Source organism: Furipterus horrens, unplaced genomic scaffold (genome assembly GCF_987537825.1).
Source record: "Furipterus horrens unplaced genomic scaffold, mFurHor1.1.pri manual_scaffold_5, whole genome shotgun sequence".
NCBI classification, from domain to species: domain Eukaryota; kingdom Metazoa; phylum Chordata; class Mammalia; order Chiroptera; family Furipteridae; genus Furipterus; species Furipterus horrens.
In genome coordinates, this window is record NW_028327175.1 from 90,111,263 (window position 1) to 90,237,769 (window position 126,507).

The 126,507-nt window shown below is 40.1% G+C and overlaps 3 protein-coding genes and 2 pseudogenes across 4 annotated transcripts; 2 read left to right on the forward strand and 3 right to left on the reverse strand.

The window, feature by feature from the left end:
* Positions 1–994: 994 nt before the first annotated feature.
* ALDH7A1 (aldehyde dehydrogenase 7 family member A1) lies at positions 995–44,971 on the reverse strand. Its single transcript, XM_090276650.1, has 18 exons — positions 44,748–44,971; positions 43,404–43,457; positions 42,404–42,469; positions 37,102–37,182; positions 36,375–36,498; positions 31,485–31,617; positions 29,534–29,578; positions 26,227–26,304; positions 21,406–21,503; positions 15,707–15,748; positions 13,624–13,718; positions 9,916–10,000; positions 8,619–8,725; positions 6,839–6,955; positions 5,664–5,761; positions 5,392–5,465; positions 2,489–2,564; positions 995–1,161 (listed from the first exon to the last, which is right to left on the reverse strand). Exons 1-18 carry the CDS (start codon positions 44,937–44,939, stop codon positions 1,107–1,109), a joined length of 1,620 nt encoding a protein of 539 aa, XP_090132776.1. The 5' UTR covers positions 44,940–44,971; the 3' UTR covers positions 995–1,106.
* A 2,393-nt stretch (positions 44,972–47,364) lies between these two features.
* On the forward strand, positions 47,365–59,759 carry PHAX (phosphorylated adaptor for RNA export). 2 transcript variants are annotated; one of them, XM_090279066.1, is made up of 5 exons: positions 47,365–47,497; positions 48,846–49,456; positions 52,030–52,150; positions 53,765–53,848; positions 59,107–59,759. In XM_090279066.1, the coding sequence occupies exons 1-5, from the start codon at positions 47,408–47,410 to the stop codon at positions 59,374–59,376; spliced, it is 1,176 nt and encodes a 391-aa protein (XP_090135192.1). In that variant the 5' UTR covers positions 47,365–47,407; the 3' UTR covers positions 59,377–59,759. The 2 variants fall into 2 exon arrangements, with proteins under 2 accessions (XP_090135192.1, XP_090135190.1); XM_090279064.1 differs by having other exon boundaries at positions 47,366–47,503.
* Positions 54,559–54,729, reverse strand: LOC150008922 (small ribosomal subunit protein uS14 pseudogene; annotated as a pseudogene).
* Positions 59,760–63,156: 3,397 nt separating the features above from the next.
* On the forward strand, positions 63,157–72,469 carry SPMIP10 (sperm microtubule inner protein 10). Its single transcript, XM_090279067.1, has 3 exons — positions 63,157–63,242; positions 63,801–63,909; positions 72,260–72,469. Exons 1-3 carry the CDS (start codon positions 63,157–63,159, stop codon positions 72,467–72,469), a joined length of 405 nt encoding a protein of 134 aa, XP_090135193.1.
* On the reverse strand, positions 68,611–69,152 carry LOC150008924 (large ribosomal subunit protein uL18m-like; annotated as a pseudogene).
* Positions 72,470–126,507: the final 54,038 nt, after the last annotated feature.

Below are 126,507 nucleotides of genomic sequence, written 5' to 3' on the forward strand. Positions count from 1 at the left end.
AGATCAGAGGGAGGGTTCTGGAAATGCCAATGGAAGCTATGATCGAGCAGTCTGAGGTCTGGGGTTCAGCTCTGCCACTGCTGGCTCCATGTTGACAGGGAAGCAAGGGCCTCAGTGTCCTCATTTGGAAAATAAAGTCCAGGGGGTGGTGGCTGCTACTCATCGGGGGAGCACAGACTGCCAGGAGGAGAACTACGTAAGCCAATCTGAGTTCCACAGGGACCCTGGGCTGAACCACTCCAAAGGCTGCTGGGCAGCTTCTCAAGGGAAGGAATCAGACTCTCAGGAAAGAGAAAGTCACCTTTGCTGAGTTCATTCTGCCACATGCTGCCACACACTGTGGAATATTCTCCAAGAAGAAACCCAAAGGCAACTGCAGAAGCCTACCAGCTAAAGAAAATGGCCTATGGCTGGGTAAGAAATCCAGAGACACTTCCTACAGAAATCTACACAGGCAGACACCATGGCAGGTGCAGGTTCTAGGGTAGGAGTATCTACATCCTCCCCACAAAATTCTTCTGTGGTGACATAAGCCATCATAAGCAAGAAGTCATAATGGTGATGAATACCATAGTCATAGTTAACAGAGCAAGTCATTCCACAGATATTGTGCTATATGGCCCCTTACATATAAGGAATACACTCCCTGTCAATAACACCCTTCCCAATACAGGCTAGAATAGGGTAATGCAGATCAACACTCACCAGAGAATTCTTTACTTGCTTAGGAGATGCTCCTGCATCTACTGAGAAGACTTCTATTTTCTTATCTGTTAGGTTCTGTGTTTTTCCAAATTCCTAGCATGGTATGTACTATTTTGTCTAAATTATAAAATAATCATAAACTTTAAAAAAATTAGTAACTACCAGTAACATAAAATCCATTTTTCTATCTTTTACTAAATATGGCTATGCCATGAAAATTTTATTTTTAAAAAAATGAGTCTCTTGATTTAGTCAGGACCTCAGGGGTATAAAGGATTAGCCACTGTCATACTCAAAATGATGCATTTATTCAGGGAAAATCTTAATTTTCTTTGTCTTCTTCAGAAGAAAGAGATGCAAGAATACCTAAAAGACTTAAGTAATGTCAATTTAAAGCACCTTTACTGAAACTTGATTCCTTGGGCCAGAGGAAGGTCCTTACTGTAGTTGATGGTACTAGGGAGAAAAAAATAAAATAAACAAAATTAAATGACGGATAGTACATACATAATACAGAATACTTTTATGCCTTTAAAAAATGTAATGCTCTATATATATTAACAAGGTGAAATGGCCAAGTTACAAGCTGGTAAAGAAAAAAAATAGGATATAAAACAATATTAGTATGAATCCAGTTTTATAAAAGATTAAAAAAGAGTAAAACACGAAGTCTGAAAAGACACATAGCATACAAGTCATTCAGAGTTATCAGGGCACAAGAATTTGGGGACTGTAACAATCTTCTTTATAGCTCTCAAAAACTTGTATTGAATTAGCAGAAAACATACAGATCTCATTTTGATTAAAAAAAAAAGTATACTAATTTAGAAAATAAAAGCTTCCCCATTAGTCAGTTATCTGATAATGATCTTTCTCTCCTAAGAGGAAAAGTGCCCCCATTAAATGGGTTCCCAAAGGCCAGAGCTAAACAGAGCTCAAGAAAAGTAAAAGGAACATAACTGACTTTGAACAATGTAAACCAGGCAGAGTGTGCATGTTTGAGACAGCAAGCCACAGCCAAAAGCACCTCAGAAATTTCTGTCAGCTATAAAGTTGCTAAGGCTACAAAAGCAGCCAAGGCTGAGAAACCCACCGAGGTTACAGAGCTGGTAAGAAAGAGTAAATGGGACAAGGATGGGTGTCCTTGGTCCCTCACCTTGTGCTCTTTCTACAACATAACACCACATGGGCCTGACCCACATACTGTTTTACTGCACTTGGGTAAAGCTATTTCTACCCAAGGTAGGGAGGGGGGACAGAATTCAAGTAAAGAAAAAAAAAAAACTAGTCAAGATCTCCTAGAAGCCAGCTCCCTCACCAACTACCCATGTGCTGGGTGAATGAGCTAATCCAACTGTCCACGCTCACTATTCTGACAACTGGTATCCCCCAGCCTGCTAGCCAGGTCCCTGGGCTCCCCGCCCAGCTCCATCTCCTCTTCCTTCCACAGTCTACAAGGGTGACAGCTACACCCAAACTCAAAAGGACAGCCTCTTCCACTTTACCCTGCTGGTTGACACCTCCCCCTCAAGCATCCTGTTCCTATGCCGTCTCTAGATAGAAACCACCACAAGATGGCTCCACAGCAGGGCACTGGGCACTAGCTGAAGCTTGACAAGAAGGGGCTGAAAAATACTAGTATAAAATGGATGCTCTGAGAGAGCCTGGAACATTGGAAAAATAAAATTAAATGGAAACACATAAAAACAGAGTAGAAAGGAGAAGAATGTAAAAACTACAACAGCTTTAAACCCAAACCCATCTTCCCAAAGCCTTCCCTTACCACGTGGACCTTCTCATGTACTGCTTCCAGGCATCACTGCCGGACTCCCTGCCACCGCCAGTGTGCTTTTCTCCTCCTAGAGAAACACAAAAGCAGCTCATACAGCATCTCTTGGGCTGTTCCCTTCCATGTGGGCTCTTACCAGTACCACCGAATGAAGATACCAAAAGGAGACCAGAGGTGCCTGAGCACTTCTTTTCCATTTAGCCCACAGCTTCCTCTACAAGCAAATAAATAAAAGATAGATACCAAAATAAACATAAAAATCAGAGGGAAAATGAAAGGAATTAAGAGGAAACAAATGCAGCAGCAGAAAACCTTAAAAAAAAAAACCTTACCATTAGACCAAGGTGTTAAAAATAGAACCTCTGGACAATGGAAATGTTTTTATTTTCTCATTTGTGCTTCTCTATATGTAATTTTCTACAATAGACATAATCTGCTTTTATGACATTTTAAATGTTAAATTAATATTCTTAGAGAAGTTATAAGAAGACAATGATTCCATGAAACAAACAAACAAAAGGATACTATTTAAAGTGTGCCATCAAAACACAAGAAATAAGTCTTGATGTTGTTTTTACTAAAAGCAGAGGAGAAAACACTTACTAGAAGGATTAGAAGAAAAATTTGAGGAAATTTCCCATATAAAAAACAAAAAAGCTAAACACGAGAAAAGATAACAAAATCAATCAATTTTTTTCATGAGATAACATTTGAATAATAGGAGTTCCAGAAATTAAGAGAAAATCAAAGGGAAAAAATTGTCAAAGGAACACTGCCAAAGCAAAATCAGAACTGAAAACGACGAGTTCCAATATTCTAAGCCAATCACTGGCCCACTGATTGTCCCACACCTACTTTTACAAAGATCTCCACTGAGGCATATTCCTGTGAAATTTCAGGACATCAAACATACTAGTAAATAACAGAAGCGATACTTTTTGAAACAGGGGAAAAAAAGATCAGAAGTCAAAGTGAATTGGGCTTTTCAACCACAATAGTAGAAACCAGAAAACAAATGTGTAATTAGCTTCAAAATCTGAGGAAAAACTATTACAAAACTGCAGAAAAGGCACAGCAGGTCCACCTGCGATGCTGTTGGCATCTGGGACTTGGCTGCTATACAATTCCCTGAACTGAGATAAAACGTTCCCTAAATGATCAGGTGGCTCACTGCGCCTGAACCACTTTTGTACAAAACACCTGCTTTCCTTCTGCGAGGCTGAGGATGCCTCTGCCATCAGCCCCCAGTAAAAGCCTTGGGTGCGGAGGCTCTAACGAGCTTTCCTGGCGGACTGCCTATGTTGTCACAATCTGTGGCTGAAAGAATTAAGCACATCTTTTGTGACTCCACTGGAGAGGACTCTTAGAAGCTGGTTCCTTGTTTCCTCTGGACCTCACCCCACACAAAAATGTCATATCACTTAAAGGGAAAAAGAGAAAACTTAAGAAGGTTAATCTCGCATAGCAGAGGGTCAACACATGTCTAAAGTTGTGAAGGTGCAGTTAAAATAAAGCACACTATTTAGAAAATTAAAAGTAAATTGAGAGGTGATTTTATGTTTTCCATTTAGTAAGAATCTCAAAGTAATTGCCTCCGGGAAAGAGGGAGGAAGAAGAAAGTGTGGGCAGCACGACTTTTTCCATCATAAGACTTAACAAAAAATTAACTGTGAGGACTGAGATGAAGAGGAGGCAATTGGAGAGGGAAGGCATGGGCAGGACACAGGGATTAAAGGGCTACAGATGGACAGACAGACACATTCGGGCCACTAAATAGTGGAGGACAAGGGTGAAGGGCTGAACTGAAGGCAGAAACCTTTTGTCAAAGTCTGCACTCTGGATAGTAATTATAGTGTTCGGTCTAAAATAGACGAAGAATGCCCCTCATTATTTAAGCTTTTACAAGTATTAATGATGTTTGTTTTGCTTCTTTATATATTTAAAGGCAATCTGTTTCTACTGTACTTTGCATTTTTTATTGAATTTATTGAGGTGACATTGGTTAATAAAAGTATACAGGTTTCAGGTATACAATTCTATAACACATCATCTGCATATTGTATGATCATTTTTAAGAAGTAAAACAGTACATGATTGGTGGGAAGACTTTTTTTTGTTTTGTTTTGTTTTTTAAATTATTGCTATTACTAGGTTTAACCACTAAGAACTCAAAGCATTAAAGAAAAAATAGCAACAGGGCTCAGTGAAAAGAAACAACTTAGTATTTTATCTAAGATAAAAGATAACGTTTAACATTTACTATGCCCACTGCACAAAGAAAAACCAGTGTTTTTCGGGTAAACTTTTCTGGCTTTAAAACAAGGGCTCTTAATCTTGTTTTGGGTCTGGAACCCTCTCCCCAGAAAACAGCTGCCGCCACTCCAGGCCCACACACCCGGGGTGAGGCCCTGCCCAGTGCAACCCTGCACGTGCAGCATAGGCTTTCTCAAGGTTAGACCAGGGAAGACTATTATTTCCGTTTCCTGGTCAAACTTCTCTAAAAGTGACCACTGCTTGTTCTTTACTGTCTATAATGAACTGAATTGTCTGCCCCCCCCCCCCCGCCACACCCCACCAACATGTTGAAGCCCTAACCTCTAATAACTCAGAATGTGGCTGTGCTTGGCCCATAGGGTCCTTAAGTAGGTAATTACAGTTAAATGAAGTCATAAAGTTAGGGCCCTCAGCAAATAGGACTGGTGTCCTTATAAGAGGAAGAGACACCTCAGGAGAAATCAAACCTGCCAACACCTTGATCTTAGGCCTCCAGGCTCCAGAACTGTGAGAGAATTAATTTCTGCTGTTTAAGCCACCCACTCGGTAGTATTTTGTTAGGGCAGCCTTAGCAGACTAATACACTGCCCAATGTGGAAAAGGAGAAATGATTCTCTACATACCGAAGGCGCCTCCGATCTCAGCCCCGCTCGTTGGAATATTGACGTTTACTATGCCGCAGTCCGATCCTTTTGGTCTGTGTGTAAAAAGGGGGGCATGGTGAGAGCAACGTATAGGAAAGCGAAAAGCAAAACCAATAAAAAGTGCAAACAAAACCTCTGAGACTCTCAATGCCAAAAAATGGATTTTCAAGTATGATGGTTTCATCTTTTTTTAAAGTCCATCACCACACAAGTCAAACTTACATAGGTTTTTAAAATAAACAAAGTTATACCCAAGCCAGCGGAAGATTCTGCCCAAATCCTTAGTAAAGATGCTACTTGAAAGTCCCTGTTTTACTTCATTATTCCACGCAAAGACTTCATCTTCATTCTAAAAGGACAGACATCAGAAGCTATTACATGATACAATGTTCAGGTCAAAGTTACAAATATTAAACTCATTTTATGAGATGTGCTGGTATACTTTTAGTGCAAAAAAAGCAAACTAAGGAACCTAATTCTGTTTTGCTTATACAGTGCCTTGTGGGGTTTTCTCCCTAACTGTACTTTTAAGAAACAAAGCTCTTTCTTCCATTCTTCTATTCAAGCTATTACATAAATAGCCAATATTTCTTGAGCTCTTATTATGTACCCTGACCTAAGCACTTACATGCATTTAGTGACTTAATCCTCACTCTACGACACACATTTTCTATCATCCCCAATTTACAGATTAGGCGAAGCAGGCGCAGAGCCTAAACTATTTGCTCAAGAGCTCACAGTCACATAAACACACCCTACAAACATGAAATTATACTTTCTAGTCACCATATGTAAAACAATAATAGATAATTTAAAGCAAGATTTAAAAAAATGCAATCATGTGATAGCAACAAGTTGCAACTCTCATGATTATTCAGCTGTTAATCCTGGCATGTTAGAACCTTGATTGAATCTCTAAATATTTTCTGGCATGGCGAGAGCCTGTCTCATGATGGGAAAGGAGACCCTCTAGTTCCCTTCCTCTGTTAAAACCTCCACAGCCTGCCTGTCCTTTGATGCAGATTGTCTAACTGCAGATCTTTAGGTTGCCCTGTATCTTTGCATTTTGTCTGCTGATACTTAGCTCTTAGGACTATCAAACTACCTAGTTTCTCTGTGTAGAAGCAAAACATGCAGCTCAGAATCAGGTGATACAGGAAATGAGGGCCATCTTCTCCATGAACGGCAACACGGGTTCTCTGCTCACCCTGGTTTCCCAGGCAGCTAGCTTGACATGCTCTGTAGTTTCAAGTGTTCATTCCATCATATTTTATCTGTAACCTTCAAATTTGTACTAATCAAAATGACTTTCTAAAACCTTCCTAAAGGTGGATCAAGTGAAATTTAATACACCTTAATTTTCTCCTAGTCTTCTCGTTTGTTTCAACATTAGACTAGAGAAAAGAAAGACATAACCCATTTTTACCATGAATTTAAAGACATAAAGAATCGGAGCAAAAGTCTCTGTGTGCGCAATGGATGCGTTGTGGGCAAGATCTGTCACAATTGTCGGTTCTACGTAATTTCCAGGGCGATCCATAACCTGCAGTGGAGAAATAGAATAAAAACAATGAAAACATTTTATTTTCTAGTACTTGTGGTCAGAGGACACAATCTTTACCTATATTTATGAGGAAAAAAAAACCCCAAAATGCTATGTTAGGTAAATTATTTCTGCAAAATAACTTCCCATCATGAATATAAATTTCGTCAGCCTCCTATTGGCTCTAACTTGATCAGAGAAAAATAGGACATAAAGAGAGATCAAGGATGGAGAGCTATGCCATTTGTCACAACCAAGTAGCATTGAAAAACAGTTACAAGTGATGATTGTAAAATTTATATAACTTTAAAATAGGTAATCTATATCCATTGTGTTAACAGCTACATTGTATCCCCCACTCCCAAATTCATATGTTGAAGCCTTAACCCACATAGTGACTGAATTTGGAGACAGGACCTTTAAGGAGGCAATTATAGTTAAATGAGGTCACATAGGTAGGGACTAAATCCCATAGAATTGATGTCCTCATAAGAGGAGAGACACCAGAGACCTCTCTTCAGGCACAGAGAAAAGGCCTTGTGAGGACACTTTATGCTAGGAATACAGGCTTCACCAAAAACCAACTCCGCCAGCACCTTGAATTTAAACTTCCAGCCCCCAGAACTGTGAGAAAAATATTATATTTCTGCTGTTTGAGCCATCCAATCTATGATATTCTGTTATGACAACCACAGCAAACTAATATACTTATACAAAGATCAAAAGCTCCAAAGGATATAGTGTAGACATTCCTAACCAACCTCCATGTAACCAGAATACTAGTTTGTGTCCAGTTAACTAATGCCTACTTTTCCTTCCATACTGAGCTGATGCCCACAGCCAGCTGCTCTGGCTGCTGGTCAGCCCTCCAGCATGCCTGTGGAATTCTGCTCTCACCCTTTGAGCTGCATGTTTACCAAGAGTCAACTCTCTTTACTTCAAATCCTGGGCATGGCAGCTGTATTTGCTTTGTTATGCTATACAATGTTGCATAATTTAAGGGAATATTACACAAAGGAAAACAGAGCTATTTCCATAAAAATTAAGTTGAATGTTTCAAAAAGAAACCAAAGTAAAAAATACATACATAAACATCTATACACATGCTGTCCAATGAAATGTTGGTGTGTCAATGGTTAAGATGAAGAGGGAGAAGGAGTCTTCTCTCAGCTTTGCCAGAGACTCAGTTCTCAGTGAATTTTGAAGAAAGTGAAACTAAATTATAGATAATAAATTATTGGTACAGCTTATGCAAGGATGAAGACAAATTCCTACCACACATGAAGAAAATGCTTTGACTCCATCCAAAGAATCAAATGTAGTTACCTGTGTTAAATCAAAATGTTTTTGGTGTGTATTTTCTTTGATTCCCTGTCTTACTTGACCTTTTAAAATAACCATTACATACAAATTCTAATTACTCTGAATACAAAGTCTCCTACTGTATCATGGAACGGGCTCCCCTCTACAAATTCTTAGACTCAATTCAAAGGCTACCATGGCTAAAATTCTTGTGTGTCCTTCCAGAAATTTTTCATACAGTTTATGCTGTCATTCTTCAAAACACGTATTTCCCCCTTACAAAAGGGAGGAGAGAAGACACCAATTGGAGATCTTTTGCTAATTTGCCCAGAACCCTGCTTGTGCCCAGAATTTTCATTACCTTGCCACCATAGACCACTGTGCCTCCTTCTTTCTTTGCTGCCTCCACTGCTCCAAGAAACATGCTCACTGCCTGTTTGGTGTGCAGTGGCCCATAGAGAACATTAGCTGGAGAGAAAAAGGAATGTTCCTCATTTTACCCTAAATAGCATCATTTTATTTTAATAACAGCTTTCCCAATGAACAGAGCAATCCCCTCATGTAGCCTTTCAGTTTAGAACAGGAGTCTGTAATCTTCTGTAAAGGAACAGATAGTAAATGTTTGATGTTTTGCATGACATATGTGGTCTCTCACAACTACTCAACCTGGCCACTGTTGTGTGAAATCAGCCACAGAAGACATGTAAACAAGTAGGTGTGGCCATGGCCTGATAAACTTTCTTAGATAAACAAGTGGCAGGCAAAATTTGTCAACCCTGGTCTAGATCAATTATCAGAGTGCTATGATAAAAACACAGCACCCGTTTCATTGAAGCGTGATCACTCTTGAAGAGCTTCACAGGCTCAGAAGCTGGCATGGAATTTACAAGGGAAAGGCTGATGTTGCCCTGTGTGTATGGCTGCCAGGAAGCAGAGCAGAAAGGTTACCCGGGGGAAGGAGGGAGGACGAAGACGTAGATAGGCCTCAGGGAGGAGGGGACCTTGCAGCAGGAAGCCTGTTGCAGGAAAAGCTGGGTGAGGAGCAATTTCCAGCAGACAGAGCAGCGGGACACAGCCTGGGAGCCCTGGAGCATGAAATAAGGTCGGAAAAGCTGCAGCTCAGGGAACACAGGGGCAAAGGTACACAGGAGGTCAGCGGGTAAAGAGGGGAGGCACGGAGGTCAGATCACGCAGATTGTGAGCCTGCTAAAGAGGGAGTAAAATAAAAATTAGGTTTTAGGTGAAAAGCAAAGAAAGTCACTTGAGTATTTAAAGTAGGAGAGTGAATTATCTAATCTAATAGCATTTTAAAAAATCACTCTGGTCACTGTGGAAGGCAGAAGTGAAAGCAGGAAAGCCAGTCTGGTGACTCTTGCAGCCTTCCATGAGAGGAAGGTGCAGGCTTAGACGAAGGTAAGAGTAGTGAAGAGAGAAAAACTCATCAAACTCATCCCACGTCAATACCATGGCCCAAGCTCACCCACCAGCCCACATCGAGCACTCAAGGTCCTAACCTAGAAGCAGACACGCCACCTTCAATGCCCTATAACCTGCTTTATATGCCCTCACTCCTCTCAGGAAAGGAGGAGAAAAGATCATAAACACTTGTAACATCAAATATCAAAAGGGAACACTTTGGAAATCAACCAGATACTCACAGTCCCAGGGGTTCCCGACCCGGATCTGTGCGTAGGCCTTTTTAAGTCTATTTACAACCTCATCATGGATGCTTTCATGTACAAACTAAGTGAAAAAAGAAATATGCAAGGGAATAGTCAAATAAATGTATAAACTTGTTAACAATGTACAATTTTTCTTAATAGTGATTTATAGTTCATAATAATTTTTAAACTGTGATCTCTAAAAATATGCAAATAGAAGTATGTTTATTTTTATTATATTGTTTCTAATTTTAACTCCATGAAGATAATTTTCTCTAGGTGAATATTAGAATAAAATCATGACAAGTCTTTTTATTGATTATGCTATTACACTTATCCCAATTTTTCCCTTACCCCCCTTCACCCAGCATTCCACACTCCCTCAGGCAATCCCCCACCATTGCTCATGTCCATGGTTCATGTAAATAAGTTCTTTGGCTGCTCCATTTCCTATCCTGTACTTTACATCCCCACGGCTATTCTGTAACTGCCTATTTGTACTTCTTAATCCCCTCACCTCTTCACCCATTCTCTCCCACGCCCACCTCTGGCAACCATCAAAATACTCTATATCCATGATACTGTCTCTGTTCTTCTTGATTGCTTAGTTTGTTTTTAGATTCGGTGTTGATAGATATGTACTTATTGCCATTTTATTGTTCATAGTTTTGATCACAGGTCAATCAATGGGAGGGATTTAGCTAGGTCAGTCAGCCGCAAGGACTGGCTGAGACCACTGACCACCATCCTCTGCCCTTCATGGAGGATCAGCTGCTCAGGAGCAGGGGGGTGTGCTCTGATGTGGTCTGTAGCTGTCCACTGGGTGTAGAAGCTCTAGTGTTTCCAGGGTGGTGCTGGCCAAGGTCAGCCCCCACCTGTGTTTTGCCAGGGGCCACCCTGCCTGAGCTATAAAGCAACCTGAGATGGCTGCTACTTGTGCTGGTCTTGGAGATTCCCAGGTGAAGCCAAGCTGTGAGTCTAGGCTGGCTGCTGTTAGTGCCAGGCCTGGGGCTCACTGAGACCAGCTGTTGCTTGTTTGAGAGGATTTTGGAAGTTGTGAAGCATGAGCCAAGACCAGCTATTCATACGGGAAAGTCATGGTTAACAGTCTTCGTGGGCCCATAAGTTAGGTCAGACAGAATCTCAACGGACCACTAGGGTGGGACAAAGAGTGTTAGCCAGGTTGACAGTCTCGGATATGGCACCCACCCACCCACCGGTTCTGCAGCTCTATGGGGTAAGGGCTCAGATAAGGGACCTTAATGGCCTCTGCCCATCTTTCTGTCTGGGAGAAAGTTGTCCCCCAGGGTTCGCCTTGATGCCAGACACTTCCATTCCTCCCTTCATGCCACTGGTGCCTCTCAAGCTGCTACCCCAGTTATTGTGATCAGAGGGAGTGAGTCCGAGTAAGTCCATGTGTGGGATTTTTAAGGGGAAATACTTGGGACTCCAGAAGTTTCTTCCACTGATTAAATCACCACTGGTTTTTGCAGCCACAAGTTATGGGGACTTATCTTCCTGGCACTGGAACCCTGGGCTGTGGGACCTGGTGTGGGGCTGGGACTCCTTGCTCCTGAGATGTCCCTCCTGAACTTTTATCTACCACATGTGGATGTGGGACCAGAATGCTCCACATCTCCACCCCTCCTACCAGTCTGGATGGATGTGGTTTCTTTAATTCTGTAGTTGTCAGACTTCCATTCGACTTGATTTCTGACAGCTGAGTGATGGTTATTCTATATTTTAGTTGTAATTTTAATGTGGTTGTCGAGGAAACGTACCATGTTTACCTATGCCACCATCTTTACTGTAAGTCCAAGACAAATCTTTATCAAGTCTGTAAGGACCTATTTGACTAACTTTACAAATCAATTATGCCTGTTTTTTTCCAGAGCATTCGACATCTTATGAAGCAGAAAACCTCAAGCACAACTATCCCACACTATAACTGTATGAGTCACGGTGAACACATACCACCACCATTTGGTCAGCCTACCTCTGCTACTGCATAACCATATGCTCTTAACCTCAGGTTGGGCAGATCTCCAGAGTGAGGCCGTAGTCAGGTGAGGAATGCACTGGACTCACTCCAGGTAGGTGTGAGCTCCATGCTATGTACCCAGTGGTGGAGGTGAACTTGTCAGGCCATCCATTCTCTTGTGTTGGTTTCCATGTGGGGAAGGCATTGGCACTACGAGAACTAGTTATGGGGAAGTCTACAGTACTGCAATGGGTTTTTCTGCCTATCACTTAACTGTTCCTGTGAAAATTAATTTGGGCAACAACTAAGAATGTCCTCTAGTTTTTTGTTTTTTAAGATTTTATTTATTTGTTTTTAGAAAGAGGGGAAGGGAAGGAGAAAAAGAGGGAGAGGAACATCAATGTGTGGTTGCCTCTCGCATGCCCCCAACTGGGGACCTGGCCCGCAACCCAGGCATGTGTTCTGTCTGGGAATCGAACCAGCGACTCTTTGGTTCACAGGTACTCAATCCACTGAGCCAGACCAGCCAGGGCAAATATCCTCTAATTTTTAACACTAAATATAAAACAGGGATATGTGTATTTGCTCTAAGACACAAAGGAAAAGGAAAAATTCACTGAATAGAGAAATGCTTCTTTTATGTCACTCCATATTTTGCCAACTAATTACGATTATAATCTTTTTTTAAAGAACCCATTTTCTTCTTAGCATTAATGTAATAAATTTTTAAGGTAAGTAAATTTAATAAATTATAAATACTTTATGAATACTATATCTTTGATTTATTTTTGAGAACTTCAACTAAGTGATGTAAAAAAGAGGAAAGATTAAGTTCTTATAAAATGCAAGAAAATTTAATATAAAATGTGATGGGAAAGGTAGACTTAATTTACATATATCTTTTATCTTATTTTTATTAATTTAGATTATGTCAACCTTATTAAGAATTTGTTCATACTCATTGTGGGTGACAATAAAAACCCAAAGCCAATTCCTCTGCAATTCAACTGCAAACTGCTTTTTTAATTACAGGAAGAAAACTCAATACTAATAATTTTAAAATGGCAAATGCAGCCAAATATTGTACCTAACCAAAACTTGTCTGGCTGGAGTACCCAGTTTTTCAGTACTGGGAGAGTCATGAAAATCAAAGCCGTATCTGACACAAAACAGATATCCAACCAAATCTAAGTATGGAGATTACACATCCTAAACTCTATACATGCTAAAGCTAAACAATCTCTTATTTATTTATTTATTATAAAGAGAGAAAACACCACATGCATAGAGTCATTTGCTTTTCAATAAACCATGTCATATCAAGTTAAATCTGAGACTTGATTTATAGGCCAAAAATTAAAATCTTTAAATGTTTTTATAAAAAAAAGTCAAGGCTATCTTTTAGCTGACAGTCTTAGAATTTTTCAAATACTTAGCTTGTTTTAATCTCTAAGTGAAAGTGGACTTTGTTCATATTGTTCTGAGTATGGATTTGAAAACAGCCTCATCTCCCAGTCCAAGTTCCAACCAATTAAGAGTGAGCCCCTGGTTAATTGGCAACACCTGCCATGAGCAGAGAAGAGAGAATAGGACCACATATTTGCCAACATATCTAAGAAGCACATGTTTCTAACAGTACTTCTATGACACCAACCCATATAACATGTTAAAAAGTGGTGTTTGAAGAGCAGGACAACCCCATGTGCCTACACAGACACACTCACCAGGCGCCTCGCAGTGGTACACCTCTGGCCGGCTGTCCCCACGGCAGCAAAGAGAGCTGATGGAACAACTAGGCTGAGGTCTGCATCCTCGAAAGCTTAGAGAAGCACAAACACACACCCATGAGTGTCATGAAGTAGGTAGACAAGGTACTTGCTAACTGGTATAAAATGAGGCCTTTATTATAGTACTTGCAGTAAGAGTATCAGAGCAATCCCTGTAAAATAAGCATGTTCATACCACAGAAGCCACTTTTCTTCCAGAGAAGATTATGTGCGAACAGCACCCTATGGTCTTCATCCAAGTACAGATGTACATGGAGGCTCTTGGTCCTCTGACCTCTTCATCTTTCATTTCTCAACGTTTCTCGTACTGACTAGGCCTCCTCTGTAGCCTCTTCTCTAAGACCCCATCCTTTTTGTCAGCTTTACTTGACTCCTGTCTCAACCCCAAGGCCCATTTTGACGCCAGCTTCCCTGGGCCCAGAAGGAGGATAATGGGAAGTTCTGATTATCATCACCCTCAGACACGCTCTCTAACATTTACACCCTCACCTGCATCTATCCATGCCTTTAAATGCCTCTTGTTGCCCCTCTACAGAAGCATTTCCAAATCTGTGAAACCCCTCGAGCTCTTTACTCCTGCACCAGATTATCTTACCGTACTTGGTTAAAAAGCCCAAAGTGATCACACAAAGGGCGTGATCACACATGAAGGGCCCGATCACACATGAAGGGCCCTTTCCTGCTTCCTCTGCTCCTCTGAAGAGATCAATGAAAAATCAAATTTCTCTCTACTTTAGTTCATTCGTTCCTATTCCTCTTTTGCCCTCAGAAGAAAAAACTAAGCAAAGTCTTTATAAAGTTAACCCTTCCATTTACATTACTTGTAATTTCTTCCTTTTTATCCCTTAGAGAAGCTTACAGACACAATTTCCTCTTAGATCGTCAACTGCCCCTTTTCCAATCTAACAGCATTCTCAGACTGGCATGCTGGCTAAGAAGGTGGTTTGTGCAACCAAACAGATCAGGACTCTTGTCCACTGCCAACACTTCTTAGTTGTGTTATTTTACCTTTTTAAGCCTCAAGTTCCTCACCCATAACATGGGATAATAATGTCTGGGGGACTGATGGATGATAGTAAGAAGTTAAGGAAAGAGCAGTGCTCTGGGGTCTGATTGCCAAGGTATCAATGCTGGTTCTATCACTTTCTGTCCCGTCACTTTAAACACATAATCACTGAGCCTTAGAATGTAACCTTCAAATGAGATTAATAATGATATCTACCTCATGGGATTATTGTGGGGATTAAATACACAATACATATGAAACAGCTGAGTACAGTACCTAACAAATACCCAGTGCTAAGTGCTAACTATTTTTAAATGAACTCTCTTTAACGAGATTAGAAGTTCATCTCGAACAAACCCTTTGCCATATACTTTTTAAACTTCTGGTGTATGCCACAAATATATAGGCATTTAAACACAATGATGGCAATACACAAATTAGTAAATTTTGTTTTTTATCACAAAATGTATACTTTTATTAAGTCTCAACCTACTGATGTTCATTACATTATCCAGTTACATTGCTATTTCCTTTTGTGCCAAATAATTGAAAAACAGAAGTAATGGCCAAGTCTATAGGTAAATGATTAAAATGCTTTAAGGATACATTCCTTCTCACTTATAAAAACACTAAATATTCCACTAAAGACCAACTAATGTTTTTGAAACCTAATGTCATCAGCAAGGCACATAAGAGTTACTTACTTACTCTAGAGACACACGTGGCCAGTTTTCGGAAAACGGGAGAAGGAAAAACAAGAAACAATGCCACGTTAGGAAGTCTCATACACAGGTTCGAAGCCCAGGCTACACTTTCCACACATGAACATCTTTCCTTCTTAGCTATCTGTCTTCAAACCACTGTGTCCTGCCTCACAACTAAAATTCTTAACCATGTGAATTAGGCCTTGGCACGTACAACATAGGGCAAATGAGTTCCTAAACAAGTTATATAGATTCAGGACACCTACTGAAGATGCTCTGAATGGAAAGCAAAAACAAAGGGCGGTCTTACCAATAATGGCATTATTTCCTCCAAGTTCTAACAAACTTCTCCCTTTAAAAACAGATAAACACAAATTAATGCCTATTTTAGTATTTAATGCACAATGATAAATGGCCTGAAATCATAACCTATCCCAATGTTTTAATTTATTTTCTGATTTAAAATGCAGCATGAACATTGAATCAATGTCAAATTTCCTGCTTTTAATAACTGTACCATGGTTAAATGACAGAATATACTTATTATTAAGAAATACACTGAAATATTTAGTGGTAAAGGAATACAAGGTCTTCAAATTTCTCCAAATGATTCAAAAATTATATGTAACCACAATGTAAATGTATATGTGTATGTGTGTTACTGGAGAGAGAAAATGATAAAGCAAATGGGGTAAAATATAAGTACTGGTGAATCTGTTTAATGGGTATATAGAAATTACTTGTGTATCTTACAACTTTTCTCTAAGTTTGATATTATGTCCAAAAAAAACCCCCTAAGTTAGTGTAAATGCTATGTTTTCCACTATGGGAAACTATATGGCAACTTCCCAGGAAATTAAAACACAGAATTACCATGTGATCAATCTAGCAATTCAACTTTTGGGTACATCACCAAAAGAAGTAAAAGCAGGAACTTGAACAGATATCTGTACACTCACGTTCACAACTGCATTATTCATAACACGTAGAAGCAACCCAAGTGTCCAACTGAAGGATGAATGGATTAAAAAAACATGGATATATATATAATGAAATATTATTCAACCTTTAAAAAAATGGAAATGCTGACACATGCTACAACATGGATGAACCTTGAAGACATTATGTTAAGTGACATAAAACAGTCACAAAAGGACAACTATCCTCTGATTCTAGTTATACGAGCTTCCTAGAACAGTCAAATCCATTGACTCAGAAAGTAGAATAGTATATTAGTTGCCAAGGGGCTGGGAGAAGGCAGAAATGGGGCGTTAGTTTTCTTTTTCTTTTCTTATCCCCGCTTAAGGACATTCCTTTAATGCTTTTAGAGAGAGGATGGGAGAGAGAAAAACATCGATGTGAGAAACATTGACCAGTTGCTTCTCAAACATGCCCAAACCGGGCATCGAACCCACAACTCCCTGGCTACAAGATGACGCTCCAATCACCCGAGCCACATCGGCCAGGGCAGGAGTTAGTTTTTAATGGATACAGAGTTTCAGCTGGGAAGACAAAAATTTATGGAGATGGATGTTAGTGATGGTTGCAAAACAATGTAAATATATTTAATGCCACAGAACTGCACACTTAAAAAGTTACAATAGTAAATTATATGTTTTATATATTTTACCACAACAGAAAGTTTAAAAATTATGTGCTCATTGTAGAAAAAAAATTTTTTTTAAGAGCAAAACATATCAAGCAGGCAAAAGCTATGACCTATAGAGGTCACCATGAAATCTCTCCTTATACTTTGCTATAGCACGCCTTCCAATCTGTTTTCCTGTGCATTTATATTTAGTTGAGATTATACTATTTAATTAACTTGGCCTTGTTTTCTGATATCTCATACCTTCTCCTTAAATTTATTAGGACCTGTTTTAAAAAAAAATCACTATACAGTATCCATCATGATGATGAACCATATTTAGCTACTTCTGTAGTGTTGAATATAATGACGTTTTAAAAAATATGCTTTATTGATTATGCTGTTACACTTGTCCCAATTTCTTTTCCCTTTGTTCCCCTCCACCCAGTGACCCCCCCACTCCAGTTGTCGCCCCCCACTTAGTCCATACCCATTGGTTGTGCATATAGTTCTCAACATCTTCCTGTCTACTCCACTCCCTCCTACTATGCTTAATTCCTGTACCATCTCCCTCCCTTCCCCCCCTTCCCACTGACCTTCCCCCAAAATGTTCCCCATACCTATATTTCTTTTTCCTCTCTTGTTGCCTACTTAGTTTGCCTTTCTTTTGGTTCCCTAGCTTCTGTTGGTTGTTGTGATAGTTTTCATTTTAATGTTCATAATTTTGATCCTCTTTCTCCTGAAGAAGTCCCTTTAACATTTCAAATAACAGTGGTTTGGATCTGATGAACTCCTTCAGTTTTACTTTGCCCTGGAAGCACTTTCTCTGCCCTTCTATTCTGAATGACAGCTTCCCTGGATAGAATAATTGTGGTTGTAGGCTTTTGCTTTTCATTACTTTGAATATTTCTTGCCAGTCCCTTCTTGCCTGCAGTTTCTTTTCAGAAATCAGCTGATAGTCTTATTGGGACCCCTTTGTACATAATTCTCTTCTCTCTCGCTTTTAAGATTCTCTTTATCTTTAATTGTTGACATTTTGATTATAATGTGTCTTGGTGTGGTTCTCCCTGGGTCCAATTTATTTGAAACTCTCTGTGCTTCCTGGACCTGTAATTCTGTTTCCTTCCCCAAATTAGGGAAGTTCTGCTTCATTATTTTTTCACATAATTTTTCAATTTCTAGTTCTTCTTCTTCACCTTCTGGCAACCCTATGATTTGGATGTTGGCCCGATAATAGCTGTCCCATAGGTTTCTAAGACTTTCCTCCTTTTTCTCACTTCTCGTTTCCTCTTTCTGCACTGGTTGACTGTTTGTTCCTTCCCTATGTTCTGATTTGTTGATTTGATCCCTGATTTTCTATCCCTCACCACTAGTTTCATATGTGTTTTCATTTATTTCAGCAGGGCTAGATTTCATTCCTTCTGCGTCTTGTTTAAGATCTTCTGTTAGGTCTCTAAGCATTTTTATAACCAAAGCTCTGAACTGTGCCTCAGACAGATTTCCTATCTGCTGCTTCATTAGATTAGAAATTTGCTGTCTGGTCAGCTGCATCACTGGGATCTCTATCATGATCTGTGCCATCCTGACAGTTTTGTGTTTACCTTTGCTTCCTGGGTGGGGCTGTCACACCTCCTACGCTATAGGGGGCAGAGCCCCGTGCAACCCTTCTCACCACGCTGTGGCGTTTTGTGTGGGGGCAGGGGTCCAACATGGATTCCTGCTGTTCACTCACCGCTGAGATGCTTGGAGCCTCCTCCTCCATCCCCATGCCCTCTGGTCCTCACAATCCAAGGCAATGGGGGTCTGCCTTCCCCAATGCTGGAATTGCAAGCTGACAGGTTTGGTCTGCAGCTGGGGGTGCTCCCCAGGCACTTCTCCCCTCCCCTTAAATACAGCTGTCTGTGCTTACCGCTGTGCCATCGCCGCAGCTGCCGGCGCCAGCACACCTTGACCTCTCCTCCCCAGCTTCATCCCTCCTACCTGTCCGGACAAGCACCACTTCTTTGTAATTTCATATGTTGGACTTCCATGTAGTAGCTTTATTTTCTGGAACATCTGGTTATTTTGGGTTTTGCGGTAGTTGTATTCCTTTTTAGTTTTGGAGGGAGATGGAGAGTGTCAGTCTAGGCCTCCATCTTGGCCGGAAGTTGTCTCGTCATCTTGACAGGCTCCTGTGTTTGTTTGCCTCTTAAGTACTTAGGTCAGGGCCAAAGGGCATGAATATTAGGGCTACTATATACATTGCCAACTTACATTCCAGACAAGTTATAGAGCTACGTATGGATGCCATTCTGACTTTACACTCCCCAGCATAAAGACTTAAAATTTATTTACCTCAATTTTAGAGGTTTGTTTACTGCATCTTTTGAACATACATTTATTTTTCCTTAAATGAACTTTAAAATCAGCTTCTAAGCAAATGCCTTTTTTTAATTTGTGACATCAGGAGTGAATGTGACAGCAGGAGAGCATGTTCTCACTTCACCACTCTAAACTAGATAAGCATCAAGTGACTGTTAATTATAAGAGAATAAGGCTGCTATTACCAGAAGTCACTGAATGCTACATCAGCTCTAGTCTCTGCAATAGTTGATTTAATGATGGCTTGCTGGCTACAGGAGAGCAGATGGAAAAAAAGGGGGAGGGAAACAGAAGATTCTACATCTAACGTCAGCTCCTCCTGCCTGGCTTCAAGAGCTTTGTGGCAGAAGAGAAGGAACATGTACTTCCTACATCCCTCCAGTTCTCTCTCTGCTCCCTCCCACGTGCCTACAGCCAGCAAATCCCATCCAAGAAAAGCACCTGTAACGTAAGACAGGCAAATACCTTTGAAAAAAATTAGAATCTTATTATTAGTACTACTTAAGAGAGACCAACAAACTACTGCTTTGAATAACAAAGGGACAGAAGGATGAGAAATCTGCTGTTTCAAAGAGGGGAATTAATGATCTTGAGCACTTCTGCCCATACTTATTGAACAGTTGGACATCTTCTTTGAAGAAGTATTGATTCAAACACTTTGCCCACTTTTAATTGGGTTGTCTTTCATATTATTGAATTATTAAGAGTTCTTTATATATTCTAAATATAAGTCCCTTATATATAAGATTTGCAAATGTTTTCTCCCATTCTACAGGCTGTCCTTTGTATTTAATGGTGTCCTCTGAAGCACAAAATTTTTTAATTTTGATGAAATCTTTACACACATATATGTAGCTATCTAGTTTTCCTAGCACCATTTATTAAAAAGACCATTCTTTCCTCACTGAAATGTCTTAGGACCCTTGTCAAAATGAATTGGCCATAAATGCAAGAGTTTATTTCTTAACTCTCAATTCTATTCCATTGATCTTTATGCCTATCTTTATGCCAGTATCACATAGTGTGGATTACTGTAATTTTGTAGTAAGTTTTGAACTCAGGAAGTACCAGTCCTTCAACTTAGTTCTTCTTTTCCAAGATTGGTTTGGCTATTCAGGGTTCTTTGCATTTCCATGTGATTTTAGGATGACCTCGTCAATTTCTACAAAGAAGCCACCTGACATTTTGAAAGGGATTTTATTCAATCTGTAGGTAACTTGGGCAGTGTTGATCCTAGGCAGTAACAGTATTTAGTTTTCCAAAAAGTGAAAATGGATGACTTTGTTTCTATTTAGGCTTTAATTTCTTTCAACAATGCTTTATAGCACCCTGTATGAAAGACTAACATGTTTTTTGTTGAATTTACTCCTAAGTATTTTATTCTTTTTGATGTTAGGCTATTATATGGAATTTTTTCATTTTCAGTTTGTTCATTGTCAATGTATAGAAATGTAATTGATTTTTTTATTGACCTTATATCCTTCCTGACCTTATTAGCTCTAAGATTTTGGTAAACTTGCTTTTTAAAAGCAATGCCCATAAAACAAATGCACTGGCAGAATACCTAGTCCAGTCTCCCCTTTTTAAAGTCTATATTAATAGCCAAAAACTGACAGTCAATATTGTCCTTAAAAACCTCTAATCATTCATAAAGTAGAGCACACAAAGCTATGTTTATATAAATGACAGAACAGATTTAAATTTTCTATTCCACATTCACTGTAAGTCCTATACTCAGTGATTCTGTTTAAATTGTGGGTTTTGTTTTTTTTAATTTGCCAAATAGGTCTGATAGAATTTGATAAATGTATTTGCTATGATTCTACTATAGTCATTTAGAGAGAAAATGACACCCTTTTCCAAACTATGCTATTTAAATTTGTGACTGCCCTAATATTAGCCCACTGATAACTGTACCCTTTTCTTTTTCTTGGACACTCAGATAAACGTGGCTGGTATCTCCATGGAAAGGGTCAAGAAAAAAAAAAAAAAAAAACCTTTAGATTTCAGATCCATACCTCTGAGGAAATTCAAATCCTCACTAGAAAGCCAACACTTACCAAACCTCTCCTGCACCATAAGGGCCACCTGTTTTCCCACCTGAGTGCTCCCGGTGAAGGACAGCAGGTTCACTCGCTCATCTTTGGCCATTGCTGTGCTACAAGGGAACAGACAGTGTTACGCAAGAGGATAGACCAGCAATGGCACCACCTAATGGTACTGGCCAGAAAACCCTGACATGGGCTCTTGGAAAGGCAAAGTTACAAAAGAGCAAGGGAAGGTCTTGAAAATGAACCAGATTTTCACAAGCAGAATCATGTAACAGAATAGGCTAACCTTCTCTGTAAGCTCTCTGCAAACAGAAATCCTTGTTAAGGAAGAAAGTCCTTCCTGTACTGAGTGGGTGGCTGGACAATATGACCTTTAGCATTTCTTTGATGAGCATCCCAGTTATTTTGCAGACTCTTAAACTACTAATTCCTTTAAGAACTAAAAATATGAAAACTATAAGGAAGCATCCTAAGTATCCCTCATGGAAGATGATTTATAAAGGCTGTGCTAGGATTGCCAGACACTAATGATTTGAATCTCTTTGTTCAGAGTTTGGTGCTTCAAAGAACTTGGTGTGGGCCAAGCAAGGTGGCCACAGCATCAGTCTAATATAGGGCATGGAGAGCTTGATGAATCTACCCATATAGGTTTCCCTAGGTTTAGCCCAGCAAACAAGAGCATTGACACCCGAGGCAGCTGGTCTGTAATGCACAACTACACACTAGTGCAATTATTTCAGCTACTCTAAGATCAAAGCCAAGAGTGGATACCCAGAGGGCAAAAACAAAGTTGGACAAAGGATGGAATACTCATGTTTTAAATGACATTTAGATAACACACTATGCATATCATTCACTTATGGAAAAAAAAAAGGAGTAACTATTTGCTCATTTTGGAGGTCACCTAGTAAGTAGAGTACTATGACAAAAGGGATAGAGGGATACTAACATTTTACAACAGGAAGGATTATAAGGCTTGACCTTTAGGACTTCCAATAAAGATGGCACTTAGACAGACATGGCTCGCCTCTTCGTATAACCACATCAGAATTACAACTCAAATACAGAACAACCATGACTCAGAACCATCAATAATCAAGTTGAAAGAAAGTCTGAAAACTATAGAATTAAAGAAACCACATCCATCCAGACTGATAGGAGGGGTGCATGCTGGTCCCACACCCATGAGTGGTGGATAAAAATTCCGGAGGGATATCTCAGGAGCAAGGAGTCCCAGCCCCACACCAGGCTCCCTAGACCTAAGATTCCAATGCCAGGAAGATAAGTTTCCACAACTTCTGGCTACAAAACCCAGCAGGTATTGAGTCAGTGGAAGAAACTGCTGGAGCCCCAAGCAACTCCTTTTAAAGAACCCACACACGGACTCACGTACTCAGACTCACTCCCTCTGAGCTCCAGCACCGGGGTAGCAGCTTGAAAGGCACCAGTGGCATACAGGGAAGAAGTGAAGTCTCTGGCATCAAGGCGAGCAGAGGCCATTGTTTCCCTTCTAAACCCTCCCCCCACAGAGCCGGCAAGCTGGTGCCATACCTGAGACTCCATCAACCTGGTTAACACTGTTTGACCGCCTTGGAGATACCCAGAGCCTCCAACTGACCCAACTTACGGCCCACTAGCTACTTTTCTATATGAATGGCTGGTCTTGGCTCCTGCTTAATAAACTCCTAAATCTTATCAAACAAGCAACAGCTGGCTTTAGTGAGCCCCATGCGCAGCACCAGCAACAGCCAGGCAAGATTCACAGCTTGGCTTTGCCTGGAAATCTCCGAGCCCAGCGTAAGTAGCAGCCATCTCATATTGCCTTACAGCTTGGGCAGGGTGCCCCAGGCAAAATACAGGTGGGGGCTGACCTTGGCCTGCACCATCTGGGAAACCCCAGGGCCAGCATACCCAGTAAAGAGCTATAGGCCATGTCAGAGAACCACCACCCTGCCCCAGCACAGCTGATCCCCCATGGAGGGCAGAGAGTGGTGGTCAGTGGTCACAGCCAATCGTTGCCCCTGACTGGCCTGGGTAAATCCCTCCCATTGATCTGCTAACAGCAACCAAGGCTCAACTACAAGAGGAGGGAGTACTCAGCCCACACAAAGGGTTCCCAGATTGGGTGATAGGGGAGGCTGTGCCACTGAACTCTGGAAGACACCTACTACATTAGGCCATGTTACCAAGACAGAGTCAAAGCAGCTCTACCTAATACTCAGAAACACACACAAGCAGGCTGCCAAAATGAGGAGGCAAAGAAACATGGCCCAAATAAAAGGACATATCAAAACCAGTAAAGGAACTAAACGAAATGGAGATAAGAAATCTGTCAGATGCAGAGTTTAAAACAGTGGATATAAGGATGGTCAGTGAACTTAGTAAAAACCTCAGTAGCATAAATAAGATCCAGTCAGAAACAAAGGATACAATAATTGAAATTAAGAACAATTTACAGGGAAACAACAGTAGAGTGGATGAAGCTGAGAATCAAATCAATGATTCAGAACATAAGGAAGAAAAAAACAACCAATCAGAACAACAATAAGAAAAAAAATGAGGCTAGTATAAGTAGTCCCTGGGACAACTTTAAGAGGTCCAACAATCGCATCATAGGGGTACCAGAAGGATAAGAGAAAGAGCAAGAAATTGGAAATCTATTTGAAAAAAATAATGAAAGAAAACTTCCCTAATTTGGTGAAGTAAATAGACATGTAATTCCAGGAAGCACAGGGAGTCCCTAACAAGAGGATGCACAAAGGCCCACTTCAAGACACATCATAATGAAAATGCCAAAGATTAAAAATAAAGAGAGAATCTCAAAAGCATCAAAAGAAGAAGTTAGTTACCTACAGGGGAATCCCATAAGACTGTCAGCTGATTTCTGAAAAGAAACTTTGCAGGCAAGAAGGGATTAGCAAGAAATATTCAGCTGAACTAAGTGGCTGGGTTGGTGAAGCATGGGGTGGTCTGTGGGCTTCACTTTAAAACTGGTTTCTCTTTTCTATCCTAATGGCTTGGACAGAAAGGGCCCAGAGGTATGAGATGGGGGAAACCTAAAATATTCCTCTCAGCCCAAAGTAAGTATAATGGGCAAAAGGGTTTGGGACAGGTGTGACATGCCTGACACACCTTCCTCCAAAGAAGCCCTTTTTTTCCCTAACATGGGACATCGAAAAATTAATACCTGTCTTTTGTCATCTAGTGGTTATGGACTAAATGATGCCTTTTAACCCTGTTGCCAAATCTGTTGCCCCCAGAATACAACAAGGATGCCAGCCTGTTAAACCAAGCACACCGTTGTCCAGGACAGCCAACTGACCTGGAGTCTGCACGATCCTTCCCCATGTGGGAAGGCCACCCTCCCCTCCACACCCCCACTCTTATTAGGGATTTCTTCTGGACCCAAGAGTAGGTAGGACAACAACGCTGTCCAGCTTGAAGCAGCTAGAGGAGCTCGAGACCTTCGCACATTGTCCTTTATAAGATTATAAAGGGTCTTAAGTCTGAGAGGGAGAATTGTTATTTTTTTATTGTTATAAAAAATTAATTAATTATTTTTTAAAAAGAATAATGTAGGAAAGGGTGAAGCCAAAGAACTTATATGCATGACCCATGGACATGAACTAAGGTGTGTGGGATTGCTGAGGGAGGTGGGGTGCTGGGCAGAGAGAAGCAAAGGGGGAAAAAATTGGAACTATTGTAACAACATAATCAATAAAATATACTTTAAATAAGAAAGAAATATTCGAAGTCATGAAAAGCAGGGACCTACAGCCAAGACTGCTCTACCCAGCAAAGCTATGATTTAGAATCCAAGGGCAGATAAAGAACTTCCCAGACAAGGAAAAACTAAGGAGTTCATCATCATCAAACCATTATGATATGAAATGTTGAAGGACTTATTTAAGAAAAAGAAGATCAAAACTATGAACAATAAAATGGCAAAAATGCATATCGATCAACAATTGAATCCAAAAACAAACACGCAAATACGAATAGAGACAGAATCATGGAAACAGAGAGCATTTTGATGGTTGCCAGATGGGAGGGGGTGCTTAGAGGAATGAGTGAAGAGTTTAAGAATTAAGTACAAATAGGTAGTTACAGAATAGCTATGGGGATGTAAAGTACAGTATAAGAAACAGAGTAGCCAAAGAACTCATACGCATGACCCATGGACATGAGCAATGATGTGGGGAGTGCCTGAGGGAGTGAGGGGTGCTGGGTGGAGGGGGCAGAGCGGGAAAATCAGGACAACTGTAACCGCATAATCAATAAAATATAAAGAATATATAAATAAAGGACCTGAGCTCTATGTAACCTCACCTAATCAAAGTCAAAGCCAGTAATAACAATCTCTTTCATCATGGCTCTGAGCAGTTACAGTCAGTTCCATCTTAAAAAGAGGCTGTGACCTTATGCTAAGTGAAAGAAGCCAGACACAAAGGCCACATGTTGTGTGATTTGATTTTATAAAATGTCTCAAAAAGGTAAATCCATTGAAACAAAGTAGTTTAATGATTCCTAAGGTAAGAGGGGAATGGGAAGTGACTGCCAATAATGACAAGGTTTCTTTTGGGATCCCCCACCCCAAAATATTTTGGAATAAGACAATGGTGATGGTTGTACCACAATGAATATTCTAAAAACCACTGAACTGTACATATTTAAAGAGAGAGTTTTATGGTATGTGAATTAAATGGTAGTTTTTAATACAATAAATTTGAAGGGTTCACCTTCTTGGTCAGCACTTCAACTGCAACTGGGTTTAGTTATTCTAGTAAAGATGAATCTAGTCAATCAGGCTGGCTCCATGTATTGACCTACCCAATATCTGCTCCACCACAAGTCAGGGAACAAATAGCACCAGGCAGCTTGTTGTCCTCCAGAACCTTGGCTATTATCCTAGAAAAGAAAAGCAATTACTACTAAGTAAAGGAGAAATTTCTTAGGATTTTTGATAAAGTAGGAATAAATTCCAACCACCTAACTTGTCTGTTTCAAATCTCTCCCTCCCCTCAATCATCCAGGCCTGGATTTCTCCTCATATAACAGTAATGAGGTTTTTAAATACTTAAGATTCCATAACAGAATCTTAAAGAGAAAATTTTTTAAAACCATGCAAAATAAACAAAAGAATAAGGCACTGGGCAGGCAGTTCAAGTGATCATTGTTTTCAAGTATCTTCTGCCAAACTGTGAGGATGTAGCTGATTCAAGATTCAAGATGGTTGACTGATCACAGGGCAATCTTTTTTTTTTCTTTCTGTCTCTCACTACAATTCCATTAAAACTAGGGTAAAGAAATAGAAAAAGGAATAATAAGGAATAAAACCTAGAAAGATGAAGGAGTAAAAGGGCACCCCCATCAGCACATCTCTGCAAAGCACAGCCAGCTAGAGAAGTGGTACAGGATGAAAACGGAAGGAGGTCCCCAAGCCCCGGGGAGGTCCTGAGGAGACACAGCAGAGGGAACTGGACCCGCCCGCAAAACTGTGAAGTTCAGGACTAGTGTCCGCTGGCTTCACGTCACACCTTTCATAGTCATCCTCCAGCTTAAAGCACTGCAGACAAGCACAGCTTGGCCTTAATCAGTCTCCTACAACGTATACTGTTGGTTAAAATGATAAATACGGTTCAATGCTGATTAAATCTTGTTTCAAGTTACAAAAATGGCTCCAGTAATGCTGTTTTCTCTGAAACAGCGTTCTTCACTTCAAGCCCCCTGAGGCACATGGGCCTAAATAGACCACAGGTTCTTTACATCAGTCATCCCAACTTGTTGGCTACTTTTTAACTGGTTAAATTTAAATCTCAAAAAAGATCCAAATACTACACCCACTTCCATTAAAAAAAAAAAAAAAAGATGCTATTGCAAATGCAAGTAAATACTCCAATTGTCCCTCAAAAAAATGTCCTTTATAGACAAGAATCATAGGACTTCACTCGCATGTGTAATAGAAAATAGAAATCAATAAACAAAACAACAAACTTACAGACAAACAGAAGGGTGGTTACCAGAGGGGAAGGGGTTGAGGGAGGACAAAGAGGGTAAAGGGGGTCAAACTTATGGTGATGAAGGGAGACTAGGCTTTGGGTGGTGAACACACAATGCAGTATATGGATGGCATGTTACAGAATTGTGCGAGAGAACCACTCGTGATTATTTGGAGTTTTCTTTCTAATAAATGCACTTCAATGGAAAAAAAAGAAACTTATATAATGTTATTAACCAATGTCACCCCAATAAACTTAATAAAAAATCATCCTTTATAGCAGTTTTCTTTTTTGCATCCAAGTAAAGATCACACACTACAGCTCTTATGTCTGAGACCAGGTGTCAGGCTGTACAATTCCAGTTCTTTCCAGGGACTTAAGAGTATATATCCCATCTACACAGGTAAACTGGTTAACCTTTATCATGGCTTTGTGGCCATGAGAAAAGATTAACGAAACCCTTTCCCCCTAATGCATGAGAAGCTAACCTTAGCTTAACTCTGGTTTTGTGCCCCAGGTTACCTGATAAATGTTGGTGTCAACAATGCTACCTACACAGACAACATGGCTTATGGTAAAAATGACCCAAATGGCCAACCACATCTGAACTAGGATAACTACCAGATAATGATAAACAGGAACCTCATATTTTTGGCCTTCTCTAAGTGCAGTGACTCTTGCAACTGCATGACCCTCACAGGCAGCTGAAAGCTCTGCTAATGGGACTGTTATAAGGCATTGCGGCTCCCGTGGGGCATTGGGATGTTAAGTCAGGGCAACCCTCACTCCTGTCCACCACAGGCCTCATCTCCTTTACTCTGTGTAAACTGCTATGAAGACACTAATTAGAAGAAATATCTAATGCTATCCTCCTGGCAAACTAGTATATCCAACAGAGGTATGACATGTGGCCTGGTGTTCATCTTAAGAGTCTGAACGTTCAGTTAAATTTTAGAATTCCTGTTCGGTATGGTAGCACCCTTGTTTAATAATGGCAAAATTTAGCATTATTTTACTTATTGTCTTCCATTACAAAATAAGATAATATTCTCAGTTACCTAAAATATCAGTCATGTTCCTATGTGAACATTTCAAATGTCTCAATAAATATAAAACAGCTCAAAGCAACAACTTAGAATACTTGATACTATTTTAAACCAGTTCCTTTAATTTGCAAAGCCAGTTCACCGTGACCACATTAACTATTTTAAGTTTTTTTGTGTGTTTTCTTTTTTAATTAAAAAAAATTGCCTGGGGAATCTCATCATTTTTATATGTCTTATATAGAGAATTCTATGTAATATTTAATTTGAACACCCTAACTTAAAGGATATATTTTTCTCAATATCACACATTCCTTTCAAGTAAATACTATTCTCTCTTTCAGCCCACTTTTCAATTCCTAAGCCAGTGTTCTTAAACGATCTTCTAATTTTAAGAACCCTCTTACACAACTCCACCACAAGCTCCCTCCCAACAACTCTGAAATCAGAGACTGCAAACCTTGAAATCAAGCACGGAGGATGCATCATCACCCCACACATACAGGCACTCTCAGGTGCACAATCCCTAAATTCTGGAATGATAATTAGTAACACTGATTTTATGACATAATCAGAGTGGTCAGGTTTTCAAATAAAAGTAAAACAAATTTCTTAATCAAAAGATAAAATACATTTTAGATAGTGTGAGAAGAATCTGTGGAATAATATACTAACCATTCTTTGTTTTGGTAACAATCTATTAAACAAAAGCAATAAAAAAATTAGCTGGGTAGAAATCAAAACCATCAACATGTTGAGTAGTTATAAAATATAGCTCCTAGATTGTGAGAAAATTTCCCCTCAGCTGGGTTTGCTTTTATTTTGCAAGTGAAGGTAATGCTTATAAGAGTTCAATCTCAACACTTGACTCAATATCTGGCATGTTTCCAAGGAGTTAAATGATGTAGCTCTGAAAGAGCTCTGTAAACCGCAAAACGATGTAAAAATGTTATTAAAATCAAAAGAGAAAGAGATGATGAGAATCCCATACTTAACATGACACTTCTACTTTGCATTAAAAATTCAGTGCCTGTCAATCACCTTTTTGAGCTTATTCTATACCCAGAAGAAAGCCACACCTCCACACATACTCACTTTGTGACAGCGACACTAATGAGGGAAGTTGTTGGAGCTCCTTTCCTTAAGAGGGTTAAAAAAACAAAAGCAATTTAATTTGGCAGAAATCATAAATATCTTTTATCAAGCAGAAGCAAAAACCTTTGTGAGAAAACTTCCTATTTAGACAAGTGAGCCTAGTAACTGAAATATTAATCTATCTTTCATCTTGGTGTCTGTTGAGACCTAGCAGACCATGAAACTTTCATAACGCCCTGGCTGGTGTGGCTCAGTGGACTGGGTGCCAGCCTGCAAACCGAAAGGTCACCAGTTGGAATCCCACTCAGGGCATGCGACTGGGTTGCTGGCCAGGTCCCCACTTGGGGTTTGTAAGATGCAACTGATGTATCTCTCGCACATTGACGTTTCTCTACTTTTTCTTCCTCCCTTCTCCTCACTCTAAATAAATAAATAAAATCTTCTTAAAAACTTTCATAAATATAAAAATGGCAAAAAGCAATTTTGAACCTGCTTGCTGCACTGATAATAGGAACTGTTACATGAATCTTTACCAATTATTGGAACTGAGTAAAATGGAAATCAATATGAAATTTTGTTGGAAGGCTCAGTGAGCTTCAGGAAAACACTATTCCCATGACAACATGATGCCAAATCATTAATCCTCCCAACGAGGCCTTGCTTTTATAGAGAGTCTTTGAGTAAGTACATTCAATCAGCTGCATTAAGAGCAATATAACTAGTGGTAAAATGCAAAACAGGCAAAGACAAATCCCCTGATTTTCCTGATCTAAGAAGTTCTTCCACTGAACATGAAAGCTAAAAACAAGAATTTTTATCATCTATAAGATACATTTTCCCATTGAACTTTTGCTATCAAATATTTTATAAAATGTTAAAATTTTCTGCATCAATGGGAATATTGGCCAAGTGCATCAGAACCATGTGGGAATTTACATATCAAATTTTTATTAAAGAAAAAAAAGTGTCAAACTTTAAAAGAAAATTGTGACTTACCACAAGTTCTTTTTTTTTCTCCTACTTGTTTACTTAGTTTTCCATTTGGGAAGGGTAGTATAATAAAGATTATTTATCTGGTCTTTGTTTCTGACACAGAGCTTCAAAACACCTCGGAATTCTAAATGACAGCAGTCTTTGTTACGCTAAGAAGGTGAGTTGTGGGGTCCCCTAGATAGCTTCAAGATGGGGGTTGGTCACCATAAGGACCAAACATGGAGAAGGGAGGAGGAACCAAGATTGAATTCAATCACATGTCCAACGATTTAGTCAATAATGCCTATGGAATAAAACCACAATAAAAAAAATCTGCACAAGCTCAGTGGAGCCTCCTGGCTGGCAGGGTGACGTGCCCCAACTTCACAGGGAGAGGGCATGGAAGCTCTGCAATCTGCGGCCCCTGTAGACCTTGCTCTATGTGTATCCTTTATAATATAACTATAATCATTAAATAGGGTGCTTTCTTGAGTCCTGGGGGTCATTCTAATGAATTATTGAAACCAAGGGTTCATGGGAACCTCCAACTTTGTAGACGGCTGGTCAGAGCTGCAGATGTTCTGGGGACCTAGGGGCATGTTCTAGGGACCTGGGGGCTCTTGCATCTTGCATCTGAAGCAGAGCCAGAGCCAGTCTTGTGGAGGATGGAGCCCTTACACGTGAGGATCCTGACACTAAACCCAGGAAGTTAGTGTCAGAATTAATTACAGTACACCGCTTGGGGTGGAAACAACTAGAAGGACTCAGCTACGTCAGAAAAATAAATTTTAAAAAATCAATTTTCCAATGGTAAAATACATAATAATTCAAAGCTGGTTTCACAACTAGCAGATGTGACTCAATGTTAATAGAAAGAGTAGTAGAAAACATTTCAATACATTTAAAACACTTGTACTAGTACCTAATAATGGCTACTTTTATCCTCTTGCTACTAGGTAAGAAAGTGAGCAGGTCTTACCAAAGGCAGGCATTCCCACAGATCATGGCAATGGCATTGTTCCAGCCATACACCGCCACAGGGAAATTGAACGCAGTGATGATTCCAACCAGGCCTACAGGATTCCACTGTTCAATGAGCGCATGGCCAGGTCCTGAGGACAGGGGAAGGCAAGGAACATGCTCACGCATGTTCATTTAATGCATGTCAAATCAATAAGAACAAAGTCTAAAATCTTTCATTTTCAGAACAAAGGTGCTCAGGACCAAGTGGGGATTCCAGATGCCTTGTGGTGGCTCACTTCACACAGTCGTGGTAAACTGTAACACTAATTAGCATATGACAAAACTGTTATTGCTACATTACCTTATAAACAAACTATAATAGACAATATGCCTCTCATCCTCCTAAGAACTGATTATTTTAATCAAGGGCACCCAGCCAGAACAGTGAAGAACCAGAGCAAGGAGCAATGGCTCACAAACCCTGGTGAAAACCACAAACCAACTGGAAAGGCAGTGCTTCCAGCTATCCACCCTTCAAGCTGTGCTCACATGCTAGGAACGGGAGCCGCTGGTGGCTGCACCCCACTGCCATGGCCTCTTCCTGGCAGGGCCGGCCTCTACTCTCCTGCCCTCCCTCCCCTCTTTATCCCTCCTCCCAGAGAGGCCAGTGCAGCCCTGATGATGTCACTCCCTTGCTTGCTTAAAACGCTTTGGTTGTCTGGATCACTACTGTAGCTGCCCTCCAGTAAAGTCCAAATTCACTATCCAGAAAACTTCTCTCCCCTCATGCTATGCCGTCCAGCTGTGCTAAAGCAACACAGTTCCCCAAATAAGCCAGGTCCTCCCATCCTAACCTTTCACTTTTTTCCTCCTTATTTAAAATCATGCCTGCTGTCATGACTGGTGTGGCTCAGTGGACTGAGCACCAAACTACAGATTGAAAGATTGCCAGTTCGATTCCCAGTCAGGACACATGCCTGCATAGCGGGCCAGGTCCCCAGTTGGGCATATGTGAGAGGCAATCAATCGATGTTTCTCTCCACATCTATGTTTCTCCCTCCACCTCTCTCTAAAAATAAAATATTTTTAAAATAAAATAAAATAAAATAAAATAAAGCCTGCCCCAGCACTCTACCCCTCTCTTCCTTGAAGACTTGAGTTATTTTCTCTGGGAGGCCTTGGATTACTTTCTCTGGCTAGCTTAGGGGCTCACTATCTTATCCTATACTCCATCACAGTACTTACCATGTTCTATTATAATTATCCCTTTACTTATCTCCCATTTGCCTCTCATTCTTAAATGTAAGGAATCTATAACCTTATAGATTCCTTGAGGACAAGAACTATGCCCTATTGATCGAGTATCATCTATTAGATCACCTGGTACCTGGCAGATACTCAATTAGCATTAGGGCATTAATGAAGTCAGTTACCCCAAAGCCTCTACATAGATGAATAATCTACTCTTTAAAAATATATTTAAAAAATTTTTTAAATGAATAAAAATAAAAGTACTATATATATTTTCACTCTGGCCAGGTAGGTTAGAGCGTTATCCCAATACATCAAGGTTGTAAGTTTGATCCCTGGTCAGGGCACATACAAAAATCAACCAATGAATGCACAAATAAGAGGGACAACAAGTTGATGTCCTCCCCCCTAAATAAAACTTTTTAAATTAATATACTTTTTTTCTTTTCTGATCATAAATGTAACATAATTCTCATCATGCACATTTCTGAAACAAACTGAAGAATAGAAAGACAACAATCAAACTCATGAACAATTCTGCCTTACTGGGATAACCACTGTTCCTACTCTGGCAGACTCCCAGCCCTCATATCTTCAATGCAGCCACAGTCATCTGTTTGCTCTATTAAAACTGCGAACATTACATATCACATAAGGCCTTAACCTCATCACTGAAACTTCCCAGAGTACAAGGTCAGTCCTTGCAGCATAGTGTAATATCAGAAGATTGAAAACAACCATCATTTGTGAACTGGTTAACTAAGTTACATATAGTACATTTACAGGAAATTGCCATAAAAAAAGATGAAGGAAGCACCTTAATGGAATAAGAGGACACAATTTCTAAGACCCATTAAGTAGAAAAAAGTATAGAACAAAATCTATAGTTTGCTAATGCTTATGTTTCCAAAAGACAAATATTACCAGTAAGTGAATAAAAGCTCTAAAAAGATGCACAAGAAACCAGAGACATTGACTGCTTCCATGGCAATACCATGTGGTATCCAGGGGGAATACTTTTCATCCTTTATTCTTTTATTACTTTTTAATTGTGTGATGTGAGTATACCATCCCTTCAAAAAATAACATTAAAATAATTTTTAAAAATAAGTAAAAACAACCTTCTCATAAAAGTATGGTGTTGGAGGAAGGCCATTCATAAATAGGATTTTTATTACCCACTAACAGATGGCCAAAATTAGCTCTACCTTTGCCTTATAATATTTAGGTCATTTTTCATGTTTCCTGTTGATACAACAATGAACATCTTTACATGGAAACCTTTGTCACATTTCAGATTATTTATTTAAATTAGATTCATGAAACTGGTATTAAATGTAAGGCTCAAATTGTTTTCCAAATGGATTGGCACTTCATGTTACTATAAGTCTCCATAAAAGAGTGTCTGTCTCACCCATGGACTTGCTGACACTGAGTTTCATCTTTAAAAAAATTTTTAGGGACTTTTGGCCAAGATGGAAGCATAGGCAGACACACTGCATCTCCCTCCACAACTAAGAAGGAATACAACTACCTCAAAACTAGAGACAACCAGAAGTTCCAGAAAGTCAGCTGCATGGAAGTCCAACAAAGATATAAGAAGAAATACTCATCCAGACAGGCAGGATGGGCAGAGCCAGGGCAGAGAGGACGCAGTGTGGAGGCTGCAGCAGCGACAGTGGCTGTGGCCCGCCGGGAGAAAGCACAGCCACACATTTAAAAAAGTAAGCAGGGACACCTGGGGAGTGCTCCCAGCCCCAGACCAGACCATGCAGCTCACAGCCCCAGAGCCTGGGAAAATAAAGCCTCATTGCTTCTGCCTGTGAAAATGAGTGGGGGTTGGGGTGGTGGAAGAAACTGCCAATCTCTTAGCAGAGTACCTTTGTTCAAAGGGCCCCCACGGTCCTAGAACATCTGCAGACCAACCAACCCTGGGAACCACAACCAGGGCAACAACAAGAGGGGTGCCAGTCATATACAGGAAGTGGGAGAAGTGACTGGAAAGGGGGCAAGTGCTGAGCAGGCAGCATTGTTCTCTCTCAGACCCCTCCCCAACATACAGCGCCACAACATGGTGAAGCAGGTCACCCCATACTGACAATACCTAAGGCTCCACCCCTTACAAAGTAACGGGTGTGACAGCTCTACCTAAGACACAAACACAGGAGCCTGTCAGGTTGAGGAGACAGAGGTATGGCTCAAAAGAGGAACAGATCAAGGTTCCAGTGGGAGAACTAAGTGACGAGGAGATAGCCAACCTAACAGATGAGGAGACAGCCAACCTATCAGATGCAGAGTTCAAAATGCTGGTGATACAGATGTTCACAGACTTGACAGATATGCTTTAGTACAACAAACGCAAGAAAGGAAGAAGTGAAGTCTATGCCAAGTGAAACAAAGAAAATCCACACAAAACCAATGGTGAAGGGAAGGAAACCAGCGTTCAAATCAATGATTAGAACATAAGGAAGAAAAAACAGTCAACCAGCACAGAATGAGGAAATAAGAATTAAAAAAAACAAGGAGAGGCTTTGGATCCTCTTGGGACAACTTTAAACGTGCCAACATCTGAATCATATGGGTGCCAGAAAGAGAAAAGGAAGAGCAAGATATTGGAAACTTATGTGAAAAAATAATGAAGGAAAACTCCCCAAAGTTGACAAAGGAAATAGACATGTAAGTCCAGGAAGCACAGGGAGTCCCAAACCAGATGGATGCAAAGAGGACCACACAAAGACACATCATAATTCAAATGTTAACGTTTAAAGTTAAAGGGAGAATATTAAAAGCAATAAGAGAAAAGAAGAGAGTTATCAACAAAGGAGTTCCCATAAGATTACCAAAAGAAACTTGGCAGGCAAAAAGGGACTGGCAAGAAGTATTCAATGTGATGAAAAGCAAGGACCTACAACCAAGATTACTTTACCCAGCAAAGCTATCATTTAGAATGGAAGGGCAAATAAAGTGCTTCCCAGACAACATAGAGCTAAAGGCGTTCATCATCACCAAGCCATTATTATATTAAATGTTAAAGGGAGTTATTTAAGTAAAAGAGGATCAAAACTATGAATGTTAAAATGATAACCAATTCACACCTATCAACAACAGAACATAAAAAATAAAATAAAATAAATAAAAAACTAAGCAAACAACCAGAATAGGAACAGAATCATAGGTACGGGGATCATTTGGAGGGTTATCAGCTGAGAGGGGGAAGAGGGAGAAATGGGGAAATGGTGCAGGGATTAAACAGCATAATTGGTAAGTACAAAATAGAAAGGGGGAGGTAAAGAATAATATAGGAAAGGATGAAGCTGAAGAACTGATATGCATGACCCATGGCCATGAACTAAGGGGGTGGAATTGCTGAAGGGAAGGGGGATACTGGGTGGAGGTGAGCAAAGGGAAAATAAATTGGGACAACTGTAACAGCATAATCAATCAATAAATATACCTAAAAAAATTTTTTTAAGTGTCTTGATCTGATGCTTTCACCCACTGCAACTTGCATTTCTGAGTAGAGAGTAAAGATATTTCACTCATTTACATGCCACTTACAATCCCTCTTTCGCAAACTGTTCACTGCCAGGGTACTTTCTGGAGCTCTCTGTATCAAGAGTGCAGAACTCTTAGCTTAAGTGACTTCACTGCTTACTTTCAGAAGGCAGAATGGGTCCCCCAATCATCCGTGATAGGCCGACAGCATAATCACAAATATCCACGTACTCTTGAACTTCTCCCACACCTTCTACTAAGATTTTCCCCATCTCCAAAGACACCTAAAAATACAAAAAGCCAACTTATATTTTTTCTAATAGAATTCATATTTTAAACATTAAAATAACAATGCAGAAAATGCAAAACATATTTTGTGTCTTTTGAAGGTAATAAATTTCAGAAAACCTGTTCATATTTTTCTGAAAGATTTTAAAACCCAAGAACAGTCTTCACTTTTTCCTGTCCATTGTGTTTATCTTCCTCTAGTGAAAAGACTTTTGAAATGTATAAATTTCTTTTCTTAAAAATCACATACTTACGCCCTGACCGATGTGGACAGTTGCTTGAGCATTGTCCCACAAAGTAAAAGGTTGTCAGTTGGATCCCTGGTCAGGGCACATGCCTGGGTTGTGGATTGACTGAGGTGTGTGCAAGAGGCAACCAATGAACATTTCTCCTCTCCCTTTTTCTCCCTCTATACCCTTCCTTCTAAAAATGAATAAATAAAATCTTTCAAAAAGCCATAGAAAACAAAAGAAAAAGCAGATAAATTGAATGTCATGAAAATTAAAAACTTAAAAAAAAATCACAATCTAATATACAGAAAGGCATGAAGGCCTTATTCAGCTTTAAGAGTTTATATTTGTACTACAGAAATACTTTACCAAGCTTCCTAGTACTTGAATCTTCTCGCGCAAAGCATCACCAATCTGTCTCACTACTTCTCCTCGCTTTGGAGCAGGAATCTAAAGAAAAGAATGGAATTTTAGTGTCTGATTCCAAGTGTAAACTTGTTGCCCTGGCTGGTGCAGTTCACTTGGTTAGGCATTGTCCCATGAACCGAAAAGTCACCAGTTCAATTCCCAGTCAGGGCACATGCCTAGGTTGCAGGTTTGGTTCCCTGTGGCACATACAGAAGGCAACCAATTGATGTTTCTCTCACATCAATGTTTCTCGCTCTCTTTTTCCCTCCCTTCCCCTCTCTCTAATATCAAAAATAAAATATAATATCAAAGTGTAAACCTGTTTCTCTAATACTGTATTGGACAAATGTGCTGAGAGAGAGCAAACTACATGCAAATGACTTTTTTGATCACATCGAAGACTGTGATATGGCAGCCTCCAAAGCCAAGACCAACGGCCCCGACAACATTCAGATAATAGGTTCATAGCGAGCAAGGAGCTGTGCCAAGAAGAGACAGAAATTCAGGGCTTGAACACAATCTTTTGGGATGACTCCAGAAAGCTTACAATACCTTAAAGACCTACAGGCCTTTATGAGTCCCAGCAATGAGTTTTTATGGGCCAAATGGCTTCATGCCCAAAGCTTCCTTATAAACTGGTATTCCATAATACATTCAAATCACATCATTTACTCACCAAATATTTTCCCAACACCTACACCGTGACAGGAGTAATAATAAGTACTGGGACTAAAATAAGAAATAAGGCATTTATGGAGCTAATTTCTATCTAGTGGGAGGCACAGAGATTTAAAAAAAAAAGGCTACAAGTAATTACAAATTGTCAAAAGGGTGATAAAGTTAAAGGAAATAAACAAACAGAGTGCTGAGATAGGGAATACGGCAGGTCTAGAGGATGAATGGGTAAATTATATAATCAAAGGTTGTTGGGGAAATCTCTAAGGAGGTGAGATTTAAGCTGAAACCCAAAGAATGGGAAAAGTCAACCACAGGAATATTCTTTCCGGGTGAGGGGAGTGTACATGTAAGAGAGATCCGGTGAAAACATAAGCTTGTCACATCTGAGGGCCTGATTGGGAAGGCCAGCATAGTTAAAGCTAGAAACTTTCAAAGAGTCAAAATCTTACCCAAGTGCAATGGGAAGTCTTTAACAGTTCTTAAGAAGCAAAATAAAAGATCTGCTTTACCCTTTAAGATTACTGTCTGATGAGCAGAGAATAAATTGAGGGGAAAAGAGCAGAAGTAGGGAAACCAACTTAGAACATATTAGGGGCCCTTGCTGAGTGGATCTGTTGGTTAGAACATCATCCTGTACACTAAAAGGTTGCAGGTTCAATCCCTAGTCAGGGCACATAAACTGTGGGTTCAATCCCCAGTCAGGGCACATATGGGAGGCAGCCAATCAATGTCTCTCTCCCTCTCTCTCTCTGAATCTCTCTCATACAAATTCTCAAATCAATAAACATATCTTCAGGCGAGGATTTTTTTTTTAAGTGTATTTTAAAAAGAATACATTATGAATTAAGAGTACAAATTAGTAGTTACAGAATAGTCACAGGGATATAATGTACAGTGCAGAAATAGTCAATAATAGTATAATAACTATGCACGGTATCAGATGGCTACTAGATTTATCAGGATAATCACTTCATAAGGTATATAAATGTCTAATCATTGGGTTTTACACCTGCAACTAAAATAATGGCAACAGAGAGAAATGTAATTTAGGGTGTTCAAGAGTTGATTGATTCTCAACCTTGGCTATACATTAGAATCACCACCCACGGAACTTTTGAACAAGATTCCAGTCCAGACCACACAAGTCTGGCATCTCCCCCCCCCCCCCCCCCGCCCCCAGCTTCCCAGATGATTTGCACAAATAGCAAGAGTTGACAATGCCAGGATTGGGTTTGGGGAAAGGGAAATGAGGAGGAAGTAGGAAACAAGGAAGAAAGCCATATCTCCCGCATGGCTTGCTCAGTCCTAGCGTAACAGAGCACCAATAACCTCAGACCCTCCTGTGGTGGGCAATAAGAGTCCTTGTCCCAGCACATTTCATCCATGAAGTCACATTAAGAATTAGCATCAAAGACAGCCATGTGGAGGACCTATGAACACAGAGGGATGTATTAGCTGAGGCTTTGAGGAGTAAATACAATGATACCCATGTTAAAGAGCTACCAGGTTATCTGGTATTCCTTTATTCATTTAAAACTAGCCCATTAACAAGTCCCCTGTCCTCAAGACAGGGAAGAGACAGTCCTAGTTAGTTAGTTAGGTAGCTCAGTTGGTTAGAGCATCATCCTGATACACCAAGGTTATAGGTTTGATCCCTGATCAGGGCACATACAAGAATCAACCAATGAATGCATAAGTAAATAGAACAACAAAAATATCTCTCTCTCTCTCTCTCTCCCCCTCTTCACCTCCCTAAAATCAACAAAAAGAGAGGGAGAGACTCTGGCTCTTCCTCACCAAAGATGGAGAGGAATAATGAAGATGCAGAGAAGATGCAGAGGGGCAGAAAAGGTGCCTTCTGAGCTAACACTGCTTCATGAAAAAAAGCAGCACTCAGTATTCCCGACTGGGTTCTCTGTGGTTAGTTCCAGTTAAGAGGAAGAGATTCATTTTTATAAAATACTCTCCCATATTTAAATACTTTGTTCCTTTTCCCTTCAAGAGAAATGTTCCCTTTGAAAAAGTTCAGGCTTAACTCAAATGAACTAAATGAAACAGTGGTTTGCCCTCACACAGGCAAGGCCAGCCAAAAGGATCATGGCCAATTAGGGGCTCCAGGCAAGTGAGGAGCCAAGAGGGAAAGTGTATAGGCCAGGAGGGATCAAGTTCTAATCTGTTCTTATTGGAGGCCCCAGTGACCTCTAAGTCACCGAACCAGGGACACCTAGTTATAAAGTCTCTGTCTCTTCCCTGAACTTTGAACTCTATTGCTTAACTCAAATTCTAACAAGTGGATTCCCAACTGACTCTACCATCAACCAGAAAAGCAACCTATTCCCACTTAGCAGCCCGCATTCTACAGGGAGGACTAAAAAGCATGGGAAGTATGAGAAAGAACAGAAAGCGCAGAGTCCGGCCATCGCCGAGTAAGAGCAGACTGCTAAATGAGGCCCTGAATGCAAAAACAGCAAAGCACAGCCCGATGTTAAAGACTGGCATCACAAGGTCAGCTGCCACCCCCAAGAGCAAAGACAGATTTAAAGGCCCGTTCAGAGGAAGAAAAGACCCTTAAATGACACTAACTCTTTTCTCAAACATGACTGTAATTATTCTAGGTAAACACATACACATATTAGATATTTCTGGTCAAATGTTTCACTGGCATTCAAAACAGCGTATACAAAGATTTAAATCCTAATGTAAATGAAGGACTTGATATATTTAATAATAATGTATCAATATGGGCTCACCAATTGTAAAAAATGTGTCACACTAAAGCAAGAAGTTAATACACTTGCTAAGAGTGATGGAGGAGAGAGAACTGTACTTTCTGCTCATTCTTCTGTTGTGGGGGCTCAGAAGAAGTCACCCTAGAACATGCCACTTTGACACGTAGATTACTTTATGCTGAAGTCACTCAAGACCCAGCTGACGCAGGAAAAGTATTTTACCTCCCCCTTAACTTCCTGAAAGGACTTAGAAAGAGGCGCTGTGTCAGGAAGAGAGCAAGTACCAGATAGAACATTTTATATCTGAGAGACTTATCTGTATAGCAGGGCAAACATTTGTTTACCAAACATTTGCTCTTTAAAGACCCAGACCCAAGTTCATTTCCTTCACTCAAAACACTATAGAAGCATCAGCTACCTGGTTGCCTTTCAGTTTCGTATCTTTGAGGGGCCCTGTATATATAAAATTAGAATTTGTTTTCTCTTAATCTGTCTTAGTCAATTTAATTATTAGACCAGCCACAGAACCTAGAATGAAAGTAGGTAAATGTTTCCCTCCCCTACACTATAAACTTAAAACTGCTCTAAAAATAAGTCTATTAATTAAAAAAAAAAGTACAGTGGTACCTCGGTATTATCAATTCATTATGCAACTCCTGACGAGTGCTGAAATCTACAAGTACCAAACGATGAAGCATTTCCTCTTGTGGAGCAACATCGTGACTCTTACAAGTTCTAGCAAGTATGATAAATCTGAAGCAAGCACTGAGTGCTAAAATGTTTTTTTCTTGTCAAAATGTGATGACTACAGAATTTGACAAGTTCTGAAGCTCATGAGTACCAAGGTATGACTGTATATGTACAAGAATGTAATGATGTTTAAAAATTCTGTAATAATTCTAGGCTGGTATATAAAATTTTACACACATCATACATATATACATGTACATAAAATAAACATAATTATGAAATAAACACATAAAACAGTGGAAGGAAATGCACCAAAACTTAACTCTAATAACCATTCTTTACTGAGAAGATAAGGGGATTAAATTTGGTTATCTTGTTTACTGCATTATCCAATATTTTTAAAAAGTAGGGAATATTACAGAACAGAACAGCCATGGGGATGTGAAGTCGTCGGCAGCCGTCTGTCTCAAGAGACGATGGTGTAGCTTCTTAAGAGTCTATCTGCACCGCCGAGAATGGCTGTGCAGTCCGACTCGGGAGTGACATGGTATCTGTCTCCTCCCGTGTTGGATCGACATCTTGTGATCACGCTGAAGCTACAGAGCCTGGGCAGGGTGATATGGAGGGTCTGCTGTTGCCCATGCAGCAGACCCCCCCTCTCTTCGCAGCTGAAGGGTCCAAGGGAAAGACGGAGTCAATACAGCTTGGCTTCAGGTGCGCAGCAGGAGTTGCCGGTGTTGACTACAACATCAAACCGCCTTAGGGACTCCGGCTCCGGATTTTCTGTCGGGGTTTACTCCCTTAGCCTTTCCCCTGAAGAGGTATGCCGCAAGGCAGCGGAGGTTTTTTGGAGTCAGAGTTTTCCTTCTCTGATGTGCCCTGACTGGAAGATCGAACCAGCGACACTTAGCTCGCAGGCCGACGCTCAATCCACTGAGCTAAACCAGCCAGGGCATAGTAAGCATTTTAATCCATTTAAAATTACCCATTCACACAGAAGGCACTATGTAAATATGTAAAAGGCACTATTCTAAGACTCAACATAGGAGATTACCACAACCCCAAAGAGCTCTCATTATCAGCAAGTGGACACTGACCTGCTCATCTGATGCTTCCTTATCTCACTGAATTACAGTACGTAATCATGCCATGTGCTCCATACTTACCTCTGCCCAGATTCTCCATGCTTCTCTTGCCTTCTTTACAGTTTCTTCATAGTCAGCTACACTAGCCTAAATTAAGAATTGGGGTGGTTGGGGCGGGGTGGGGATAACAAAAAAGAAATTAAAAGAATTAATAAAAAGAATCAGAGGGAGTCCTGACCAGTGAGGCTCAGTTGGTTGGGTGTCATCCCACAAAGCAAAAGGTCGCCGGTTCGATTCTTGGTGGGTACACACACCTAGGTTGGGGGTTGGGTCCCTGGTCTAGGCTCTCCTAGATTGATGTTTCTCTCCCTCTTTCTCCCTCCCTCCTCTTTAAAAAAAAAAGGTGGGGGGGTACAGGGGGTGATACTCTCCTAAGAACACACAGTTTATTTTTGGAAAAGAATTGGAAATCTTTGGGTAACCATAATAAGATTTGTGGTTTAGAATGATTTTCACAGCCTAGGCTTCCAAACACTCGCTGGAACCCAGGAAGACCCGTTAAGAGTCTAGCTGTGCTTTTTAAAACCTTGGTTCTCAAAGGAAGGTCCCTTAGCCTCATCTGGAAACAACACCTGAGGTGTATTAGAATAGCAGAATCTCAGCCTCCAGCACAAACTGAAGAGGTCAGAACCCTCATTCCATAAATTCCCAGGTGATTCAGAAGCAAGGCCTTAAAGGAACCCCCTCTCTTCCTAGTTTTCTATTGTGGTTCACTTTTTATAGGGCACATACACTTCCGCCCAAAGAGGGCACAGTTTCTCCCAAGAGATTCTTTTATTTTTAATAATTTATTTATTTGTTTGTTTGTTTTTAAAGAGAGGGGAAAGGAGAAAGAGAGGGAGAGAAACATCACTGTGTGGTTGCCTCTCATTCCCAGACATTCTTAAATGTCAATGAAAAAGAACGCATTGTTCTTTGACTTTCTAATTTGTATCTTTGACTTTCTAATTTGTATAGACTGCTCTAGGTCATGCCTATTAACTCTACATATGCTGTTTGCATGAAAAACAAAAGTACTTACCTGTCTGACTCTGGCGATTGGCTCATTGTTAGCAGGACAATAGGTCGTAATAACCTGAAAACAAAAAGATGACCACCATATGTAGAAAATGTAATCCCTTCCAAAATTGGAGGTACAGAGACGGTATGAGGGGAGAGAAAGAGGAAGAAGAAAAAAGACTAAAACACAATATCCACACTTGGAATCTTAACTTTTGTTACAAATAAGCCACTCTACAGAGCTTTTCATTTTGACCTAAACATTCAGAAACACCTTTCTGCAAAACCCATCCTTGCCATGTAAGTATTAGGTACTTTAACAAAAGTGTTATTTCAAATCTTTTTCCATTAACAACAGACCGAACTTCAGTTTTACTTATTATTCCTTCTCTCCCTTACTCTGGCTAGCCTCTAGTCAGAAGGTAAAATAGCCAAGGCCAAACTATGGGAAAGGACTGTGTCCACACCAACTGAAAAGGTCAATTAGCAACAAAATCAAGGCATATTTATTTTTAAAACTAGCCTTCAGGAGGAAATATTTTATCCAAGAACCGAATGATAAGATGCCATAAGGGAAAGCAAAAAAACAACAACAGAAAAACAAACAAGCAGGAAACTATTAATAGGGGGGTGCAGGGAGAGTATTAAAAGCACTTGCGTTTCCTACAGTCACCAAAAGGAAGGTGTTTCCTCTAACAAAGCAGGTTCATTATATAACACGCACAAAGTTTGTTGCATGTTATATAACATTTCCTTACAAAAGCTTTTAATGCAAATCTCAAAAAAATCTAGGTAACAATTACCTTATCTTTCTATCATAGTCTATAAAACGTTTTATTGAGCACAAACTGGGTGCTAGGCATGGTGTTAGGCTCTGGAATCTGAGAAATGCGGAAAAGCCTGTGAAAACCTGACAAGATTTCAGGAAGTCTGGGCTTGCAAACTCCAAAGGATTTCAGAAAAGAAGGCAATATAAAACTATGCTGTAGAACATTATCTGTGGCACATGTCACATCTGAGGAGCCACGATCACGAGCAAAATTAAGATAATTTCCACCGTTAAGCGTGCATTTCTCACTACAGATCACGTAACTCTGCCCCAAGGTAAGGTTTTAAGTAAGCGTGAAAAGTTTAACCCCAACCAGCTCCAAAATGACATCGAGTCGACTCTCCGCAGCACACCAGGACCTAAAACCTAGGCATATTTTTTAAGGGGCCCTACATGAGAAAACTTTTACTGTAGAGCATGGAAACTTCCCACCCAGCACAACCGCCTACAGCAGCAGTGGGGAGTCGGATTGAGCAGAGCCCGCCCAGCCTCCCGGAGCAACGTAAGCTGCGGAGATTTCCCAGGACGCCCGCGTACCTCTCCCCGGCCTCCCCAGCTTCCATTATACACTCCCTCGTTTTCCTCGCGGAGCCCCAGCTCCTTCAGCCAAGCATACTGGGGCTGATTGATGAGCAGAGTGGACATGAAGGCGGCAGGCCTGTTCCACGGTCCTAAGAGCTTGCTCCCCCTTGCAACGTGCACACACAGCTGGCGGTGTACGTGCCACATACTTAGCCCCCGACGCGCAACGCGCCTGCGGCCTGCGGAGCTGCAGAAATAGAGCCCCGCCCCCCAGCCTGGAGAGCCCATTGGGCAGGCCCGGCCCCGCCCCGGGACACGCCCCTCCACCGCCCAAGGTCTGCTCCGGTCTTCACCCTGAGCTTAACTTTGCCGTCTGGAACAAAGCGGGTGCCACAGGGAAGAAACGAGAGGGCGACTGCCACCTAGTGGAAGACGCCGGAAACCGCGGCACCAGCTAGACATTTCTAAAGTACAATAGGTTAGGCAGGGCTTCTCGGACTAGAATGTACATGTAATCACCAGGCCGTCGTGTTAAGTACACATTCTGAATCCGTGGTTCTGGGCTCGGGTCTGAGAATCGGCATTTCTAACCAGCTCCCTAGTGATGGTGGCGCTGCTGTTCCGTGGAATATCCAAAGGAGGAGTTTTGTTTGTTTGCTATTTGTTGTGGTGGAGGGAGGGAGAGGTTGTTTGTTTTCACTGCTTTGGTATATTACAAATTAAAGTTTTCTAATTAATGAATATGTTAAATTATGCTTCTTCCTTCTAAATATCCTACCTGAGAATATTCTTGCTTTTGAAGAACAAAGACAGTTTTGATCAAATTTCTTCATTCTCAATTGCTTCTATCCTTCTGCAATATCCTTTCCATCCCCCCCCTTTACCATCCCATTTCCCATCTAATTCCACAATAGTGGAGCCTACCGTACAGAGGGGAAATACTAACATCTCGATCACCATGATTTGGACATGAGTTAATACACACACTATCAAATCGATGGAATTAATAGGTGTTTCTGTGAGTCTCAACCTGTTTTTCAAAATATTATTTCTCACTACTTGACTGCAGCCTTTTGCATTGCAGCCAGACAGGAAAGTCACTTTGTGTTTCTATGTGAAGCCTACGTAGCCCTCCCCCGGTGTCTTTGCCCTTGCTGTTCTCTCCACCTGTCAAACACTTCTGTCCATCTCTGCATTCAAGCTTAAGCTTTATCTGTTTCACCCTTATGGCACAAATAACATCAGCAAATACTGGACATATATCAAGCATCTACCAAGAAACTGTAGTAAGTGCTGAACGATGCTTCTGTTTGTAAATGTTATGTTTTTATTTTTTTTAAGATTACTTATTTATTTTTAGAGAGAGGGGAATGAGTGAGAAAGAGAGGGAGAGAAACATCAACGTGTGGTTGCCTCTCACACGCCCCCAACTGGGGACTTGGCCTGCAACCCAGGCGTGTGCTCTGACCTGGTATTGAACCAGCGACCCCTTGGTTTGCAGGCTGGCACTCAATCCATTGTGCCACACCAGTCAGGGCCTAAGGTAATAGTAAAACAAGTTTGCAAAAATATGTTAATTGCAAAATTGGCTGCAGTTTAAATATACACTATCAGAGACTAAATACATAATTCTACCTCCATGCAGTGGAACACTAGGGAGTCATTAAAAAGGAACTAGGTCTTTGTATTTTCATATGTAGAGATGTCTAGGATAAATTGCTATTCTGTTTATTTCTTTAAAGCAGATTACACAATAGTAAGAGATACAAATAATAAGAACCACTTTACGTAAAAAATATATTCAATAAATATTTCTTGATCACCTATAATATACAAGCAGTCACTGGGCAGGACACTAGGGGAAACAACACTGAATATAACAGACATTTTAGTGGGAAACTCAAAGAATAAAACAAATACACATGTGACTGTTGATGCCATGAAGAAAATGAAAGAGTTAGAGAGTGACAATAGAGGTTCCTGTTTTGGAGTGGTTAAAGAAGCCTCTCTGAGTAGACAGCATTCAATCAGAAACCTGAAATGTGCAAAGAATGGGGTGTTCGGGGTGTTGGACGGGTCGGCCTGGCAGCGGGAACAAGTGCAAAGGCCTTGAGCCTGGAAAAAACAAAGATGCCTGAGGAACAACGTGGCCAGCACCACCGCGGCTGAAGAGCTGGAAAGCTAGAGGGGGCATAAGCTCGTGCCAGGGGTCCTGTTTGCCATGCTGAGGACCACCCTGGGAGCTGGGAGCAAGGCAGTGACCTCAGTAATAGCTTCCCAGGAAGCTACATGTAGATTGCGCAGGAGCAAGAATGGAAGTCGGACGTCCGGCATCCAGGTGAGGGAGTAAGGCAAGGAGGAATCCTGATCACCGCTAACCAAGCACAGATTTAGGTTTGCACGAAAACCGAGTTTGGAAGAGAACGCGCCAAAGTGATGGGGAAGCAGGGAATACATTTTCCTGGAGTAGTGCAAGTGACCAGTTTGTAGTGACCTTGCATATCCGCCAGCTTTGCGCCTGCATCCCAGCAAGACCCTCCCCCCACCCGCCCCCACAGGTCGCTGGGGCGGGAGCAGCCCCTGGGGGGGGGGGGGGGCGCGCTGGAGATGCCGCTGGGCGGACCTTCCCGCCGCCGCGCCGGAAGTGCTCTCCTGCCTCGGCACGCCGCGGGAACATGGCGCAGGAGACAGGCGACATGGAAGATGGACAGCTTTCCGACTCGGATTCCGACATGACGGTCGCACCCAGCGACAGGCTGCTGCAGGTGCCGGTGAGCGTAAAGGGAGGGCGGGTGATTCTGGGCTCGCGCGCGGAGCCCGGGCCGCGGGGGCGGCGACCTCGGGCCCTGAGCACCCTGGCCAGGCAGCTCGCTGGGGGGAGGGGGGACGCGGAGTGTGCGGCCTCTTAAAGGCAGGAGTGCGGCTGATTCTCTTCCGCCTACCCTGAGCTGCTCTTCATTTTCTAAACTCACCGAGTTCTCCCCCCCAGCAGTGCTGGGATGCCCCGGAGGGGACACCGCCCGAAACAGCATTCGGAGCTAATTTTCGCCCTGAGCATATAGGGAGCTTGAGGATTAGGAATGAAGTTCATTACCTGCTCAGGGGCCTGGTCTAACATATTCCCATCGGACCTAGATTTGTCAGGCGATAACGGGGCACCGTTTTCGTATTCGTGTCCCAGATTTCTAATGGGAGTTTGCCTTGATCCCCGTGCTGAATAGCAAGCTCTTTGAGAGGGCTTTGGTGCCAGGCTGGCCGCTGAGAATCCTAGCGCCGCCACTGGGGGACCTGGGGCAGGTTATTTAGCCTAATGCCCCCGTGTGTAGACTAAGAATGATAGTCCTACGCCATTGATAGGCTGGTTGTTAGGAGTCAGTGGAGCGTACAGCCTGAGAAACGTTAGTTGCCATTATGTATTTTTTGAAGATAGGAAGACTACCTAATGACATAAATCACCCCTACCATCATCTCTAGCAGGTGATAGCTCAACAGATACTTTAGTGTTCAGTACCAAAAGCAAAGGTGATACTTTTGCGTATAAATGATACCAAGGTATTTTGTTTTTCAATCTCTTTCAAGTTGTTCTACATAGATTGACCCACGACTTGGTAAACTTAATGCCATGGGCTCTGCTTTTTAAAAGTAGTATGTCACGGATTTCTACCCATAGTTGACTATCTAATCTGAAAGGTGTAAAGTCACAAAACTGAAAAGGAAGTTGATGTGTTTATATGAATGAAAAGCATCTTTGGAAAGAAAGAAATTCTATTTTAACTCCTAGTAACAATTAGTGTATATTTCATTTTCAAACATTCTGACAAAGACTGAAAATTTTCTAAAGGTGAGAACCGAGGGCTTTGGTAATTTTTTAGAAGGAGGACTTAGAACTAGGTTCTGCAATAGTTATAGAAATAAGACTTCATGCTTTTAAAATTGGAAATTCCATGTGGACCTTAGAAAAGTAGGGACTAAATTGGTTTCAGAGATATTTTTGAAAATCAGTTCTGCTTCGGAATGGTCCAGCTGAGTACCTAAATAATTTATTTTTAAATAGCACATGATGGGTGGGGTTGATGTGTTTTGCAGAATTGATTTACTTCCTTTCTCTTGCAGAAAGCACTAGGTGGGGAAAGTACAATCAGGCCCTTCCAGGGTGCTGCAGCAGCCTGTGCACCAGTATCCCATTATCGGACTGTTAAAGGTGTGGACTCAAGTGAAGAGAGTTGTTCTGATTCAGATGATGAAAGCTCTCTTTGGAAACGCAAGCGGCAGAAATGTTTTAACCCCCCTCCGAAACCAGAGCCTTTTTTGTTTGGCCAGAGCAGCCAGAAGCCACCTTTTGCTGGAGGGAGGAAGGTGAACAACATATGGGGTGCTGTGCTGCAGGAGCAGAGTCAAGATGCCGTGGCCACTGAACTGAGTATCTTGGAAATGGAAGGCACTATTGACAAAAGCAGACAATCCGAGACCTACAATTATTTGCTTGCGAAGAAACTTAAGCGGGAGTCTGAACATACAACAGAATTAGACAAAGAGCTAGATGAATACAGGCGAGATGGCATGAAAACAGGCTCAAAGGAAGAGGGAAATGGGCAAGGTCATCTCAAACGGAAACGACCTGTCAAAGACAGACTGGGGAATAGACTAGAAATGAACTATAAAGGCCGGTATGAGATCACAGAGGATGATTCTCAGGAGAAAGTGGCTGATGAAATTACTTTCAGGTGAGCATTTAAATTTTTAAGGAATGAACTCTATCTAGGCTTATTTGGTTGAATATATTTGAGTTTTATTAAATTTGGACACACTGATAGAATAATTCTGCAGACTTCTATGAACTTCTAAGCAACTCTTTCCACTTAAGTGCTATATATAGCTCTTCAGATAAAACCGTACCTTTTAAAATTGCGTGGGGTTTTTTTTAGTATATTCAAGTACTCATGGTTTTTGTTACATGATTGAGGCATATTGTACGTGTGATAATATTTACCATTTCAAGTGTTGATATTTTTGTAAATGTATTAGTTGTACAGCCCTTACTGTAAACCCTTTTAAAACATTTCCATCACCCCAGTAAGATCTCTCATACCCGTACGCCCATTTAAAGTTAACCCCTGTTTCCATCTCCAGAAAACTGCTAATCTACTTTCTGTAGTTATAAATTTGCACTTTCTGGACATTTCATATTAATAGAATCATACACTGCATGGTCTCCTGTGCCTGGTTTCTTTTATTTAGTGCAATGTTTTATTTATTGGGTTGGCCAAAAAGTTAATTTAGTTTTTTTCTGTAAAATTTTAAAAGACACATTTTTCATTTTCACTAATACCTTTATTGATTTAGATATTTTAAGTATGTCGGCTATCTCCCACTATTGGCTCCTAGTGGGTAGAGGCCAGAGGTGCTGCTTAGCATCTTCCAATGCATAAGACAGCCCCACAGCAAAGAGTTATTTGGCCAAAATGTCAGTAGTACCAAGACACTTGGCAAACCACTTTTGACATATTCGATCCATCACAGCATCTTTTCTGTACACTGCACAAATCTTTTTTTTGCACTTCAGTTGCATTTTTACCTTTCTTGAAATAATAAAGCATTATACATCAAAAATGTTGTGTATCTTTTTTCATCTTCAGCATTAAAATGGCTGCACAAATATTCACCAATTTTGATAAGCTTTTTAAAAATGCACACTAATATGACAACTGTCAAGATACAGTCTAACAAAATTGTTTCAAACGAAGTTAAAAACAACTAAGCGCCACTAGAGCCATCTTTTGGAAAAGAAAAAACATAATGGACTTTTTGACCAACCCAATATTATACACACATACGCATATCTATATTGAATGGCTGGCTATGCCACCTTTTGGCCACTCTGAATAATGCTGATGTGAACTTTCATATGCAGATCTTTGGACATGTATTTTCTTCCTTTCTTTTTAAAAAGATTTTATTTATTTATGTTTATAGAGAGGGTAAGGGAGGGAGAAAGAGAGGGAGAGAAATATAGATGTGTGAGAGATCCACTGATCGGTTGCCTCTCACATGCCCCCAGCTGGGGACCTGGCCTGCAGCCCAGGCATGTGCCCTGACTGGGAATCAAACAGGCAAATTTTGGTTTGAGGGACAACGTCCAGCTCATTGAGCCACACCAGTCAGAGCTGGACATGTATTTCCATTTCTCAGGTAAATACTTCTGAGTAGAATTGCTTAATGTAAATTATCATCTCACATATTTTCAACAACTTCACATTTTTTAAAACTTCATTAGCTCTAAATCACATATGAACAGTGACACAAGTTTGAAAACAAATATCGTTCAAGAGTAATATAGCTAGTAGGAAAACAAGTATTTACTTCCCAAGCAAGCCTGTCAACACTAGTACAGGTTTTTTTATATCCTGAGGAAGTTTGGAATTTGAGTAAACCAAAATAAACCAAAAGTCCTCACTTTATAGATAAGGAAACTGAGGCCCAGTAGTTGTGTAGCTTACCCAGAGTCACAAATTTAAAGAGTGTCAGACGTGGAACTAAAATTAAACTCTAGTCTCTTCGTTCCTAGTTTAATGCTCTTTGCCCTGCCTCCTGTTGAGAAGAAACACGGGAAGCCAGGTCTAGTTAGGGAGGTGGTAGGACTTCTGCAATATTAATCCTCCTTCATCTCTGTGGAGTGTGGGCTCCCAGTGCTTTTACCCCTGGGTGGTGAAGTGAAAGTAATAGTACCTGTTGCATAAGGTTGTTGAGAGAATTAACTGAAACAATGCATATAAAGTTCTTAGGATTGTGCTTATGCTGTAATAAGCCATTAGTAAATATTAGCTCTGTCCTTTGTTCTGAAGTAGGATGCCTGGGAGGGAAAAGTCCCATTCATCTTAACGCTCCCAGATATTTCTGAAGTTAGGAGCGCTAACTTTCAGGCTTAATAATTTAAAGCTAGTATATGTTTGTTTTACTCGTTTTGACAAAAGTGGACTGGTTTTATCTTTCGCTTTTAGGCTTGCATTCCTCTTGGTGGACATGCACATTTATTTTGAAATCACTGTAATCCAGTAAAGCAAAAAGGCCAGTTATGAGACTTGAGATGGAACTTTAAGGTTATTACTCCTTGGATGACCCAAGATAGGAATATTTCTATGTCATTGACCTCGAGGTTAAATATTGAAGATTTTGAAAGGCAAATGTTATTAGAATAGGATTTTAATTCTAGTTGAGGACTAAACTGAAGACTGAGGTAGATTTATTCAACTTTATACAACGAATAAAGAAGTTAATATTATTCTTTGTTTCTGATCAGGTTGCAGGAACCAAAGAAAGATCTGATAGCCCGAGTAGTGAGTATAATTGGGAACAAAAAGGCAATTGAACTTCTGATGGAAACTGCTGAAGTTGAACAAAATGGTGGCCTTTTTATAATGGTAAGACTAACAGCTTCATTGTTTCTACTTTAAATTGTGCTTCATGTGGTTTTTTACAAAATAAACTTGTCTCTGATTAAGTATTGTCTGTTTTAATACTTTCTTTAGAAGAAACATGTAAATTGCAGCCTGATAGTGTGCAGATAACACACTAACCTGGGAGCTCATAGTTTAAGAATATGGGTTTTGGAATTAGGGGGTCCTTGTTTTGAGTTCTGGGTCTGCAGCTTACTAGGTGTGAGGTTTGGCTTACTTATTTGGATTCTTGGAACCTCAGTCTCCTCGGCTGTAAAATGGGGATTAATCTTTTGTTGTGCAGATTGGATGAGGTGATGCATGTAAAGTGGTTATCACAATGCCCAGTACTTAGTTAGCAGTGGTGAACAGGAGTATTACTTTGGGTTCATGTAATTCACGCATTTTTGAAAATTGGTTCTTGGGGACAAAAAGAAAAAAAACTTATGTAAAAAGCACAACAGATACCTAGTATATCTATAGATCTGTGAGTATTAAAATTTCATGGGTGGTAAGGGTGAATAGGAAAAAAAAAAGTCCACTAGGCTACTGCGTCCGGGGAAGCAATAATGAAAAAAAGGTTGAAAAACACTTGACTGTTTCAGAATGGCAGCAAGAGCACTTCCAGCTGTGGCCAGATCACAGGCAGCAGCAGGTTAGCCCATAAAATGATTTTGCAGATCTCATATAATGCAGCTTTCACCTGCGGGTGAGGATGAAGTTTGAATGGCTTACTTCTTACTTGCTCCTCAGGAATCTGAATAGTAACATCACAAGAGAGTAAATCAATATTATGCTGTGGAAACCAATTAGAATTGATAGCATTGGCTGAGGAAAACTCTGTGAACATAGATTACTGAAGTCAAAACCAAAACAAATTACAATAGTCTTGAATGTACTGGCCCCCCTGTGTATGTCATTGTTAAGGTACTTTGATTTTCATTTAGCTGAGCACAAAGCTATAGGTTCATTGGTTTGTTTTTTTTTTTTTTAAGATTTTGTTTACTTATTTTTAGAGAAAGGGGAACAGAGGGAGAAAGGGAGAGAAACATCTATCAGTTGCCTCTTGTATGCATCCCAGTCCAGGGACAAACCCCCGCAACCCAGGCATGTGCCCTGACTGGGAATTGAACCAGTGACCCATCACTTTGTGGGACAATGCCCAACCAACTGAGCCACACCAGTCAGGGCGGTTCATCAATTTTTTAAAATTCTGTAGTAATGTAATAAGACTATATTCCAGTGAGCTAATGCAAATCTATTAAACGCCAGGAAGATGCAAGTCTGAATTCATTTTCTTTAGATGTATGCTGGTCACTGCTTTGGATACAGGAAGCTTATGCTGTGCTGGGGGTAGGAGGGAGTGGGAGAGAGATAGTCTATAAAAAACGAATCTAATATCTTCAAGTGTATTGGAAAGTGATAAGTGCTATGGGAAAAGAATAGATCAAATGTAGGTATAGAAGAGAGGAGGGCATGGCAGTTAAACTGGAGTGGTCAACGTGGACCTCATCACCTTAGGCATGTCCCTGTTTACCATACTTTGACCATTCATGGGTACAGTCGGTGCAGTGTATTCTTTCTTGTTTCTTTTTGTAGAATGGTAGTCGAAGACGAACACCAGGTGGCGTTTTCCTGAATCTCCTGAAAAACACTCCTAGTATCACTGAAGAACAAATTAAGGTAAAAGTGATAATAATATTCTTGACTTTTAAGATCCATAATAATTAGACTTCCTCTCAGCCTCTAGCTTCATTTTCTACTAATCTTCATCAACTGCTCTGCCTTAAATTGGCCAATTTTGTCACAATCTCATTTCCAGTGAAACTTGTATCTTTTGTAAAGTTCTGCCTCCTTTTTTTCTTTCCTTTCAGAGCCAAGATCAAGATTTCTTTTATGGCAGCTTTTCCTAATTTCTTAGCACATAATTATTTTTGTACCCTTCTATAATTTTTATTAATGGAAAAGTTTAAACATGCGGAATAAATGAAAGAATAATAGGATGAGTACTCATATATCTTCCACCTAGATTCAGGGGTTGATGATAGTTTGACATCCTTATTTTACTATACATTTTTTTTTTTTTTTGGTACCATTTGGAAATAAGTGACATTATAACACTTACCACTAATTATTTTAATAACCCTCTCTCAAATCCTACATAGCCATACCTAAAAGAAATAAAACAATTTTATAGTATCATTCAATTTTTTTTTAAGATAAATCCACTGAGAATAGTAATTTTTAAAAAGGAGCATTCTATAATCATGTGACTGTTCCATTCACATTGAAGCGCTCGAAATTGAGTTTTTTTAATTTTATTTTATATACAAAGAGCTAGCCATTCTGCAATAAGGTAGATGTCTCGAATGACCCAGTCGTGGGAAGTTCACTTAGACCAACTTAAAGAAGCCTGTATCTTTCGCATACTGATGGAAACACTGGCAGCACATATTAAGGCCATACTTCCGGATCAGGCCGTGCGGGTTTGAGCAGACGCAGCAAGAATGGAAACCGTGGCCGAATTTTCTCAGATGGCTCCGGTAGAGCTGCTGCTGACCCATCTTGCTCTCTTTTGGGCAACAAGGCAAAAGGTCATTCAATTTCTTAACCTTACTCCACTATCCTAAATTGTCCCAAGAATATGTTTTTAACCCTTTTCTCCCCCAAACCAGGATTCTGTCCAGATTTCACATTCCATTTGTTAAGTCTCTTGATCTTTCTAGTATCACATTTTCCTCTTTGATTTACACCATTTGAAGAGTCCAAGATGATTATCTTAAAGAATGTACTATAGACCTGATCAATGTGGCTAAGTTGGTTGGAGTGTCATCCCGTAACTGAAAGGTTGCAGTTTTGATTCCTGGTCAGGGCACATACACCTAGGTTGCAGGTTCAGTCCCTGGTCCAGGCGCGTACAGAAGACAACCAGTCGATGCTTCTGTCTTGCATCGATGTTTCTCTTTCTCCCTTCCACTCTCCAAAAGCAATGAAAAATGGTCTGCGGGTGAGGACTTAAAAAAAAAGAAGAATGTGCTACATTCTAGTGATTGTCTCCTTGTGGATTTTTGTTCATTTCTCTATCTCCAGTATTTCTTATAAACTAGAAGCTAGGCACTTCCTATCCTTAATCATTTTTGTGTTACTAGAATGTCTTATATGAGGATTCTATAATGTGGATGTTCTACAGCTCAAAATTTGTTATCTTTTAATTTGTTAATTAGGGAACATGATTTTCATTTTGTAGATATGATCAAGAGTTCTAACTTCTTATACTGGAAAAATGTGTACACGCAACACAGCTGCTGTATTTGAGAAGCGTATTCTCTGTATTATTAGAGTGGGTGATAAAAGTAATAGGAACATGTTTTAGTAATACTAATTACAATGCTGATGACATAAGTAAAAGCCACTTTTCTTGTGCTGATTGTGAGAATATTTTGCATCTGCTCAATGTTGTTTTCCTTAAATTTTCTGGCTATTCACTTTGAGTCACTTTTTAAAGATCTGTTATTGAAATTGCTACAGGAAATGTTACTGTTGTTGCACATTTGAAACCTGTAGTCAGTAACTGTTTTCTTATTGTAACAATTTTTTTGATAACATAAATTTATAACAATGTAAATTTCCTTAGAAGCACAGCTATGGAGTGGCAGAACAGTTTATGCTTTAATATTCTCCCACCTCCCCCAATATAATCCTGATAAATAGTGTACTTAGAAGGAACATTCTTTGTGGGTTTTCGTTTGATAGCAAAATGTCAGTCCTTTCAGAGAAATAGCATGATGTGATTAATGCAATTCTCTTAAGATTCAAAATCTGGGTTTTAATCTTAAATTTGCCATTTACAGATCACTTGCTGTCCCTTGGCCTCCATTTTCTCATCCATAAAGTGGGGACTTTAATATGTGCCCTGCCTATTAAACAGTGCTATAAAAGGATTAAATAAAATACCTAGAAAAGCTTTCTGTAAGTAACTAAACAAGAGGGAAGAAATAGCATTTATTCAACATTAGCCTGGCATTGGCCAAATATTTATATGGCTTAATCTATACCACAAGCTTTTAAAGTGGGTGTTGCCCTGTTATGCAGATAGAGTAATAAAAATGACATGTCTAGGATCACACAGAACACTGACTTCAAACCTATGTTGTTTTCACTGTATCACATTTCTTTAAAATTCAGTTTTTCTAACTCATTATAGAGAAGGGGGTTTTAATGTTAGGTTTTTATGTTAAACTACCAGAAACATTGCATTTTAATGACATAAAATAGAAATATTTAGAATATGTAATAGAGCAATGTTGAATTATAGGTACATTCTTTTTTCAGGGAAGGGGGAGAAATATCAATTTACCATTCCACTTATTTATGCATCATTGGTGGTTTTTTGTGTGTGCTCTGACTGGGGATGGGGCCCACAGTATCAGTGTATCGGGACAATGCTCTAACCAACTGACCTACCCAGCCGTGGCCTTTGGGGGCATTCTTAAAAGGACTGTGCTGTAGCCTCTATTTTTGTGAAACAATTTTAAGGAAATGAAAAAATGCAATAATACTGAACTTTTTTAGGAGGTAAAATACAATTTCTAAAGAAAAAGAGGCATGCAGCAATAGATTGGGATGTAAAACACCATACTGTTACCAATGATTTGGTCATTAGGGATTATAAATGTTTGGGCTTTTAAGATTTTTTTCCAAGTTTTTCCAAATTTTGTGTACCTTTGTTATTAGAGGAAAAGACCTGAAGGCAAATAGAATTTTATTGTAGGTAAATTCATATGCCCCCCAAATGATGATGTTATTCTAATCGCTATATTGCTAAAAATCATCAGAACTAAGCTGAATGGGTTTGCTTTCCCTTTTCCCATTTGATTTTGTTTTGTATGTGACCTTGTACTTTTAATTTTTGTTTTAGAAACTGCAAAGTTTGAGAAGAAAAAAAGCAAGAATAGTTAAAGTTAATTTCTTTTTAATAAAGAAGCACAGCTATAATGATCTCCCTCTGTAAATAGTAAATAGTTCAGGTTCATACCTCAGAGTTAAGTATATAGAGGCATGAATGGGAGGGAAAAGATGCTCTCAGGTTATCTGTTGTTTGCATTTGTTGGAACAACTTAAACAGCGAGTTACAACAATATTTCTTTGGGCCATCCCCCGAGTCTATTTCAGTTTATAACCCATGGAAGTGGCTTGCCATATTATGAGTGAAAGGAGACCTCGTAATTTTACTTAGTGTTGCCAAGCATTGTACTACTTGAAATTGTTTTTGTCAAGATGCTTGGATATGCTTCCACATAAAATGTAGCTTCTACTTGTAGCTTCTGTCTGTCCACTTGAAGGTAAGCAGAGGGTTGAAAAATTGTGAATTACCACATTTTTGTGAACGAAATGTAATAGGGTTTAAGTATATGGATTTGGAGAAATTATATATGAGTTAAGAGTCTATACCTTCACATGTTAACTCTGTAATCTTGTGCCTCACTTTACTCATCTGAAAAGAAGGATAATACCCACCTCTTAAGGTTCATGTGAGAATGTGAAACCTGTAAACTTCTTTGCATAATTCCTGGCATGTAACAGTGCTCATTCAGTAAATGGCAGCTAGCCTCATTTTCCGCTTAATTCGCCGTTTTTGTCCTTCCAGAACTTTTTTGCCACTTAAGTATCCTCTTTCTTCAGCCTCAGTTCCTCCTCATTTCTTTAGCAAATACTTTAATTCCTCCTCTTCATTAAAGCACTCATATTCTGAAGCTTTCCCTTATCCCTAACATCAGGGTTCCTTACTTTTTCCTCTGCTAATTGTGAGCATAAATTTTAGGAGAGGGCCCATTGTGTGCATTAAAAATATAGCAGGGACTGGCTCAGCTACAGCTTTTAGGAGTCCCTTCCCAGAAGATGATAGGGTGTCAGTGTGTCCTGCCTATACTAGCCGCTGTTTGAAACCTTTGAACTTCCTCTGTCTTAGCAAAGTCATTTTGGCCTTCTCTTTAGATCCCTGACCTTCTTGTTTTGGTACCCTCTGAAACCGCATTACCTATCTATGTCAAGGTTCCCAGATGTTATTTTATGTTCTCCACATACTATTTTAATGTAATGTATTTTCTACCTGAATAGTTCTTATCTACTGATAGTTTTTGCCTTTCAGAGGACATCTGGCAACACCTACAGAGATTTTTGCCTACCACAATTTGGGGGTTAAATGGGTGTGTGGAGGTGGGTAGAGGTCAAGTATGCTACCAAACAGTCTACAGTGCACACAGGCTGCCACGCAAAGAATTATCTGACTCAAAATTTCAGTATCACCAAGGTTGAGAAACCCTATATTAAAAGAATCTCACATTGTCATACTATAAAATCCTTATTCTGCATCCTGGAATGCATCCCAGTGCTGACTGTTATTTTTGTGCCTTGTGATAAAAGTTTTTGATGAAGATTTACATTGTCACATGTGAATTACAGTAATGATTTTTAAGGGATAGAATTGTTCTTTCATTGTGTAGATTATATTATCATATGTAGTCACACAATTCAGGAATGGCTAGGTTTCTTAGCATGTGCAATCACGTATGGTTATGATGGTATTTCAAATTAAATATTTATTCCAAAGACTTCTGTTTTGTGATGAATTATATTTCATTTAAGTCCTAAACAACATTATTTTTCTACTGTCTCTTTCCATTTAGAAATATTTAACTAGAGATGATGTGTTATGGCATAATATGCATGGGCCCTCGACCTAACACTAAGTTGAGTTTGAGTTTTAGCTTTATCCTCTTCTTGCAGTGGGGGTTTATTTAATATCTTGGTCTCTGTCTAATTATGAGTCTAATAATAATGGCTTGTTTTGTGAGAACTGGAGATAATGTAAAGAGTCTGCCTGGTAACAAACTTGTACTAAATGGTAGTTCTTATTTCCTAAAGCTGTTCCTTTATTGTAGGACATTTTCTACATTGAAAATCAAAAGGAATATGAAAATAAAAAAGCTGCTAGGAAGAGAAGAACACAACTGTTGGGGAAGAAGATGAAACAAGCTATTAAAAGTCTAAATTTTCAAGAAGATGACGATACCTCCCGAGAAACTTTTGCGAGTGACACTAATGAGGCCTTGGCCTCTCTCGATGAACCACAGGAAGGACATGGAGAAACAAAGCTGGATGCGGAGGAAGCCATTGAGGTTGATCATTCTCACGATCTGGATATTTTTTAGTACATTTTGAGGAACAAACCTTTCTAAATAATATTGTAATAAACCATTTCTGCTGAATTGCTTTGTTTAACTTTGCACTGATAAACGTGGAAATCTGGAGAGAAAGACCTGTATTCTTGTTTTAAATACAATTGAATATATGGTGAGACGGACGCAATTGAGAGAAACATTTAGAATTTTTCCTCGTGTCGGACAAAATACTTAACAGTAGCAGAGCATTTAATTTCTCAGTCTGTTGCATGTGCTCATTATAACTAACTGGTAATCAGTTTTGTCCAGGTCACCATAACACGCTATTCCAAAGTGTGTTTTCTTTTCCTGATTTGTCTTTGCAATGAATGATGACTGTTCTCAAAACATTCCATTAAAAGATCTTAATAAGACACATTAATTGTCCAACTATTTATTACGAATGCATACAAATTTAGTTTGTGTTCTAAAAACTCTTAGGCTCTTTAAAGGATAATGGATTAAAATTCAAATAGGTCTATATTGATGGTTGTTTCCACTCATTTATCCAGAAATAAATAGAAGTTCTTCAAAGATGTATTGATTCATAACTTTAACTTTGTTTTGTCTTTTTTTTTTTTTTTTGTCTTTTTCTTTTTTTGCTGTTTTTAATTTAACTTTATTTTTGACTTACCAACTTGGTCATGCTAAATACTGAATGTGATCCATACCTGTGGAATTACCATACATATTTAAAAATTTTTTCAATGGTGGCCTGCCTAAGACTGGTTTACCTTAATGTTAAGGAAGTATTAAAAATGTCACAACTGCATGTGTTTTCAAAATATTCATTTTTATTGAAGGAAGAATAAGCCTTCTAACGGTAGGTTACTTAAGATGTTCCAGGAGTTGACTATAGTTTACAAAATAAATTAAGCAAAAATATGTAGGATGAGATTACAAACTGTTCTTTACAGACAATGTACTTGAACTCAGTAGTTCCTGAAATACAGTCATTGAAGTTGGATTTAAGTGGGAAAATGAGAAAAATGGTTATTGATTGCAAAAATAAAATTAGTTTTGGCAGTCCTTAATGAGAGTCAAGTGACTCTTTTTCATCTCAAATATGCTTTCATGAAATTATAACCAAGGAAAGAAAAATATTTTAAATAAGTAACTGGATGTTGGCCCTGAGATTATGAGAGGTGATTTTGAAGGTATAGTACATTAGGAAGGATAATCATTCAGAAATCTGAATGCCACACACGTAAACAATGCTGATTTTTCTAGTGAAAGTTATGGTTTTTGAAGAGCATTAATGCCTGAGAGGCTACATCATTAAATGGATTGTTCCTATCCCCTCCACCCCCATCACCCTCCTGGTTCATTTTATTCAAGTTCTTTCCTTAATATTTGGAAACCACACAGATATCTGGCTTGTATTGCATCCTCATATTACATAGAGAAACCAGCGGTTCAATATTTAAAGTTCCTAAAGTTGTGTCTATTAAAACTACTTTTTTCTAAACCTCTATGTATCCAGATCTAGGGATAGGTATATAAACTTGCCAGGTTAAGTATTAAGTTAACACTCAACGAGCCATTCAGGTCATTTTGCAATGATTCTTTGCTCAGCCTAACATTTTTCCTACTTGCTGCCTAATAGGATTGACAGTAATAACCCCCCACGTCTCTTTTGGTCATCCAGGTGCCCATCCTCACTTGTAACTTTTCTTTATTAAAATGAGTCTTTGGCTCTGGCTGGGTAACTCAGTTGGTTAGAGCGTCATCTTGATATACCAAGGCTTTGGCTTGATCCCTGGTCTGGGCACATACAAGAATCAACCAGTGAATGCATAAATAAGGAAACAACAAAATCATCGTCTCTCCCTTTCTCAATCAATAAATTTATAAAGGAGTGTTTGTAATCAAAAATACAATATAACTCAAATAGGGGGTAAAATGGATTGGGTTGATTTGGGTTTAAACAAATTTGATTTACCTTTTTAAAGTGTGTTTCTAATTAATAGTTGGCTTAACGTAAATGGGACACATTGGCCATGTGCAATAAATATATAAAGAGGAAAATGAGGGGCCAGTAATTGGAAGACATCAGGAAAGGGCACGATGCTATCTGGGCTTTCAGATAAGGAGCCTGTCACAGCACTCAGGATGCTGATTGTTGCTCACACAAAGAACTTAGTGCTCCTCGGAGCCTGCTATATCCTAATTTCTAATGCCACACAGCAGACATAAGTAAACCAGGTCTTAAGCATAATCTTAGTTTAAGTGTCTCTTCAGAAAGCATCAGTAATTTATGTTTTAAAGCTTAGTACTCGGCTTAGAAACATAATGTACCCCACCCCCCACACACACCCAAAAAAGATCAAATAAAAGCAGAAACAATATCAGGGCTTAACCCTTTCAGAGAGCCACTGGACAGCCAGTATTTTTACTAATAACTTCATTTGAGCTTTCAGTGGTAGTTGATACAATTATCTTTTTTTCCTCTAATATCAGCAAATAGCAATATTTAACAAGATAATGCTCTAAAGATATAGTTGTTAGTATTAAGTAAGAAGTTATCTGCTACTTTGAGACTGGTCACCACTGGAAATTGCTTCATTTCATATTCAGCTACTTATTACCTAGTTTTTAAAGAAATGTAGAGCTGCTTTCAATAGCTAGAAACACTTAATGTGTGAGCACGCTATCTTTAAAATAGCCCCATATACAATTTCTAAAACAACATTTGGAGCTCTATCAGTCAGATATATAGACTAATGCTCTGTTTATCAAGCATAAGGATTGTGGAGCTTCCCTCAAGCTACTAAACCTTTTACAGAATTAAAATGTTGCATTTTCCTGCCCTGTAGATTTTACTGAAAGATTTCAGAAAAAGGCACTTTTATACTAGAACACCAGTGTATTTTGGTGTATATTCATATGAAGTTTTAAATGGGAATTTTTAAGTCAGGAAACTTCCTGCTTCCTCATTTGGGTGTTCTTCACCCCGCTCCCTCCCTCCCTTGTTGAAGATGAGGCTGTTTCCTACAAATTGTGTGAATAGAGAGAAAGGAACCAGAACTCCAATATTAGCCAACATATTCTGAACTGTTTTCAGTTCTACAGTTTATATCCTAGCACTCAAAATTCAGGGTGAAGTTTTAACAAAAGTGGTATTTAGTCATACTAAATACTGATAGTATTTTTATCTTATTAGTCAAAGTAAACCACAGGCATTTTTGGATATGTGCAAAAATTGAGAGATATGGTGATTCAAACCAATATTTTGCTTTAGAGAATGTTTCCTAAGCATAAATTTATCTTCCTAATTATGTTTAAGCAAATGTTCAATTTTATTTGCATTCCTTGAGAATGTATTTAGAGGGAAAAGCAATCCAGATGTGTATCTAAATATTAGAATCCAATCAATGATTTTAAAATTTCTTTGGATAACTCAGAATGAATAATTCAAATATAGATAAATGAGAGTTGGCAGTATATTAGTGATAATTTTGTATTTTTCAGAAAAAAAATTAAAGCAAATTTCTCTTTCTCTTTTTCCTTTTTATTGTAATGACCAGCCTTTGCCATTTCATTGTTACTGAGATATATTTTTAGAATAAAATTTTGTTCTCCAAGAAAACAAAAAAGAAGGGGTATAAAAAAAGCCACTGAAAATAGCTCTCAGACCTGCACTTTTCATCAGCTGCAAATTGGTTGCTATGAAGTGAGCAGGACATTGTTGCCTGAGGCAGCGCTGTCATCATAATTAGACTAGTGGGTGAGTGAAGTTCCAGATGAGAATTCCCATCCCTCCTGGTGGTGATGGCTTCAGGAAAAGACACTTGCCCTATCTCACCCAAACTGGCCAACAACTGCTGCGATGAGGAGTCATACAAACATGATAATCAGTGAGTACTGAAGGGTTTGCGGGCTTGGTTTTCTTGTTTGTTTTGGTTTTGGTTTTTTTGAAGGCAATAATGGTGTGCTTCCCCTGGTATCTCTATAGAAAACTTTATGTCCCAGAGGGAAACAATGTGTGTGTGCAGGGAAAAGAAAGTCTGGCCTGAGTGTAGAGCATGTGGTAAATTCAGAAGCTGCATTAGCTACTGTTGTTTTGTGACTAGCCAGAGATTCCTTTAGGCGATGGGTAGGCCTGAGGCAAATCATGGTGCTCTGCCTTCTCTCTGACAATCTGCTTAAATTGAACATGGTGAGCAAATTGTAAAGGACAGCAGGCGGTTGGGAGTACAGACACCCAAGCCTGACTCTTGATCTTGGTGATACTTAGGGATTCAATGGGTTGGTTTTCTATCAGGTGAGCTTCAAACAATGGCATCTGTCCTGCAGATGCGGGGGTCCCAACATCATGGGCAGGACACAACTGCTCCACTCCCTAGAGCAACGCTAAAATGATTGTATTGAACTCACAAGATAATCTTTTTTCTCCTGGCCTTCCCAATCTTCAGTTGTAGTGAGGTTCATTTGCCACGGTTTTCATTAAAGCAAGGGATGATCCCAAGACGTTACATTATGCCTTGGAAAGAGAGTATGGAATTCAGGAAGGTGAATCTGAAGGTAATGTCTTATAAATAGTTATAAAAAAATACTATGCTATTTAATATGAATAGACATAATAATTATACAAAAACTATTTTAAAGTTTGTACTTTTCCCAGCTTTATTGAGGAATAATGGGCAAAAGTAATTGTATATATTTAGAATGTACAATGGGAGGATGTGATATACATTGTGGAATGATTGCCAGGATCATGTAATTAACATATCCATCACCTCACATAGTTATATTTTTTTCTTTTGGTCAGAATGCTTAATGCTCAGCAACCTCCAAGTACACAATGCCATATTATTCATTGTAGTCACCATGCTGAATATTAGGTCCTCAGTACAGACTCTTCTTATAACTGAAACTGTGTACCCTTTTACCTACATCTCCTCATTTCTAAGCTCCTCCCAGGTTTTGGCAAATACCATTCTATTCTCTGACAATAATATTTGATGCACTTACACATAAACTTGCAAACCAAAGTTAAATAGCAATATCTGGTCAAGTAACCCAATTACTAACTTAAAAATACACCAAAAGATTTTAGAACTCTGTCTACCTTTTTCTCCACACAATTAAGAAGCTCATCAGAAGTAGGGCCCATTAATATTAAAGCTACAGTACAGAGCATGTATTTTTAAAGTTGTACTGCATATTTAGGTTGAGAGCTATGGGAACAGTTGGGCTAGATTTACAGATAAGACTCATTGCCCATTCCATGCTCCTATTCAGTTGGTAGGGTCAAAACATTTTCCAAATTCAGATTGACCATTCACTCGTTAAAAGGTAAATTGTTTCTTGCCCTGGCTAGTGTAGTTCAATATATTGAGTGCCGGCCTGCGAGCCAAAGTGTCGCTGGTTCGATTCCCAGTCAGGGCACATGCCTGGGTTGCAGGCCGGGTTCCCTGTTGGAAGTGTGGGGGAGGCAACCACACATTCATGTTTCTCTCCCTTCTTTCTAAAAATAAATAGTATAACCAGACTACAAGAGGAGATTCCAAGTTAGGATTCCTAGAAAGAAATGTGTATCAGTAATTTGCAAATTTCTAATAGATAAGCAATTAATGTTGAATAAGAATATGACACTTCTGGCCAGGATGGAGGCCTAGACAGACATGCTGCGTCTCCCTCCACAACTAAGAAGGAATACAACTACCTCAAAACTAGAAACAACCAGAAGTTCCAGAAAATCAAGCTGCATGGAAGTCCAGCAAACAAAGATATAAAGAAGAAATACTCATCCAGACAGGTAGGAGGGGCGGAGCCAGGGCGGAGAGGACTCAGTGTGGTGGTGGTGGTGGCGGCGGTGGCAGCAGCAGCAGCAGGAACAGGAACAACAACAGCAGCAGCAGCAGCGGCAGCGGCAGTGGCAGGTCAGCAGAAAGTGCAGTCACATGTTTTAAAAAGTCAGGAAGGACACCTGGGAAGCGTTTCCAGCTCCTGACCAGACCCTGCAAATCACAGTCCCAGAGCCAGGGAAAATCAAGCCTCATTGCTTCTGACTGTGCAAACCTGTGGGGGTTGGGGCGGAGGCAGAAACTGCTGGTCTCTCAGCAGAGTCCACTTGTTTAAAGGGCCCACATGGTCCTAGAATGTCCACAGACCCACCCACTCTGGGAATGACAGGCAGGGCAACAGCTTGAGAGGTGCCAGTAGAGTGGGAGAAGTGCGTGGAAAAGGGGCCAAGTGCTGAGCAAGTGGCATTGTTCCCTCTCTGACCCCTCCCCAACACACAGCGCCACAACGAGGTGAAACGGGTCGCTCTGTACTGATGAATACATAAAGCTCTGCCCCCTATAACATAAGAGGTGTGACAGCCCTTGCCCAAATCACAGAGGCAAACACAGAAAGATGAGGAGACAGAGAAGTACAACCCAGAAGCGGGGGCAGATCAGGTCCCAGTGGCACAATTAAACAATGAGCAGATAGCACGCCTAACGGATGAGGAAATAGACAACTTAACAGAAGCACAGTTTAAGGCATTGGTGATTAGGATGCTTACAACTCTAACAAAGGTTAAACAGGACAGGGAAAGAATGAAGGCTATCCTGGCTGAAATGAAGGAAAATCTGTATGAAACAAGTTGTGAAGGAAAAGAACCAGTGTTCAAATCAACAAATTGGAACGTAATGAAGAAACAAACAATCAACCAGTATAGAAGGAGGAAATGAGAATTAGAAGAAATGAGGAGAGGCTTAGAAACCTCTGGGACAGCTATAAACATACCAACATCAGAATCAGGGTTGCCAGAAGGTGAAGAGGGAGAGCAAGAAATTGAAAATCTATGTGAAAAAATAATGATGGAAAACTTCCCTAATTTGGGGAAGGAAATAGACATACAAGTCCACGAAGCACAGAGAGTCCCAAACGAACTAGACCCAGGGAGAACCACACCAAGACACATAATCAAAATGCCAAAGGTTAAGGATAAAGAGAGAATCTTAAAAGCAGCAAGAGAGAAGAGGAGAATTACTTACAAAGGGGTACCTATAAGACTGTCAGCTGATTTCTCAAAGGTAACTGCAGGCAAGAAGGGACTGGCAGGAAATATTCAAAGTGATGAAAAGCAAGGACTTACAACCAAGATTACTTTATCCAGCAAAGATATCATTCAGAATGGAAGGGTAGATAAAGTGCTTTCCGGACAAGGTAAAGCTGAAGGAGTTCATCATCACCGAGCCATTATTATACAAAATGTTAAAGGGACTTATTTAAGAAAAAGGATATCAAAACTATGAACATTAAAATGAAAACAGTACCACAACTATCAACAACAGAAGCTAGGGAATGGAACAAAGGTAAACTAATCAGACAACTAGAGTGGGAACAGAATCATAGGTATGGGGAGCATGTTGGGGGAGGGCAGCTGGGAGGGGGCAGGGGGAGAGGGAGGGAAATGGTGCAGGAATTAAGAAGCAAGGTAGGAGGGTGGGGAATAGACAAGGAGATATTGAGAAGAGATTTATGCACAACCCATGGACATGGACTAAGGGTGGGGGACTGCTGGAGGGAGGGGGCTTCCTGGGTGGAGGGGAGCAAAGAGAAAAGAAATTGGGACAACTGTAACAGCATAATCAATAAAACATACAAAAGAAAAATATATATACTTTGCCAAGACAGAGAAGAGATGACATTATAAAATATGACTATTGTATAATGTAAAAATATATATCCTAAAAATATAGCTCAATTATTTTCTTATAAAATGCACACATACAATGTAATAAATCTGCCATTTACCCTGAGATAATTATTTTATATGTATTTTATGTGATATTTTGATAACAAAGATAAAACTAAGGAAATGAAGACAAATAACAGACTCACACATCAAATTTATATGATTATTAAGACTTTCTACAATCTTAATATTATATTTCAACAATACTTAATAAAGTATTTCATGTACTTGAGCGACTTACTGAGTCATTTTCAATGTCCTAACTAGCTTTAGCGTAGTGACAATATCAGTACTGATTTTGTCTTTTTCATTTACTGGAACTACAGGGTGTAAACTTCAAGTTGAAGTCGATAATGAAGAACTGTTCTTAGTGCATCAAAACATTTTTTATTCTTAAACTTACTCTGTAATTCAGCATAATTTTTCATAGCTATTTCACTTTTACAATTTAGTTGACAATTTTCCTAACAATTTTTTAAATGTAGTTAGCGACTGGTATACAGAACATTCTACCTTACAGAGTAAAAGTGAAAATTAAATAAGAATTAAATGAAGCGAAGGTACACTGAGTAAATGCTAGCTGTGCTTTCCTTCCATTTATTTTCACCATTCTTCCTACGCAAGATTATATAACTATTTAACAACATGAAAATGAAAACACAGCATAGCAGAAATGGGACTGCATCCCAAGACCAGGCCAGGATACTGTTATTCAGCAGTATTGAAGACTCCGAGAGAGATGTATACATAAGACAATCACCTCAAGGAGCTGTTATTTATCCAGCCACAGTGACAGGAGCAGCAATGTGCTTTACATCTATTGAATATACTTAACAGTTGGCAAAAGTCTTTCCCTCACATGAATATTTTATTCAAAAGTCAAAGAACCCTTTAATAATTTCTATTTTATTTCTGAGAAAACTCAAGTCTCATGGGGGTGACTTGTACAAGGTCACATAGCAGTGAAGTTAAAGTTCAACAATCTGATTCCAGGTTTATCTTTTTTTTTTTTTAAAGTTCATAATATGTCTTTATTCTTTACTTATAAGCATTTAATTTGTCCTTCAAAATGGAATTATAATTGTTAACTGCTTTTCTCAGACATGTCGCTCATATCCGAGAGTGGAAGACTTTAGCCTTACACATACAAGGGGAGGAGGGGATGGTTTTAGTTTTTAAATTTTATTTTATTTTTATTTTAGAGAGATGGTAAGAGAAGGAGAAAGAGAGGGAGAGAAACATCGATGTGAGAGAGAAACGTCAATTGGCCCCCTTCCATATGTGCCCCAATCTTGGGACCCAACCAGAAACCCAGCCTTTTGTCGCTACCGGTGATCTTTGTGAAGGACGACCAACCAAAGGAGCCACATGGAACAAGGCAGAAGGGGATGATTTTAACTGCTAACATCATCCTGCAGTTACATTATTGCATAAAACTTCCAAGTTGGCTGTTCTTCCAGATGCTCTCTTCTGATGGATATAGTAGCTGACAGCTTGATATTTACACATTCCAAACAGTGTCTCTACTTCATTCATAAATTTGCAGAGGCTCCTGTAGCACCACACCCCCTTCTGTCATAGCACTCCTTAGTCGCTTCATCTTTTAAATACGCACAGGAAAACAAAAATACTGAGTCTGATCTGCCTCCCACAGAATCACTGCCTCTAAGCATTGTTCTGCCAGCACCTGGTTCTACTCTCACCAACCACCACATTTTTTGTACTGTAAAGGTGCTTTTAATAGTCCCAAAGTAGTGGATGTAGAAACTACAACCTGGCCATTATGATGCTCAGCAAACACTTCTATATAGTGCTAAGTCCTTATAACTCACAACCTGTGCCAGAACCCACGGGAGAGCTACAGTGTCCCCCGACCCTGCTCTTTCCTGGCCACAGCTAAGAGCTCCAGATTCTAGGGGTTCCAGTTGGTGAACCCTGGGGCAACAGCTTCATTTCCCAAAGGGTCTGCTTCAGGCTTCACCTCTGGCTTGGAACTGGTTGAGAGCGCTTTGAACCCACAGCTGGGAGTCCTGTAAACTGAAAATAACTCCCAGAATTGTGATCTAAGTGCCATGGCTAAGGGGATTATGGGCAAAGCCAAGGGGAAGCTTTGCCTCCTTTCCTCACCTGTGACCTCATGGCTCGCTGGCCACAGCAAGATTAATTCCTGTAGGTTTATCTTTATAGTCTGCAGTACACAGCACTCTTCCTGGTGATCGGAAGACTCTGGTGAAGGAGCATTGATTTTGAAGAAGGGCCGTTGCTCTGTCCATTAGACTTTCCTTCTCTACAGGGACAGTTAAAAAAAATACCAGATAACTTCCAGTCAAGATGGCGGTGTAGGCAGACATGGCCCGCATCTTCACAAACCACATCAAAACTACAACTAAAATACAGAACAACCATCACTCAGAACCATCGGAAATCAAGTTGACTGGAAGACTGACAACTACAGAATTAAAAACACCACATCTTTCCAGATTGGTAGGAGGGGCACAGACATAGAATGGGCTGGTCTCTCACCCACATGCAGTGGTTAAAAATTCGGGAGGACTATCTCAGGAGCAAGAAGTCCCAGCCCCACACCAGCCCCCCCCCCCCCCCCCAGCCCACGGTTCCAGTGCCAGGAAGATAAGTCCCCACAACTTCTGGCTGCAAAAAACCAGTGGTGATTGAGTTGGAAGAAACAGCTGGAGCTCCAAGTAGTTCCTCAAAGAATCCGAAAACAGACTCCCCTGCTCAGACTCACCCCCTCTGAGCTCCAGCACCAGGGTAGCATCTTGAAAGGCACCAGTGGTATACAGGGAGGAACTGAAGTGTATGGCAAAAGGGAAAGCAGAGGCCATTGTCCCTTTTCTAAACTTTCTCCCCACAGAGCTGGCAAGCTTGTACCATATCTGAGACTCCACCAACTTGGATAACATTGTTTGACCACCTTGGAGATTCCCAGACTCCACTCTGCTCACTTTATGGGTCCACCAAGCTGCTTTTCCATATGAATGGCTGGTCTTGATTTATGCTTCACAACTTCCTAAATGCTCTCAAACAAGCAACAGCTGGCCTCAGTGAGGTCCTGGCCTGGCACTAGCAGCAGCCAGCTTAGATTCACAACTTGGCTTCACCTGGGAATCTCCAAGCCCAGAACAAGTAGCAGCCATCTCAGATTGCTTTATAGCTCAGGCGGGGTGGCCCCGGGCAAAACACAGGCAGGGGCTGACCTTGGCCTACACCACTCAGGAGACCCCAGGACCAGTATACCCAGTGGACAGCTACAGGCCACACCAGAGTACCACCACCCTGCCCGTGTACAGCTGATCCTCCATGGAGAGTGGAGGTTGGTGGTAAGTGGTTACAGCCAGTCCTTGCAGCTGACTGGCCTGGATCAATCCCTCCCACTGATCTTCCAACAGCAGCCAAGGCTCAGCTACAAGAGGAGGGTGTCGTCAGCTCACATGAAGGGTACATCTTGAGTACCCAGCTTGGGTGATAAGGGAGGCTGTGCTACTGCACCCTATAGGACACCTATTACATGAGGCCACACTACCAAGACACGGAATCAAAGCAGCTCTACCTAATACATAGAAATAAACACAGGGAGGCTGCCAAAATGAGGAGACAAAGAAACACGGCCCAAATGAAAGAACAGATCAAAACTCCAGAAAAAGAGCTAAACAAAATGGAGATAAGCAATCTATCAGACTAGAGGTCAAAACGCTGGTTCTAAGGATGCTTAAGGAACTTAGTGAAGACCTCAGCAGCATAAAAAGATCCAGCTAGAAACAAAGAATATACTAGTTGAAAGCCCTGGCTGCTGTGGCTCAGTGGATTGAGTGTCAGCCTGTGAGCCAAGTGTCACTGGTTCGATTCCCAGTCAGGGCACATGACTAGGTTGCACATCAGGTCCCCAGTTGGGGGTGCAAGTGAGAGGCAACCACAGAGTGATGTTTCTCTTCCTCTCTTTCTCCTTTCCCCTCTCTCTAAAAATAAATAAATAAACAAACAAATTATTTTTTTTAAAAAGAAAATATACTAATTGAAATAAAAAACAATTTACAGGGAAACAACAGTAGAGTGGATGAAACCAAGAATCACATCAATGACTTGGAACAAAAAACAACCAATCAGAACAACAGGAAGAAAAAATAATCAAAAAAAAAAAAAAAAAGAGGAAAGAATAAGGAGCTTCTGGGACAATGTCAAGAGGTCCAACATTTGCACCATAGGGGTGCCAGAAGGAGAAGAGAAAGAGCAAAAAATTGGAAATCTATTTGAAAAAACAATGAAAGTAAGCTTTCCTAATTTTGTGAAGGAAAAAGACATGCATGTTCAGGAAGCACAGAGAGAGTCCCAAACCAGATGGAAGCAAAGAGGCCCACTCCAAGACACATCATAATTAAAACGACAAAGTTTAGAAATGAGAGAATCTTAAAAGTAGCAAGAGAAAAGCAGTTAGTTACTTACAGAAGAGTTCCCATAAGGCTGTCAGCTGATTTCTCAAAAGAAACTTTGCAGGCTAGAAGGGATTGACAAGAAATATTCAAAGTCGTGAAAAGCAGGGCCCTACAGCCAACATTGCTCTACCCAGCAAAGCTATAATTTAGAATCCAAGGGCAGATAAAGAGTTTCCCAGACAAGAAAACAACTGAAGGAGTTCGTCATCACCAAACCATTGTTATATGAAATGTTAAAGGCATTTATTTAAGAAAAAGATTAAAACTATGAACAATAAAATGGCAAAAATTACTTATCTATCAACAATTGAATCCAAAAAACAAACTAAGCAAACAAGAAGAGCAGAGACAGAATCATGGATATGGAGAGTGTTTTTGATGGTTGCCAGATGGGAGGGGGGCATGGGGCAATGGATGAAGAGGTGAGGGGATTAAAATTTACAAATAGGTAGCTACAGAAAAGCCATGGGATGTAAAGTACAGGATAGGAAATGGAGTAGTCAAAAAACCTATTCTCATGACCCATGGACATGAACAATGGTAGGGGGATTGTCTGAGGGAGTGGGGGGTGCTGCATGGGGGGCAAAAGGGAGGAAAATGAGGACAACTCTAATAGTATAATCTATAAAATATAATTAAAAAGAGAAGAAAAACTATCGGGCAACTTTCTTCTTAATTTAATAAAGAGATGTTCAGGGTCATATACAACAGGTTTTTTTCTTTCTCTTAGCATGCCGAAGCATGTGGGATCTATGCTGGCCCTTTAGAAGACACTCTGTTTTTGAATCACAGTGAACGGCTCTGCCATGGGGAAGATCGTAAAATTGTCTTGAAGAAAGGCCCACCGGAAATAAAGACTGGAGACATGCCTATGCATTCACCTCTCTCCAGATACCAAAGCACGGTGATCTCCCATGGCTTCAGGAGGCGACTGGTTTGACGAGAGAAGAATCAAGTGATAAAGTGTTGCAATCACTCTCTCGTCCTCATAAATATTTAAGTCGATTGTACATTTATATTTCACCTACACATTCAGTTTAAGGACTACAAGTCAATTGCATACTGTATCCATTATAAAAACTTCAGAATGGAAATGGGTTCAGAACATCTAAGGTGCAGTGTGTGAGCAAGAAAAACTGTCTCATTGAAATTCATTTCATTCCAAAAAGCTAAGAAAGGGTAGACTGATCCAGTCCTACTGTCTAACCTCACCAGACTCTCATCTTTCTCTCCTCTTCACTCCATCTTTGTTATTCATCCCCTCTAATCCTCACTGTCAGATGGGCCAGGCTGATAGAGAGCTGCAGGATGTGGAATTATTTTAGCTACTTTTCTGACAGCCCCCAAAAGCTTCTTTCTAATCCCTCTCGCCCAGGCCTCTGAACACCCGTAATTAATCAACATGGCAATTAGAAGTGTTCATTTAGCAAGGTTCTCTTTGACTGTGGACTTCCCTGATCACACCCAGCTGTTAAGCTCTTCTAATTTCAGACTGTTTGTTCTATTATCTTAAAAAATGTCTTAGGGAACGAATTTCTCCAAAGACTAATCCCATCAGATTTGGGCTCTTTTGAAGGAATAGTTCCCAAGGTCAGTGTGACTTGTTCTGACCCCAGGAGGGTTCCCCCTACCTCTTTCCCTGGTTTTCTTAGGTGAACTAGCCATCCTATAAAGTAGCCTCTATCTCCAATTGCCCTTCACCACAACCTTCTTCGTTGCTGAAATTAACCTTAGGCTAGAACTTCTCATGCAGGGTTGCAAACAAAGTCAGTTCCTCTGGGAAGAAATTAGGAGCTATCTGCTTTATGGCCTCCTTTTTCCCCCAGAAAAAACCTCCACGTCATGGCTGAAGGACAATGGCACAAAAGTGACACCCATCTAGAAGCTGATCATTCAGTGGAGGAGGGTGACAGTAGCCTCTGGTTTTCTCTGCTTGTCTCTCCCAGCATGGACCCACCTCCTTAAGATCTGGGGCAAGGGTGATTGAGGCCCCCATATTCTCAGTGGCTCTGTGCCCAGGGCAGAGCTTTTAACTCACAGACTGGGCCTGAGCAGAAGAGGGAGCTCCCACCTCTTGGCCATACCTGCTTGGAACTTAGAAACAGACAGCTGGGGTCAGGATGAGAACTACTGACATCCTGGTCCTCCTGGGAAGATAGCCCCCTAGTTGGAAGCTGGGGTGAGAGGAGCCCTGTGATCTGGGCTGCATCAGTCTGGAGGAGTGTTTCCATTGGGGGCTCGGAGAGGGAAGGAGTGGGTCCTAGTTCAATAACCTCAGTGTTCAGTGACCATTAGTAAATTTTTTTCAAATAAATAAATATTTCTTCATTTACTGTATGCACCCAGGACCATTTACAGAGACTTTATATGGTTGTACTTTTAGGAGGGGGGAACCTCCAAAAAAACAAAATTATCTTCTGGAGGGCAGGCCCCTAGTAGTACAGGGTTCTGTAACAGAATCTCTGGGCTGCTCCGATTGAAACAGAACCCACAGGCCGTTTAGTTAGGGACCCGATTGTCCGCCACCAGAATTACAACTCTCAGTACTAGAGTTTAGTGAAAAGAAAAAGAACTGTTTTTTTGCACATAGTTCTGCCTCTCCCTCCCAGACCTGGCCAGTCTTAGGAAAGTCGGAAACACTGTTTCCCTACTTCCTAGGCACAGTTCAGATTTACCAGCAGCTGCCAATCACTCAATTCTGATTGGGGAGGTCCTTTCTGCATCATGGGGCCTTCCAGCTCTCAATGCAGAACCACCTGGGTTCTCAGCCTCCTTGTAAACTGCCTTCTTCTGAAAACCGCATGGATCTCCTCTCCTTCTCAAATTGAATGGCGAGAGCCTCTTAAAGCAGCCTGGAGAGCCCTCTCAAAACCGCATGGAGAACTCAGCTTCTTTAATCTGCATGGAGAAGACCCCTTCACCAAACCACATGGAGGGGGCGCGAGAGAGCGAGAGAGAGAGAGAGTCCAAGTGAACCTGAGCTAAAATGTCCGCAGCTGCTTATATATCCCTGACTGCGTTCTCTGACGCAGTGGGTGTTGCAAGCAGTTCTGAGCATTCACAGAACCCAACGCAGGCTCTGTAGTCTCCTTCAGTACTATCCCACAGTTCAAGACTCCTCCCATCTTCTTGGGCCTTGTAAGTATCAAAGCCATTTTGCATAACAAAGACACTAGCAACTAGCCCCAGGCATGCATGGCGTCTTAAAAACTGCTTCCTTTTCCCCATCCCCCAGCCGCAACCTCTGGGGTTTGTTTTTGGACACCCCTGTTTCTGTAACAGCTTCACTCCTTTCCCATCTGTATCAGTGTACCAGCTGGCATTGGTGTGAGAAGCTGCATTTGGCTTAAGTGAAAAAAATTTTTTTTTTTTTTAGTGAAAAGAAAAAGAATTGTTTATTTAACAGTTATATAGATTTAGTTATTTGCGGATTTCTGTTGTTATATAGATTTAGTTATTTGTGGATTTCTGTTGTTTAGTCTTATGTTCTTTAAAACACCCACAAACACATATCCTTCCCTCCCCCCTATCAAACCAGGCTAGTTTTAGAAAAGTTAGAGAAACCATTTCCCTACTTTCCAAACACAGTTCAGCTTTACCAGCAGCTGCCAATCACTCAGTTCTGACTGGGTAGGTCCCCTCTGCGCTGTGGTGCCCTCCAGTTCTCAATGCAGGACCGCCTGGACTCTCAGCCTCCCTGCAAACTGCCTTCTTCCTGCAAACCACATGGATCTCCTCTCCTTCTCAAAACTGCATGGCGAGAGCCTCTTAAAGCAGCCTGGAGAGCCCTCTCAAAACCACATGGAGAACTCAGCTTTAATCCACATGGAGAAGGCCCCTTCACCAAGCCGCATGGAGGGAGCACCCGAGAGAGCAAGAGCCTGAGAGCGAGCGAGCGAGAAAGAGAGAGAGAGGAGAGAGAGAGAGAGGAGAGAGAGGAGAGAGGGAGAGAGAGAGAGGAGAGAGGGAGAGAGAGAGCAGAGAGGGAGAGAGAGAGAGAGGAGAGAGAGAGGGGAGAGGGAGAGAGAGAGGGAGAGAGAGAGAGAGAGGGAGAGAGAGGGAGAGAGGGAGAGAGAGGGAGAGAGACAGAGAGAGGGAGAGAGACAGAGAGAGGGAGAGAGAGGGAGAGAGAGAGGGAGAGAGACAGAGAGAGAGAGACGGAGAGAGACAGAGAGAGAGAGAGAGACAGAGAGAGATGGGGGGAGAGGGAGAGAGAGAGAGAGAGGGAGAGCGAGAGCGAGAGGGAGCTTAAGTGAAATATTTTGAAGACTCAACACATTTGCCCATTTCATGATGGGTGATTTATGAATGCAGTTGCCCACATCATGCTGAGTGTTCAGCAATTTTTGACCAAAAACGGCATGACCTTCCAGTTCACCTGATCTTGGGACAAGATCAGGTAAATTAAAAAAAAAAAAAAAGCTGGCAGTGCTGAATTTCTAAAAGCTCTTTAGGATAAGTCAAAGACTTTTACTTCCAGATGGTTACTAGACTTAATGTGATCATATTGTAAGAAATATAAATATCCACTCACTATGTTGTACACCTGAAACTAATATAATGTTCAATATCAACTAAAGAAAAATGATTTTTACTTCCTATAATCCCCTAATCCCATTTTACCTCTAAAATAGACCTGAGACAATTCATTTCTCCTCAAGAGTAAACATTGACAAGACTCTTTCTGTTAAATGTTTCTCCATTGTTTTCTCTCCATAGAAAACAAAGGCAAATCTGTCTGGTAAGGAGATAATTTTCAGCAAGGTCTTCAAGTTATAACTTAAGGCAATTCTTTGTGTTCGTACCACTTAATTAGGATTTAAAATCCAAGGTGACACCTGAAGCTTCACAGAGAAGCAGAGTGGGAAAGCTGCAGGACATAACAGAGAGGCTAATCTCTCTGCAGGGGCACCTTGAACTCTGGAAGCTCATCTGAGTAGGGTCTTGATGCATCTCTAGAACTAAACTGAAAAATATCTTGCTCTGGCTGGGTAGCTCAGTTGGTTAGAATGTCATCCTGATACACCAAGGTTGTGGGTTCAATCACTGGTCAGGGCACATAAAAGAATCAACCATGGAATGTATAAATAAGTGTAACAACAAATTGATGTCCCTCTCACTCACTCACTAAATAAATGAATAAATAAAGCAATGAAATAAAGATCTCAAAGCATTGAAGTGAACAATGTACAATGCTTGGTTCTTGGCCTATGAAAACATCTGAATATATTGTTCCCATCCAATTGTGTTAACCCCTTCACCCCTCTGTGAGGTCTGACTCAGTGACAATCTTATCACCCTATCACAGTGATTACTCCATCCTTTCACTTAATTTTCCCTTTGCTGTGACCCCTCGAGATACTTCTGAAATACCTTTCAGATAGTTCCTCACCTAATTTCTGTCTCCTAAATGTCAACGCTTTTTGGCTGCCTCCTTTAAAAGCTCACCTCCTCCATCTACCATGGGTTAGTTTGAGTCTGTACATTTCCTCACAGGAGAGCAGAATATTGTCTGCGTTTTAACCCGGGTGGATTAGTCCCGGGGATTGTGAAATCTCTGGGATTTCCAAGGTCAAAAATGCCAATGCATACATTTTCACCTACAGAGAATATTGGTGATTCTATTTGACCATTGCTAGGTAGCCTCCTGGCAGGCTGGTGGGGCTGTGAAGCCAGAGCCGGTGATAGGTGTGCCCCACACGGGGGTCTGGCGGAGAAGGTGAGCAGTGGTTGGAATGGGGCCAGCACTCCGCTCACCAAGCTGGTGCATCTCAGCGCGTTACCTGGGGCCCTGGCAGTAAGTGGTCCAGTACAAGATACTCACTGACATTTCTCTGGCTTGTAAATGATTTACCCTTAGCAGCCTGCTATCGGAGAACAGCGTTTTCTTCTTTTAAATTGAAAAGGTCAGAATGTACCCAGTTTTATGGATGAAAAAGAATGTATATAACCAGAAAACAGTGCTAGAAACCAGTGCATCAAGATGTATACAGTTTTATTTCTGGACGGTGGAATTATGAATAATTTTTGTTTACATCCTTGTACCTTTATAAATTATTTACAGCAAAGTTTTATCATGAGAAGAGAAGGAACACTTTTGCTAGTGCACACACTGCCCCATATGTGGAATGCACTCCTCTTTCTGTTCTGCTTGTCAGAGTTCCAAAGCCAACATGAAACTTATTTCATATTCTATTTTCTCCTTTACCAATCCACTCCATCCTAACTTTTTTAAAGTTGGTCCTCTGCTTATGACTTCTGCTTCTTGACCAGAAGAGGTCTCTGTTGCATCGCTCAAGGGAGGGGGGAAAAGTGAAAAGATCGTGTGCGCATTTGTGTGTGTGTAAAATGTTTTCTTTGTCTATTCTTTTTTAAATAAAAGGAAACTTCGTCTTTACCTGTTAGACATATTGTAATATTATAGGAGTTAGAGTAAAACATTCTTCATTGCCTCTGTAACTAACAAATTTTCAAATAGAGCATTTTTTCAACAAAGGGGAGCTAAAACCCTTTGGACTACCCTCATTAGAACCTAGCACTTTACTAAGCCATAGAGGAATTTTATCTGATATGTAAAAATTTGAAAGTGAAAAAGAGGAAATAAGAGGAAGCATATTGGGACAAATTAAAAACCATCAGTAAAGCGCTTCAGAGAGCATGGACTCGGGATTTATGCTGCGCTGGGGTCAAACTCTGACTCCACTACTTGTTATGCGGCTTCAAGGAAGCTCCATGTTCCATATGCCTCGCCCTGAGTTTCTCACCTGGAAAATGGGGCTACTTGTAGCAAATTCATAGAGTTGTTGTGAATAGTGTGTCAGATCACATCTGGAGTGCTCAGCATGACACTAAATACACTGCGTGTGTGAGTAGCCTGTGGATAGGCGAACCGATTGGGTTGTCAGTTATATTTTAGCTATACCACGGCTTAAATACAAAGTAGCTTTTTCCAAGAGAAAAGATACAGTGAATGCAGAAAATAGGAAGTCCCTAAAAATGGGAAGTGGGACCTTTTCATCCACCATCTTGGCTTCAAATATCACCACTAAGAGAAAACACAAAATACTCATCTCTCCTTTCTTTTACAGGCTAGAATTTCTCCTCCAAGCTACATGTTTCAAATAACTGTTTCACGAAGAATCTCCATTTCATCAGATGAGCTCCTCATCTTCCCCTCTTTCCTTCTATTCAGATCTACTCTTTCCTTCTGAGTTACCTGTTCCTAACCTTTATGTAACAGTGATAAATACCATCAACTAATAAGGTCCCCGTGTTCTCAGTTCTCTGGGTCTCAGAAACCACCTCAGACCCCTTGCGTTTTCCTAACCCCCACCCACCACCGCCCCCGAGCCATTCAATCACCTCTGTTTCTTGTAGGTAGGTGGTGGCAACTTTAATAGCTGTCCCCTCTTTCCTTCTCCATGAGGAACAACTCTCCTTGCACCAAGTTCCTTGCAGTAACGTCCTAACGTGGTCTCCGCTCCCTCTCTCACCTTTCCCATCAAAATGTGACTACAGCTCAATCCATCCTGCCTACTGGCACTAGAGGAAGCTTGCTAAGTGCCCTGTGATCCCTTCATCCCCCTGCTCAAAAATTACTCCTAAAAAGTTCTGGAGATGATGGTGGTGGTGACTGCCCAACAATGTGAATGTGCTTAAGGTCACTTCAATTAAAAAGGGTTAAAATAGTCAGTTTTATGTTATGCCTACTTTAACACACCCTAAAACCATTAATGATCCAAATTCCCCCAAATATAAATAGATAGATAGATAGATAGATAGATAGATAGATAGATAGATAGATAGATAGATATCAAAGGCAAACAAACAAAAGATACCAAAATTATCCAAACGCCCAGAGTGTAATGTTATATATAGGACCATCCAAGCCCAATCAGTCTTTATTAGTACAGTGTCTGGCATACTGGAGAGGGAAAGGATGAGCAAACGGTTGTCTTACTGTCCATGACACGGGTATGACCATCCCACATACTTGCCCTTCTCACACTCCGTTCTCTGAGGTGGTTTTCCTCCAAAGTCACCAGACATATAATACCTTGTGCTTTGTCCTGGATTTAGCCTTTTTTTCCCCCAAATCTGTCTAAATAACCATATACTGACCTATGCTTTCAAAGGACAGCTCAGCTGTATTTTGTGTATGAAGCCTTCACTCTTGAATCTCTCATGTGGAAAATGATCCCCTTTCTCTGGGCTTTGATGGCACTTCGTTTAACAAAAAAATTTTTTTGATTGATTCCAGAGAGAGGGGGAGGGAGGGAGAAAGAAAGGAAGAGGAACATTGATGTGAGAGAGAAATAAGGATCAGTTGCCTCTTGCACCTTCACCCTGACTGGGTACTGAACCCAGGCTTGTGCCCTGATTGGGGATTGAACCTGCAACCTTTTGGTTTGTGGGACAATGCCCAACCAACTGAACCAGACTGGCCAGGGCTCGATGGCAATTTCTATTGCTGTTCTGCCTATACAAACTGTGTGAAGGCCTGAAAGCAGGCCTTAATCTTCTTGGCATTTCCCCTAGATTTTACCTCAGTGCTGTGCAGAGAGCAGACCTTCAATGAATGTTTACCTTTTGGTTGAAGAGCAAGACATAAAGAGGAGCTGGAAAGCAAAACTGGGATCCTTGGGGAGCTGGGCACCACGCCTGACTTGTCATATTCCACCCCCACTGCTCACGCAACTAGTCACAGAGTTTTATATGCTTGGGGACAACACATTTTATTTTGCTGGGGTTTGGAAATATTAGTTTTTCTACTTTCTTTATTTTATTGACCACTAAATTTCAAATTATGAAATTTTATGTTAATTGTGGGACAAAAATATAGCAGATTCACAGTCAATCTCCCTTAGAGTTCCATTATACCCTGTAGGAAAGGAATATTCCATATCTCTAATTCCAATTAATTACTGGGTGTCCTGGCAGCTTTTTGCTATTGGGTGGTCTTAAGGACATAACTTCAAAAATAATGAATTGATCTTGATAAAATCGTACATGTTTATGCACCATTATTTTCTGAGTGAATTATTGCTGAGTAGTATTTTACCTTCCAGTAAAGTAACAGAAGTAACATTTTCATTATAAAGATATACTCCATTGTAAACAGTGTGTCTGGATTAACAGTGAACTGTGGACTTAGCCAAAGAAGAAGAGAGAGCCATTTTTTAACACTGGAGAAAAATTTAATTCTTAAACAATAAGAAAACAAATCCACACATACATGCACAAAGAGTTTTGATGGCATCTGAGGACTGGGTCCCTTGTTTAATATAACTGTAAATTCTTTATTTCAGGAAAGAGCATTCTTCTCACAGAAACCTTAAAATATTCCAATCAATTATCACACTTTAAATCTGTGGCCTTAAAACAATGAATCAAGTACAGTGAAGTAGACTTGCTTTTTTAAAGACCTCTGCTTTAAGCTATAACGACTGGAGAATACAGGACAGGTTGGCAACTGAGTATATATGAATAGCAGTAAGATTAAGTATGATGGTGTCTTTTATGCATGCCCTCACATTCATTCATACACTTATGTGCTTGTATATCAAACATTTATTGACTATATGCATGTATTAGGTGCCAGGTACTTAATTTGGGGTACTAATATTAAGTTTACTATTTTGTTTTGCTTTTAGAATTTTGGTCTGTAGTGGTACTTAAAATTTAGTGTTCATAAGAATAGCCTGAAAATTTTATTAAAACAGATTTATGGGCCTCATCTCCAGAGATTTTGATTCAGTAGTTCTGGGATAAGGCCCAAGAATATGCATTTTTAGCAAGCTTCCAGGTGAGGCTATGTGTGGGCCACAATCTTAAGTAGCACAACATATATGTGGGAAGTACTACTATACACCGCCCTGGCTGGTTTAGCTCAGTGGATTGAGCGTCGGCCTGCGAGCTAAGTGTCGCTGGTTCGATCTTCCAGTCAGGGTACATCAGAGAAGGAAAACTCTGACTCCAAAAAACCTCCGCTGCCTTGCGGCATACCTCTTCTGGGGAAAGGCTAAGGGAGTAAACCCCGACAGAAAATCCGGAGCCGGAGTCCCTAAGGCGGTTTGACGTTGTAGTCAACACCGGCAACTCCTGCGGCGCACCTGAAGCCAAGCTGTATCGACTCCGTCTTTCCCTTGGACCCTTCAGCTGCGAAGAGAGGGGGGGTCTGCTGCATGGGCAACAGCAGACCCTCCATATCACCCTGCCCAGGCTCTGTAGCTTCAGCTCCACTGGAGAGGACACTCCAGCGTCATCGCAAGATGTCGATTCAACACGGGAGGAGACAGATGCCGTGTCACTCCCGAGTCAGACTGCACAGCCATTCTCGGCGGTGCAGATAGACACTTAAGAAGCTACACCATCGTCTCTCGAGACGGACGGCTGCCGACGACGACGACTACTATACAAGACACGTACTATCTATAGCACTTCCTTAAACATAATAGTTTGTCCAAAGGTAATTGAAGCCACAGCACATAGCTGATAAAGATTTAGAGAATTTGGGTTACAAGGTAAATGGTTGTCACTTTCTATAAGTAGTGTTGATGCTACTGCTATTTCACTAGTTCAGGGTGTTTATAGTTAGTGTCAGTTCCGATTGATGAGTCTCAGTGCCATACGATGTGTTGATTATTGTGATTACTATCTCTTCCTCAACGTTTTCAAACCCGCCTTTTAAAAACATAACCAACTGGAAACTGTGAGAGGAGATCTGCTCTCCATCACCAAATACGGAGTGCTGAGTCTTCAGTGCTGAACCAAAGGCTGGTCATGGAGAGTGTGTTTTGGGACAAATAGAGACAACTCTGACATACAGAACTTGAAACCAGCAAAGATGGCTTAAACTGGATGTGAAGGCACTAACCACGGAGAAAAAAATTGAATTTTGGACTTCACTAAAATTAAAAACTTATTTTCATCATAGGACTCCATTAAGAGAGCAGACAAGAACAGAGCCGCAGGCTGGCGGGAGACACATGAAATATATGAGTCCAAAGACTTCCATTCAGCATGTACAAGAAACTCCTTCAAAACAGTGAGAAAAAGATGAGTCAGGGGAGGAAAGTCTTAACTGCTTTCATCTACCCTCCAGGTTCTTCTTTTGGAGTTCTGTAAACTAGACTGACAAAAGACAGATGAAGGAGGGAAAATAAACAGAAGTTGATTAACTCGTTTATCATGCATGTGAACAGGATTACTCAGCGATAAGTAACTCAAAACGCTGGTTAACTCTTCGGTTTATATAGCATCTTAACAAAAGAACAATAATTTTGTAGAGTTGACAAGACAAATGAAAGAACTCTGAGCTTCTAGAGGTTGCAGTTTGTGGGAAGGCAAATATATGGAGAAACTAATGGTGGATATAGGCTAGTTCAAGCAGCTTCCCCTGGACTGAAAAGGGTCTAGAGCTGCCTATGCTGAGTAACTTCTGTCCCCCCGGGTAGAGAGGGGTGATGGGGACACCTTTACACACACATATCCTGCCTTTAGACAAGTAGTGGGAAAGCAGAGATGTTTTCTTCTATCTGCTTCTTCTCAATTGCCTTCAGCTCAAAATAATCCTTATGCCAAAGTGGCATATTTTGTTACCCTTCACCAGTAATTCAATTTTAACAACGGGCAGAAGACAAACATAAGAGAGTCCTCTCTGCTCTCTGACAGGATGAGATGAAAGTTTATTCTTCCTACAGACTTCTTGTCACCTATGGACACTTTCTTTCCCCAAAATATGAACACATCTTGGGCAAATCTCTCTCTCTCTCTCTCTCACATACACGCACACAGAGTATCCCAAGGACACATGAGCAATGATTCTCAGAGATGAAGCAGTTTAAATCCAAAATAAGGGAGACAGACATTTTTCTAAAGGCAAAATAACTTCTTAGGTGACTCTTGCCTACAATAAAGTAATTTAGACTCTCTAGACCTTTGCATCACCAAGAAAATTCTATGAGAGGCTTTTCTTAACAAAACAACACAGAAAAGCACTTTACACCTAGTTCTCTCATCAGCAGCAGAGAGAATTAACAGGGGCTTTAAAATCACATGTTTTTAAAACCTAAAGATCACAAGAAAGAGAAAAATTTATTGTCCTCTGTCCAGCATAACTCCATGTGGAATCATTGAGGTTAAAAAAATTGTCTTACACCACACATACACACACACACACAGAGTTTCTTTTCTTTTAATGCTTTTACATTTTGACATAATTTAAAACTTACAAGAAATTGTGAAAATAATACAGAGTGTTCCCATGTACCCTGCACCCATGATAATATCTTACATAACCAGAGTAAATTGCCAAAACCAGGAAAATGTTTTTAGCAAACCACTATTAATTCAGATACAGTAGGTATAGACTTTATTTTGTATTTCATCAGTTTTTACTTGCACTCTTGTTTTGGTTTTTGGTGTATAGTTCTATGAAATTTATCACAAGTGTAGATTCAACTAACCATCTCCACCATCAGCACACAGAATATTACATTAACACAAAGCAATTCTCTTGTATTACCCTTGATAATCACACCTTTCTCCTGGATTTACTACTACTGATCTGTTTTCCATCACTATGATTTTGTCACTTAACAAAAAGCATATTAAACAGAATCACATAGTATGCTAATTTTTGAGACTGGCTTTTCTCAGTGTAATGCCCATGCAATCCACCCAGTTTGTTGCATGTCTAAATAGTTCATTCCTTTTTATTGCTGAATAGTACTTATTGTATGGATGTATCACAATTTGTTTATCTATTCGCTGACTGAAGGCCACTGGGCTTGTGTGTTGGAAGGTCCCCAAGCCACATCCAGGTTCCATAACTCACTGGGAGACTCCCAAGACTCAGTATATACAAGGTGGGACGAAAGTAGGTTTAGAGTTATGAGTATGCAAAACACAAAATTTATTCTTGTATTATCATTTATTAATTATTGTATTGTTTTCTATGTGAACAACTGTAAACCTACTTTTGCCCCACTCTGTAGTCATACTCATGGTTATGATTTCTTACAACAAAATGATACAGAGCTAAATGAGTAAAGGGAAAGGCACATGGGTGAAGTCCAGGGGACAGCCAGTACAAGTTTCTAAGCGTCCTTTCTCAGTGGAGTCATATAGGACATGCTTAATTCACTCAGCAATGAGTGTGACCACTCTGTTCTTTCTTTCTTTCTTTGATCAAGGTAATAAACCTGTTCATCCTTTGGTCTTTCTGGGCAGTTAAGAGAATTCTTTGCAAGTACAGCAAGGTCCACTGCCATCCTGATAGTGGAAGACAAAGATCATAGTTGTACTATAGTTTTCTCAAGCAATTGCATGTACATGTTATCCTAAGTGATTACTAGGTAACTGGACCTTGGCTGATGCTACTTTTCAGAAGAGAGAGAAGCTGGAGAGGTTGAAGGAGTCAGGCAAATTCTAGGAAGAACTGAACGATGAGTAATATGGGAGCCAATGAGACCTGGAGAGAAGAAAGGATAAACAGCGTCAACGAGGAAGGAAAAAGCTGCTGTGTTGATGGGATGGTGAGGCCAGCCTGGGCAGAACAGAAGTTTTCTGTTGGGGAATAAAAGAAGGTAATTTTAGCAAAAGGGATCCAGTTTATAAAGAACTTTAAATCCTCCAAACAAGTGACTGAAATAGATTATTACTATGGAGAGTTATGATAATGATCAAAATAGGGGTTGAGAAAAAATTGACCTGGTAACAGTTCAAAGGATGAATTAAAGATAAAGAGATAGGCACACTTGTTTCGAATTAAATCCAGGCGAGAAGCCTCAGATTTGGATCAAAGCTATGTGAATGGAGAATAGGGGATCCCGCACGACAGTTTATAGTGCTGTGAATTACATACACACGACAGGATTGAGCATGTGGAGATGGGATCCACCTATACTGCGAAAGAGTTCAGTTGCACCTGGTTGTTACTTTTACAAATGAGGTCAGTAAGGCAGTATTAGAGAAAGCCATTTGAACTTCCAAGAAAGTTTATAAAACACTTTCTACTAGAAATGATAATATGAAGGGATAAAAAAAAATCAATGTGTAGTGTAGGAAGTTGCAAGAGGTACAGTGCTCTTCTATTTTTTTAAGGAGAGTATTTTAAGAAAGCTATTTAGTGTAACTAGTCTGTTTTCCCTTTCAAAGATGGTTATTTAAATATGGCCTAATTAAGAAAGAATAGATAAGGCACCCAAGGTCAAGACTGAACTCGCTTTATCTTAAAAAATTCATGAATGCAGTAATATCTAAGGTCTGTTATATTCATATCTAAGATCTGATTCATTCAGAATGAGCCCTGTGCTGATACGTGGGTGTGTATTTTTAATGAGAGCAGGACCGACATTTCTAATCATGTCACCAACTCAAATTTTCTCAGTGCAAATCAAATTAACATTATAGCTCTTATTTCTCCAGTTATTAAAAAGAAGCAATACCCAGAGAGAGTTATTTATTTAGAAAACCAGTCAGCCCTGGCCAGGTAGCTCAGTTGTTTAGAGCATAATCCTGATACACCAAGGTTGCAGATTCCATCTCCAGTCAGGGCACATGCAAGAAGAAACCAATGAACGCATGGATAAATGGAACAACAAATTATTTTTCTGTCTTTATCCTTCTACCTTCTTCTCTCTCTAAAAAAATCAAGAAATTATAGCTTCTCCACTAAAAGGCTTATCTCTGCCTTAAGCAAGCCCTGTCCATTGTTTCTGTGCATCTAGGTTACCACACCTTTGAAATGCCCCCTTTCAAACCCCTCCTAATACCATCCTCAGGAGAGCACCTTAATCCAATCCCTCTGTGACTACCCTCAAGAGTTAACTGTGCTGTAACCCAATCCCAGAATTGCTTTCTCACATCTTCATCCAGTCTTTCTTATGTTCCCTCCTTAACCTCAAATGCATGAAAGAAACTGCAGGTGCTCTACCTCCCAGGAGCAAGCCTGCACCTTTCCCTTCCCCCTCTTCTTCCCCACAGGCATGCAGCTCTTAAACTCTAAGGGACCCCATGAGACCGGTAACCAGAGGAGCAATGGGCAGGGGCATCTCATCTCAGGGTAACACCCTGACCCTATCCCCAAGGCCCCCGTTTCTCTAACTCCTCAATCCTGCCTAGGTTCTCTGCTGTTGCTCCTTCTGTCCTAAGCCTTTCCTTATTTCAATGTCCCCAGCTTTAATAAACATACTCTCAAAATTAAGTAAATAAATAAATAAATAAAATTGCAAACTGTTATTCTCAAAAGCATTCTGTTGAAATCTTATTTTCAGGTATATCCTCTCTTTTGCTCAAATAAATTTTTATAAAAATCCTCTACAGCTTTGGGTGTTTTTACATTGACATTCTCATTATTCAGTTTTTTATTTTATTTTAATTTTTTAAAGTGGTTTTTAAAATTGTTTCCTTTTTATTGAACTTATTGGGGTGACACTGGTTAACAAAATTATACAGGTTTTAGGTGCACCATTCTACATCACACTATCTGTCATTATTCAGTTTTTTAAATCGAATGTCATCTCAGGGAGGTACAGCACCCTTAACAGGCTGTGTGCTCATCCCCCAGATGCTGCACATGTCAGCTGCCTGTGCCCCAGGCCTCTGTTCTTTTATTGAGGACTGCCTTGGCTGGCAGGAGCCTACTCACCCGGCAGTGGTCCTGGAGCTGATGGCTGACAGTTTTGTCCTCCACCCAGGGGAGGGCCACAGGCAAAGCCTAAGTGATGAAGGCATGTGGCAGCCTTCCCAGCTCTGTGTGGGACAGAGTCTGCGGTGTAAATCACAATTCAGGGCCTCCCGTGGTATAAGACTGAGACTAGATTGCTCCTAAAGTTATATATATTTTTAAAGCAAGTTTATTTTAAAAGTTACAGAGGCAAAAGAAGGGCCATTGGAGTTTAGGAGAGAGAAAGGTAAAGACAACCTGCCAGGTGGGAGGCGGGTGGAGAAATGGAGGCAGGGAAGGCGCAGCCGTGCTCCAGGGAGGGAGTCTAAAGTCATGTCTTTGCGGAACTCACCCCTGCTGTCTCCTACACTTTTCACTCCCTAATAGTTTTCTCCTTAAGACCACTTAACCAAAGCCTTCCCACCTCAGACTCCGCTCATAGGGAACATAACCTAAGACAGTTGATGACAAAAGTGGTCTTAGGAAGCTGACTAGATCCAGATTTTGACATTGGGTAACTCATCCACCAGATGGCAAGGAGAAGCCTGGCATTGGTGGCAGGTGAAAGTTTTAGTCCTTGACTTGTTATAGTGGTGCATTTGCTAAGATTTTCACCTGTAGTGAACTTGGGCAAAATATAAGTACAAGAGGCTGTATTAAATTGTGCAATGTCTTTGGTATTTCATATGTATGGGAAAGCAGTACACAGGGCCACTTGGACCATACAACCCAAAAGATTCTAGGGTACTAAATGTATCTGTGGTAAGGATGCTGTGTGAGAGGGTTGGGGGAGGCAGAAGAAGGTAAAGGGAGAAAAATGGTGATGGAAGGAGACCTGACTTGTTCTATGTTGACAATACAATGGACAGATGATGTATTGTAGAACGATGTACCTGAAACCTATATACTTTTATTAACCAACTGTGGAAGAAAAAGGGCTACATACTAAACCTAACATGCTCAGGGGAGGCCTGAGAGGCAGCCTTACAAACTCAGAGACCTAAAGTAACCACACAGGATGGTCTGAAATTAAAACTTATTAACTAAATGCTAGTCATGGTGGATAGTCTTGTCTTAGGTTGGTATCTATCCCTAAGAAAGGGTCATTTGTTATCTTAACTGAGTCTGTCTGTTGTCTTTTTGTATCAAAGATAACAAACCTTTGGAATGTCAAGATAGTTTCCTTTCTCTGGGTTCGGACACAATCTCTTGTCAGAGCAGACACCACCAGAGCCCCTCATTGTTATCTTGTTTTCCCAAATACCATGTCTATGGGATGGAAATGTTCACTGTTAACTATGGTATACCCGTCAATGTAAAAGAAGTATGTCTTTCCATTACTTTTTATCCAATCCCAGAGACTTCCCCACTTTGCTTTCTCCTGCCTCCCTAAACTATCACCAATGAATTTCATGTAACTCCTTTACGTTTCCTCCTTTGATTGTAAGTGTATAAAATAAGGTGTCAAACTGCCATTCTTGGGGGCATTTTGTGATCCACTGAGATTTTGCTTCCCAGCAATTGTTGTCAGTTTGGCTCAAATAGACTCACAAAAATTTTCTACAGGTTTGAATGTTTCTTATGTTGACACAATGTCACCCCAATTAATTCAATTAAAAAAATAGGATTTCATCAAAATGAATATATGCTCATGGACCATTGATATGTTGTATTTCTGGATTGCCAGACCTATTATTTACCAGTTACTTATTGTAGTCCATCTTCCCAAAGCTGCTGGGTTCCATCAGAAAGCATCTTTTCTGGCCAACCCAAATTACCTCTCCAGTCATCTTTGAGGAATTCCATTCTCGGAGGCACTAACTAGCACTTGTTTGCACAGGTCACTTAACCAAATATTACCTCAAAGCCCTGGTGAGGTAATATGAAGGATCACATGATAAAGTACACATGAATCTTGCCATCAAGGATATGAGAACATTTATGTATACCTGTAGTAATAAAAGTAAAAGTACTGTAGAATAATAAAGGTGGGAAGCAATCTGAAAAAAAATCATTGTATTATATCCCAGAAACTAATATATTATTATATGTCTACTATACTTTAATTATAAAGAACTTTATATTCCAGAATGAATTTTTTAAAATAAAAAGATGCTGTGTAGAAAACGTGGGAAGCCTAGTATGAGAATTGCAGGGCAGACTCCTAGGGTTTGGGGGTGAGGTCATGCCACCTGCACTAAAAAACTGCTTCTGACGCACTGTTGTGTCCTGGATGAGATGATCCGATCGTGAGACATCAAGTAATTATAAAACTAGAGCTGCCCACCATGAGCGCGGCTGGTCAGACCTACCAGGCCATAGGGTTGGGTACACCGGCAGCAATCCATCCTAGGATGGAAACAGTGCTCTGAAATGGACCTCCAGCAGGTCCCCAAAGCATAAGTAATCTGTACAAAAAAGTACTTCAGCATGACACATCTCTCACTACTCTTACATAAACACTTTTCCTTTGGCTCTTATCTATAGCCTTTGACGTTTCCCTAAGACCAGCCGATAGAGGAGGCATGCTCATACTGATAGAAAATAGACTGCAACTGCGCTATGGCCCACTTGGGCTGCAAGATGGCGTGGAAGCAATTCTCCACGTTGGTGGAGCTTCAGATGGTGCTCGTGGTTATCTATTTTATGTGGAGAGAAAATGGCCCCCCCAAAAGGTTAGACGAGTTTATGGACAGTCAGGGGCCTGGAAAGAGCAAGGTTGGAAAGTCACGAAGAAGTAGGCTGGGAGAAGGAGCATGTGAGTAGTGGAGCAGTGGGAGTGGACAAGGAGTGCTGGTTCATGTCCTCCAGAGAATATCTACCGCAGATGAGCCATCACCGACCAAGGGACAGGAGGAGTCACCCAGCAGATGCCAGCTAGCTTCTGGCCTCAGCCACGCCAGCCCTTGCACAACTGACGGATGAGCGGAGTAGCCACAGTGGCAGTAATGGGGGTTATGCATGGGTCCAACAGCACGGGCGCCTCTCCTCGGAGCGGATCCGGCTATCGCTGCTGCTGCATGTCCTGCCGCCAGAAACAAGGAGCCATACCGAGTCCTCCATACAGTACAACCCCCGAGAGAACCAACCAGCTACTCAGTGGCAACATGGTTCTATCAGACCCCCTTCATGCTGAAAAGAGCAACAATGTAACAGGGCATGATTGTGTAATATTTATTGTAACCTCAAGGTCCTGCAACAGTTAGTGTAGTAGTCTGTTCCAGCAACCCTCCTCTGTATAGCGCCTGAAATTGCACCAGCTAGAATCCTGGAGGACCTGCAACCAGATGGAGGGACAGTAACATGAGAAACAATTGGCTCTTAGTGGTACAAAGGGTAGGCTGTAGCAGAGGCTGTTGGTGTCTTCCTAAATCGCCTTTCCAGGCTAGTGCGCCAGTGTTGGCTGCTCATGGCTCACAGTCGTGTCTTCCTGAGAGGCTTGCATTTGGCTAAAGGGAGGTGCCTAAGTCAGAGATGACTGCGAGGCTAAAGTGCTTCCCCCTCCAGGGAGAGCCTGGGGTCAGCAATGGACTGAGGCAGGAGCATAGGCCCAGCTCATTGCCCTCCCAAGGGTTCGCTAAACGTTTGCACTCCTCCTTCCACAGTGTACAGAGGCAGCTGTCCAGCCACAACTACATTTCCCAGCCCCTCTTGCAACTAGATGGGGCAAAGTGCAATGTCAGAGGTGAGGTATGTTCTATCAAGACCAAGGTTAAGAAGACTTCTCAGGGACTGGGAATATGGAGGGAAACACTTTATAAAGTATATGATAGTCTAACCACTATGCTGTACACTTGAAACTAACAGAAAGTAATATTGGATGTAAGTTGTAATTGAAAAAAAATTTTTTTTAATTAAAAAAAAAAATAAAAAGCCTTTTCTACTTGTTCTTTCCCCATCCTTCTCCTGCATGCAGAGGACACAGAAGCCTAGGAGGGAGATCCTGGACTCTTGAGCCACACAAGACCATTTGTGTGGTTAAATGAGTGAGAAAAAAATACTGTAATTGTGTTTAATCACCAAAATTTGGGATTGTTTTGTCCAGAAGCTGGCATTTCTCTGTTAGATTCTCTACCTGTGAATGTTAATGGGATTACTGATATACTAGGAAATCAAATTGAATGCTTCTAAAGTTTCTTTCTGACACAGATTCTCTAGTATACTTCCTCTGAAAAATGGTTGACTTGTTAATGAGTTATTGTACGAAAGGTTGTGTTGTTTAATACAATAATAACACTTAATTACACCATAGTAAACATAGTAGAGTCCAAAATCATTGAATTCAGAGAACTAGATTCTAGTTCTGCCTCCTCTATCAGCCTGATACAGAGTCTGGTAAAATATAACTTTATCTCCATTAGCCTCAGTTTCACCAATTGTAAAATGCAAATAGATGTAATGTGAGAGAGGACAATAGGACCCCTAAGGTCCTTTCTAGCTCTTGTATTTAGTGATTCTCTGTATTATATTAAATTCAATCTCTTACAGCAACATCTCTTTACAGGCTGGGAGGAGTGGGAGCACAGAACTTGAGTGCATTAAATATTGCACTAAACTTAACCTATAATAAACCCTTCAATCACAGAGTATCGTTTATTATTGGGCTTCAACATTTGGAGATGAGTCAAATATATGAGGTTCTTTGCTTTCGGCTCTAGATATAGTCAGGTTGTGTCAAATAGCTATTTACTCTATTCAGTTCAGACAGTGATCGGTGATGATTTGTTTCAGAGCAGTGGGAAATGGGCCAGGCAAGTCCAGTGGGAAGGGACTGCTTGGCAATGCCAAGAGCACTCCCGGGCACCTGGCCATGACCGTGCCAGGCCATTCTCAGCCCATGCCAAGAATTAGTCCAACATTAAGCTATAGGCTGATGGAAATTTTGTTTCCTTTATGAACAGATAGGCATTGCTATGTTCCAATAAAATTTTGTTCACTGGTTTCAGTAATCATTTTTTAAAAATTAAAAAACCTACAGAAATGACTACTTAGAAGACACAAAATTATTTAAGAAAAAAATGCCATAAGCTGCTAGAGATAAAGCTATTTCTCTGGTAAATATAAAGTCTCCTGACATCCTGTGTTTCTGAATCACATAGATTATCTTCTCTCTCTCTGTACCGCACAGGGCATTTAACTAATCTCTTGATGTTTGTGTAAGAAGCCAAGGCCAAGTGTTGATAAGGAAAGTATTGCAAAAGATCTGGGGCTTTCTCTGAACTTTTTCTGGGCTGCCTTTGTCTTACCCATTGTATAATATGCATATTTTCATTGGGCTGATGTTTCCACAGGTGAGGATGAAGAACAATCCTCAGAGGTTGGAGGAGCTGCTGGATTCAGTTTAGGCTGTTGGATTATGCCTTCCTGAATAGCCATGCAAATTTTAGTCAAATTCTATAAGTCAGCTGCAGCTTGAGCTGAGGCTGTTCTGCCTCCAATGCCCTGGCTTGCTTGGAAACTGTCCTGCAGAGGTTTCAGGACCACGACAGAGAAACAATTTATCCAGGACACTGTATTTTGTCTGGAGGGATGGGAGGTGGCTAATCTCTCTAGGGGAGAAGAGCACAGAATTCCTACTCCCCGTGCCTTTTATTGAGAAAGGTATGCATGGGAGATACAATGTCAAAATTCACAAATCATCAATTAGCTTTCAGGCACTTGGATTACAATTGGCAGTTACTGATTACAGATATCAATACAGATAGCACAGTGATCAGTATGTGTCAGGGTCTACTAAACATCTTGATGCCACACTTGCATTAGGTGCAAGGTTTCATACATTCCTTGCTACAGATTGTTTATAGTTAACTAAGAGATAAGAAAAGCAGAGCAAGTTCTAAAGCATAAAATGCATTCTTTAAACCCAATTCCCATGGAAACCCTTTGAGTGGCCTCTGCCGGCTTCACAGCCTTCTGGTTTTCCATTGAGACTTAAAGGCCTTCCCAGGGGGCGGGGGCAGGGGTCTGGCTCACGGCTTGGGCTACAATTCCCAAAACCATAAGGAGCGGTCCCCTACATTGAGTAATGACATCCTATAAAGCACTTTGAAGGACAATGAAAGCAGATGATCTCTTCAGCCTCTTTACCAAGCAATTGGCTCCATTTAGCTCCCCACAAACCTGGCTCCTTGGTGTTGGGGCTGTTTATTTCTTATGCTCCTATTACTAGTAAATGTATACACACACACACACATATGCACTAGTATATATATATATACACACACACACACACATATATAAATATATAAATAAATATTACTCCTATAGTATTTATTAAAGTATAGTTGGCATATCAATTAGTATAATTGCTGGCTTTCTCTGCTGAGGATCTATGGAATAATCTCAAGTCTCCTTATGCATAAATAGAGGACATGGTGAAAGATCCAACACCTGGTTCCATAAGGCATCTAGAACATATTTTAAGGATTACCTGGACTTAAAATTTCAGCACCACCTGCCTCCTCCCTCTTTTATCTTTCGTCTATAACCTGTCATTTACCAATTTATGTTATTCATCGTACACAGGGTTTTCCATATCATCCCTTCCTAAAGTCCCTGTTACTCCCTTCAGACCCTCTCGTTGACACTGTAGCATTAGATGCTAAACCACCTTTCCAGCCTCAATGCATCTTAGATGTGCTGGTAGACTAAGCATTTAAAACGCATTTCCCATTATGTTACTTTCTTTTTTTAAAAAAAATATCTTATTTATTTTTAAAGACAGGGGAAGAGAGGGAGAAAGAGAAGGAGAGAAACATTGATGTGTGAGAGAAACATCAACTGATTGCCTCACATGTTCCCAACGGTGGACCTAGCCCACATCCCAGGCATGTGCCCAGACCAGGAGTTGAACCAGTGACCTTTTGGTTCACGGGCTAGTATTCAACCTTCTGAGCCACATCAAGCAGGACCCACCATATTAATTTCTGCTTGATTTTTCTCACTGGTTTCCTATTGCATATATAATTACATAACTCTGGCATCTCTTAAAACTAAACTCAAATCTGCATTTTCCAGCCTTAATTTCCTAGTACCTATTTCACACATCCAACTCCAATATAACTACCAGGAAAAGCTCAAACTTTCTTACATATGTACCTTATTTTATACTATACCTGATTCTCTTTTGAAACTTTTCCCAATCCAATAGGGTCTGCTTTTGTTTTACTTCACAACCTCCATTGTTCTAAGTGTAAAGCTGTTCACATAGCTTGTTTTCAGTACACTTTTGTGGAACTGTGACTTAGAAAATGAAGTTCCTTGGGCATAATTCAAGATCCATTCTATCACATTTAGTGACAGGCACTGCTCTAGGGCTAGGGATACAAAAGTAAACACAGCAAGAGAACTAAATCCCTGCCCTTGTGGAACAAAAGGGGGTCTCCTTGAGAAAGTCATGTTTGAACAGAATAAAGGGGTTAGGGAATGAATGTGTGGCTACTGAGGTAAAGCTCTATAGCCTTTCTCTAAAAAATTATTTTAACTGAATTAAAAAAGGTTTTTGAGCAGAGACAAAGTGCTCTCATGACACAAAGTCTTTTGAAAGAAAAGGAAATTAGCTTTAAACTTAATTCTTGCTAGGAAAGTTTTGTTTCTAGACTCCATTATGACTTTTATTGCCAAATATTTTACTGGTTGAATACATAAAACTTTGATTTTCCCAAATAATGTTGGTGGTTTTAATCTTTCCACAGCATTTTCTCCACACTTATTATGTAGTGACATTGACATTCATTCAGGGAGACATGTTTAAACAACAAGCTTTGATCAACATTCTGCTATTAACATATTTTAAAAAATAATTATTTATTTATGATTATAAAAGTAAAACATACACATTGAAAAATTTTTAGAAAAACAAACAGAAAAACACCCAGAAAAATATAAAGACCAAAATAAAGGTTACGTATAATCCCAGCTTCCAGAGACAACTACTATCATGTTTTGTGGCCTACTTCTCCCGATGTTATCCTACGTGTTACAGAGCACATATCCATGCCTTAAATCAGATGTACCAAACAATTAAAATGTGACCTTTTGGTGTAATCTTTGGAGTAAACTCAAGCATGGCAGATAGTGCTTTAGTTTATATTAAAAAAGCATCTTATAAATCTAAGAATTTACTGTTGGAATATTTTTTTTATAAATTACTAGGATTATGAAGATGCTACTAATCCACCTAGATTTTGATCTCTAGGTCAAATTTATCATCATGGACAAATAAGCCAGAGTTTACCAATTTGTTGGCTAGACTGTAGCTTTGCAAATTATGGGGTTTGATACAAAATCACATAATTTTACACACATACTGTGGTAAAAAAAGTGTTTGATATCTTCCAAATTAACCAAACGCGTTATGGCTCATTGTTTAGCTTACCACATTAATTATCTTTATCATGTGTTTCTCTGAAGTGTTCATCTAGTTACTCTCTGAACAGTTGGTCCCCTGAAGTTACCTCATTCAGGATAGGGTACTTAAGTAAGAAAATTATATTACAAGATAAGATCCTGTATTCCATAGGAAATGCTACAAAATTCTAAAGAGGAGGTAGATGTAAACAAAGTGTCCTCAGGTATACTGTGCTTAAAACAGAGAATGAAAGAGGCCCATACTTGAGTAAAAGAGGTTACAAGGAGAATAGAAGCGGTTGTTCCTGTATTTCCAGTTAGTAAAGGAAGACCTTTCAGAGCTCACTGGCTATTCAACTACCTGAGTTTTTTTGTGATAAATCCCAAGTGAATATGCCAGATTTCTCTACAGTCCAATCTTTCTGCAAGAAACTTTCGGATTACAAAACAATTGTGAAGCATCTACTACTTAGTATATTGAATGGCTTTAATTCAGACATTTGGAAGTTGCATTAAATCTTAAAGATGTAAAGTTTAGCCTAATCTAGTTGTCTATACAGTGATGGTCAACAGGGATAAAGCTCTACTCTAAAGTGTGTTTTGGAAATTCACTGTCAGTCTATTCCATGCCTCTGGTTCTATTTTGCTCATTAGTTTATTTTGTTCATTAGATTCCTCTTATAAAGTGAGATCATATGATCACTGACTGACTGGAGCAAGAGGCAGGAATTTCTTCTTTTTTCCGGCTGTGCAGTATTCCATTGTGTAAATGTATCACAGTTTTTTGATCCACTCATCTACTGATGGGAATTTAGACTGTTTCCAGCACTTGGCTATTGTAAATAGCACTACTATGAATATAGGGGTGTGTGGGTTCTTTGGAATTCGTGTTCTGGGATTCTTAGGGTGTATTTCCAGCAGTGGAATTGCTGGGTCAACAGGCAGATCCATTTTTAATTTTTTGAGGAAACTCCATACTGTTTTCCACAGTGGCTGCACCAGTCTGCATTTCCACCAACAGTGCACTAGGGTTCCCGTTTCTCCACATCCTCGCCAGCACTTTTTGTTTGTTGATTTATTAATGATAGCCATTTTGGCAGCTGTAAGGTAATACCTCATTGTGGTTTTAGTTTGCATCTCTCTGATGGCTAGTGATGTTGAGCATCCTTTCAAATGTCTATGGGCCGGACTTCGGCCAAGATGGAGGCTTAGACGGACACGCTAGGTCTCCCTCTACAACCAGAGAGGAATACAACTACTTCAAAACAAAGGATAACTAGAAATTCCAGAAAATAAAGCTACACGGAAGCCCAACATATGAAGTTATAAACCAGCGGTGCCATTTGGGCAGGTAAGAGTTAAAGAAGGCAAAGCTGTTTGCGGAGCGGCGGGCAGGGCGGCGAAAAATCCCGGAGGCAATCAAGCCCCTGGCGTGCGCGACTCCGGGCGCTGGGGAGAGCAGCCGCAGCATCGCCTTGAACAGTGAGGCCCAGGGGGGCGGGAGGACTGATCCCGGTCTCCTAGCTGAATAACTGTGTGAATCCATCTTGGACCCCCGCCCCCACAGAAAGCACCACAGGGCTGCGAAATAGGTCGCGGACAGGCAGGCGCCGGCAGGTCGCTGATTTGTGACGCTTACACAGGCACCGCCCCCGACAGCCAGCCCAGGAAAACAAAACGCATCTGTCAAAATGTGGCAGACAAATATAGAGATCCCGGTGGTGCAGCTCACCAGGCAGCAGATAGAGAACCTGACAGATGAACAGATAAGAAACCTGTCAGAGGCTCAGTTCTGGGCCATTGTTATCAGGTGGCTTACAGAATTCACAAAAGAGCAGGAAAAAGATATGAAAGAAGCGAAAAACTTTCATAACGAAAGGAACAAAACCACGTACGAGACAGATGGTGAGGAATCCAGAGTTCATTTCAACAAACTGGAATATGGAGAAGGAACAAGCAGTCAACCAATGCAGCGAGAGGAAATAGGAAGCAACAATGAGAGGATCAGAAACCTCTGGGACAGCTATAAAAGGCCCAACATAAGAATCATTGGTTTGCCAGAGAATGAGGAAAATGAACTAGAACTTGAAAAATTGAGTGAAAATATAATAAAGGAGAACTTCCCAGACTTGGGGAAGGGAATAGACTTGCAGGTCCAGGAAGCAAGGAGAGTTCCCAAGAGACTGGACCCAGGGAGAACCACTCCAAGACACATTATAATCAAAATGTCAAAAATTAAAGATAAAGAGAGAATCTTAAAAGCAGCAAGAGAGAAGAAAAGAATTATGTACAAAGGGGTCCCAATTAGACTATCAGCTGACTTCTCAAGGGAAACCCTACAAGCAAGAAGGGACTGGCAAGAAATATTCAAAGTAATGAAAATCCAAAACCTACAACCACGAATACTCTATCCAGCGAAATTGTCATTCAGAATAGAAGGACAGAGAAAGTGTTTCCAGGACAAAATAAAACTGAAAGAGTTCATTAGATCCAAACCACTGTTATATGAGAAGTTAAAGGGACTGGTTTAAAAAACAGAAGCTAGGGAGATGAAACAAAGGCAAACGAAACAGGCAACGAGAGTGGAAAAGGAACTGTGGGTAAGGGAAGCATAGTGGGGGGAGGTCAACAGGGAGGGGGAGTGGGGAGAGGGAGGGAGATGATATAGGAATTGGGGATCATGGTAGGAGGGAATGGAATAGACGGAGAGAGGTTGGGAGGAACTGTATGCACAACTAATGGACATAATCTAAAAGGAGGGGACAACTGGAGGGAGGGGGCCACCGGGTGGAGGGGAGCAGAGGGAAGGGAAAGTAGCACAAATGTAATATTTTAATCAATAAAACACATTAAATCTGAAAAAAAAAATGTCTATGGGCCATGTGTATGTTCTCCTTGGAGAAATGTCTATTCAAGTCCTTTGCCCATTTTTTAATGGAGTAGTGTTGAAACTGTATAATGGCATAAAAGAGTGGTTTGCAAATCTGTAGGTTTGTAGATCTGACAGCCCTGGTGTCAGACTTACCCTAATAATATACCCTATTAACACAACTCGTTTATTCATTTGTGGGAGTATCATATCTCCTCATTTTATCCACTAAGGCAGTATGTTATCTTGGCACATTATCCTTACTTCATTTAAATTTCTTTCCATTATTTTCTACAAACATGAATCACACTTGTTCTCCTGCTATTTCTTTCTTTCTTTTTTTTTTTTAATAGTAGGGCATTCTTTTTTTTTTTTATAATTTATTTGTTTATTTTATTTTTAGAGAGAGGGGAAAGGAGAAAGAGAGGGAGAGAAACATCACTGTGTGGTTGCCTCTCACTCATGCCCCCAACTGGGGACCTGACATGCAACCTAGTCATGTGCCCTGACTGGGAATCGAACCAGCGACACTTGGTTCACAGGCCGACGCTCAATCCACTGAGCCGCAGAAGCCAGGGCTGTTCTCCTGCTATTTCACTTTTGTTTTTCTTGTATGGAATAGCTTCTGATCCTCTCCTTTTTCTTAACTTCAATCCTATGGATTACAAATAGTGGCAACATTACTACTCAGAGTGTGGTCCAAAGGCCAGCAGCATCAGCTTCACCTGGGATCTTGTTGGAATTGCAGTCTTAGCCCCTGACAACCAAAATGCAACTATTGGTGCTGATAATATGCACAAACTTGGTCACAGCTGTTTATATCATTTTTTTTGTTTTGTTTTTGCATATTATTTTAAAGTGGGTTTTCTAATACAGTTGCCCCATTCCCCCCACCTCCCATTTCTCTCCCCTGTCCCGCTGTTTACATCATTGACACTTCAGATCAGTTATGTTTACATTGCTGGCTCTAGATATCTTCGGTTTAATTTCCATGTTAAATTTGGTTGAAGGATTATAGTATGCTCTGGCTTTGAAACTAAAAGTTATTGGATACACAGACAGGCTTGGAAACAAAGCAGAAAAATAAAATTTATATTTGGAAAGCAAATATTATTGATGGAAGAATTACTATAATTCCACATTTTCTTCCAAAAAATAACAATGAGTAGATCAATCTGTGTGACAATTTTTTTCCTGAGATAAGTGCAAGAGGATACCTTTTGTATACTAAACAAAGCAACCAAATTAAGGAGAAATTAACAAATTCCTCAAACTAGATGAAATAAATTTCATAACAAGCAGAGGATAGTGAGATTTCTTCATGCATTTTGCAAAGCTATAATGAAGGTATTGTCATAGTTTAATTAATAGCACCTTTTTCTTGTGTTTTATAATCCATGACAACATATTGATCAACTCTACCTTATTATGTTATTTCTGTGTATTTATCCTCACATCCTTTTGAAAGATGACTAGGTTATTAAAATCCCCTAATATAAGTATAATCTACTTTCTCTTTCTGTTCTTTAAACATTGCAACCATACTTTAAATGAATATATATATATATATATATATACATACATACATACACATAACTGTTATATCATCAGTGTGAATTGTATCATTTAATATCATAAGTAGTCCTACATGGTCTTATTTTATTTTATTTTTTAGAGACAGGGGAAGGGAGGGAGTAATTGACGGAGAGAAACATCAATCAGTTGCTCTCGCACACACCCCAACCAGAGACCTGGCTCACAACCCAGGCATATAACCTGACTGGGAACAAACTGATGACCGTTTGCTCCATGAGAGGATGCTCAACCGAGCAATGATGGCCAGGGATGGATTGATTGATTGATTGATTGGTTTGTTTATTTACTTATTTATTTATTTATTTAATATGAACTCCTATTGCCTGATATTAAGATTGCAATTCCTGCTTTCCTTTTATTTACATTTTACTAGATTACTTTTCACTCATCCTTATATTTCAACCTTTGTGAATTACTTTGTTCTAGGTGTGCTTCTTTGACATACTCTAAAGAACGGGGTTTTGCTTATCATCTAATCTAAAAATCTGCTTATTTCTAAACAGTATGTAAGCACATTTTTTTGGTGTTGAGACAGACATATTTGATGTTTTTTTCTGTCATTTTCTTTTATACTTTTCTGTTTTTATAATTTTTAAATTCTTTCAGGATGTAATTTTTCTTTGCTTTCTTGATGATTATGATATTGGAGAAGTTTGTGTCTTTTGTGATCTTCCTAATTAAAAATGGTTATTTTAGAAAATATATGCTTTTGCAAATCATTTATCTGATAAAGAAATCGCATCCAGAATACATAAAAGACTCATAGTCCAATAATAAAAAGAGACAAGAACTCAGTTTTAAAATGGACAAAGGATTTAAAGACACATTTTCCCAAAGAATACACATGAATTGCTAAATAAACACATGAAAGATGCTCAACATCATTAGTATGAGGAAAATGCAAATCAAATCCACGAGATACTACTTTATATTCCCTATGTTCTGAACTGAATATGTGTCTCTACCCAAAATTCATATGTTGAAGCCCCAACCTCCTTTGTGGCTATATCTGCATATAGAGCTTTTATGGAAGTAACTGAGTTTAAAAGAGGGCATAAAGGCAGGGCCCTAGTTCTATAGGATTAGTATTATAAGAAGCAGCTGTGGTCAGAGCTCTCTCTTTACACACATTGAGATCATGTGAGTACATAGTGAGATGTTATCCACCTGCAAACCAAGAATAGAGTCTCATCAGGAACCAAAATGGCCAACACCTTGATCTTGGACTTCCCAGCATCCAGAACTATGAGAAACCTTTCTGTTACTTAAGCCATTCGGTCTATACTATTTTATTATGGCAACCTGAACTAATACATGCTTAGATAGCTGCAATTAAAGAGACACATCATAAAAGGTGTTATTGAAGATGTGGTGAAATTAAAACCCTCATATGTTGCTAGGGGGCCTGTACAATGATGCAAACTATTTAGAAAACATTTTGTCAGTTAAACATTGACTTACTGTAAGACCCAGCAATTCCACTCCCAGGTATCTACTTGGAAGAAAATGGAAAACATATGTACACAACAGACTTGCACATGAACATTCATAGCAGCATTATGTATAATAGCCAAAAAGTGGAAGTAATCCAAATGTCCACCAGCTGATGAATGAATATACAAATATTGTATATCCATATAATAAAATATAATTCATCAATGAAAAGAAATGAAGTACTGGTACTTGCTACTACATGCAGGAATCTTGAAAACATGCTAAGTAAAATAAACCAGACAAAGAAAGACAAATATTGTATGATTCCATCTATACGTGGTTACCAGTAGCTATGAGCAGGAAGGGAGGTGGGAAGGATTGGTAATGGGTATAGTCTTTTGAGAGTGACAAAAATGTTCCAGAATTAGTTTGTAGTAATGATGGCCAAACTCTGTGGAAACCATTGAATTGTATACTTTAAGTGGACGACTTAATGGTATCTAAATTATATCTCAATAAAATTGTTAAAAACAAAAAAAAGTGTTTTTTACTAATTAAAAAAAATGATTTAAAGTTCCATACAGTTCAAACATGGAAAAATGAATACAAATAACATATAAAACTGGAGGAGCTATAATAATAGAAGATAAAATAGACTAGGAAGAAAAAAGCATTTCTAGAGTTAAAAAGAATTACTATATATTAATAAAAGGCTCAATTCAGGTATAAGATACACAAATTCTAATCTTTTGTGCATTTATTAACATTGTACCAAATGTACAAAACAAAATTGATTAGCACTATAATGGGAAATAGGCTAATCCACTATCCAAGAAGGATTAATACATAACTCTCAGTAAATAATCCTTCAAGCAGAAAATATCAGCAGAGGTATAAAAGACTTAAACAACACAATTAATAAGCTCAATCCAGTGGGCATATAATCAGACACACTCTTCTCAAGCACATAAGGAACACTTTTAGGATTTGTATATGAACTAGGCTGCAAAATAAAATACAAAAGTCTCCAAAAAAGGCCACAATCTCTGTCTAAAGTACATGAGTTAGAATTTCCGGCCAAGATGGAGGTGTAGACAAACATATTGCATCTCCCTCCACAACTAAGAAGGAAAACAACTACCTTAAAACTAGAAACAATCAGAAGTTCCAGAAAATCAAACTGCATGGAAGTCCAACAAACAAAGATATAAAGAAGAAATATTCATCCAGACAGGTAGGAGGGGCAGAGCCGGGGCAGAGAGGACGCAGTGTGGTGGTGGCAGCAGCGGTGGCAGTGGCAGACTGGTAGAAAGTAGTTACAAGTTTTAAAAAGTCAGGATGGACACCTGGGAAGTGTTCCCAGCTCCTCACCAGACTGCACAGCTCACGGTCCCAACACCAGGGAAAATCAAGCTTCATTGCTTTTGACTGCAAACCAGTGGAGGTTGGGGCAAAGGCAGAAACTGCCAGTCTCTCAGCAGAGTCCACTTGTTTAAAGGGCCCCCATGGTCCTCAAGCGTCCGCAGACCCATCCACTCTGGGAACGAGAGCCAAGGCAACAGCTAGAGAGGCACCAGTGTCATATGGAAGTGGGACGAGTGCCTGGAAAAGGGGTGAGTGCTGGGCAAGCGGCATTTTTCCCTCTCAGGCCCCTCCCCCCATACAGCACCACAATGTGATGAAAAGGTTGCCCTGTACTGATGAATCCCTAAGGCTCTGCCCCTTACAACGTAACAGGAGTGACAGCTCTACCTAAGACACAGAGGCAAACAAACACAGAAGCTTGTCAATGAGGAGACAGAGAAGTATGGCCCAAAAGAGGGAACAGATCAAGGTTCCAGTGGGAGAACTAAGCGACAAGGAGATAGCCAACCTAACAGATGCAGAATTCAAAACATTGATGATAAAGATGCTCACAGGCTTGACAGATATGCTTGAGTACGGCAAATGCATAAGAGAAGTGAAGGCTATGCTAAATGAAATGAAGGAAAATCCACACAAAACCAATGGTGAAGGGAAGAAAACCAGGATTTAAATCAATGATTTGGAATATAAGGAAGAAAAAAAACAATCAACCAGTACAGAATGAGGAAACAAGAATTGAAAAAAATGAGGAGAGGCTTGGGAACCTCTGGGACAACTTTCAACGTGCCAACATCTGAATCATGGGGGTGCCAGAAGGAGAAAAGGAAGAACAAGAAATTGAAAACTTACATGAAAAAATAATGAAGGAAAACTTCCCAAACTTGGTGAAGGAAATAGACATACAAGTCCAGGAATCATGGAGAGTCCCAGGCAAGCTGGATCCAGAAGGGACCACACCAAGACACGTCATGATTAAAATGCCAAAGGTGAAAGATAAAGAGAGAATCCTAAAAGCAGAAAGAAAGAAGTAGAGAGTGGCCTACAAAGGGATGCCTATAAGACTATCAGCTAATTTCTCAAAAGACACTTTGCAGGCAAGAAGGGACTGGCAAGAACTATTCAATGTGAAGAAAAACAAGAACCTACAACCAAGATTACTCTATACAGCAAAGCTATCACTTAGAATGGAAGGGCAGATGAAGTGCTTCCCAGACAAGGTAAAGCTAAAAGAGTTCATCATCACCAAGCCATTATTATATGAAATGTCAAAGGGATTTACGAAAAAGAAGATAAAAACTATCAACAAATGAATCTAAAAAATAAAAACAAAATCCAACTAAGCAAACCAGAATAGGAACAGAATCATAGGTATAGGGATCATTTGGAGGGTTATCAGCTGGGAGGGGAAAGGGGGAGAAATGCAGAAATGGTGCAGGTATTAAGAAGTATAATTGGTTGGTACAAGATAGACAGGGGGAAGTTAAGAATAAGATAGGAAAGGGTGAAGCCAAAGAACTTATATGCCTGACTCATGGACATGAACTAAGGGGGTGGGATTGCTGGAGGGAAGGGGCGTACTGGGCAGTGGGGAGCAAAGGGGAAAAAATTGGAACTACTGTAACAACATAATCAATAAAATATACTTAAAAAACAACAACACTATTTTAAAGAGATGGTTTAGACAGTATTGGACAGGTTTCATATCAATCTAAACAAATATAATAAATTTCTTAGCATGCTGAAAAAAAATACATGAGTTATACCTCTATATTTTAAAAAGGAATAAATCTCTAAATTAAAAAATTCTATAGAAGATTATTGGAAAAGAGGAAAAACTTGACCACCCTTTGGAGCTAGATCAAGAAAAATAAAAAAGACAAATAAATAATATGAATGAAAAAAGGATATATCAATATAGATACAGGAGAGATTAATAAAATGAAAAAATGTTATACTAATAAATTTGAAAACTCACAAAATACAGATTTATATAAAATGACAATAAAACAAATCAAGACAAAATAGTACAACTAGTCTTATAACTATTAAATAAATTGAGCCTGTAGTTTAAAATCTTACCCTGCCAAAAAAAAAAAAAAAAAAAAAAAAAATCAACTTGCTCCAAATGATTTTACAAGCAATTTTATAAAATATTCAGGTACTGCCCTGACTGGCGTGGTTCAATGGGTTGGGCATCATCTTACAAACCAAAAAGTTGCTTGTTTGATTCCCAGTCAGGGAACATGCCTGGGTTGTGGGCCAGGTTCTTGGCTAGGGACGTGCAACAGGCAACTGATCGATGTTTCTCTCCCTTCTTTCCCCTCTAACAATAAATAAATAAAATATTTTTTAAACATTCAGATACCAGGTAATTGCAATCTTATTCTAGAACATTGAAAAGAATAAACCCTTTCTAAATTATGTTATAAACTACTATAACCTTTATACTAAAAGGAAGTATCACAATAAAAGATATAATTTACCTCTCTTATTAACATAAGACAATAAACATTTCAAGAAAACTGTTTACAAATTGAACTAAACAATATACATATAACAAAGGTAATATCTCATAATCAGTCTGAGTTTACTCCAGAAATGAAAGGCTGAGCTACCATGAGACAATGCATTGAATTACTTCACCATATTGAAACATTTCAACATATGTGGAAATTTTTTTCCAGTTGCAATTCCAGATGAAAGGTAAAACAATAAAACTTTTAGAGAAAGACATAGAAGAATATCCTCTTGACCTTGGAAGAGGGAAATAGTTCTTAAATGGGACATAAAATGCACTAACAATAAAAGAAAAAATTATAAAATAAACTTTTATTATTCAAAATTTCTATTCATCAAAAGATACCATTAAAAGATGATGAAAGTCATTTACAGAGTAAGAGAAGATATTCATTATACATCCATCTGATAAAGAACTTTTATCTAGTATGTGCTCCCCCTCCCGGGAGCACACCTTCCCTCTCTTCTACCCCCACAGCCACACATCTCCCAACTCTAAGGGACCGAGGAGACTTGCAACCAGGGAAGCAATAGGCAGCTGCAGCTCATCCCAGGCTAACTCCCCGGCTCTGTCCTCAAGGTCCTCCTTTCTTTGACTTTCCAGAGAGCCAAAGCAGCCTATGTTCTCTGCTGTTGCTTCTTCTATCCTAAGCCCTTCCTTGTTTCACTGTCCCCAGCTTTAATAAACATAGTCTATAAATAAATAAATAAATAAATAAATACCTTGTATGCAGAACAGTGATTTTCAACTGTTGTGTTGCAAGAATTTTTGAAACATACAGTACATGACTATTTAGTCAGGGACGCTGAACTTTTTTCCCTTAGCTTTTCACCTTTAAAAAAATGACAATAGCCATCTGGTTTTAATGAATCAAAATTATACCTATTTTTTTCTCAGATCAGCAATAAATTTTTTTTTTTGGTGTGCCTCAGAATTTTAGTAATTAGTTTATGTGTGCCATGAGATGAGAAAGGCTGAAAATTGCTAATCTAGAATGTATAACAACTCTTACTAATCAATAAGAAAAGGACCAACAATCCTACCAGAAAAATAAGGATGTAATAAGAAGAAGAAAAAGAAGAAGAAAAATAGGATGCATTTTAAACAGATTCACGAAAGAGAATATCTAAATAGCCAATAAGCATATGAAAAGATGTTTGACTTTATTAGTAGTCAGGGAAGTGCAAATTAAAACTATAGTGAGATTTTGTTAACCAGTCTCACCTCAATAAATTTAATAAAGCCTACAGTAAGATACCATTGTCTACCCACAGAAATGGCTAATATTAATGGTGCAGTAAAACTGAGGATTGACAAGGCTGTAGAGGAACTGGGAATCTAAGACGTTCCTAGTGGGAGTGTACTTTAGTACAACAACTTTGGAAAACTTTTTGGCAATAGCTATTAAATCTGAACATATGCACCTCCTATACCGGAAATTTCACTCATGTATAAACCCAACAATAATTCTTAGATATATTACCAAAAGACATGCACTATAATTTCTATGGTGGCAGCACTATTTGTAATAGTCCCAAACTGGAAAGAATCCAAAAGCACATCAACAATAAAATGGAAAAAATCAACTGTGATACATTCCCACAATGAATTATCATACAGGAATAAAAAGAAAAGAAAAAAACAAAAAAACAAAAACAGGAGCTACTCACGTACCCCTTCTGAGGAGGCTACCAGAGGATGTGGCTTTAATTAAGAGAATAAATCAAGTCAGATGAAGAGGTTTTGAGAAAACAAAGACCCAACACAATAGACAAAAGGATTCTCTGGAAAAACGATGAACGGAGATCCTTACATATATTTATCTTCATTTTTATGGTTTTTCCCTCATCTTCCTAATGAATAGAACCTAGGGGAACTAGCCATATAAATATTTTTAGTTTGTTATGAATTACAGGTTATCCATTGCCATTCACTCTAAAGTCATTTGGTTGTAGAAAATGCCAAAGGATAAATAATATATAATCTCCATTCCTTCTTCCCCACCCTGCACTCACTGATATTCTTCACTTGTATTCTGAGGGCCTCTTCTAGTGAGCTAGATATGAGTTGTTCTTTGCTTTAGGGGGTGAGTTCCATTATTGGCATGCTGAAGTTATAAAGCCACTGATCTAGGTGAAGACTAAAAAATTCAGATACACATTTACAGTTCCCTGCCCACCTCTTCCCACCCACCCCATCTGACCTTCTGACCAAATTAAGATTCCACTGGAGGAAAGGAGAGAATGAGGGGAGAGACCACACAGGAAGGAGTGGGTGGAGAAAGGCATCAGTGTTCAGCTTGAACAAGGAGGCCCAGTGTCATCCGCGGCTTAGGTCCCAAGAAGCCATCCAGGCTCTAGGCAAGTGAGGACGGCTCACTGTTCTGCTGTATTACTGTGTTAATTATTCTTGTCTGATCCTTCTTCTTCCCCTCTGTCATGCCCAGAGCAGTTAGCATGCCACACACTACTTGTCTGTCTAGAGTGACAAGCCCCATTCCCAACAGAGGCTTTGCTGCCTCCTACCACACCAGCTCCGTGTGCTCAGCTGGCATGTCTGTGGCTTGATAGCCCTCACCTGAGCAAGGCTGTACCAGCAGGAAGTGGGGAGCCATCATGTCCCACTGAGTGGGCTGGTGGGAAAACACAGCTTCCATTGTGTTCACAACTGGGGTTGGGCCATCAGGAGGAGGCAGGACTTAAGGACAGGGAAGGATGGAGGGGGTCTGCATTTACATCTCGATTCACATTTCAAAGAACATTGCCTAATTCTATAATCTCCACCTCTAGAAATTGCACCCAGGACTGCTGGACTCTGGGTGAGGTGGAGAGGAACGGCCAGTCCTGAGTATACCCTGTCCATCTGCATGCCAGTGAGTAAAACATGCAGGGTGACTACATTAATGTCAATAGTTTTGGTCCATTGTTCAGTATCTTTTCAGCGAGTTTTCAAAACCTGTTTATGTAGTATATAAACACCAAAGCTGTCCCCAAATATTCTGTATTCTTCCCTTTAAAGCATGTGGGATAAGGTTACAATCAACTTGAGACCAAATGTGATTTAAAATACATATAATCCAAAGAATGATGAAATATGAAGTAATTTGTTTTGAACTAACAAACTAGCTTCAGTTGAATTATTTATAAGATTTTTAAATGGCCTAAATATGTTTTTAAAAACCTAGAGCCCTGACCTGTGTGGCTCAGCTGGTTGGGTGTCATATTGCAAAGTGAAAGGTCATCAGTTCAATTCCTGGTCAGGGCACGTGCCTGGGTTGCAAGTTTGGTTCCAGGCTGGGCGTGTGCGAAAAGCAACGGATTGATGTTTCTCGCCCTTTCTCCCTCCCTTCCCAGGTCCCTAATAAATAAATAAACACAATCTTTACAAATTTTTTTTTAAAACCTGAACTTGACAAATTCCATTTCCTATGCTAGACAGATAAGCAAGCACCACAGCTTTAAGCCCTGGAATCTCAGCACTGTGCTCTGCTTGTGACACCGACTTCTGAGGTTTTAAATACTTACCCAAGCTAAACTGAAATAAAAGGGCAACAGTTTGGTGCTTTGAAAAATCCTATAAGGTTTCCTAAACATTGCTAACACTTAATTTAATTTTAATATTTTCCCCCCAAAACCCTTAAAGACTAAAAAGGGAGTTATAATCATTCTTTTATGAAAAGGTACAACTTGTGACAGAAAATATTAGCTGGCCTTGAATCTAATATTAACAACATTAAATGGATTAGTCCTTCTGTTGCCAGAACTTATCCCTAAGTGCATTTGAGTCTCCCAAAAGCACAACATTGGTTAGCAAAAACAGGGTTTAGCGATAGCTCATGTGAAAGTGATTTAAGGAACATAGCCAGCAGTTATATCAGCATACACCCATTTTGAGGTTTCCACAAAAAAAAAAAAAAAAAATTTGGCTTCTGTGATCTTGGTCTACATTAATAGAAAAGCATAGATGGCAATTCCTTTCTGTCTACTCCAGAAGGATGACATTTGATTCAGGATGTCTTGTTTATAAAGAAGGGACAACTGCAAGCTTCTCCTGGAGAAAAATCAGTATGTGAAGAGCCTTGACACGTGTCACACAAGCAGCAGTGAACGAGCTAACCTGAGCATGTTTAGCTTTGAAAACAAACGTCTCAGGCTGCCTTCCCTGAAATTTCTGATGATTTAAAGACTGTCTTATTAAGGACACACCCGATATTTAAGTCTCTGCCAAGAGTTGTCTGGCCTATTTCCACAGATCTCAGGACTGGGATTCATTCATTTCTGAAGCACCTCATTATATGTTTGGGAACATTTAAAAAAGGTATTTTGGAGGTTAAGCCTAAATTTGTTCCATGTACTGTTTACTTTCTGGTCTAGGCTCTATACCCTGAAGCAATGAGGGCTAAGTCTGATCCATCTGCCAGGACCTTGTCTCTTATGACCAAGAGGTATATTTAGGTATGACAAAATGGGGGGGAGGGGGATAAGAAGAAGACGAAAGAGAAGGAGGAGAAAATAGAAGGAGGAAGAAGGGAGAAAAAGGGAGGAGAGGGGAGGAGAAGGGAGGAGAAAAAAAGAAAATCTGTTTCCTACATAAAAGAGAGACTGTTTGCTGTCCATTGCGGCAGGTGCACATTTTCTTCCCTTTATACACAAGACTTTGTTCTCAGCCCTGATTATTTTCTTAGGCCAAATCCCCAGAAGCAAACTGCTGAGACAAGAGGACGAACATTTGTTAAGCCTTTTAAGATATGTTAGACATATTATCAAGTTCCCCTGTTGCAGCTCCTTTGGCCTGGTTTGTGGTAATATCTCCTTAACTTGATTCAGGTGTTCTAATGGCCACTCAGCTAACCTTGCCCACACTGGTATTCACAGGTTTTGGTGAAATAAAAGTCATTTTCTGCCACCACCTTCTCCCTAAAAAAACCCTGGAGACTCCTATGGTAGGTGATCATAGAGATCACCTTGTACCACTGCTGGCTTTAATGGTACTGTTCCCGCAAATTGAGGGTGGCCAGATGGGATGGGTATGAACTGGTAGTTACAGAAGATTGATGAGTATGTAAAGTCCAGCATAGGAAGTAAAGTCAATAAACTTGTAATAAATATGTATGGTGCTAAATGAGTACTAGAATTATTGGGGAATCATTTTGTAAATTGTGTAAACGTGTGACCACTATGCTGTACACCTGAAACTAATATAAAATAGTATTGACAGTGGACTGTAATTGAAAAAAAATGTAATCTCTCAATACTTGGGAAAAAGTGGGAATGTTTTTGGTATTTCACCATTAGATATAATGGCTTGAGATTTCCACTAGTTACGTTGTTTGTTTGTAGAGAGAGAAACATTGATTTGTTGTTTCACTCATCCATGCATTCATTGGTTGACTCTTCTATATACCCTGACTGGGGATCAATCCCACAAACTTGGCACATTGGGACTATGCTCCAACCAACTGAGCTACTCAGCCAGAGCTACGATCTATACTTTTAATATCAGTTCAAAAAGATACGATATTCACCTTGCACTAGTCAAAATTCTTGGTTTCAAACATCCCAAACAGAATCTGGGTAACTTAAGGGAAAAAATAATTCTTCCCTGCTTCTTCACATTACCCGCTCCTGACTCAGAGTCCCAGGCAAGGGTCTCTGCCTGACCAGGTTGATGTTGGTGCATGTAGTGTGGCTTCCAGGGCCAGGAAAAGCAAGTGCCTAGCTTTTGTAGTGGGACCCCATGTCCCACCAAGGTTCACACAAACTCCACACCCCAGAATAGGATGCTCGTGCAGGCTTACCAAAAATAGAAATGGCAAATGTCTGCTACCCATCTATTCTGACTTCACTAAAAAATTCCACCAGCAGTCAATATTGATTACTTTTCCAGCATTTGAAATGGCTATAGGAATTTTTGCTTCAGACCTACTACTATAGTAACTATATTGATAGATTTAGTTGGACTATCCATTTTTGGAATAAAACTCTCTTGGTTATGATATTATATCTTTTATCATATAGCTGGGTTCTATTTGCTAATATTTTATTCATGATTTTCACAGTTACTTTATAGGTGAGATTGGTGTGCACAATCATTTTCAGGATTTGCTATTGATATTTTGATTCCATTATAAAATACTTTAGGTGATTTCCCTCTATTCTCTGGAGTAGTTTGAATAATTGTAAACACTTGCACATTATATAATACACACTTCTAAGTGTGTTACATGTGTGAAATCATTTAATTTCTGCAACCAACAACCATATGAAATAAGTACAATTATTTTCATTTCACACAAGAAAAAAATTGGCAACGTGGTTGAGTAACTTGCCCAAGGCTACAGTGTTAATCAGCAATAGAATGATAGGCACCTTGAAGATAGGAAGATTTTACCTGTGAAATATATCCAGGAATGTTATTTATTTGGATAAGAAGCTCTTTAATAATTAAAAAAGAAATCCTAGGATAGTGGCTCTGAGCATGTGGTCCTCCGACCAATAGCATCGGCATCATGTAGAAAGAGACCAACTGAATCAGAAACGCTGGTGTGGTTCCCAGAAATCTGTGGTCTCACAGGCCCTCCAGGTGTTTCTGATTCCCATTCAAGTGTAAGAACAAACGAGCCAGAAATATAACCATGTTAGTCAAACATTCTGTGAACACGGCTGCACCGAGAGGTAAGGGCAGATTTAAAGTTCAGGGTTGGAATCTTCAGGAATGTCTTTGGCTTTGTTTGCATAGTTCTTCTTCCTTTGGGGAATTAGTTCTCTCCCACAGCAATGCAATTGTATGATTTTGGTGGGGCTCTTATACCATGACCCTGTTCTGTAGTAGGCACAGAACATTCCAGATGTTCCTACTATCCATTTAACTGGCTTTAGTAGGCAAGGGCACACCACCTAAGTTTAGCCCTGGGCTTTTACATTTAAAGTTGGAGGGGAAAGTGCTTTTTTTTTCCTTTTTTTTTTTTTTTTGCATTATGGAGGTGGGGCAGATGTTAACTGGGGGATATTGTCTGATATTTTCCCTGCCATGTGGGAAAAGCCCACATGCACAGGAGAGAACAGTTCCAGAACAGTGACAAAACAAAGTTGAGAGAGAGCCCTGACAAGCACATCAGAGACACTGGATGTGTCATGCTAAAACCAGCCGACCTTGAATTTACCAGTTACACAAGCCAATAAACTCACACTCTTGAATATTTTGGATTGAGTTTCTGTCCCTGGAAACAGAGAGCATGCTGGCTACTACACCAGGGAAAGGGAGTATCCACAGGGTTTTAAACTATTTCATCATCACAGTATTTTAATTTTCAAATCCACTAGTATTTTGGCAACACCAAAGGGCTTATCTAAATTATGCTTTTATACTTCATACCTTAAACATGTGTAACTAGTTAAAGTTATTTGACTTTTTATGTTGTTGGTCATAAACTAGAACTTTTTCTTTTTTGAACCCAAGTCATCGCTTCCATCTGTCACCAGTAAGCTATGACACTTTTGTTTCCCCACAGCTGGCAGCTGCCACAGAAAACAGCAATTCTAATCTGCCGACTCCTCTGGCAGTCTGTTCACTTGGAAGGAAACAGAACAGGGCAAACCTTGGCAGCTCTCTTTCCCCTGTTTGGCTCAACCATAAGGAAAACCCTAGCACACAGCAAGCACTCAATAAATATTTATTGAATGAATGAAATCCAACCCAGGAGAAACTTAAAATTATAATGTAAAAAACACTGAGGATTTTATTTCAGCAGTTAAATCCAGAATCCATGTATAAATTTAGGAAATTGGCTCACTTTGGCAAATGGCGTTACAGTAACAGAGGCTGGTACTTGGAGTCTTTAAGCCTTAGGCAGGCCCAGCCAGCACACCTGTGCCACACAGCCAGCCCTGTGCCTGGGCTTGTCAGGTGGTAGGTGAGCTATGAACATGCAGGCAGCACTGCTTATCTCTGACCCAGCTTCACCCTCTCAGCTGTCCAAGTAGATTACTGTATTGTGTTGGCTCCTAGCCAAGGCTGGCTTAGATGTGTAATTCTGAAATGTTCATGACCAGTGGGATTCCAGCCTGAACGGTCGGTGCTGAGCACATGACTCTTTCGCGATATTGTCCCTAATGGAACAGAAACTCTAGTGAAAGAGCTGGCTCAGAGACAGACCTATTCATCCTGGTTGGAGTACTGTACTGGAAAGAGTCCCTCCACAAGTTGTTGTGGTTTTCCCTGTTTCTGGTGTTTTTGAATATTGGCCTTCTTAAGAAGAAAGTAATTGTTTCCTGGAAGTTTCATCTTTTTTTTTTAAAGCAAATTCAAATTAAGTATTTTTTGGCTACTTGAGTCTGAAAGTACATAGTACTTTAAGGGATTGACCTTTTGAAAAAAAATCCATAAAAGTGCAACTTTTGTGTATTCTTGCTGTTGGTTGTTCATCCTTTCCAGGCATTCTGGATATTCACGGAACAAAAAAGAATACGTGATGTTTTGAATCAATTTTTGAAGAATTTTGATGGATTGATGCTGTTACTAAATGAATACCTTAAATAATCTGCTTTTGTTGTCCTGTTCCCTTTGGGATTCCTTTAAATGTCCCAAGGTTCTGATGCTAAGTGGATCTGATTAAGTAACTAGGAAGCCAAATGCTTGCAAATGTGAAACCTATCCAATAGCCTTCAATGGTTTTCGTTGTATATAATTGGAATGGTCCATATAGTAGACCCTCGATATTGCAGAGTTGGTCCTATTTCTTGATTTAATCAGATTACACAAGTAGCTATCTATTTTTGAGGGATTTTCTGTAAATGTCACATCAGCACAGGCAAATTGGTCTAGTTGTCCAATGACATCTATCTTTCGTTTCAGAACAAAAGGAAATGCTGTAGATCTGTTTCTGCGGATTGGGTTTTTGCCTGAGTTTTGCTTGATTTTTTCTTGAGTTTCTCAATCACCTTGAGTGATTGAGAAATAAATAGAACCACATTGTTTCCTATAGAAATTCAAGTTTCAATTTGCCAAAATTAAGTGTCTAACATATGCCTGGGAGGTTTAGGCATGCTCTAAAGATGCTGTTTGCCTTCTCTCATTATACATTGACCAAATGATCATGCCTTTTGAATGATGTGGCAGGCACTCCCATTTGGGCTGAAACCCTTGGGAATGTAAACTAAGAAAACAAAACAACACCCCTTCTTACAGAGTATTTTATATAGGTAGGTACTATTACAAAACAGCAATCAGTTCCTTTTAAAAACTTTAAGAAAGTTGCATAATACCAAGGATGATGACAGAGACAATTTAAAAGATTTTTAAGGACAAAAAAAATTGTATTTTAAATACAAATATTCAATATCCTCACTTCTTGATCCTATACACCAGCTGTCAAGCTGAGTTCAAGACTTTCGAACCTACATAAACTCTACTTTAAAATTTTATTAGAAGTTACTGACTCAATCAGCTCTCACAAATAATTAAATCTTAATTTTTTTTTTTTTTGGTTTGTCAGAGCCATCTGCCTCTGTTCAATTCCATCCTGTTTTGTGACATCAACCTCAATCCTCTTTAAAACTTTCTTATTCCTCCTGTGTTCTATTTTGAAACATTCCAAAGCATCCAGCCTGACCAGACAACATTCTTTTAGTAGAATGTAAAGATCAGCTTTAGGCAGTTACTGAAATCTCTGAAATTGTTCATCTGCCCTATGGCACATTCCTCTTCTTATCTTCCCAGCATCTGACTCCCTGGCTTTGCACAGTCTCCCAACACTTGCCTCAGTCCACTTGCTTGGCTGACAATTCATTTTAGACACACTTCCCTGGATAGTGCTCTCTTGGTTGGATTGGATCCCTATACCATAGCTGGGGGTGAATGATGCTCCAGCGCCCTACCTGACCCCAAGGACCAGCAGGAACAGAGAATAACCACTCACTAGTAGTCAGCAGGCTAGCCCTTCCCAGCTCCTTTGGGATATTCTACCTCTCCCCTTAGCTATTTCTAATTAACTTTTTCAGGCTCTCTGTGAGATCTTACCTTTAAAAAAATAAGGTCCTCAAAATCACACAGTTTAACAACAACAACAAAAAAGTATAAATTTCTTGAAAATGTCTTTTTTGGTGTCAAAAAGAGCTAAAAGCTATTCCAAAAGGCATTTCATATATGTAAATAAAACTACTTTAAATTTCTTTCAACCTCTGAATTTCTTTAATTTTCCTTTTTTAGTTCACCAGGTTCTTATAAAGCCCAATGGCATGAAGATTCTGAAAAGAAGTTTTCAGATGTTATTAACCAAATGTGGAAGACAGGGGTTTTCGGTTCATGTGCACACCCTGTTTTTCCTTTTGCCCATTTTTTTTTTCTTTTACATGACAATGTCCCTAGAAGTTCTGTCATCAAAGTAAACAATTTTAGCAAGAGAGATGTTAGTTTTCTGCTTGTGGTTGCATTTGAAGAGAGAAGAAACCCAACCTGTCAACACCTTGATTTTGGATGTCTAGCTTTCAGAACTGAGAGCAAACTAATTCCTGCTGTTGAAGCCACCCAGCCCATGCTACTTTGTTATGGCAGCCCTGGCTATGCACTGTACGTCCCAGCAATTTCACTCCTAGTGTACAGCCAAGAGAGCTGAAGACATGTGACCACACAAAAATGTGTGCATGAATGTTAATAGCATTATTCATAATAGACAAAACCCAAAATGTCCATCAACTGATGAATAGATATGACTTACCCACACAACAGACTATTATTTAGTAATTGAAAGGAATGGAATACCAAGAGATACTACCACACGGACGAATCTTGAAAACATTTCCGGGGGGGTGTTCTTTCATGGCAATATTTTTGAAGAGTCCTAGTCAGTTATTTTATAGAATGTCCTTCAGTTTGGGTTACCTGGTATTTCCTTATGATTAAAATCAGATTAGGTCCTTCTGGCAGAAATTCCACAGAATTCCCAGTATCAGGGAGCACATGATGTCCATTTGTTCTCTATCTCTGGATTTTAACTTTGATCCATGCATAAGAAGGTGCTGCCAGTTTTCTACACCGTAAAGTAACTATTTCTCTCTTTGTGATTAAGAAGAATATTGTGTGGAACCCGCATGTCTTCACTACCAAGCCCTAGTTCCCCATCCACCGGGTGGGACTAACAAAGGCACGTTCATCGGACTCCAGATCAGCTTTGCATCTGCCCGCCCCAGCCTTTGCCTGAGTGGTCAGCGTGGCCAGCCTTCCCCGCCCACTCCAGTCTCAGCAGCCACCTCCCTTCCCACTCCTTCCGCGCCAGCCGGGCGGCCACTCCAACACTTGCTGGGCTGTGTCGTGATTTGTGCTTTTACAAATGATTAATCGGTCACCATCAGGAGACAGCATGCTTCCTGGGGGCAGGAGTGGGGTCTATGAGTGTTTTTGTTTGTTTGTTTTTTGTTTTCAAACTATGTTATACTGTTGCTTTTCGAATGAATGAGCCCTAGGTAAGGGGACGCAGTGACAGTGATTTCCTTGGATGGTGAGCTTTTGTCACATCGCAGGGGCGCTAGACCTACTGAATAATGAAATGCAAAAGAACCTCTTTTGAAAGTTAACAAGGAAGATGTAAATGCCTCTTGCTTTTAAATCGGTTTATTTCTGGAAGAGAACTTGGTGACCAGAAATTCCAATTCTGCCATTTTATAAAAGAAATTTAGGGGTATTGTATAAAAGAAATGAAGCAGAGCTGGGGCTAAAACTCAGATTCCAAGGCTTCCTCACAATGCTGAATTCCTTTTGGTCTGGTCCACCCTTTACAAACACAAAGCAGGAAGGACAAATTTATGACCTTGAAAAGATTATAATGGATAGCAAATTAAGGGTCCTCCACTTATTATTTAGGCCCTGGCTGGTTTAGCTCAGTGGATTGAGCGTCGGCCTGCGAGCTAAGTGTCGCTGGTTCGATCTTCCAGTCAGGGTACATCAGAGAAGGAAAACTGACTCCAAAAAATCTCCGCTGCCTTGCGGCATACCTCTTCAGGGGAAAGGCTAAGGGAGTAAACCCCGACAGAAAATCCGGAGCCGGAGTCCCTAAGGCGGTTCGACGTTGTAGTCAACACCGGCAACTCCTGCGGCGCACCTGAAGCCAAGCTGTATTGACTCCGTCTTTCCCTTGGACCCTTCAGCTGCGAAGAGAGGGGGGGTCTGCTGCATGGGCAACAGCAGACCCTCCATATCACCCTGCCCAGGCTCTGTAGCTTCAGCGTCATCGCAAGATGTCGATTCAACACGGGAGGAGACAGATACGATGTCACTCCCGAGTCGGACTGCACAGCCATTCTCGGCGGTGCAGATAGACTCTTAAGAAGCTACACCATCGTCTCTCGAGACGGACGGCTGCCGCCGCCGATGACTCATTATTTAAAAATTGAGCTAAAATTCACATAACAGAAACTTAAAACTATTAACCATCTTAAAGTGCACAATTCAGTGGCATTTGCTATACTAGATTTTTGTTTTATGTTTTCTTATTAAAAATTTTTTTACATGAGATGCTATTAGACCTGGTCCCACACAAACTCTAGATAAAGAATTATTTTCTGAGGCAGGATGAATGAAAGCTTGTGGAGGAATGAAGTCAGTCCCCCTCCACCCCCTCCTCCCACACAAACTCCTGGTAGGGAGAGATGTGTCGTTAAAATTCTTTGGTGGACACTTGCCAAAGATAATAAATGTCACTCCTTCAAGTGCACTATTTTATTGAAGAGGTTTTTGTTGTCTTTATTTCACCGTTATGCCTTAGGTGCAAAAGAACAGAGGGGAAAAGCCTAGCAGCTTTGATGACAGTTTTCGTTTGACTCATCATCCAACTGAAAAGAGTAGGGTGGTGCCCATTTAGGAAGCCCTGTGGGTGGTGGGGAGCGGTTGGCTTGCTGGTGTCTTTGCAGGCCCAGTGGGTCCCCCCCTCTCACTCGAGGCCTTTCTCGAAATCCCCAGTGCACCATGGTTTCTTCCTTCTAGCTTTTGGGGCTACTTATTGGGTTCCAAGCACAAAGCCCTGAGTGTTTTGAGTGATTGTTTTATGTACCTTGTTCAGGTTCTACAATTTGACTCAAGACCCTTTGTATTTGAAATCTCTTTGTATTTGCCGAACTTGTTACTTTTTCTTTAACTTGATACATATGTATTTAAAATGTTCAAAGGTTTTCCCTGGTGCATGAAATTTGTCTAACCTATGTGGAATCTAAGTCCACATGGTTCTTACGTCCTCTGAGAAGTAAATTCTAGTAGAAAGATAAATAAGTTATGCCTTGGCTGGTGTAGCTCAGTGGATTGAGTGCCAGCCTGCAAATCCAAAGGTCACTGGTTCGATTCCCAGTCAGGGCACATGCGTGTGTTGGCAGCCAGATCCCTAGCTGGGGGTGTGTGAAAGGCAACCAATCAATGTATCTCTTGCACATCAATGTTTCTCTCCCTTTCTTTTTTCCTTCCTTTTCTTCTCTCTAAAACTAAATAAATAAATAAAAATCTTAAAAAAAAACAAAAACCCTTATTTAAAAGAGACACAGTTGTCTGACAAAGTCATCAGGCAAATCCTGTTTAAAAAAGAAAGGGAAGATAAATAAGTTGTGCTTATTTGACAAATATTGATTGAGCTTCCTCATAGCAAGCAGGATGGTAGGTGCTTGGGACACAAAGAAGAATTGGGCAAGTTTCTGGCACCCAAGAACTCACAGTGTGGTGAGAATTGTCATTTTGGGCTGATAGTAAGACTTGTTCACTGAACTTAAGCAGGAATCCCCTAGGAAATGTTTGAAATTCTCATTTAGACCAGGGAAGATGTGGTCTTATGAGACATCTTCACAAAAATGTAGACCTAAGATTTCTTTCAATATTTTCTGTTACAAACAATTGGCTGATAAAGACCCCTAATTATTTGGTAGGAGGTGGGGTAGGAGTCAATGAAAGGATGTTCTAGTCAGTGACAGACTGAAAATCTAATCCAAGTCACCACATCTAATCTTACCCAACACTGCCTTCGGTTTTGGGCCATTTCTTTTAGGGTACAAAGGAGATCAGACTAATTTTATGGTGCCTACCTGTGGCCTGGATGGAGATTTTCAGGTAGAGCAAGATAATAACACTTTCAGAAGAGGGGGTGGGGGGTGCATGGGAGAGGCAGAACCATGCAATTAGTTTTCATGATAGAGATCTGGAATAAGAAACCAGAGTGCTCACTATGATTTTAGTTTAATTGGAAACACACCCTGAATGTTAGACAAAACCAAAATCGTTGCTTTCATCTGAATTTGAGACTTAGAGACTATGGGCCTAATTATGCTGCCTGCCCCCACATTACACAATATGCACCTATTAAGTTCTTTCCAAGGTAACTGGGTCTCTGAGACAATATAATCCAGCCCAATGAATGAGGCAGGACAGGATAACACATATTTTGTGACTGCTACTGCTCTATTTCCTGCTGTTTAAATTTTTTTAAAACCTCACTGTCCTATAATGACTCAGGACTTTTACATCCTGTGTAGGTCAGAGAGAACACTCATGCTGGTAGGTTCGAATGTTCTTGCTGACTGAAAAAGACTCTCTTTTGATGATGAGGAACTGAACGGCTTTTAGTGACAGTTCACAAATAGTCTTCTGTGTGATGCTGGGATTTTGCACAGAAGCCTAAATTAAGACTTTTTTTTTACTAAAAACAACAACAACAACTTAGTGTTTGAGTTAAAAAGACCCACATTTCCCCACAAATTCCTTAAATCATTTTCTAACACACTGCTTTAACTTACCTTCAAATAGCTCTGAACACATCAGCTGGGACTGCTTGAAGTTCTTCAGAAGGGACAGTGTTAGGTGGAAGATGACTATGTGATCTTCAGTTTACCACAAACCAGAAATTCCATGTTAGCACCGAAATAAGATCATATTAAGCATGTGTGTTGTGTTAGGTTAAACTGAATTTTCTTTAGTTACAAGTGACCAAAAACAAAGGGAGCGTAAGCAAAAAATAAACAAACAAACAAATAAACAAAACCAAGAGGTGGAGGCTCCTGTGGGAAAAGCCTGGCACATCTCTGAGCATGCAGGGAGAAGTGGGCACCAGGCCTGGAAAGGGCCAAACCAGGGCGTCTCTGGGGACCTTAGTACAGGGATTTTCTCCTTGCTGCCTCAAACATTCCTATGTCAAAATGGCCACTTCCCAGGGAAGAGAAAATGATTGTCCCCTCTTTGCTCAGGGTTCAGCTCTGGACCAGTCAGCCATGAGGATAGGGTAGAACCACACAACAGAAATGAGACCTGGAACAATCCCTTCATCTGGGCAGAATGGGAAGCTTTTAGAGGGAAGGGGGCTATCCACTGCCCACCAACGTTTACTTGGATACCAAAACCACATATTCCAATTAAAGGTAAACTTGTTTATTTTCCATAGTACAGTGATAAACATTAGATAATGTGTTATTTCCTAATATGTATTCTATTTTCAAAACATTTTTTTAATCCTCTCCCAAGGATATGTTTATTGATTTTAGAGGGAGAGGAAGGGGAAGAGAGAGAGACAGACAGACAGACAGAATCTTCAATGTGAGAGAGAAACATTGATCGGTTGCCTCTCATACACTCCTTTACGTGGGACCAAACCCACAACCTAGGATGGAGAATCAAACCTGAAACCTTTTGGTGTACAGGACAATCCTCCAAATAACTGAGCCACTCGACCAGGGCTATTTTCAAAACTTTTAAAAAATTAATTAAGGCCTAGTGCAGTGACATGAGTCAGAGCTGTGACCAATGCAAAAAACAGGATGAGTCTGGCATCTCTGTATGCAATTACAACTTGTAATCACTATAACATACTATAGTAAACAACTTGCAATTACTATAACATACTATCAGGGACTGATCTCTTATTTAGTTTTTAAAACAGAATAAAAATTTGTTAAGGTCCCAGGAAGCATCATTATTGTTCTATGCCATGGATATTAATTGGCTTCTAGTCTTGAATGTATGCATGTATATAGGCACATGTACATATACTTACATATTTTGATATCACTGTCCTTCTCATCCAAAAGTATGCTATCTGCAGCCTTTCTAAATATATAGATAGAAAACCATAATTAACAATGCCTAAATTACATACTTGTAAATATAGCTGTTGGAGTCACTGTTTTGATAGCCTGTCCTTCTTTGAAGTCCTACTTCTTTGTCTCACACGAATATCCTAGGTCCGTTTCCCACGGCTATATGATATGTTGGACCTGATACATCTAACATACGTCCTGAGGTGGTAGGCCTGGAAGGGGTTTCCTAGAAATTCAGAGAACAGCTCAGTGTGCCTGCTGCAGTGACCTCAGATTCCCACACTTCGATACTAGGAGGTGGCTTATGACTGCCCCTTTCCATCCGCAGCTGGCAGAAACTGTGAAATGTAGGCCAAGCATGCACAGGTTAGCTTCCTGTCCACTTAATAAATTAGCTTTATTTCTTGAGGCATATAAACAAATGTTTCTCCCTCTTTCAGAATACAGTATGTATATGTATATGTGGTGTGTATATGTATATGTGACATGTATATGAGACTCCTGGAAATTCTCACTCCAGACTGCAACAAACACTTGTATTTCATATGAATAAATGAAAATATCATCTCTTGAACTATTGATCTCCTTATCATCCCATCAGCTGGTATTTTTTTTTTTTTTTTTACACTTCTTTTGAAAACAAACTCTTGGAGGATATTTTCCTTCTTTCCATTATTTAGAAATGGAAAAGGTGCCTATTTTACTCCCTCTGTCAACCTTAGTCCACAGACTGTGAAAACACATTAGTCACCCAATTTACACTTCTGAGGGAAAACACCAAACAGAAGGGGGAAAAAAGTCTAACAAAGCAAACCCAGGATTCTCAGATCATCAGATTTTTCTAAGTAAAGTTTACAAGTTTGTATTTCAACTGCCAAACTGAAATCTCCGAAACCTGGGGCAATGACGCAGAAGAAAGGGAATGGTGCTCTGGTCGGATCTGCAGCATTCACGGGAGAGCCCAGTCATGGAACATTGAGCTCTGTTAAGTGGGTAGAGGGAATCATAGTATGGTGATGGATGGTACTAGACTTAAAGTGCTAATCACTATGCAGTGTATACAAATGCTGAATTATGTTAAATACCTGTGCTTGCTTAGGCAGCATATATAATAAAATCGAAATAATGTTCCACACCTCAAAAATATATAATGTTGTTTACCAATTTTACCACAATAAAAAAAGTAAGTAAATAGACAATGATGGATAGATGAAAAAATACATACATACATACATACATACACAAGGGCCCTGTGCAGAAGAATTGGGAATATGATTGACTCAGCTCTTTATTTTTGTATTTCTAAAAAAAAAACCAAACAACAACAAAAAAAACCCCATCATTTTTTACATGTGTGACTTTTAAAAGATTGGTAAGCAAGTGTTCTAGGCAATGCAAATGTTTTCTTGGAAGCCACGAAAAGTAGCAATTAATAGCATTTCAACAAAAGTTAACGTCAAACTAGGAGAGAAAAAAATGTGTATTCAAGATGTCTTTCTCATAATAATTACAGAAGAATGACTTGTAAAGGGAGGCCATTATTTTGAATGAAGATGTTAAGATGACTAGGTACATTACATGAGTATAAAGAATGCCTTCTTTGGTAATGAAAGAAGATTATTAGGTGATCTAGGAAGTCTACACTTGTAGAAGGATTCACACCACATGAGAGTGCTGGGGAGTGGTAGGCAGGGTATTTGACCCTTAATATTACTTTTCTGGCCTTATGCCTGCCAGCAATGAGATTCATGTAGGACACTTCTGATCTCTGTCCCTTACCCCTGCCTGATCAGAAATACCTGAGAACTGTGCCTGCAGTCATCATTTCAAAATTGATTTGTTTTGTCTTGAAGGTGACTCCCAGCTGGGTGCTAGGAAAGGGAGAGAATGCTATTTTGGCTGAACCTTGAGTGATTGGTAGGATTTGGACATATGTTGATAAGAGGAAAGGATATTCCAGGTGTAGGGAAAAGCATGATTAATAGCATAGAGATAGGAATGTACCAGAGCAAATACAGGACCTGTGTGGAAATAAAGAAACTGTGCTCTGTGCTATGGTACTAATACCTGGCAGGCCTGGGCCAGAGTCCCAGCGCAGCCCCTCCCAGCTGTAGTTGATTCAGAGATGGGAACTTTCAGGCGGACAGTCTTACACTGAGTGGGTCTGAATCTCACAGATTAATAAAATAAAGCCAATGACAGCCAAGTGTGGTTTTCATTTACACTTGATAATTCTGTTTTTTCTTTTTATTTGTTTTTTTGATGTAATCTTTATTGTATTTTTTTTTCCATTACCATTTAGTCTCCTTCACTTGATAATTCTTAACTTCCCACTGGCAGTGCTGCTGGTTTCTGTGTGAGAATGTCTGCTAGGTTCTTGTTATTCATCCCCTTTTATTTTTTTTCAACCATCAACCTCTGATGTATTCCAAGCCTGGGGATGTTCGTGTTTCTATTGTCCCTGATGTATGTGTTTAATGTATTATGAAAGGGAAATTGACTTGCTATCTGTTAGACAGGAGGAACAATTTCTCACTTCCCAAGAGGTTTCAGTGTTTAGCACCAAGTGCCAAATGTTTAAAAGTGAAGAAAGATCCTGAATGCTTAGAATATTTTTTACAGCCTGTTGAAATATAACTCACACACAATAAAATTCACCCATTTAAAATGTACAGTTCAAACCCTTGCCAGGTGACTTGGTTAGAGCATCATCCCACACACTAAAAGCTTGTGGGCTCCACTTCCAGTCAGGGCACGTGTGGGAGGCAGCTGATCCATGCTTCTCTTTCATATGGACATTTCCCTCTCTCAGCAATGAAAAAATGTCCTCGAATGAAGACAAAAAATTAAAAAATAAAACGTACAATTCAATGGTTTTTGGTATATTACAGTACATATTAATGTTTTTAAGTTGTGGTAAAAATATATATAACAAAATTTGCCACCTTCACCATTTTAAGTGTACGTTCAGTCAATGCCATTAATTATGTTCATGCTGTTGTCCAACCATCGCCACAACAATCTAGCTCCAAACTTTTCCATCCCTCCAAACAAAATGCTTAGAATATTGTTATGCCATACTTAGGCCTAAATTAAAAGGATTTTGTGTGTAAAAGAGGGTGTTTAGTATCCTCATCCTCTGCCCATGTTTCCCCAGCCCAGGCGATCTTACAATTCCCTGCTGCCTATTTGTACCCGAGCCTCGAGCAGCAGCCTCGAGGTGAATCCCATCATTACCTGCAGGCTCTGTTCCACTCTTCTCCTGTCTAAGCCCAAGCGATGGGCAGCTGGAGCTTCTTTCTTCAGGAGACCTCAGAGGCAGAGGAAATGACACAGGGCATGAGGGCCAGAGGCCAGGCTTCGGATATAAGCCCTGCATTTTGCACAAGTATATTCAACTATTCCCTTTCTCTCCATTCCCCACTCCTATTCCCAGCTCCCACAGGCAATCATTTTCATGTATTTGATGTACATTATTTTGTTTTATGTTCTTGTAAAAGGTACAGTAAATTTGTACTCCTGCATTTTAAGTTGTGTAAGTTATCAAGATCTGGACCTAGATAATGGGATAAGGTTTTCCTTCCCTGTTTCTGGACTATGACTGAAACCCGCCTTTCCCTGTACATCCTCCTAGACACACATGCACGACTTACATTAAGGAAAAAGACACACATACCTCTTCTTTAATGATCTTACCTCCCACTAGATGTCTTTTACAAGCAGTATATAGCTTATAAGAAAAACTATACTGCATTCCTGGTTCCTCTTTTTAAGAATCTCAGTCACTATTCCAGAGGCTCTGTGTCCTTTAGGGCAGGGGTGCCCAACCCCCTGGGGCCATGGACTGACCTGGTTAGTGACTTGTTAGGAACTGGGCCCACAGCAGGAGTTCATCTTCGGGCAAGTGAGAAAAGTTTCATTTGTATTTACAGTCACTCCCCATTGCTTGCATTACCACCTGAGCTCTGCCTTCTGTCAGATCAGCAGCAGCATTAGATTCTCACAGGAGTGTGAACCCTACTGTGAATGGTGTGTGCGAGGGATCTAGGCTGTGCACTCCTTATGAGAATCTAATGCCTGATGATCTGAGGTGGAGCTGAGGCGGTGATGTTAGCACTGGGGAGCATCTGCAAATACAGATTTCCATTAGCAGAGAGGCTTGACTGCACAGAGACCATAATAAATCAGTTGCTTGTACATTCAAATCAAAACCCTATCAGTGAATGCCAAGAGACAATTAAGCTACTTCTGGTGGCAGGCTTTATCATGGCAAGTGAGTTGATTACTTCAATTGTGCAGCTGCATCTGGTGGCAGGCTTTAGGTCAGAATCTGATACTTATTTTAGTCCATGTGTGGCCCACCCATTGTTTTATTTACCACTTCCATCCGTGCCTCATTCCTGCACTGTGCATTTGTCTTAGTCACAGTTTTGCTAAGCCCACAAGCTAACCCTAGCCAAAACGAGTAAAAAGCAAACGTCACTGGAGAGCTTCTTTGAAAAGGGGGAAAGACCCAATGATGAGAAGCAGAAGACTCTAAGACTGCCAACAAAAAGAAAGCAGCATTTAAAAGAAAATTCCGAGAGTCCTACTTAAATTACAGGTTCCTTGCAACAGGTGATTCACATTCTCCAAGCCTGTTTTGTATAATATGTGGCAACTGGCTATCCAATGAAGCCATGAAACCTTCAAAACTGCTTTGCCAAATGAGACCAAACACCCTGCATTAAAAGACAAGCCTTTGGAGTTTTTCAAAAGGAAAAAAAAGTAAACATGAAGAAAAGAAGCAATTATTGAAGACCACCACTTCATCAAATGTGTCTGCACTGAGAGCATCATTCTTAGTGCTAACTGCAGTGCTAAAGCTAAGAAGCCCTTTATTACTGGTAAAGAGTTGATCCTGTGGCCGCTGAGGATATTTGTTGTGAACTTTCAGGAAAGGCTGCAGTTCAAAAGGTGGCAGGTGTTCCTCTTTCAGCTAGCACCGTAACTAGATGAATTGATGAAATAGCAGAGGATATTGAGGCATAATAGTTATAGAGGATGAATGAGTCACTGTGGCATGCAGTCTAGGTTGATGAATCTACTGATATTGATGACAAGGCAACAATGCTTGCTTTTG

Bases quoted from the DNA above. Each gene is read 5' to 3' on its own strand.
- ALDH7A1 (XM_090276650.1), bottom strand. From the start codon at position 44,939: ATGTGGCACGTACACCGCCAGCTGTGTGTGCACGTTGCAAGGGGGAGC. The intron at 43,458-44,747 runs GTACGCGGGCGT...TTTTGTTTTCAG, and splicing joins GCTGGGGAGGCCGGGGAGAG to GTTATTACGACCTATTGTCC. The intron at 26,305-29,533 runs GTGAGTATGTGT...TTTCTTTTCTAG, and splicing joins ATTAGTGTCGCTGTCACAAA to GATAATAGCCAAGGTTCTGG.
- PHAX (XM_090279064.1), top strand. From the start codon at position 47,408: ATGGCGCAGGAGACAGGCGACATGGAAGATGGACAGCTTTCCGACTCG. The intron at 49,457-52,029 runs GTGAGCATTTAA...GTTTCTGATCAG, and splicing joins GCTGATGAAATTACTTTCAG to GTTGCAGGAACCAAAGAAAG. The intron at 53,849-59,106 runs GTAAAAGTGATA...CCTTTATTGTAG, and splicing joins TCACTGAAGAACAAATTAAG to GACATTTTCTACATTGAAAA.
- SPMIP10 (XM_090279067.1), top strand. From the start codon at position 63,157: ATGGCTTCAGGAAAAGACACTTGCCCTATCTCACCCAAACTGGCCAAC. The intron at 63,243-63,800 runs GTGAGTACTGAA...CCCAATCTTCAG, and splicing joins TCATACAAACATGATAATCA to TTGTAGTGAGGTTCATTTGC. The intron at 63,910-72,259 runs GTAATGTCTTAT...TCTTTCTCTTAG, and splicing joins TCAGGAAGGTGAATCTGAAG to CATGCCGAAGCATGTGGGAT.